The following is a 125,892-nucleotide window of genomic DNA, read 5'->3' on the forward strand; positions in this document are numbered from 1 at the left end:
ACCACTACCACACACCACTACCACACACCCTCATTACCGACACACCACTACCACATACCTCTACTATCACACACCACTACCACACACCCTCTACTACAACACCCACCACTACCACACACCTCTACTATCACACACCACTACCACACACCCTACTACCACACCCACCACTACCACACACCCTCTACTTCATCATACACACCACTACCACACACCCTCTACTATCACACACCACTACCACACACCCTTACCATCACACACCACTACCACAATCTCTACTACCAGCACACCACTACCACACAACTTCTACTACATCACACACACCACTACCACACACCCTACTATCACACACCACTACCACACACCCTCTAATATCACACCCACCACTACCACACACCCCCATTTCATCACACACCACACACATATTAATTCCTCTACTTATCACACACCATCACTTACACACCCCTACTTATCACACAATTACTCACACACACACCTCTACTATCACACACCACTACCACACACTCCTACTATCAAGCACACCACCACCACACACCTCTCTACTATCACACACCACTACCACACACTTCTACTATCACACCCACCACTACCACACACCCTCTACTATCACACACCACTACCACACACCCTCTACTATCACACACCACTACCACACACCCTCTACTATCACACACCACTACCACACTCTACTATCACACACCACTACCACACACCTCTACTACCACACACCACTACACACACCCTCTACTATCACACACCACTACCACACACCCTCTACTACCACACACCACTACCACACACCTCTACTATCACACACCACTACCACACCTCTACTACCACACCACTACCACACACTCCTACTATCACACACCACTACCACACACCTCTACTATCACACACACCACTACCACACACCCTCTACTATCACACACCACTACCACACACCCTACTACCACACCACTACCACACACCTCTACTATCACACACCACTACCACACACCACTACCACACACCCCCACTAGCCACACACCACTACCACACACCTCTTCTAATTACCACACACCACTACCACACACCCTCTACTACCATACACACCACTACTTCACACACCCTACTACCACATGACCACTACCACACACCCTCTACTATCACACACCACTACCACACCACTACCACACACCCTCTACTACCACACACCACTACTACACACCTCTCTACTATCACACCCACCACTACCACACACCCTCTACTACCACACACCACTACCACACACCCCTACTATCACACACCACTACCACACACCCTCTACTATCACACACCACTACCACACACCCTCTACTATCACACACCACTACCACACACCCTTCTACTTACCACACACCACTACCACACCCTACTATCACACACCACTACCACACCCTCTACTACCACACCCACCACTACCACACACCCTCTACTACCACACCCACCACTACCACACACCCTACTATCACACACCACTACCACACACCCTCTACTACCACACCCACCACTAACACACACACCCCTACTCATCACACACCACCACCACACACCCTCTACTATCACACACCACTACCACACACCCTCTACTATCACACTCCACCACTACCACATTAATCTCTACTACATCACACCCATCACTACCACAACTACTATCATACACCTACCACTACCACACACCTTCACATTACACACCACTACTACACACCACTATCACACACACCACTACCACACACCTCTACGGTCACACACCACTACCACACCCTACTATCACACACCACACACACTCTACTATCACACACCACTACTACACACCACTACCACACACCACTACCACACACCTCTACTATCACACACCACTACCACACACCCTAATATCACACACCACTACCACACACCCTACTACCACACACCACTACCACACACCCTACTTCATCACACACCACTACCACACACCCTACTACCACACACCACTACCACACACTCCTCTACTATCACACACCACTACCACACACCTCTACTACCACACACCACTACTACACCTTTCTACTATCACACACCACTTCACACACACCTCATCATCACACACCACTACCACACACCACTCACACACACCCTCTACTATCACACACCACTACCACACACCCCCACTTCATCACACACCACTCACCACACACCACTACCACACACCCTCTACTATCACACCACTACCACACACCCCTCTACTATCACACACCACTATCACACACCACTACCACACACCCTACTATCACACACCACTACCACACACCTCTACTATCACACACCACTCACACACACCACTACCACACACCCTCTACTATCACACACCACTACCACACACCCTACTATCACACCACTACCACACACCACTACCACACACCCTCTCTACTATCACACACCACTACCACACACCCTCTACTATCACACCAATATCACACACCACTACCACACACCACTACCACACACCCTCTACTATCACACACCACACACACACCCCTACTATCACACACCACTACCACACCTCTACTATCACACACCACTACCACACACCCTCTACTACTCACACCCACCACTACCACACACCCTCTACTATCACACACCACTACCACACACCACTACCACACACCACTACCACACACTTTCAATACTACCACACACCACTACTTCACACACCCTCTACTATCACACACCACTACCACACACCTCACTACAACACCCACCACTACACACACACCTCTCTACTATCACACACCACTACCACACACCCTCTACTACCACACACCCACCACTACCACACACACCCTCTACTATCACACACCACTACCACACCTCTACTATCACACACCACTACCACACACCCTCTACTATCACACACCACTACCACACCTCTCTAGCTCACCACACACACCACTACCACACCCTCTACTATCACACACCACTACCACACACCCTCTACTACTACACACCACTACCACACACCCTCTACTATCACACACCACTACCACACACCCTCTACTATCACACACCACTACCACACACCCTCTACTATCACACCCACCACTACCACACACCCTCTACCATCACACACCACTACCACACACCCCACACACACCCACCACCACCACACACCCCACTACCACACCCACCACTACCACACACCCTCTACTACCACACCCACCACTACCACACACACCCTCTACTACCAGCTGACCACCACCACTACTACACACACCTTCACTACCACACCCACCACTACCACACACCCTACTACCACACTCCATCACTACCACACCCTCTACTATCACACACCACTACCACACACTCCTACTATCACACACCACTGGGCTTACACACCCCTCTACTAATACACACCACTACCACACACCCTACTACCACACACCACTACCACACACCCCTACTATCACACACCACTACTTCACACACCCCACCATCACACACCACCACCACACACCCCCACTACCACACACCACAACCACACTCCCCACTACCACACACCACTACCACACACCCTACCATCACACACCACTACCACACACCCTAATACCACACACCACTACCACACACCACTACCACACACCTTCATTATCACACACTACTGGCTCACACCTCTACTACCACACACCACTACCACACCTCTACTACCACACACCACTACTACACACCACTACCACACCTCTACTATCACACACCACTACCACACACCTCTACTATCACACACCACTACCACACACCTCTACTATCACACACCACTACCACACACTCCTCTACTATCACACACCACTACCACACTCCCCACTGGCTTCACCTACCACTCACTACACACCACTACCACACACCCTCATTTCATCACACCCACTACTACCACACCCTTCTACTATCACACTCCACTCACTACTACACACTTCATTATCACACCCACTCACTACCACACACCCCTACTATCACACACACCACTACCACACACTCCTACTATCACACACCACTACCACACACCCTCTACTACCACACCCACCACTACCACAACACCCTACTATCACACACCACTACCACACACCCTCTACCATCACACACCACTACCACACACCTCTACTACTCACACCCACCACTACCACACACCCTCTACTATCACACACCACTACCACACCCTCTACTATCACACACCACTACCACACACCCTCTACTATCACACACCACTACCACACACCTCTACTATCACACACTCACTACTACACAATTCTCACATCACACACACACCACTACTTTCACACACCCTCTCTACTATCACACACCACTACCACACACCTCTACTATCACACACCACTACCACACACCCCCACGACTACACCCACCACTACCACACACCTCTACTATCACACACCACTACCACACACCCTCTTCGAACACACACCACTACCACACACCCTCTACTATCACACACCACTACCACACACCCTCTACTTCATCACACACCACTACCACACCCCACTACCACACACCACTACCACACACCCTCTACTATCACACACCACTACCACACACCACTACTAGCACACCTTCTACTAATACACACCACTACCACACACCACTCACTATACACCCTCTACTTTTATCACACACCACTACCACACACCAATACTTCACACACTCCTCTACTATCACACACCACTACCACACCTCTACTATCACACACCACTACCACACACCTCACTACCACACACCACTACCACACCTCACACACCACTACCACACACCTCTACTATCACACACCACTACTTCACACCTCTACTATCACACACCACTACCACACACCTCTACTATCACACACCACTACCACACACCCTACTACCACACTCCACCACTACCACACACCACTACCACACACCTCTACTATCACACCACCACACACACACCTCATTATCACACACCACTACCACACACCCTACTATCACACACCACTACCACACACTCCTCTACTATATCACACACCACTACCACACACCCTCACTATCACACACCACTACCACACACCCTCTACTATCACACACCACTACCACACACCCTCTACTATCACACACCACTACCACACACCCTCTACTATCACACACCACTACCACACACCCTCTACTATCACACACTACTCTACCACACACCCTACTATCACACACCACTACCACACACCCTCTACTATCGCCACACCACTACTAGCACCACTACTACACACCCTACTATCACACACCACTACCACACACCCCACTATTTCACACACCACTACCACACACCCTCTACTATCACACACCACTACCACACACCCTCTACTATCACACACCACTACTACACACCACTACCACACACCTCTACTATCACACACCACTACCACACACCCTCTACTATCACACACACCACTACCACACACCCTCTACTATCACACACCACTGTCTCTCACACACCCTCTACTATCACACACCACTACCACACACCCTTCATCATCACACACCACACACACACCCTCACTATCACACACCACTACCACACACTCCTACTATCACACACCACTACCACACACCTCTAATATCACACACCACTACCACACACCCTCTACTATCACACACACTACCACTACACACTCCTCTACTATCACACACCACTACTTCACACACCCTCTACTATCACACACTACCACACACTCTCTACTACCACACACCACTAACCACACACCCCACATCACACACCATCACTTTCACACACCACTACCACACACACCCTCTACTATCACACACCACTACCACACACCACTACCACACACCCTTACTATCACACACCACTACCACACACCCTCTACTATCACACACCACTACTTCACACACTCTACTATCACACACCACTACCACACACCCCCACACACACCCACCACACACACACCACTACCACACACCTCTACCACTGGGCACCCACCACTACCACACACCCTCTACTATCACACACCACTACCACACACCACTACCACACACCACTACTCACACACCTCTACTATCACACACCACTACTTCACACACCCTCTACTATCACACACCACTACTCACACACCCTCTACTATCACACACCTACCACACACCCTACTATCACACACCACTACCAGCACCTCTACTATCACACACCACTCACACACACCACTACCACACACCCTACTATCACACACCACTACCACACACCCTCTACTATCACACCCACCACTACCACACACACCCTACTATCACACACCACTACCACACACCTCTCTACTATCACACCCACCACTACCACACACCCTCTACTATCACACACCACTACCACACACCCTCTACTATCACACACCACTACCACACACCCTCTACTATCACACACCACTACCACACAATCTCTCTGCACTACCACACACCACTACCACACACACCCCAACACATCACACACCACTACCACACACCCTCTACTATCACACACCACTACCACACACCTCTAATTATCACACACCACTACTTCACACCCTCTACTACCACACCTACTCACTACCACACCCTCTAATACCACACACCACTACCACACACCCCTACTATCACACACCACCACCACACCCCCTACCATCACACCCACCACTACCACACACCTCTACCATCACACACCACTCACCAATAATAACCCTCTACTCATCACACCCACCCACTCACACACACCCTTACTAACACACCCCACTACCACACACCCTCTACTATCACACACCACTACCACACACCCTCTACTATCACACACCACTATCACACACCACTACCACACACCCTCTACTATCACACACCACTACCACACACCCTCTACTATCACACACCACTACCACACACCACTACCACACACCCTCTACTATCACACACCACTACCACACACCCTCTACTATCACACACCACTACCACACACCACTACCACACACCCTCTACTATCACACACCACTACCACACACCCTCTACTATCACACACCAATATCACACACCACTACCACACACCACTACCACACACCCTCTACTATCACACACCACTACCACACACCCTCTACTATCACACACCACTACCACACACCCTCTACTATCACACACCACTACCACACACCCTCTACTACCACACCCACCACTACCACACACCCTCTACTATCACACACCACTACCACACACCACTACCACACACCACTACCACACACCCTCTACTACCACACACCACTACCACACACCCTCTACTATCACACACCACTACCACACACCCTCTACTATCACACACAACTACCACACACCCTCTACTCTCACACACCACTACCACACACCCTCTACTACCACACCCACCACTACCACACACCCTCTACTATCACACACCACTACCACACACCACTACCACACACCACTACCACACACCCTCTACTATCACACACCACTACCACACACCCTCTACTATCACACACCACTACCACACACCCTCTACTATCACACACCACTACCACACACCCTCTACTATCACACACCACTACCACACACCCTCTACTATCACACACCACTACCACACACCACTACCACACACCCTCTACTATCACACCCACCACTACCACACACCCTCTACTATCACACACCACTACCACACAACACTAACTCACACCCTCTACTATCACACACCACTACCACACACCACTACCACACACCCTCTACTACCACACACCACTACCACACACCCTCTACTATCACACACCACTACCACACACCCTCTACTATCACACACCACTACCACACACCCTCTACTATCACACACCACTACCACACACCCTCTACTATCACACACCACTACCACACACCACTACCACACACCCTCTACTATCACACACCACTACCACACACCCTCTACTATCACACACCACTACCACACACCCTCTACTATCACACACCACTACCACACACCCTCTACTATCACACACCACTACCACACACCCTCTACTATCACACACCACTACCACACACCACTACCACACACCCTCTACTATCACACACCACCACTATCACACACCACTACCACACACCCTCTACTATCACACACCACTACCACACACCCTCTACTATCACACACCACTACCACACACCACTACCACACACACCTACTATCACACACCACTACCACACACCACTACCACACCCACCACTACCACACACCACTACCACACACCCTCTACTATCACACACCACTACCACACACCCTCTACTATCACACACCACTACCACACACCACTACCACACACCACTACCACACACCCTCTACTATCACACACCACTACCACACACCCTCTACTATCACACACCACTACCACACACCACTACCACACACCACTACCACACACCCTCTACTATCACACACCACTACCACACACCACTACCACACACCCTCTACTATCACACACCACTACCACACACCCTCTACTATCACACACCACTACCACACACCCTCTACTATCACACACCACTACCACACACCCTCTACTATCACACACCACTACCACACACCCTCTACTATCACACACCACTACCACACACCCTCTACTATCACACACCACTACCACACACCCTCTACTATCACACACCACTACCACACACCACTACCACACACCCTCTACTATCACACACCACTACCACACACCCTCTACTACCACACCCACCACTACCACACACCCTCTACTATCACACACCACTACCACACACCCTCTACTACCACACACACAACACCACACACCCTCTACTATCACACACCACTACCACACACCCTCTACTATCACACACACTACCACACACCACTACCACACACCCTCTACTATCACACACCACTCTACTACCACACACACCACTATCACACACCACTACCACACACACACCTCTACTATCACACACCACTACCACACACCCTCTACTATCACACACCACTACCACACACCCTCTACTATCACACACCACTACCACACACCTCTACTCACACACCACTACCACACACCCTCTACTACCCACCACTACCACACACCCTCTACTACTACCACACACCCTCTACTATCACACACCACTACCACACACCCTCTACTAACACACACCATCTACTATCACACACCACTACCACACACCCTCTACTATCACACACCACTACCACACACCCTCTACTATCACACACCACTACCACACACCCTCTACTACCACACACCACTACCACACCCACCACTACCACACACTCTACTACCACACACCACTACCACACACCCTCTACTATCACACACCACTACCACACACCCTCTACTATCACACACCACTACCACACACCCTCTACTATCACACACCACTACCACACACCCTCTACTACCACACCCACCACTACCACACACCCTCTACTATCACACACCACTACCACACACCACTACCACACACCCTCTACTATCACACACCCTCTACTATCACACACCACTACCACACACCCTCTACTACCACACCCACCACTACCACACACTACTATCACACACCACTACCACACACCACTACCACACACACCCTCTACTACTACCACACACCCTCTACTATCACACACCACTACCACACACCCTCTACTACCACACCACACACCACTACCACACACCCCTCTACACACACCACTACCACACACCCTCTACTATCACACACCCTCTACTATCACACACCACACACCCTCTACTACCACACCACACACCCTCACTACCACACACCACTCTACTATCACACACCACTACCACACACCACTACCACACACCCTCTACTATCACACACCACTACCACACACCACTACCACACACACCACTACCACACACCCTCTACTATCACACACCACTACCACACACCCTCTACTACCACACCCACCACTACCACACACCCTCTACTATCACACACCACTACCACACACCACTACCACACACCCTCTACTATCACACACCACTACCACACACCCTCTACTATCACACACCACTACCACACACCCTCTACTACCACACCCACCACTACCACACACCCTCTACTATCACACACCACTACCACACACCACTACCACACACCCTCTACTATCACACACCCTCTACTATCACACACCACTACCACACACCCTCTACTACCACACCCACCACTACCACACACCCTCTACTATCACACACCACTACCACACACCCTCTACTACCACACCCACCACTACCACACACCCTCTACTATCACACACCACTACCACACACCACTACCACACACCCTCTACTATCACACACCACTACCACACACCACTACCACACACACCACTACCACACACCCTCTACTATCACACACCACTACCACACACCCTCTACTATCACACCCACCACTACCACACACCCTCTACTATCACACACCACTACCACACACCACTACCACACACACCACTACCACACACACCACTACCACACACACCTCTACCACACACCACTACCACACACACCACTACCACACACACCACTACCACACACCCTCTACTATCACACACCACTACCACACACCCTCTACTATCACACACCACTACCACACACCCTCTACTACCACACCCACCACTACCACACACCCTCTACTATCACACACCACTACCACACACCACTACCACACACCCTCTACTATCACACACCCTCTACTATCACACACCACTACCACACACCCTCTACTACCACACCCACCACTACCACACACCCTCTACTATCACACACCACTACCACACACCCTCTACTACCACACCCACCACTACCACACACCCTCTACTATCACACACCACTACCACACACCACTACCACACACCCTCTACTATCACACACCACTACCACACACCCTCTACTACCACACACCACTACCACACCCACCACTACCACACACCCTCTACTATCACACACCACTACCACACACCCTCTACTATCACACACCACTACCACACACCCTCTACTATCACACACCACTACCACACACCCTCTACTATCACACACCACTACCACACACCCTCTACTATCACACACCACTACCACACACCCTCTACTATCACACACCACTACCACACACCCTCTACTATCACACACCACTACCACACACCCTCTACTATCACACACCACTACCACACACCCTCTACTACCACACCCACCACTACCACACACCCTCTACTATCACACACCACTACCACACACCACTACCACACACCCTCTACTATCACACACCACTACCACACACCACTACCACACACCCTCTACTATCACACACCACTACCACACACCACTACCACACACCCTCTACTATCACACACCACTACCACACACCACTACCACACACCCTCTACTACCACACACCACTACCACACACCCTCTACTACCACACACCACTACCACACACCCTCTACTATCACACACCACTATCACACACCACTACCACACACCCTCTACTATCACACACCACTACCACACACCACTACCACACACCCTCTACTATCACACACCACTACCACACACCACTACCACACACCACTACCACACACCACTACCACACACCACTACCACACACCCTCTACTATCACACACCACTACCACACACCACTACCACACACCCTCTACTATCACACCCACCACTACCACACACCCTCTACTATCACACACCACTACCACACACCCTCTACTATCACACACCACTACCACACACCCTCTACTATCACACACCACTACCACACACCCTCTACTATCACACACCACTACCACACACCCTCTACTACCACACACCACTACCACACACCCTCTACTATCACACACCACTACCACACACCCTCTACTATCACACCCACCACTACCACACACCCTCTACTATCACACACCACTACCACACACCCTCTACTACCACACCCACCACTACCACACACCCTCTACTATCACACACCACTACCACACACCCTCTACTATCACACACCACTACCACACACCCTCTACTACCACACACCACTACCACACACCCTCTACTATCACACCCACCACTACCACACACCCTCTACTATCACACACCACTACCACACACCCTCTACTATCACACCCACCACTACCACACACCCTCTACTATCACACACCACTACCACACACCCTCTACTACCACACCCACCACTACCACACACCCTCTACTACCACACACCACTACCACACACCCTCTACTACCACACACCACTACCACACACCCTCTACTATCACACCCACCACTACCACACACCCTCTACTATCACACACCACTACCACACACCCTCTACTATCACACACCACTACCACACACCCTCTACTATCACACACCACTACCACACACCCTCTACTACCACACACACCACTACCACACACCCTCTACTATCACACACCACTACCACACACCCTCTACTACCACACACACCACTACCACACACCCTCTACTATCACACACACCACTACCACACACCCTCTACTATCACACACACCACTACCACACACCCTCTACTATCACACACCACTACCACACACCTACTCTACTACTATCACACACCACTACCACACACCCTCTACTACCACACACCACTACCACACACCCTCTACTATCACACACCACTACCACACACCCTCTACTATCACACACCACTACCACACACCCTCTACTATCACACACCACTACCACACACCCTCTACCACACACCACTACCACACACCCTCTACTATCACACACCACTACCACACACCCTCTACTATCACACACCACTACCACACACCCTCTACTATCACACACCACTACCACACACCCTCTACTATCACACACCACTACCACACACCCTCTACTATCACACACCACTACCACACACCCTCTACTATCACACACCACTACCACACACCCTCTACTACCACACACCCTCTACTATCACACACCACTACCACACACCCTCTACTATCACACACCACTACCACACACCCTCTACTATCACACACCACTACCACACACCCTCTACTATCACACACCACTACCACACACCCTCTACTATCACACACCACTACCACACACCCTCTACTATCACACACCACTACCACACACCCCTCTACTACCCTCACATCACACACCACTACCACACACCCTCTACTATCACACACCACTACCACACACCCTCTACTATCACACACCACTACCACACACCCTCTACTATCACACACCACTACCACACACCCTCTACTATCACACACCACTACCACACACCCTCTACTATCACACACCACTACCACACACCCTCTACTATCACACACCACTACCACACACCCTCTACTATCACACACCACTACCACACACCCTCTACTATCACACACCACTACCACACACCCTCTACTATCACACACCACTACCACACACCCTCTACTATCACACACCACTACCACACACCCTCTACTATCACACACCACTACCACACACCCTCTACTATCACACACCACTACCACACACCCTCTACTATCACACACCACTACCACACACCCTCTACTATCACACACCACTACCACACACCCTCTACTATCACACACCACTACCACACACCCTCTACTATCACACACCACTACCACACACCCTCCATCACACACCACTACTCTCACACACCACTACCACACACCCTCTACTATCACACACCACTACCACACACCCTCTACTATCACACACCACTACCACACACCCTCTACTATCACACACCACTACCACACACCCTCTACTATCACACACCACTACCACACACCCTCTACTACCACACCCACCACTACCACACACCCTCTACTATCACACACCACTACCACACACCCTCTACTACCACACCCACCACTACCACACACCCTCTACTATCACACACCACTACCACACACCCTCTACTATCACACACCACTACCACACACCCTCTACTACCACACACCACTACCACACACCCTCTACTATCACACACCACTACCACACACCCTCTACTACCACACACCACTACCACACACCCTCTACTACCACACCCACCACTACCACACACCCTCTACTACCACACCCACCACTACCACACACCCTCTACTACCACACCCACCACTACCACACACCCTCTACTACCACACCCACCACTACCACACACCCTCTACTACCACACCCACCACTACCACACACCCTCTACTACCACACCCACCACTACCACACACCCTCTACTACCACACCCACCACTACCACACACCCTCTACTACCACACCCACCACTACCACACACCCTCTACTACCACACCCACCACTACCACACACCCTCTACTACCACACCCACCACTACCACACACCCTCTACTACCACACCCACCACTACCACACACCCTCTACTACCACACACCACTACCACACACCCTCTACTATCACACACCACTACCACACACCCTCTACTATCACACACCACTACCACACACCCTCTACTACCACACACCACTACCACACACCCTCTACTATCACACACCACTACCACACACCCTCTACTACCACACACCACTACCACACACCCTCTACTATCACACACCACTACCACACACCCTCTACTATCACACACCACTACCACACACCCTCTACTATCACACACCACTACCACACACCCTCTACTATCACACCCACCACTACCACACACCCTCTACTACCACACACCACTACCACACACCCTCTACTATCACACCCACCACTACCACACACCCTCTACTACCACACACCCTCTACTATCACACACCACTACCACACACCCTCTACTACCACACACCACTACCACACACCCTCTACTACCACACACCACTACCACACACCCTCTACTATCACACACCACTACCACACACCCTCTACTACCACACACCACTACCACACACCCTCTACTACCACACACCACTACCACACACCCTCTACTACCACACACCACTACCACACACCCTCTACTATCACACACCACTACCACACACCCTCTACTACCACACCCACCACTACCACACACCCTCTACTATCACACACCACTACCACACACCCTCTACTATCACACACCACTACCACACACCCTCTACTATCACACACCACTACCACACACCACTACCACACATCCTCTTATTACCACACACCCTCTACTGCCACACACACCACTACCACACCCACCATTACCACACACACACACACACACACACACACACAGCAGCGAGTCATGGTACGTGGCGAGGTGTCAGAGTGGGCACCTGTGACCAGCGGGGTCCCGCAGGGGTCAGTCCTAGGACCAGTGCTGTTTCTGGTATTTGTGAACGAAATGACGGAAGGAATAGACTCTGAGGTGTCCCTGTTTGCAGATGACGTGAAGTTGATGAGAAGAATTCACTCAATCAAAGACCAGGCAGAACTACAAAGGGATCTGGACATTCTGCAGACCTGGTCCAGCAATTGGCTCCTGGAGTTCAATCCCACCAAGTGCAAAGTCATGAAGATTGGGGAAGGGCAAAGAAGGCCGCAGACGGAGTACAGTCTAGGGGGTCAGAGACTACAAACCTCACTCAAGGAAAAAGATCTTGGGGTGAGTATAACACCAGGCACATCTCCTGAAGCGCACATCAACCAAATAACTGCTGCAGCATATGGGCGCCTAGCAAACCTCAGAACAGCATTCCGACATCTTAATAAGGAATCATTCAGGACCCTGTACACCTTGTACGTTAGGCCCATATTGGAGTATGTGGCACCAGTTTGGAACCCACACCTAGCCAAGCACGTGAAGAAACTAGAGAAAGTGCAAAGGTTTGCAACAAGACTAGTCCCAGAGCTAAGAGGTATGTCCTACGAGGAGAGGTTAAGGGAAATCAACCTGACGACACTGGAGGACAGGAGAGATAGGGGGGACATGATAACGACATACAAAATACTGAGAGGAATTGACAAGGTGGACAAAGACAGGATGTTCCAGAGATTGGACACAGTAACAAGGGGACACAGTTGGAAGCTGAAGACACAGATGAATCACAGGGATGTTAGGAAATATTTCTTCAGCCCCAGAGTAGTCAGGAAGTGGAATAATTTGGGAAGTGATGTAGTGGAGGCAGGATCCATACATAGCTTTAAGCAGAGGTATGATAAAGCACACGGTTCAGGGAGAGTGACCTAGTAGTGACCAGTGAAGATGCGGGGCCAGGAGCTTGGACTTGACCCCTGCAACCTCAACTAGTTGAGTACACACACACACACACACACACACACACACACACACACACACACACACACACTCACACTCACACACACGCACGCACGCACGCACGCATGCACAAACAAACATACATACATACATATGCACACATGTATGCACCCAAGTTTATATACAGTATACAGTAACATACATTACAGAATATTCATTTTTCCTTTTAACATATTGGCCGTCTCCCACCAAGGCAGGGTAGCCCGAAAGAGAAACACTTTCACCATCATTCACACAATCACTGTCTTGCCAGAGACTTGCAGATATGACAGTATAGATGGAGTATATACAGTATACAGTATATAATTTACACAATGATGGTGAAAGTATTTCTTTTGTGGGTCACCGTATCTAGGTGTTATACGGCTGGTTTGTTGAAAAAATGTATAGTGTGCAGTATACATACACAATATGTCATAGTATATCATTTAAATTCTTACAAATATGTTATGGTATGTAAAAATTGGTATGCATAGTACTTTTTATATATTACAACCTAAGTTTATCAGTTTTTTGCAAGAAGACAATTCAGAATTATAAATTTGAGTTATGATATAAGACCTTTGAGTGTTTTGACATGTTACCATGAAGTGTTTATGTACAGTAGATACCAAAATATTCATACCACATAGTTCATTAAGCAAGGTAGATAAGATAGATTGCAATGAATGGAAACGAGTGATTTTTATGGCTTGATGTGCTGTTGGAGTGTGAGCAAAGTAACATTTATGAAGGGATTTAGGGAAACTGGTTAGCCAGACTTGAGTCCTGGAGGTGGGAAGTACACTGCCTGTACTCTGAAGGATGAGTGAAAATGTTAGTGCTGGAGGTGGTAAGTACACTGCCTGTACTCTGAAGGATGAGTGAAAATGTTACAGTGCTGGAGGTGGGAAGTACAGTGCCTGCACTCTGAAGGATGAGTGAAAATGTTACAGTGCTGGAGGTGGTAAGTACACTGCCTGTACTCTGAAGGATGAGTGAAAATGTTAGTGCTGGAGGTGGGAAGTACACTGCCTGTACTCTGAAGGATGAGTGAAAATGTTACAGTGCTGGAGGTGGGAAGTACACTGCCTGTACTCTGAAGGATGGGTGAAGATGTTACAGTGCTGGAGGTGGGAAGTACACTGCCTGTACTCTGAAGGATGGGTGAAGATGTTACAGTGCTGGAGGTGGGAAGTACACTGCCTGTACTCTGAAGGATGGGTGAAGATGTTACAGTCCTGGAGGTGGGAAACTCTGAAGAATGGGTGGGGATGTTACAGTTTAGTGGGTCATTTGAACTGTGATGTTTGTATCCTTCTAATAAGGCAGTTATTGAATAAATGGTGATGAAATTATTTCTTGGTTCTTTTTTGAATCATTCTACCTAGTTGGGAAATGGCCAGTGTATTAAAAATTAATTTTGTTAAACTAAGTGAACAAGGAGCTAGTAACCCTTTTTCCTGTATAAATCACTAAATGTAAAAAGAAAAACTTTTGTTTTTCTTTTTGGGTCACCCTGCCTTGGTGGGATGTGGCCGGTATGTTAAAAATTATGTATATATAAACTGTCTTTACCCTTTTTGTGAAAAAAAAATGGCATAGAAACTGTAATTTCTATGCCATTACTGTGACTTCAAAACAGAAAAATTAATTTAGTATTTTTGCAAAAAAATCTTAAGAGACATTAATTCAAAATAAAAATTATGTTAAGTATTTATTGTTTAGGATAATTTTGATCAGGACCAGACTTCTTTTATGAAATAGTTAAATTTCTAGTACATTTTACTGTATCATATTGTATCATTCTTACCTGAAGGTGCAAATGTATTCCACATGCCCAGGAAGTTCCTATTAGTGATCGTCTGCATGCAAGTCATTGCAAATAAAGCAAAATACCGTATTTTGCGGCTTATTAGATGCCTTTTTTTTCCATAAAATGTCTCCAAAAACCAGCCTGCATTCTATAAACAGAAGGTTTGTGATTGCAGCTATAAGTTTGAGGTGTGGGGTGGGCTGTAGCTCTCCCAGGTACGTCTGCTGCCGAGCCACTGAAACCAAATCAAGTCTTATAAGCTGCGGGAATACAGTATTCACCAAACACTCCTCAGTGAAAGATTTGATTATTAATATTTTCTAACTGTGAAAGTATTATTCTTCTACAGTTAGGCTTATGTCTGTACATGAATGTTATACAATGCTGATAAGATTAAGTTAGGTTAGGTAAGGTTCATCAGGAAACACGACAAGTGTTTCCTGACTCGGGTCTTAGTCATATGATGACCCACCATTGGAACTTTTGGTCATCTGACCGAGGCCTTCCACTGGCTTACCGGTCCACCCCTTTAAAAATTATGGTCAGTTACAAACATTTAGTTATTGTACTGATAAGATGAAGAATTAGACACATACAACATCTGAGTGTCTTTATTATAGTCGCTTTGTCATCCAGTGGCTTTATCAAGAAAAATTCAAGGCCATAAAGCCACAAAAATGTCGCCCATCTTCGTACAAACATTGTATCTTGCGGAAATTGAAGATAATTCAGTAAAACAGTACCTTCAAGGGAGTGTCTTGATGCTGGTGATGGGCTCTTGATCTTGTGGAAATTGAAGATAATTCAGTAAAACAGTACCTTCAAGGGAGTGTCTTGATGCTGGTGATGGGCTCTTGATCTTGTGGAAATTGAAGATAATTCAGTAAAACAGTACCTTCAAGGGAGTGTCTTGATGCTGGTGAAGGGCTCTTGATCTAAGGAATTGGAGCCACCTTTTCATTTCTTCAAACCTTATAACTTTTAATTTCTCAGGGGCTGTATGACCCCTACAGGTTCAGCACTTAACATGGATATAATAATACAATACCTCTTTATAATACAGTGGTACCTCGGGACACAAAATTAATTCGTTCCAGAAGGCTGTTTGAGTGCTGATACCAAACGAATTTTGTTCCCATAAGAAATAATGTAAATTAGATTAATCGGTTTCAGGCCCCCAAAAATACACTTTCAGAAGCACTTACAAAAATACACTTTCAGAAGCACTTACAAAAATACACTTTCAGAAGCACTTACAAAAATACACTTACAGAAGCACTTACAAAAATACACTTACAGAAGCACTTACAAAAATACACTTACAGAAGCACTTACAAAAATACACTTACAGAAGCACTTACAAAAATACACTTACAGAAGCACTTACAAAAATACACTTACAGAAGCACTTACAAAAATACACTTACAGAAGCACTTACAAAAATACACTTACAGAAGCACTTACAAAAATACACTTACAGAAGCACTTACAAAAATACACTTTCAGAAGCACTTACAAAAATACAGAAGCACTTACAAAAATACACTTACAGAAGCACTTACAAAAATACACTTACAGAAGCACTTACAAAAATACACTTACAGAAGCACTTACAAAAATACAGAAGCACTTACAAAAATACACTTACAGAAGCACTTACAAAAATACACTTACAGAAGCACTTACAAAAATACACTTACAGAAGCACTTACAAAAATACAGAAGCACTTACAAAAATACACTTACAGAAGCACTTACAAAAATACAGAAGCACTTACAAAAATACACTTACAGAAGCACTTACAAAAATACAATTACATAATTGTTTAAGTTGGGAGCTGCTCGTATCCCAAGGTACCACTGTACTTTGTGTTGCTTTTGTTCTTTAAGTCATCCATACTTTGATTACAATGTTGTTATCATTACTTGGAAATAAATGGTATAAAATACCGACACAATGGCAATATAAACACAAATGCAGTATAATGTGATCCTTTATTGACTACGTTTCGCCCACACAGTGGGCTTTTTCAAGTCACAAACAGAACTACCTGGGGTGGAAGGAACGCGAGTATTTATAGTCCGGCTGAGGTCAGGTGAAGAATGCTGCATCTGATGATGTACCGAGTTGGGTTGTAGAGTCTAAAAACTTGGGTAGCTTGGAAAGGAGACTGGACAAGTTTGTGAGCAGACCTTCTACAGTGTTCTTATGTGGGATAGCGATGAAGAAGTTTCTTGGCAAGTGGTTCAGCTATGTTATAGAAGCCACTATTCTGGTTGAAGTTGTCGGATATAGAAATAAGTGATGATTCCAGGATTCTTCGGTATTGAGTGTTGTCTTCTGTGGCGATAAGTCTTGAGTTTCTGTAGTTTATCAAGTGGTTGTGTGAATTACGGTGTTGTACGCAGGCATTCCTTGTGTCGTCAGACCTGCTTGCGTATTGGTGTTCTGAAATACGTGTTTGGAGGTCCCTTGATGTTTCGCCCACGTATAACTTGTTGCAGTCATTACAAGGGATTATGTATACCCCTGCAGAGGATGGAGGCTTGTCCTGCCTACTACTGGTGATGTCCTTGATGGTCGTGGTTGTGGAGGTAGATACTTGGAATGATGTTTTGGCAAAGATGTTGGAAACATGTTTGGCAATGGAGTTGGTGGGAAGGACTATGTATCTCTTCTCGGCAGTGTCTTCTCTGGGTGTGTTGAAGATGTTTAGTGCTCGCCGTCTGCAGTCTCTGATGAAGTGACGAGGATAGTGGAGTTTGGAAAATACCTGTTCAATTATAGTGCATTCTTCCTCAAGGAACTCGTTGCTGCAGATTCTGAGTGCACGCAGGAAGAAGCCTATAATTACACCACGTTTGGTTTTGGTGTCGTGGTGAGAGTAGAAGTGGAGAAGATCGTTTTGGTTGGTGGGTTTTCGATAGACTTTAAAACGAAGTTCGTGGTCAGCTTTGCAGAGTAGAACATCAAGGAAAGGAAGAGTGTTGTCGACCTCTTCTTCAAGTGTGAACTGGATTGAAGGCTCGACCTGGTTGAGCTTGTCTTGGAGAGCTTGAACGTTGAAGCGTTTAGGAGTTATGAGGAGAATGTCGTCAACATAACGGAGCCAGGTGACAGACGAAGGAATAATGGTGGAGAAACGTTCGGCTTCTAGATGTTCCATGTATAGGTTCGCTAGGACTGCACTGAGTGGCGAACCCATGGGTAGTCCAAAAGTCTGCTGAAAGAGGTGATTTTCAAAAGAGAAACACGTAAAGCCAACACATAGTTCAACCAGGTCGATGAAGTCGCTGGCTGGAATGGGAAGATCAAGTGAATCGTCAATTTTCTTGCGCAAGAGATCGATGGCTTGTTTAGTAGGTACTTTAGTGAATAGGGAAGTCACGTCAAGGCTGGAAAGTTTCTTGTTCCTGATGTTGATGTTGCGAATGCGATTGAGAAGATCACCTGAGTGTTTGAGATGTGCTGGACTGATAGTGCCCAAGAGTTTCGAGAGGTGTTTGGCGAGAATTCCTGAGAGCTTGTGGGGAGCACTGCCTATTCCCGAGGATATGGGCCTCAGTGGGATACCAGGCTTGTGAGTCTTTGGCAGGCCTACAGACACAATGCTGAGGAGCTCAGAACAAGGGAAGAAACTTCTGCACACCATGCCCAGCAATCCCAGACCTGCCAGAATGTACGGCCTGCCAAAGACTCACAAGCCTGGTATCCCACTGAGGCCCATATCCTCGGGAATAGGCAGTGCTCCCCACAAGCTCTCAGGAATTCTCGCCAAACACCTCTCGAAACTCTTGGGCACTATCAGTCCAGCACATCTCAAACACTCAGGTGATCTTCTCAATCGCATTCGCAACATCAACATCAGGAACAAGAAACTTTCCAGCCTTGACGTGACTTCCCTATTCACTAAAGTACCTACTAAACAAGCCATCGATCTCTTGCGCAAGAAAATTGACGATTCACTTGATCTTCCCATTCCAGCCAGCGACTTCATCGACCTGGTTGAACTATGTGTTGGCTTTACGTGTTTCTCTTTTGAAAATCACCTCTTTCAGCAGACTTTTGGACTACCCATGGGTTCGCCACTCAGTGCAGTCCTAGCGAACCTATACATGGAACATCTAGAAGCCGAACGTTTCTCCACCATTATTCCTTCGTCTGTCACCTGGCTCCGTTATGTTGACGACATTCTCCTCATAACTCCTAAACGCTTCAACGTTCAAGCTCTCCAAGACAAGCTCAACCAGGTCGAGCCTTCAATCCAGTTCACACTTGAAGAAGAGGTCGACAACACTCTTCCTTTCCTTGATGTTCTACTCTGCAAAGCTGACCACGAACTTCGTTTTAAAGTCTATCGAAAACCCACCAACCAAAACGATCTTCTCCACTTCTACTCTCACCACGACACCAAAACCAAACGTGGTGTAATTATAGGCTTCTTCCTGCGTGCACTCAGAATCTGCAGCAACGAGTTCCTTGAGGAAGAATGCACTATAATTGAACAGGTATTTTCCAAACTCCACTATCCTCGTCACTTCATCAGAGACTGCAGACGGCGAGCACTAAACATCTTCAACACACCCAGAGAAGACACTGCCGAGAAGAGATACATAGTCCTTCCCACCAACTCCATTGCCAAACATGTTTCCAACATCTTTGCCAAAACATCATTCCAAGTATCTACCTCCACAACCACGACCATCAAGGACATCACCAGTAGTAGGCAGGACAAGCCTCCATCCTCTGCAGGGGTATACATAATCCCTTGTAATGACTGCAACAAGTTATACGTGGGCGAAACATCAAGGGACCTCCAAACACGTATTTCAGAACACCAATACGCAAGCAGGTCTGACGACACAAGGAATGCCTGCGTACAACACCGTAATTCACACAACCACTTGATAAACTACAGAAACTCAAGACTTATCGCCACAGAAGACAACACTCAATACCGAAGAATCCTGGAATCATCACTTATTTCTATATCCGACAACTTCAACCAGAATAGTGGCTTCTATAACATAGCTGAACCACTTGCCAAGAAACTTCTTCATCGCTATCCCACATAAGAACACTGTAGAAGGTCTGCTCACAAACTTGTCCAGTCTCCTTTCCAAGCTACCCAAGTTTTTAGACTCTACAACCCAACTCGGTACATCATCAGATGCAGCATTCTTCACCTGACCTCAGCCGGACTATAAATACTCGCGTTCCTTCCACCCCAGGTAGTTCTGTTTGTGACTTGAAAAAGCCCACTGTGTGGGCGAAACGTAGTCAATAAAGGATCACATTATACTGCATTTGTGTTTATATTGCCAGCCCCCAAAGTTTTGATAGCTGAACCAGGTACAAAGGTAATGAGCTCACAAGTTACAAAGGTAATGAATTCTGTAGAATGGTTACTTACGTTTATACTTTGGCTACAATCATGTGTCAAAGTGATTTCAAAATTGATTGTTTCATTAATGATAATTTGCAGTAACCAAAATTCTTAAAATAAAAAGAAAATATGATGTATGGAAATTGTTTTAATATCAAGGACCCCAATGGAAATATCAAGGACCCCAGCAGAAATATCGACCCCCAAATATAAATATCAAGGACCCCAGTGGAAATATCAAGGACCCCAACAGAAATATCAAGACCCCAACTATAACTATCAAGGACCCGTGGGAATATCAAGGACACCAGCATAAATATCAATACCCCCAAATATAAATATCAAGGACCCCAATGGAAATATCAAGGACCCCATCAGAAATATCAAGACCCCCAAATATAAATATCAAGGACCCCAGCAGAAATATCAAGGACTCCAGTGGAAATGAGTCGCTGATTTTTGGGGGTTATCCTAAGTAACAATATAATACCTGTACCTAAATAAATTTACTATCCACATTTATACCTGCTGTAGGTAGTAGGATGGTAGACAACAACCACCCAGGGAGGTACTAGCATCCTACCAAACAAGTGTGAAATGGAAATCGAATTGTTTTACCGATGGTAGGATTGCTGGTGTCTTCCTTCTGTCTCATAAACACGCGAGATGACAGGTATATCTTGCGACTTCTACTTCATCACCACTCAGTTTTGATGAATGGTTTGAAAAACCGACAAGTTGAAGATTGAGACACTTATGCAGCATATGGGAATCTTTATTCAGGAAACGTTTCGCCACACAGTGGCTTCATCAGTCCAATACTGATGAAGCCACTGTGTGGCGAAACGTTTCCTGAATAAAGATTCCCATATGCTGCATAAGTGTCTCAATCTTCAACTTGTCGGTTTTTCAAACCATTCATCACAACTGTCAGACACAGCAGCATCATGGGATCTTGTTACAAAGAATTCTTCAACACTTGTTCAACCTTTGGACGAAGACCTACTTCGACTAGTGGATGGTACCACTATGACCCCGCCTCCACCTGCTTCACGTCACCTCACTACAGTATATAAGCCACGTCTACGGCCCTATGCTGTACATTCTACAAGATTGATGGACTGAACACATCGACTCCAGGTTGAGGGACTGATTACCTCATTCTCCTCCTCTCCTTACCTCTTTGTATTGGACTGATGAAGCCACTGTGTGGCAAAACGTTTCCTGAATAAAGATTCCCATATGCTGCATAAGTGTCTCAATCTTCCACCACTCAGTTTCATGAATACTTTCTCTCTTGAGTAATTCGGTTACCTTTAAACTGTGTTAAGCAAGAGTCAGCCTGTTAACATCTATGTTCCTTGCCATCTCATCTAGTGGGTTTAGCGCATAGTTAAAATTGTAATAGTAACAATTTGCAATCATTATACTTCTAGTTATACATTGTGTAAATTGTTTTAGACTATTTGATCAACTGGATTGTAGTGTTTAACTTCTGATACACCAATTTAATGACTGCAGACACGCACTGACACATAATAAACACATTAAAACACTGGTAACTCCAGAAGTGGGCCTAGTGTGTGACCTTGAGAAGTTGAGTGTGTTTATTACGACCAGCGGTGTACCACTCTCACCTATATTTACATCAACAAAAGTGTATTCTAAGTGATAAAGTGTACACTTGGTGTACTTGGTAACACTTGTCATACATAGTAACGCGTGTGTAAGTGAGATTGTTTAGGTACTGGTTCATCTATCTACAGCTGCACACTTATGCTTGCATACATGTTAGATGACCCGGTAATCTTTTGACTACCGCCCACAGGATGGGTATGGGGTGCATAATAAACATATTAAACTAACTGTGTGTGTGTGTGTGTGTGTGTGTGTGTGTGTGTGTGTGTGTGTGTGTGTGTGTGTGTGTGTGTGTGTGTGTGTGTGTATGTGTGTGTGTGTGTGTGTACTCACCTATTTGTACTCACCTATTTGTGGTTGCAGGGGTCGAGTCCTAGCTCCTGGCCCCGCCTCTTCACCGGTTGCTACTGGGCCCTCCCTTTCCCCGCTCCATGAGCTTTATCAAACCTCGTCTTAAAACTGTGTATGGTTCCTGCCTCCACTACATCATTTTCTAGGCTATTCCACTGCCTTACAACTCTATGACTGAAGAAATACTTCCTACTATCTCTCTGACTCATTTGTGTCTTCAACTTCCAATTGTGGCCTCTTGTTTCTGTGTCCCCTCCCTGGAACATCCTGTCTTTGTCCACCTTGTCTATTCCACGCAGTATTTTATATGTCGTTATCATGTCTCCCCTGACCCTCCTGTCCTCCAGTGTGGTCAGGCCGATTTCCCTTAATCTTTCTTCATAGGACATTCCCCTTAGCTCTGGAACTAACCTTGTCGCAAACCTTTGTACTTTCTCTAGTTTCTTGACGTGCTTTATCAAGTGCGGGTTCCAAACAGGTGCTGCATACTCCAGTATGGGCCTGACATACACGGTGTACAGTGTCTTGAATGATTCCTTACTAAGGTATCGGAATGCTGTTCTCAGGTTTGCCAGGCGCCCATATGCTGCAGCAGTTATCTGATTGATGTGTGCTTCCGGAGACATGCTCGGTGTTATACTCACCCCAAGATCTTTCTCCTTGAGTGAGGTTTGCAGTCTTTGGCCACCTAGCCTATACTCTGTCTGTGGTCTTCTGTGCCCTTCCCCTATCTTCATGACTTTGCATTTGGCAGGATTAAATTCGAGAAGCCATTTGCTGGACCAGGTGTCCAGTCTGTCCAGGTCTCTTTGAAGTCCTGCCTGGTCCTCATCAGATTTAATTCTCCTCATTAACTTCACATCATCTGCAAACAGGGACACTTCTGAATCCAACCCTTCCGTCATGTCGTTCACATATACCAAAAATAGCACTTACCTGGAGTTTACCTGGAGAGAGTTTCGGGGGTCAATGCCCCCGCGGCCCGGTCTGTGACCAGGCCTCCTGGTGGATCAGCGCCTGATCAACCAGGCTGTTGCTGCTGGCTGCACGCAAACCAACGTACGAGCCACAGCCCGGCTGATCAGGAACTGACTTTAGGTGCTTGTCCAGTGCCAGCTTGAAGACTGCCAGGGGTCTGTTGGTAATCCCCCTTATGTGTGCTGGGAGGCAGTTGAACAGTCTCGGGCCCCTGACACTTATTGTATGGTCTCTTAACGTGCTAGTGACACCCCTGCTTTTCATTGGGGGGATGGTGCATCGTCTGCCAAGTCTTTTGCTTTCGTAGTGAGTGATTTTCGTGTGCAAGTTCGGTACTAGTCCCTCTAGGATTTTCCAGGTGTATATAATCATGTATCTCTCCCTCCTGCGTTCCAGGGAATACAGGTTTAGAAACCTCAAGCGCTCCCAGTAATTGAGGTGTTTTATCTCCGTCCTAGGTCCTCGGTCCTAGGACCGACCCCTGTGGGACCCCGTTCGTCACAGATGCCCACTGTGATACATCATTACGTACCATGACTCGTTGTTGCCTCCCTGTCAGGTATTCTCTGATCCATTGCAGTGCCCTTCCTGTGTGTGTGTGTGTGTGTGTGTGTGTGTGTGTGTGTGTGTGTGTGTGTGTGTGTGTGTGTGTGTGTGTGTGTGTGAGTTTGTGTATGTGTGTGTGTGTATGTGTGTGTGTGTGTGTGTATGAATTTGTATATGTGTGTGTGTGTGTGTGTGTGTCTCAACAATCAATATTTGCACCAATAACTCACTACAGTTGTGACCGGGTGTGGAAGTGTGAATTGCTCATTACACTATAATTTGTTCACGATTGTAGCCATGTATAAACGTAAGTAACCATTCTTACAGGATTCATTACCTTTGTAACTTGTGAGTTCATTACCTTGTACCTAGTTCAGCCATCACAATTTTGGGAACCCAGTCCCTGGACCCATTACGTACCTCTGTAATCTGTAAATACCTTTGTAACTTGTCATGATTGTGACTAGACCTACCTGGAGTTCATTACCTTTGTAAATTGTGAGTTCATTACCTTTGTAAATTGTGAATTCATTACCTCTGTAACTTGCTCAGCTATCAAAACTTTGGAGTCCAGTCCCTGGACCAATTATGTACCTCTGTAATCTTTTGACTACCGCCCACAGGATGGGTATGGGGTGCATAATAAACATATTAAACTAACTAACTAACCGGTGGCCTGGTGGCTAAAGCTCCCGCTTCACACACGGAGGGCCCGGGTTCGATTCCCGGCGGGTGGAAACATTTCGACGTTTCCTTACACCTGTTGTCCTGTTCACCTAGCAACAAATATGTACCTGGGTGTTAGTCGACTGGTGTGGGTGGCATCCTGGGGGACAAGATTAAGGACCACAATGGAAATAAGTTAGACAGTCCTCGATGACGCACTGACTTTCTTGGGTTATCCTGGGTGGCTAACCCTCCGGGGTTAAAAATCCGAACGAAATCTTATCTTATCTTATAACATAGTAATGTGTGAGTTACCCAGGATGGACCAAGGAAGTCAACCAGAGTGATTTATCTCATTGTCATTGTAACATTACCTAATTTTTTTTTTTTTTTATAGTAATACTGTTTACAATGTATGGTTGGGGTAAGAGGTTGTCTTCAGCATTCATTGTGATGTCTGCTATATTATTATTTCAGTGAGGTACATTAGGTGGCAGTAGCCTGAACTAACTCAAGTGGAAGTTATCATTGAATTTGAACCTCTTGTTTAATGTGATGTATGTCAGAATTCTAATTTTATGCTCAATATTACCTACTTTGTCTCTCTCTCTCTCTCTCTCTCTCTCTCTCTCTCTCTCTCCTCTCTCTCTCTCATCTCTCTCTCTCTCTCTCTCTCTCTCTCTCTCTCTCTCTCTCTCTCTCTCTCTCTCTCTCTCTCTCTTATCTCTCTCTCTCTCTCTCTCTCTCTCTCTCTCTCTCTCTCTCTCTCTCTCTCTCTCCTCTCTCTCTCTCCTCTTTTCATCTTTGTAATTTGTGATAAGGTGTAAGACCTCGCCTGTACCATCCATTATATCATTATATGTACCATATTATTACCACACATACAATAGGTCTCTGAGTGTTTTTTGGTGGGGTGTGTGTCGTATTGAGTGGTGGTGGTCTGGGGTTGAGTATGGTTGGAGGTGTTCATTGAACTTGAGCACTTGTGTCTTGTGATCTATTTTGGACTTCTGACTTTGTAGTGAATATTTGCTCTTGCATAAGCTATAAGGGAAAGATAAGCGAGGAATTCTTGTGTTGTGAGTCTTACACCAGATATCATCACTGGCAAACATGGCAACTGTCATAGAGGAACCTATTTCTGCAGGTGATGGAAATGATGATAGCTTCCAGACCTTTAAAAGTAAACAAAAGAGAAAAAGTGAGAAAGGGCTAGAGCGTCGACGTAGTCAGACTCACTTGACTCGTACACAATGTGATACTAAACGTCCTTGGTGCACAGAGGCTGCAAGAAGTCTTTCTTCAAAGGAAGAATGTGTTAAGCTGAACTTCCCTGACAACACCCTGCTGCCTGCTAAGTGTGCATGGCTAATGGAAGCTGTAAACAAGCATCCTAACTCAAGGATCCAATTTAGGAAAAACACACACAACTTTGTGTTTGTGGAACAGAATGAAGAACTGATCAATGATCTACTTAGTACACCTTATGGGGATATTAAGCTGCTCCGACCTCCATCAGACACTCACCACTTTAAAAAATGGGTCAGTATCATAATCTTTGGATACCCTCTCTGCATGGACCCATCCCATCTGACTCTAAGTGAGCATATCATCAAGCCTAAAAGACTTAAAGGAAAATCCCAAATTATTGCCAGTTGGGTGGGTCCTGTGCCCCTCCCCGGAATATCTGGGTGCATGGTTTACGTTTCCTAAACATCGAAGTGTACCTACCCCCTAAACGTAGGTGTTACAAATGCCAGCACTATGGCCATGTTGCAGTAGACTGTGGAATACTACATTCTTGGTGTGGTAAGTGTGCTGGGAAACATTCCACTAGAGAATGCACAGTAGGCCCTGACAGCCAAAAATTTAAGTGTATTAACTGTAAAGAAGTTGGGGTTACAGTTTCCCACAAGGACTGCAGTCAGAGCCCAAACAACCTTCGATGTAAACCTGATAACAGTCCTTTAATGGTAACTGAGGATGGGGCCATCCAGTCTACCACAGCCAGATCTGAGACTGAACCTTTGCAAAGTGTGCAAGAACCCCACCTCACTGCAAAGTGTGCAAGAACCCCACCTCACTGCAAAGGATTCTGGTGATACCAGAATGCCATCACACACACCAGCTGTGGAGGAGATAGCCATCCCTGCTAGCACATATGGAACTACTGGCCTGCCACTACAGATACCTATGGCTACACCTGAATATGGGGATGAGTTTGTCATTTCTCCCAATACACACAACTACAACAGTCAGACGAACACCACACAGGTAACCTCCCTGGAAATTGGAGATGAGTCAGATGCACAGGACCTACCTGCAATGAATGATGAAACAGAGAACACTAATGTAACCATGGTACCTGTTAAGGTGATAGGTGTTAAAGAAAGCACTAACCCAGAAGTGCCATCCTCCGGAGAGGCATTGGATTCGCCTGACCTTCCTCATATTATAACAAATTTCCAGAAAAAAATTGAGCATCTTGAACAGATCCTGACAAGTTTAATAAATATATGTAATCAGGATGATGCTCTTGAGCATGGTGATGATGTCAAAAGTGCAGCAATCTCCGTTCAGCTTCCAGCAATTTGTGAGAAAGAAGCCCATAACTCTTGCCTTCAAGACTTGCCTTTTAACTGGCTGCCAAAATGCCGAAAAATGCTTAAAAATAAAGGTCCTGAAGATAAAGACGTACAAACTATGCTATTTGCTCTTAAGTATCTGCACACTGTAGTTAAAGCATAATAGTTTTACCATCTTATGAGCAAGAGATTGTAATAACTCACTACAATGGATACGTTACAAATCTTTTCATGGAACATTGCTTCCATCAGGAAGCGGTTGCCTGACTTACATCATATTAGTGCAACCAAGAATATTGATGTCATCTGTTTGCAGGAATGTAGATTGAAAGATGGAGCACCTCCTCCAAACTTGCCTGGATATGCAGCTTATAACCTAAGGTCAACCAACTGTTTTGTGATGTATGTCAGAAAGAACTTGCCACATTCACTCCTTTCCTTGCAGAGTCGAGTTAACATGCAGTATCATGGTGTCAAAGTATATGCAGGCGATTTTTCCATAAACATTTTTAATCTCTATGCCCCAGCGAACCAGCTTCGAACCAGCTTCGACCAATAAGTGTCAGGGGCCCGAGACTGTTCAACTGCCTCCCAGCACACATAAGGGGGATTACCAACAGACCCCTGGCAGTCTTCAAGCTGGCACTGGACAAGCACCTAAAGTCAGTTCCTGATCAGCCGGGCTGTGGCTCGTACGTTGGTTTGCGTGCAGCCAGCAGCAACAGCCTGGTTGATCAGGCTCTGATCCACCAGGAGGCCTGGTCACAGACCGGGCCGCGGGGGCGTTGATCCCCGGAACTCTCTCCAGGTAAACTCTCTCCAGGTGATGCTTTACCAGATCGCATCAATAGTGAACCTACCATCATTCTTGGAGATTTTAATGCCAGACATAAGAATATTGGTGGGTCTATAACAAACACCAATGGAACTAAACTAGTGAGATTGCTAAATGAGCATGATAATGTTCGAATTGTGGTCACTACTGAGCCTACTCACATATATGGTGGCATACTAGATCTGTGTCTTGGATTTAATACATATACGATGCATGACTCTGTCATAGTTGATGATCTTCTATCTGATCACTTCCCAAGACTAACAACTGTCAATCTTGATCACATCTCCAGCAATCAAGGAGCTAAATACAGAAGGAGGAAACTTATTCTCAAACCAGAACACAGAGACAACTTTATTAACCACTTGGATCAATGGTATAAGAATTACGAGCCCATTGGCACACAAAAATTTAATGATGATTTAATTACCTCTATTGAGAGTGTTCTCACAGATCAAGTGGGCAGGAATAGGAAACAAAGACCCTCCACTATAAATAACAATAAAAACCAATGTAAATACTATAATGATCCACAGCTGCGCAATCTAACACATGCAGCTAGGAGGATTGGTAAAGCATACAGTGAATGTAGAACCCCAGACCTGCTCAGAACGTTCCAAGCTGCACTAACAAATGCAAGGAATAGAAAGGAAGAACTTAGGCAACAGGAATGGGAACAGTTTGTTAGTGGATTAAATAGGTCCACCCCTTTGAGTTTGGCTTGGAAAGGTATAAATAAAATAACCAGGAAAAAGACTGGCAATGTTGCTCATCCCTTTCCTCTTGAAAAAGCAAATGACCTCATAAATGACTGGTCCAAAACATCCAGGCATGAAAGCCTTCCATCTCATATTAGAAAAAATTTAGAGAGTACTTCTGAAGAAATGTTGAAACTGATTAATTTTATGAGCCAAAATATTGATGAGAGTGATTGCCTCTTTACCGAGTATGAATTAGATAATGCACTAACCAAAGGTCGATCAACTGCTCCTGGAGAGGATGGTATAACCTATGATATTCTCAGAACTCTAAGGCACGTGCCTGATAACCCTTTGTTGGCACTGTATAATCTCAGTTACATTGAGGGCGTTCTTCCTACTTCCTGGACCAATAGTCTCATTGTGCCTATCCCTAAGCCCCAACAGCCTGATACATTTAGGCCGATCTCCTTAACTAGTTGTCTTTGTAAAACTTTTGAAAGAATGATGCTTAACAGACTGTACTACAGAATCAGACACCAACTTTCCCCCTACCTCTATGGGTTCATGAATTCAAATTCAATTCAATTCAAATTCAAAGTTTATTCTCTATAAGGATTACAATGTTGATTTTACAGAAATTTGGTTATTGTGTGGTTTAATGTTGTAAAATAGTGATTACAGAGTGTACCACTAGAACGCTTAGCATGGCTAGGCATTTCGGGCAGACTTAGTTTTATTCTTAATTGTAAAATATTACAAATTATGAGGTAAGTTGGTATTATGGCTAAGTGACTAAATACTAGTTTGTGAGTTTAGCAATGTGAATGCTTTTGTTTTGGCACAGTACATAGTTTCAGTATTGGAGTATCACAGGATTCAGTATTTTAAGATTGAGATTAATATTTCTGTTTATGGTCAAATGAGTGAGTGAGTGTAAGTGTGAACCACCAGGTGGTATTCGTGTAGTTAGTTGACGGGGTGTATCAGGGAGATTAGATGTTTTCTAATGGTAGTTTTGAAGGTGATGAATGTGCCTGCAGTTCTAGAGTTCTCAGGTAGGGTATTCCAGATTTTAGGGCCTTTGACATACATTGAATTTTTGTAAAGGTTTAGTCGGACACGGGGAATGTCGTAGAGATGTTTGTGTCTGGTGTTATGCCTGTGGGTTCTGTCACAACTATCAAGAAAGCGTTTTAGGTCAAGGTTGATATTAGAGTTTAAGGCCCTGTAGATGTAGATTGCACAGTAGTAAGTGTGGATGTACTGAACAGGGAGTAAGTTTAGGTCTATGAAGAGTGGGGGGGTGTTGCCAGAGATGGGATTTAGTGATTATTCTTACTGCAGCTTTTTGTTGGGTTATTATTGGCTTTAGGTGTGTTGCTGCAGTTGATCCCCAAGCACAAATAGCATAGGTGAGGTATGGATAAATAAGTGAGTGGTATAGTGTGAGAAGGGCATTTTGCGGCACGTAGTATCGTATCTTGGAGAGGATCCCAAGGTAAAAGTGTGCAGAACTGTATTTCCACCTTTCTCACTGCACACACCTCTACTAGTTTTACCACTTTTCTTGATCTAAAATCTGCATTTGATATTGCGAACAGAACCGTTATACTACATGAACTAGCCAAAATGAATATTGGTGGTAGCTTACTCTGCTGGATAATAGGATACCTGTCAAATAGAGTATCCTCTGTCCTTTACCAAGGCTTCAGAAGTGATTCTAAAGAAATGTCTTTAGGTACACCGCAGGGAGGAGTTCTTAGTCCCATGCTATTTAATATTCTGATTAATGCTCTCCTAAATGCTCTACCTGCCTCACCTAAACATATAGCTATAAGCTATGCTGATGATATCATGATCTATACAACAGGGCATAAGAAGATGAATACCATTCTTAATGAAGTTCAAGCAATTTGTAATCGACTAGGCCTCGTAATATCTTCCTCTAAAACAAAGATATTAACAAGCAAACGAAATCCCCCACCCATCTACTTGCAGGGTGAAATCATTAGCTACGTTAAAACTTACAGATATCTTGGTGTAGATGTACCCTTTAACAAATCCATTATACCACAACTAAACAAGAAATGTAAAGCTAGGCTAAATGCTCTCAAAGCTGTTGCTGGCTACAATCCCAACTATGGTGCTAATGTGAGAATCGTGAGAATGATGTACACAGCCTATGTTAGGTCCTTAATTGATTATGCTGCTCCCATGTTGATATTAGCTAGAGAAAGTTCTCTCCGACCCTTGGAGTTAATGCAAAATGAAGCTCTCAGGATTATTCTTGGCTGTCCCAGATCTACAAAAGTTCTTAACATGAGGAAGGAGCTTGGTATTTCTAGTATCAGTGATAGGATTGTTGAAATTAACACTGTACTCGGTATTAGAGTTAGTTTAATATGTTTATTATGCACCCCATACCCATCCTGTGGGCGGTAGTCAAAAGATTACAGAGGTACATAATTGGTCCAGGGACTGGACTCCAAAGTTTTGATAGCTGAGCAAGTTACAGAGGTAATGAATTCACAATTTACAAAGGTAATGAACTCACAAATTACAAAGGTAATGAACTCCGGGTAGGTCTAGTCACAATCATGACAAGTTACAAAGGTCCAGGGACCGGGCCCCAAAGTTTTGATGGCTGAACTAGGTACAAGGTAATGAACTCACAAGTTACAAAGGTAATGAATACTGTAAGAATGGTTACTTACGTTTATACATGGCTACAATCATGAACAAATTATAGTGTAATGAGCAATTCACACTTCCACACCCGGTCACAACTGTAGTGAGTTATTGGTGCAAATATTGATTGTTGAGTCACACACACACACACACACACACACACACACACACACACACACACACACACACACACACACACACACATAAACACAAACACACACACACATGCACACATGCACACATGTGGTAATGCTTTATTTACAGCTAGCAAAGTCAGGGTATTTCTCCAGAATGGTCTGCAATATACCACTGTGGATAAAATACTTTGCCATTTCTTGAACATTTCTGAGTGAGTTGTTTCTAAATTCATTAATTTTATCGCACTCCAGTACATAATGACGCAGGGTGTGACAATAGTCCATCTGGCAAAGTTTACATTTCGTTTGGTCTACATCTGGTGGTGGTGATTTAACCTGCCAAAGATACTTGTAACCCAGCCGGAGCCGGGCAGTAGTGACATCCAAGAGTCTGCTTATTTTGTTGGATGCACCGTAGACATGTGGCTCCTCCTGCATGATAGAATGATGATAGATGGACTCACTGGTGTCAATCTCCCTGAGCCTTAAGTCCATAAAATTCAGTTGAAGTTCTTTTCGTATTATTGTTCTCAAACTACTACCTGACAAGCCAAGATTGTAATCTACTCCCTCTTTGAAAGCATACAGCTTAGCCAATTTATCAGTTCTATCATGCATCTGAAGACCAATGTGAGATGGAATCCACAGCATGTGCACTCTGACTCCACTGTCCACAATCCATACCTGTGTCTGGCTTCTGACACAAGCATGCCACAATTTATGCTTAATGAGTTGAGAGCATTTATGGATGACAGAGAATCAGTTACAATTAAACTGTCAATCTTTGATACATAGATGCATTTCAGTGCAAGGAGTATGGCAAACAGTTCTGTCTGAAGGGTAGAGGCCCAATTATTGATGCGTGCTCCAATTTCTTTAAGAGAGCCATCACTCTGTACGACAACAGCAGCACTACCAGCTGCACCAGTGGATTGGTGAACAGAACCATCAGCGTAAATAATTTGCAAGAGTGTGTGCTGTGTGACTAAGTTATCAATACAGCTTAAGGCCTCATGTTTGGCTTCAAGGCGAAGTTTTGGTTGTGATTTAAGAAGTAGTTTGGGGGGAAATGGAGGAATGGTAGTTTGGAATGGGGTAATATTCCATGGAGCGGAGAAGTGCCGCTGTTGCCTTACTTGACATAGATCATGTATCTGATTCATGCGGAGGTTGAGAAACGAACCAGATACTGTCACAGTGAATCTTACCAAGTGTCTAGAGGTAAATACACACAGATCTAAATGGATTGTGAAAACGTGCAATTGCATTAAGTTTTATAACCTGCATGAACTGTATCACTGTAGGCAACAAGAGCATTTCACCCCTCCATGGAAGATGTGTTCATTTAATATCACATACCTACAAGTTCCTCCCAAGAAGCTCATTGCTAGTAATCCCTTCCTTAAATCTCTTGTTAGAGCAACTGCTCAAGAAGAAATTTCTCACCTAGCCGGTAGTAATATGTTATCACAAGTTATATACACTGATGGATCTAAACAGGAGTCTTCTGGCAGGGCTGCATCTGCTCTTGTTGCCACCTCCCTAGTTAAGAACCATAATAAATTTGTTGAGTTAGGCATAAGAATTAACAACTGGGCGTCTACACTGCAAACTGAATTGTTTGCAATCCTAATGGCGCTAAAGCTAACCTATGACACTGAGCTTGACTCTATCATCATTACTGATTCTATGTCATCATTGAAGGCTCTTGGCTCATATAATGACTCCAACAACATGCTCATTGGGGAAGCCAGGTATAGATACTCAAAAATTAGGGACAAAGGAATTAATGTACAATTGCTATGGATCCCATCACACATTGGATTACTCCTTCATGATAAAGTTGATATGTTAGCCAAGAAGAGTATCCAGAAGGAGAACGTAGAATATAACTTTGGTATAACTGTGTCTAGCATTAGGAATAATATTAGGAGAGAAGTAAATAATGAAAATGATTGTTATAGGAATGCAGTTAGAAGCCTGAGTAGATCTATAACCCACTATGATAACATGAACGTAGATAAGTATGTTTATGGAGCAACTTGCAATGTGAACAGACTGACTGATGTTGTAGTGGCCAGGCTTAGGCTTGGTTACAAGTACTGACTGATGTTGTAGTGGCCAGGCTTAGGCTTGGTTACAAATACTGACTGATGTTGTAGTGGCCAGGCTTAGGCTTGGTTACAAGTACTGACTGATGTTGTAGTGGCCAGGCTTAGGCTTGGTTACAAGTACTTCTGGCAGTTTGGGAGACACACAGATGATGATCAAACTAAATGTAAATTATGTGATCAGGCATATGGTCACTCTCTTGAACACTATGTGCTTAATTGTCCACTTATTGAGGAATACAGAGACAGACAGTATAATAACCTATGTGACATGTCAAGATATCTTATTAATGAAAATAAGATACCAGATATACTAAGCAAATTTCCTAAATTTGCTTGTAACAGATAAGTGAACTATAGATATGTAGATATAAATCCATATGTATTCCTGTTAACCCTTTGGGGCCTAGTTCCTAGGCCTTTTGTGTATCCATATGCTCTCGCGCTACCGTCCACAGGATGGATATGGGGTGCACAATAAACTAGCCACTTCGGTGGCAAAATCTAAAAAAAAATCACCACTGTCGATCAATTTTTGGTCATCAGGCTTGGGGTCAGTAAGTAAGTTTATTCAGGTATACACAAATACAGTTACATAGATTATCATACATAGCATACCTGGAGTTTACCTGGAGAGAGTTCCGGGGGTCAACGCCCCCGCGGCCCGGTCTGTGACCAGGCCTCCTGTTGGATCAGAGCCTGATCAACCAGGCTGTTGCTGCTGGCTGCACGCAAACCAACGTACGAGCCACAGCCCGGCTGATCCGGAACTGACTTTAGGTGCTTGTCCAGTGCCAGCTTGAAGACTGCCAGGGGTCTGTTGGTAATCCCCCTTATGTGTGCTGGGAGGCAGTTGAACAGTCTCGGGCCCCTGACACTTATTGTATGGTCTCTTAACGTGCTAGTGACACCCCTGCTTTTCATTGGGGGGATGGTGCATCGTCTGCCAAGTCTTTTGCTTTCGTAGTGAGTGATTCTCGTGTGCAAGTTCGGTACTAGTCCCTCTAGGATTTTCCAGGTGTATATAATCATGTATCTCTCCCTCCTGCGTTCCAGGGAATACAGGTTTAGGAACCTCAAGCGCTCCCAATAATTGAGGTGTTTTATCTCCGTTATGCGCGCCGTGAAAGTTCTCTGTACATTTTCTAGGTCGGCAATTTCACCTGCCTTGAAAGGTGCTGTTAGTGTGCAGCAATATTCCAGCCTAGATAGAACAAGTGACCTGAAGAGTGTCATCATGGGCTTGGCCTCCCTAGTTTTGAAGGTTCTCATTATCCATCCTGTCATTTTTCTAGCAGATGCGATTGATACAATGTTATGGTCCTTGAAGGTGAGATCCTCCGACATGATCACTCCCAGGTCTTTGACGTTGGTGTTTCGCTCTATTTTGTGGCCAGAATTTGTTTTGTACTCTGATGAAGATTTAATTTCCTCATGTTTACCATATCTGAGTAATTGAAATTTCTCATCGTTGAACTTCATATTGTTTTCTGCAGCCCACTGAAAGATTTGGTTGATGTCCGCCTGGAGCTTTGCAGTGTCTGCAATGGAAGACACTGTCATGCAGATTCGGGTGTCATCTGCAAAGGAAGACACGGTGCTGTGGCTGACATCCTTGTCTATGTCGGATATGAGGATGAGGAACAAGATGGGAGCGAGTACTGTGCCTTGTGGAACAGAGCTTTTCACCGTAGCTGCCTCGGACTTTACTCTGTTGACGACTACTCTCTGTGTTCTGTTAGTGAGGAAATTATAGATCCATCGACCGACTTTTCCTGTTATTCCTTTAGCACGCATTTTGTGCGCTATTACGCCATGGTCACACTTGTCGAAGGCTTTTGCAAAGTCTGTATATATTACATCTGCATTCTTTTTGTCTTCTAGTGCATTTAGGACCTTGTCGTAGTGATCCAATAGTTGAGACAGACAAGAGCGACCTGTTCTAAACCCATGTTGCCCTGGGTTGTGTAACTGATGGGTTTCTAGATGGGTGGTGATCTTGCTTCTTAGGACCCTTTCAAAGATTTTTATGATATGGGATGTTAGTGCTATTGGTCTGTAGTTCTTTGCTGTTGCTTTACTGCCCCCTTTGTGGAGTGGGGCTATGTCTGTTGTTTTTAGTAACTGTGGGACGACCCCCGTGTCCATGCTCCCTCTCCATAGGATGGAAAAGGCTCGTGATAGGGGCTTCTTGCAGTTCTTGATGAACACAGATCACATATACATTATTGTCTGTTATCAGAAACACAGATATTTCACTGTCTTCTGGGAGCCAGTACCATAAAAATCTCGTTAGAGATCTGCATGGACAATAAAGACAACTTGAGCACACCCAAACAACTATTGAATGCATATTTGCAATGCAACATCCCCCAACTGAAAAGCAGAGGTGCCATGAGTGCACTAAGAGATAACACAATAAGTGTCAGGGGCCCAAGACTGTTAAGCAACTTCCCAGCATACATAAGGCAGATTGACAATAGGCCCCAGGCAGCCTTCAAGAGGCAGCTGGACAGGCACCTAAAGTCAGCACCTGACCAGCCAGGCTGTGGTTCATATGTTGGATTGCATACAGCCAGCAGTAAGTGCCTGGCTGATTAGGTCCTGATCACAAGGCTTGGTCACATGGTAATTAAATTCAAGTCATTATACAGTACAGAGTACAATACCGACATTAAATATTGGGGCTGTTTGGCTCACTGAAAGTGATACCCATCACTTTGGGAGGGGCTCCTGATTCATGGAAATGTGTAAATTTTCCTCCTGAATTAATCCTGATAACCTCCAATTTCCCAGGCTTTTTATGGCCGCTGTGGGTTTAGAGCTACTCAGTAACAATGCTGTTGTAAGGGTTATTTTGAGGATGTAAGTAACCTCTCCGTTCTGATGGACGAGTCCAAATACAGTTGTAAATCATGTTAATGTCTAAAACAAAAGCGCACCAGTGATATAATACTCATTTTCCCCAAGGCACTGTGACCCCTGGGGGTTTAGTGCTTCCCCCATGAAGTATTTTGGGGAGATTTAATCTAGGATTAAAACCAGTGCAAATAAAGTACGTGGATAAGGGCTGTTTTTTTTATCTTACAAGTTTAGCATGAAGTACTGACAGGAGAAATACTGAAAAATATTTATGAATATAAGGTCTAGCCAGAGCTCCCCTCAGGGGATTATCATTAATTTGTAACTAAATGGTTATTACTACAACCATAATTTTTAAAGGGGTGGACTGGTAAGCCAACGGAAGGCTTTGGTCAGATGCCCAAAAGCTCCAATGGACGGTCATCATCTAAGACCCGCATCAGGAAACACTCGTCCTGTTTCCTAATGAACATTACCTAACCTAACCAGTAATTTGTCCATGATTGTGACCATGTATAGATGTGTAGATGGTTCATTGCCTTTGTAACCTGGTCATGATTGTGACCAGATTTATCTGGAGTTCATTACCATTGTAACTTGTTCAGCTATCAAAACTTTGGGGTCCAGTCCCTGGACTCATTATGTACCTCTGTAATCTTTTGACTACCACCCACAGGATGGTTTTGGGGTGCATAATAAAGATCCTAAACTAATTAAACTAACAATTGACCCCTGGCTATCTTCAAGAGGGAACTGGATAAGTCAGTAGTACTTGATCAGCCAGTGTAAGGTGACTAACACCCAGGTACCTACTCACAGCTAGGTGAACATCTATACATATGATGCTATGTATGATAATTTATGTAATGGTATTAATGTGTACCTGAATAAACTATGTTTACACCCTTGCCGGGGATCGAACCCGGACACTGTGTGGGGTGAGAGCGTTGTCTACCAGGCCACGGGACACTATTCACAGTGCTAATAGTTTATTCTAATTTAACAAATTTCTTTTTATTAAATTGTTCAGAGATCAAGCCCCATACCCCAATTCTAGGCCCCCTACAAGTTGTAATTGGCCCCCCACTAGTTGCTTGTCCCAGGGCCCCCTACAAAATACTTGTAAAGGGCCCCCCCCCCACTAGTTGCTTGTCCCTAGGCCCCCTACAAGTTACTTGTAATGGGCCCCCCACTAGTTGCTTGTCTCTGGGCCCCCTACAAGTTACTTGTACTGGGTCCCCCACTAGTTGCTTGTCTCTGGCCCCCCTACAAGTTACTTGTACTGGGTCCCCCACTAGTTGCTTGTCTCTGGGCCCCTACAAGTTACTTGTACTGGGTCCCCCACTAGTCGTTTGTCTCTGAGCCCCCTACAAGTTACTTGTAATGGGCCCCACTAGTCGCTTGTCCCTGGGCCCCCTACAAGTTACTTGTACTGGGTCCCCCACTAGTTGCTTGTTCCTGGGCCACTACAACTTACTTGTAATGGGCCCCCACTAGTTGCTTGCCCCTGGGCCCCCTTCAAGTTACTTGTACTGGGTCCCCCACTGGTTGCTTGTCTCTGGGCCCCCTACAAGTTACTTGTAATGGGCTCCCCACTAGTTGCTTGCTCCTGGGCCACTACAAGTTACTTGTAATGGCGCCCTTCTAGTTGCTTGTAATGGCGCCCTTCTAGTTGCTTGTAATGGCGCCCTTCTAGTTGCTTGTAATGGCGCCCTTCTAGTTGCTTGTCCCTGGGCCCCTACAAGTTACTTGTACTGTGTCCCCCACTAGTTGCTTGTCTCTGGGCCCAATACAAGTTACTTGTACTGGGTCCCCCACTAGTTGCTTGTCTCTGGGCCCCCTACAAGTTACTTGTACTGGGTCCCCCGCTAGTTGCTTGTCCCTGGGCCCCCTACAAGTTACTTGTACTGGGTCCCCCACTAGTTGCTTGTCTCTGGGCCCCCTACAAGTTACTTGTAATGGGTCCCCCACTAGTTGCTTGTTCCTGGGCCACTACAAGTTACTTGTAATGGCCCCCCTCTAGTTGCTTGTCCCTGGGCCCCTACAAGTTACTTGTACTGGGTCCCCCACTAGTTGCTTGTCTCTGGGCCCCCTACAAGTTACTTGTACTGGGTCCCCAGCTAGTTGCTTGTCCCTGGGCCACCTACAAGTTACTTGTACTGGGTCCCCCACTAGTTGCTTGTCTCTGGGCCCCCTACAAGTTACTTGTACTGGGTCCCCCACTAGTTGCTTGTCTCTGGGCCCCCTACAAGTTACTTGTACTGGGTCCCCCACTAGTTGCTTGTCTCTGGGCCCCCTACAAGTTACTTGTACTGGGTCCCCCACTAGTTGCTTGTCTATGGGCCCCCTACAAGTTACTTGTACTGGGTCCCCCACTAGTTGCTTGTCTCTGGGCCCCCTACAAGTTACTTGTACTGGGTCCCCTGCTAGTTGCTTGTCCCTGGGCCCCCTACAAGTTACTTGTACTGGGTCCTCCACTAGTTGCTTGTCTCTGGGCCCCCTACAAGTTACTTGTACTGGGCTTGTCCCTGGGCCCCCTACAAGTTACTTGTACTGGGTCCTCCACTAGTTGCTTGTCTCTGGGCCCCCTACAAGTTACTTGTACTGGGTCCCCCACTAGTTGCTTGTCCCAGGGCCCCCTACAAGTTAGTGGTACTGGCCCCAACAAGGGAAGAAGCACTCCCTTCAAGGGAGATCCCTTGATAGCAGTGAGGGGGCTCTTGATTCTAGGAATTAGAGCTGAATTGAAGCCTACGGGAAACAAATAATGTAATACTACTGGTTTAGAAAGACACGTAAGCAAACACTATAACATATTTATTAGAAAACGTTTCGGTCCTGGGACCTTGATCACTTCTAACATACAGAGGTAGAAAGACATTATATATATAGGCGGAGAGTGAGATGTGACGCACGTGACCTGAGGAATGTCATAAGAACATAAGAATGGAGGAACACTGTAGAAGGCCTACTGGCCCATGCGAGGCAGGTCCTTATCAAAAACAACCTCTGCCTATGATGAGGACGTGATTTCATCGTCTACCCGTCCTCATCATAGGTAGAGGTTGTTTTGATAAGGACCTGCCTCGCATGGGCCAGTAGGCCTTCTACAGTGTTCCTCCATTCTTATGTTCTTATGACATTCCTCAGGTCACGTGCGTCACATCTCACTCTCCGCCTATATATATAATGTCTTTCTACCTCTGTATGTTAGAAGTGATCAAGGTCCCAGGACCGAAACGTTTTCTAATAAATATGTTATAGTGTTTGCTTACGTGTCTTTCTAAACCAACTTGTCGGTATTTATTACCAAGGTTTATTCCGTAATACTACTAAATGGAGAGAAGCGCTAAACCCGTAAGAAGCCATATAGCGCTTCAGGGATGGGAAAATGAGCCCAGTTCCTCGGATCAAGAGCCTCTAACTAACATCAAGGTACCCCTAAACAATGTGACTTGCGTCCAAGTCAGACTTCATCATCATCAAGGAACTCGGTGGAAATAACTCATATTTATCGAGTTTTTTGGACTTTCCCCGGGTTCCTTTATTTATTAATTATCACAAAAATGTTGTAAATGTTTAATATTATATGCGGGGAATGAATGAGACCTAAATAAATGAAAAAAAACTGTGTTGTTAGTGGAGGGTGACTTGGACTCGGCCATCCAGAGTGAAGGTGACGTCTGTGATTCCTGGTCACTTTCCCCTCACTTTCCTGACTACTTTCCCTCACTTTCCCGCCACTTGGGAGTGTGAGGAGGCTGGTGGGGGCCCCTGGGGAGGATGACACGCCTGTGGAGCTGCATGATGGGCCCCAGACTCTATAAGATATATGGAGACTTCCCGCGTCTCCAGGTAACATCTCTACACTTGGCCCTTGCGGGTTTACCGCCTGGTGTTCTCTTCCACTTCCTCGGATCAAGATTGCACACTCTCCCCCCTCCCCCGGGGTAACACCTGCGGGACCCCAGTGGGTGATTTATACATTTGTAATAGTAGTTATGTGGTCCTGCAAGGGGCTCTTGATCCAGGGAGTTGGATCTGTGCTCCAGTTTTCTGAATTGATTCTGAATACCTTCCACTCCCCCCATAGGTGTTGTATAATCCATACGGGTTTAGAGCTCCCCATAATGTAATATAATAATAGTATTAATAATTATAAATAATAATAATAATAGTATTAATAATTAATTATAAATAATAATAATAATAATAATAGTATTAATAATTAATTATAAATAATAATAATAATAGTATTAATAATTATAAATAATAATAATAGTATTAATAATTATAAATAATAATAATAGTATTAATAATTATAAATAATAATAGTATTAATAATTATAAATAATAATAATAGTATTAATAATTATAAATAATAATAATAATAGTATTAATAATTAATTATAAATAATAATAATAATAATAGTATTAATAATTATAAATAATAATAGTATTAATAATTATAAATAATAATAATAGTATTAATAATTATAAATAATAATAATAGTATTAATAATTAATTATAAATAATAATAATAATAATAGTATTAATAATTAATTATAAATAATAATAATAATAGTATTAATAATTATAAATAATAATAATAGTATTAATAATTATAAATAATAATAATAGTATTAATAATTATAAATAATAATAATAGTATTAATAATTATAAATAATAATAATAGTATTAATAATTATAAATAATAATAATAATAGTATTAATAATTATAAATAATAATAATAATAGTATTAATAATTATAAATAATAATAATAATAGTATTAATAATTAATTATAAATAATAATAATAATAGTATTAATAATTAATTATAAATAATAATAATAATAGTATTAATAATTAATTATAAATAATAATAATAGTATTAATAATTAATTATAAATAATAATAATAGTATTAATTAATTATAAATAATAATAATAGTATTAATAATTAATTATAAATAATAATAATAATAATAGTATTAATTAATTATAAATAATAATAATAGTATTAATAATTAATTATAAATAATAATAATGACATGTACCGGTGCTTAAATAAATAAAATTATTCCATGATTATAATCTCGTCTGTATTATTACTGTGCGTTAATGTCTGAAGGGCTTGTGATCCAAGGAACTGAAGCTGCCCTCGCCTGGTGTAGATTACGGTGGAACTCTGGCGCTCGAACTTAATTGGTTCCAGACGGCTGTTTGAGTGACGATCTGTTCGAGTACCGAATGAATTTTTCCCAACCAATTTTCTGTTTGTTCGGCTGTTGTCACTAATCTTGGTCGGCCTCGCGGTGACTTATTTACACAATATAAAAAAAAATCCCAAAAATACGAAGAAACATGAAATAGTTTACAGCGAAGTTCTAGCAGGTCGTGTTTGGTCGAGCGCCGAGCGAACGGTCAACTACCAAGCGACTTCTACACTGAACAAAGCATTTGAGCACCGAATTGTTCGAGTACGGAGCTGTTCGAGTACTGAGGTTCCACTGTATTTGTATCATTAACACTTTGAGTTTATAAACGAAGGCTAAATCAGGAAACCCATCCGCGCTGTATAACCCTTGTGGTTTAGCGCTTCTTTTTGATTATAATATTAATAATCAGCAAAGCCGTTTATAACTTATTTACATTGATGTCCTTTAATCATTTTCCTGAATAAAAATACTTCGATTTATTGGACATTAATTTATACTTCTTGATTTTACTGGGGTATTCTAGGTTATTTTTTTTATAATATTTTATAAATGACATTAAAAAATTACGTGTACAAAACCCTGATACAACACGTATTAGGGGTAGGTTATGGCCTGGTTGGGAATGCTGTCGCTTCCCACAGTGAGTGTGCGGGTTCGATCCCTGGCACGGGTGGAAACATTAGGCATGTTTCCTTACATGTGTTGTTTTGCAATAAAGTTGGTAGAATTACCGACAATATGTAAAGTAAAAGGACACAAGTGCAACTAATGTGACATTTTATTGTGGCAACGTTTCGCTCCTGGAGAGCGAAACGTTGCCACAATAAAATGTCACATTAGTTGCACTTATGTCCTTTTACTTCACGTGTTTTGTTCACCTAGCAGTAAGTAGGTACCTGGGTGTTAGTGGACTGGTGTGGGTTGCATCCTGGGGGACAAGCTTGAAGGACCATAATGGAAATAAAACAGTTCTCGATGACGCACTGACTTTCCTGGCTTATCCTGGGTGGCTAACCCTCCCGAGTTAAAAATCTGAACAAAATCTCATTGGAAATAAGTCACTTTGTCTGACTTACTTGGGTTATCCTCGGGAATTTACTCATTTGTTACTATGGAATAAATCACAATAAGGTGCATGATTGAAAATATTAATATAATAATAAAATCTTAATTTCTGTAACTACTAAGTATACCAGTACATGTACAAGGTATACCAGTACATGTACAAGGTATACCAGTACATGTACAAGGTATACCAGTACATGTACAAGGTATACCAGTACATGTACAAGGTATACCAGTACATGTACAAGGTATACCAGTACATGTACAAGGTATACCAATACATGTACAAGGTATACCAATACATGTACAAGGTATACCAGTACATGTACAAGGTATACAAGTACATGTACAAGGTATACAAGTACATGTACAAGGTACAAGTACAAGGTATACCAGTACATGTACAAGGTATACAAGTACATGTACAAGGTATACAAGTACATGTACAAGGTATACTAGTACATGTACAAGGTATACCAGTACATGTACAAGGTATACCAGTACATGTACAAGGTATACCAGTACATGTACAAGGTATACCAGTACATGTACAAGGTATACCAGTACATGTACAAGGTATACCAGTACATGTACAAGGTATACCAGTACATGTACAAGGTATACAAATACATGTACAAGGTATACAAGTACATGTACAAGGTATACAAGTACATGTACAAGGTATACCAGTACATGTACAAGGTATACATGTACAAGGTATACAGACCATAGCTGACATCAATGACATACTACTATATACAAAGTACCTTGTTATGTTGAGCATTTCCCACAAATTATGTCAGTTTTGTCCCAGGATGTGACCCACACCAGTCCACTAACACCCAGGATGTGACCCACACCAGTCCACTAACACCCAGGATGTGACCCACACCAGTCCACTAACACCCAGGATGTGACCCACACCAGTCCACTAACACCCAGGATGTGACCCACACCAGTCCACTAACACCCAGGATGTGACCCACACCAGTCCACTAACACCCAGGATGTGACCCACACCAGTCCACTAACACCCAGGATGTGACCCACACCAGTCCACTAACACCCAGGATGTGACCCACACCAGTCCACTAACACCCAGGATGTGACCCACACCAGTCCACTAACACCCAGGATGTGACCCACACCAGTCCACTAACACCCAGGATGTGACCCACACCAGTCCACTAACACCCAGGATGTGACCCACACCAGTCCACTAACACCCAGGATGTGACCCACACCAGTCCACTAACACCCAGGATGTGACCCACACCAGTCCACTAACACCCAGGATGTGACCCACACCAGTCCACTAACACCCAGGATGTGACCCACACCAGTCCACTAACACCCAGGATGTGACCCACACCAGTCCACTAACACCCAGGATGTGACCCACACCAGTCCACTAACACCCAGGATGTGACCCACACCAGTCCACTAACACCCAGGATGCAACCCACACCAGTCCACTAACACCCAGGATGTGACCCACACCAGTCCACTAACACCCAGGATGTGACCCACACCAGTCCACTAACACCCAGGATGTGACCCACACCAGTCCACTAACACCCAGGATGCGACCCACACCAGTCCAATAACACCCAGGATGCGACCCACACCAGTCCAATAACACCCAGCATGTGACCCACACCAGTCCAGTAACACCCAGGATGTGACCCACACCAGTCCAATAACACCCAGGATGTGACCCACACCAGTCCACTAACACCCAGGATGTGACCCACACCAGTCCAATAACACCCAGGATGTGACCCACACCAGTCCAATAACACCCAGCATGTGACCCACACCAGTCCAATAACACCCAGGATGTGACCCACACCAGTCCACTAACACCCAGGATGTGACCCACACCAGTCCACTAACACCCAGCATGTGACCCACTCCAGTCCACTAACACCCAGCATGTGACCCACACCAGTCCACTAACACCCAGGATGTGACCCACACCAGTCCACTAACACCCAGGATGTGACCCACACCAGTCCAATAACACCCAGGATGTGACCCACACCAGTCCACTAACACCCAGGATGCGACCCACACCAGTCCACTAACACCCAGGATGTGACCCACACCAGTCCACTAACACCCAGGATGCGACCCACACCAGTCCAATAACACCCAGGTACCCATTTTACTGATGGGTGAATATGGACAACAGGTGTCTTATGGAAATATGACCTAATGTTATCCAACTGTACCTGAGCTTCAAACTTCGGACCTCAGTGAAAATAAGAAGAAAAACCTAAGCACTTTCATGTGCTGACTCACACATCTTCAGTCCATGAAGGTGCCCAGGTTTTATTTCCTGTTTTCTCTGTTGTATTTTTACATACATTACTTTGTACAATTGTAGTTGTGTGTACCTGTACCTAAATAAAACACACTCTTGTTTTTCCATCAAACAAGACAGAAATACTACCAGTGTGAGTACTCAGAATTTCTAGGAGAAAGTTCTAGGTGAAGTCACCGGTTGTGAATTTTGTATGTATGTATTTTGTAATTAACCAAGTTGTGAATTTTGTATGTATGTATTTTGTAATTAACCAAGTTGTGAATTTTGTATGTACATTGGTACCTCGGGATACGAACTTAATTCATTCCAGAAGGCCGTTCGAGTGCTGATACTGAACGAATTTGTTCCCATAAGGAATAATGTAAATTAGATTAATCCATTTCAGACCCCCAAAAATACACTTACATAAATACACTTACATAATTGTTTGCATTTTGAGCTGTTCGTATCCCGAGGTACCACTGTACAGTGGACCCCCGCTTAATGATCACCTCCCAATGCGACCAATTATGTAAGTGTATTTATGTAAGTGCATTTGTACGTGTATGTTTGGGGGTCTGAAATGGACTAATCTACTTCACAATATTCCTTATGGGAACAAATTCGGTCAGTACTGGCACCTGAACATACTTCTGGAACGAAAAAATATCGTTAACCGGGGGTCCAATGTATTTTGCAATCAGCCACATTATGAATTTTGCATGTTGCCATTTATTTGGTAATCTAAGAAAAAATTCAACGTTAAAAATATAATAATCATTGACGATTTTAACTGATGGTATATTTGTTTCCAGAGCGAGGTGTACGTGCCTAATGCACTGGAGAAGATCGGAAACAAAATCATTCAAGGGGTAAGAACAGTACATCACTCTAGTACAGTACAGTAGTAACTTTCACTAAGTTCAATATTTCCCTGTACAAAAACTTTGTACAGTATTAGCTTTAGGGGTAATAGTGAATTAAATACTGTAATATTATGTAATTTATAACAGTACAGTAGTGTTGAATATTTTTATGCATTTCAATGTTTGCAAAATAACCACTGTTTAAAATAGTGAATTTCCAAGTGCTTCATGATTTCTCACATTATCATGCATGTATAACTACAGTGGTACCTCGAGTTTCGAACGTCTCCTAACTCGAATAATTGTGTAAATATATTTTTTGTAAGTGCTTTTGAAAGTGTATTTTTCTGGGTTTGAAACGGACTAATCCAGTTTACATATTCCTTATGGGAACAAATTCGTTTGGTATCAGCACTCAAACAGCCTTCTGGAATGAATTAAGTTCGTAACTCAAGGTACCACTGTATGTGTTTTTTAAATTGTTGAAATATCGTTATAGTGTTTAAATTATACCAGTAATTTGCTATTATTAAACTTCTAAAAATCATGATGTAGGTATATCTAGTATAATTTTGATTGCATCCACTAAAAAATTCTTTAACTATGTAAAGAATCCCACACCATTCACAACATATTAATTTGTCTGATTTTGACAAAGCGACATCTTGCAGGGATGTGGGGCATGACACCTGTGCTGGGTCACACAAGGGATGTGTTATCTCCCCTCTGCCTGTTGGAGGTTAATCCTGGGAGCGATATGTATGACAGGTTTGATAACCCGTCTGTACATCATCTGTGCTGTCAGATTATGCTGTGACTAGCCTGCCCACCATTATCATATTTTCCACCTCCCACATCTGTTATGTCATGACATGATTGTTCTCAGGCCAGTTTACCCACTGTTCACTTTGTGTTGAGCAATTAAGATAAATATATGCAGACATCAGATGTGTATCTCTATACACGCTTGAGATTTTACATTAATCCCAATTTTAGGGGTTAATCTTAATGTTAGAGAGCAGGCAAAGAGCATCCGTAATGGCCCATATGCAGTTGATAAAGTTTTCAGCCTAACTAATTAACTTTTATGTATTTATCCTAAAGATACTGAATGTGTTACCAAGTGTGGCAGATAAGAAACCATTCTCAGTTATATGTGAAGCCCATACATTGATGCTACCAAGTGATGATTCATTACCATCTAGGAGTACCTTCAGTACTTGTTTCTGCAACATGCATAACTCCTCTTCCTGCTACCAAACAGACGTATTACCCTTCGGCACTCGACTTCACCTTGTTCTTTTCAAAAGTCGAGTCGCTACTATTACACTAGGGGCTATCCCACTAGACCCTCACTTGATTTTATCCTCGCTGTACGAAGAGTTTACTCTAGTTCCTGACCCTAGTGAGAGTATTCCTTCAGTTATTATTTACTTAACTACTGTACCTTGAATCAACTATACCTACATTTAAAAAATTTGTCCTTTTGCAGTAATAAATTCCAGAGAACACCAGCATTTACCTCTCAAACATCTGTAACTCTTTTAAAGTGGTGACCCCCAAGAGTGACCTTGAAAGCCTAAAAGCATAATTCTCGTGTTTTTCAGGGAAGCAAGTGCTATAATACCCACAAGTTCCCTGCAGTATAAGGTGATGCCAAGACTGGCTTAGCATACATTAGTAAATTTATTTAGGTACAAGTACACATTTTTTTTTTTTTTATTATCAAGTACACATAAGTTGTACAATTATTATACTGTAAATTACACAGGATAACCCAAAAAAAAGTCAAGAGTGAGTTATTTCCCTCGGGGTCCTTGTACCTGTGGTGTAACAATCTTTCCCAGGTCAGTTACCCACCGGTCATCTTGTTTTGTGAATAAAAATTCAAATAACGAGCGCACATACAAATGATAGGATAGGCTTAACTGTAGTACAGGTCACCTCACCCTATGGGGTGAGATAATATCTTTTGCCTTCGAAAGTAAAAATGCGTTTGTATCATAAATTGTACAACCTCATATTAATAATAGAGTAAATTATTGACTATTTGAAATTTGCTATTCTTTACCTATATAGACTTAAGTAATCTTTAAGTACATTGGAGCCTCGGTATGTGACCCTAATTCATTCCAGAAAACTGTTTGAGTGCCGCTCCATTTGAGTATCGAACAAGTTCTTCCCAACCAATTTTCTGTTTGGTTGGCTGTTATCACTAAATGTTGTAGGCCTCATGGTGACTTATTTATATAAATAATTAAAAAAAAACACCAAAAAATGCGAAGAAACACAAAATAGTTTACAGAAAAGTTCTGGCAGGTCGTATTTGTTTGGTCGAGTGCTGAGCTTTGTTCGAGTAGGGAGGTGGTCGTATACGAAGGTTCCACTGTATTAGGTGAAGTCTGCCCGAAATACCTCAGCATGATAGTGGCTTTCTTTGTACCAATGAAATTATGAAATGTAAAAGCTCATTGTAACCTTTGCTAAGAAATAAACTTTTGTTTGTTTTGTTTTATTTTGTAGTTACAGCTCTTGGCCTCACTGGAAGACTAGTCACTCCTAGTGCTCGCAGTGTCAATGCCTGCAACCTACATAACTCTTGTTCTTGCTATCAATTCAACTCCTGGCGGTCCTCAGCATTGTCAGGATTACTACTACGATTGTTGCTTACTTTATTACCCACTTCCAACTCTACACCAACTAATTTATCCATGTAATCATTTCCAGAGAACACCATAGTGTTTTTCTCTCAGACATCCATAATTCCAAACCTGCTAAAATATTTTTAGAAAAATTTACCACAAAATCAAAATAAATTGAGTAAATGCTCTAGGGGAAGCAGCATTAGGTACTTCATTTACCATTCTCTGAGGGTAACATTCTAGCCTCATGCCTATGAAATTGTCAGACATATGCCTACATGACACCTCTATCGTTTAGTGCTGTACAAATGCTATGAGGCCTCCTCTACTATATAATAATTAACAAAATTAACATTGTAATAATTAACGAAATTAACATCTACAATATTAATAAATTTTTTCAGCTTAACATCTTGTACAACATCGGGCTGTACACGTCGCCCTTCCTTGCAACATCTCTGTATCGCTGGGAGCAGTTCACTTACATCTCTGCAGTAAAAGTAAGATAACTACACCTTTATACAGTTAGTAAAAGTAAGGTTTCTTTAACCCTTTGACTGTCGCGGCCATATATATACGTCTTACGAGGTACAGTGTTTGACGTATATATATTCATAAATTCTAGCGGCTTCAAATCAAGCAGGAGAAAGCTGGTAGGCCCACATGTGAGAGAATGGGTCTGTGTGGTCAGTGTGCACCATATAAAAAAAAATACTGGAGCATGCAGTGCATAATGAGAAAAAAAAAACTCCGACCATTTTTTTAATTAAAATGCCGACTTTGTGGTCTATTTTCGTATAGTATTTATGGTTGTATTCTCATTTTCTTGGTCTCATTTGATAGAATGGAAAACATATTATAGAAATAGAGGTGATTTTGATTGATTTTACTATAAAAAGAACCGGGAAATGGAGCTCAAAGTAGGGAAAATGTTTGATTTTTGCCAATGTTCAAAAGTAAACAAATGATGTCATTGTCTTATAAATGTCCAACTAGCCATTCTAATATGCAGTCATGAATGGGTTGATGTTATTTATACAATTATTACAGTATTGCAGAAGTCTGCATAATAGTAAGTCTTCTATTTTTTGTTTGAATAAAAATTCAAAATAGAAAGCAAGAGTAATATCAGAGGGGCCTGGAGACGTGACTGATAAACAAAGAAAATGTTATTTTAGAGCCAGGAATGTCTGCATTGTTCATTCTGGACCTTATTTTGAAATTGTCATATTTTTTTAATTTTCGTGAAATTGGCCAAATTGCAAATTTCTGACCATATTATTGGGTAGTTGAAATCGGTAAATGGGCAGTTTCTTGTACTCAATCAATAGAAAAAATGGAGTTCTAAAGAAATAGCTATGAGTTTGGTCGACTGAAACAATGGAATTAGCCGAAAATAGAGCTCAAAGTGGGCGAAATCGCCGATTTGTAAATATCGCCGAGGTCGCTAACTTCGCGAGAGCATAATTCTGTCAGTTTTCCATCAAATTTCGTTTTTTTTTGGTGTCATTACAATCGGGAAAAGATTCTCTATCATTTCATAAGAAAAAATAATTTTTTTTTTTTTTTTTTTTTTTTTTTTTTTTTTTTTTTTTTTTTTTTTTTTTTTTTTTTGAAATTTTGCAACACCAGGAGACACCTCAGGATTGGGGGTTGTGACAGTCAAAGGGTTAAATAGTAAAAGTAAGATAACTTTAAATAGTAAAAGTAAGATAACTTTAAATAGTACAAGTAAGATAACTTTAAACACTTAGTAAAAGCAAGATAACTTTAAACAGTTGATAACTACAACTTTAAGTAAAAGTAAGATAACTAACACTTTAAACATATAGTAGAGCAAGATAACTATGACTTTATACAGTTGGTAAAAATGAGATAACTACACCTTTAAACAGTTAGTAAAAGCAAGATAACTGCAGTGTTAAACAGTCAGTGAAAAGTATCTACAGGCTCACATTCCTTTATCCGAAATTCTGAAATTCGAAAATTTCCGAAAACCGAACTTTTTTCATGGAGTGTGGAGCGTCAGCCATCTCCGTGCTGGGTCATGCCGCCACGTGGCGGCGTTGAGAATTATTCAGAAATTCAAAAAGTCTGAAATTCAGAACGGTACAGGCCCTAAGGGTTTCCGGTAAAGGGATGTGCACCTCTACAATGTTAAACAGTAAGAAAAAATAGGTTTAGGGACCCACTAAAAGGTTAAGAGACAATATGTATAAATTAACTTTTACCACATAGGCGATCTTGTACTAAGACAGGGTGACTCAAAAAAGAAAACACATTCACCATCCTTCATTCAGTAGATGTCTTGCCAGAAGTCTGTAGACATTGCCATTAAGGTGACCTCCGAATAGCAACGTCCCTAACCTGTCCTTAATTAAGACTGCAGACACAGTACTTCTCGCCTCCACAACTCAAGTCTGGCCAACCTGTGTTCCTGAATTCCTTCATGAACATTACCTTGCTTAACACTCCAATAGCATGGCAAACCCTAAAAACCACTTGTCTCACACATCCTTGGTAGATGTTCGACACTGTTGCTTAGAAGCACTCCCATCCCCAGTCCATCTCTTCCAAGGATGATCTTTATGCCCGCTTCCCTCCACCTCAGATTTATACACCTTTACCATTTTATTCATTTTTCTTTCTAAATGGCTAAACCCTTTACCCTTTGAATTGTGCCTTTTGTAACCCCATACTATCTGATTTCTGTGATCCTTTTTTTTTTTTTCCTTCAACAAACTGGCTGTATCCTACCAAGGCAGGGTGGCCCAAAAAGAAAAACAAAAGTTTCTCTTTTTAAATTTAGTAATTTATACAGGAGAAGGGGTTACTAGCCCCTTGCTCCTGGCATTTTAGTCCCTCTTACAACACGCATGGCTTACAAAGGAAGAATTTTGTTCCACTTCCCCATGGAGATAGGAAATAAACAAGAACAAGAACTAGTAAGAAAATAGAAGAAAACCCAGAGGGGTATGTATGTATATATATGCTTGTACATGTATGTGTAGTGTGACCTAAGTGTAAGTAGAAGTAGCAAGATGTACCTGAAACCTTGTTTATGAGGCAAAAAATGGACACCAGCAATCCTACCATCATGTAAAACAATTACAGGCTTTCGTTTTACACTCACTTGGCAGGACAGTAGTACCACCCTGGGCAGTTGCTGTCTACCAACCTACTACCTATTCTGTGATCCTTATTCTTTGCATAATATTCACACCAAAAATTGTTCTCAAATATGACATCTCCACTTAATATTTAAAGGCTATGCCTCACACTGGTGCAAAAGGATAGGTACTATTGTACTCTGGTACATTTTCCCTTTTTGCCTCTGCTTATAAACTTTATTCAGACTCCTTAACACACCACCTGCCTTTTTCCCCTCATTTATTTCACGGTTCACCTCATCTTTTGTAGACCCATCTTCCAACACATCAGCTCCCAAGTATCTAAATATATTCACTTCCTCCATATGCTCTTCCTCCAATGTAATATCCAGTACTTCTTTCTTTCAACGCATCGGCCGTATCCCACCGTGGCGGGGTGGCCCGAAAGGAAAAACGAAAGTTTCTCCTTTTAAGTTTAGTAATGTATACAGGAGAAGAGGTCTCTAGCCCCTTGCCTCTGGCATTTTAGTTGCCTCTTACAACACGCGTGACTTATGGAGGAAGAATTCCATTCCACATCCCCATGGAGATCCAGTACTTCATAACCTAAAAAATTTTGTTACTCTCATCAATTTACTCTTTTCTATGTTTATTTTCAATTTATTTTTTTTAAACACCCAAACTCTTCCAACAATCATTGCAACTTTTCTTCAGAATCTCCCAAAAGAACTAAATGTAAATGGAACACCTCCCACATTATATCAGATTCATTCTCTCTCAGTCCCACACATTTCCCCAAAACTCAGTGTCTTCATCCCCTCTATATAAGGTAGCTCTCCATGGGAAAGTGAAGAATTCTTCCTCTGAAAGCCACACATGTTGTAAGAAGCAACTAAAATGCTGGCAGCAAGAGGCTGGTAAGCCCTCCTTTTTAAATTAATACATATAGTCGGACTTGAGTCCTGGAAATGGGAAGTACAATGCCTGCACTTTAAAGGAGGGGTTTGGGATATTGGCAGTTTGGAGGGATATGTTGTGTATCTTTATACGTATATGCTTCTAAACTGTTGTATTCTGAGCACCTCTGCAAAAACAGTGATAATGTGCGAGTGTGGTGAAAGTGTTGAATGATGATGAAAGTATTTTCTTTTTGGGGATTTTCTTTCTTTTTTTTGGGTCACCCTGCCTCGGTGGGAGACGGCCGACTTGTTGAAAAAAAAAAAAAAAACATGTAATATTATGTAATAGTAATATTTTTTGAAGAGGTTCGGGGAAACCGGTTAGCCGGACTTTAGTCCTGGAGGCGGGAAGTACAATGCCTGCACTTTAACCCGTAAACAGTCCAAACGTATATATACGTTTTTTCGACATTTGAAAGTATGTAAAAAAAGTAGATCTTCTTTTTGTTTTTTTACATTTGAAAATGTGTAAAAAAAACTTTGATCTACTTTTTTTTTGTTATATTTGAATTATTATTATAATCAAAAAGAAGTGCTAAGCCACAAGGACTATACAGCTGTTATATTTGAAAATAGGTAAAAAAAAAAAAAAACGTAGGTCTACTTTTGTAGCACTACACATGTGAACGTAGATCTGCTTGGACTGTTTACGGGTTAAAGGAGAGGTTTGGAATATTGGCTGTTTGGAGTGGCATCTAAACTCTCGTATCTGGGCGCCTCTGCAAAGACGGTGATTATGTGTGAATGATGGTGAAAGTGATTCTTTCTTGGGTCACCCTGCCTTGGTGGGAGACAGCTGACATATTAAAAAAAAATAAGATGGTACATATGAAACAAGGGATCTAGCCCTTAAACGGTCCAAATAGATCGACATTCAAATCCGTAGTGCTTCAAAAGTAGATCTATTTTTTTACATATTTTCAAATATAACAGAAAAAAGTGTAGATAAAAGTTTTTTTACACATTTTCAAATGTAAAAAAAAAAAAAGTTGATGTACATTTTTTACATACTTTCAAATGTTGAAAAAACGTATATATACGTTTGGACCATTTAAGGGCTAGAAGCATATGTGCACTAGAAGCTTTTTGTTATCGAGTCAAGATTATTTCACTATCATTCTTAGGTTTCAAATTTAGATTATCTTTGCTTCCTACCTGACATTTATCCTTCTTTTTTTTTTTTTTTTTTACTGTATAATTTATGTAATGTACTTTATGTAAAAAGTTTGACGTTCATTCCGTTCTAAAGAGGTGCCTTGATGCTGATGATGGGCTCTTGATTCAAGGAAGTGGACCTCTCCGTCCCATCCTTTGTTCGAACCTGATTGCTATGCTACCCTATGTGTTTAGTGCTTAAGTTTTGTATTTCATATACAGTGGACCCTCGCCTAACAATATTAATCCGTTCCTGAGAGCTCAACGTTAGGCAAAATTATCGTTAGCCGAATTAATTTTCCCCATAAGAAATAATGGAAATCAAATTAATCCGTTCCTGACACCCCAGAGTATGAAAAAAATAATTTTACCACATGAAATATTAATTTTAATACACACAAACTGAAGAGGACATGCACAGTTACATGACACTTACCTTTATTGAAGATCTGGTGATGGGAGGAGGAGAGTGTGTGGATGGTGTTAATGTTTAGAAGGGGAACCCCCTTCCATTAGGACTTGAGGTGTCAAGTCCTTTTCCGGGGTTACTTCCCTTCTTCTTTTAATACCATTACTCCTCCTGAGTAATGTAGGTCCTGCTTGGCATTTTCTTCCAAAACAGGCCTGTTTCGTCACAAACACTTGTTCAGGTTTCAGTCCTTCACTGTCTATGTACTCCTTGAATTCCTGCACATATTTTTCAGCCAATTTGTGGTCCGAACTGGCAGCCTCACCATGCCACTACGATTCTTAAATCTCTCAAACCAACCTTTGCTGGCCTTAAATTCACTCACATCACCACTAGTTGCAGGCATTTTTCTAATTAAATCCTCATGCAGCTCCCTAGCCTTTTCACATACGATCGCTTGAGAGATGCTATCCCCTGCTATCTGTTTTTCGTTTATCCACACCAATAACAGTCTCTCAACATCTTCTATCACTTGCGATCTCTGTTTCGAAAACAAAGTTGCACCTTTGGCAAGAACAGCTTCCTTGATTGCCGCTTTCTTGGCCACAATAGTAGCGATGGTTGATTGGGGTTTTATGTACAACCTTTCCAGCTCGGAGACACGCACTCCACTTTCATACTTAGCAATGATCTCTTTCTTCATATCCATAGTTATTCTCGCCCTTTTTCCTGTAGGGTTGGCACTAGAAGCTTTCTTGGGGCCCATGGTGACTTATTTTGCAGATGCAATCACTAAAAAGGTGATAATATGAAATATTCCGATTATATGCTTGGAAGCGACCGCGGTGGCTGGCTTGTAAACACTGGCACCCACGGAACAAGTGAGGCGGGCTCAGGCCGCATGTGGACGTGTCTCGAACGAATCGTGTCGAGTGAGTTTTTTAGCGCTAGCTGAGGCAAAATTTTTGCGTTAAAATGTATCGCTAGGCGGATTTGACGTTATGCGATACGTTCGTTAGGCGAGGGTCCACTGTATTTGTGCATGCCAGTTACATCACTACTTCCTTCCTTCTATCTTTAATGATTCCTCATACTGGGAATTAAATTTACCAGCCTTGTATTTTTTGGGGGGCTATAAAATTTGTCATTTATTTCAGTGCAGCACAGGTTTGGGGTTGCTGTTGATCGTGGCTATGGTCTTCAGAGGCTTTGGCCGTCGTCTAAACCCCGTGTACATGTCTTTCTTGAAGATCTTGGCAAAGGCTCAACAAAACAGTCCAACAGATAAGGTGATGGTAGGTAGACAGTACATACAGTATATCTAATGTTCATAAGTCTTTGCATTTAGATAATGATATACATGTACACCTATCATCCGACTTACGACCTGCTCGACTTGCGACCACTCGACTTACAACCGTGTTTTTTATGCCAAATTTCTGGGAAATAAACAACTATTTGTGTTGTACACAGTGTTTATCCTAAACCTTACAGTATAAAATACAGTACTAACAGCATAAAAAGTAAAGTAAAACATGAAATACCAAAATAAAACAATAAAATAGTCATTACAAAAATGTTTTGTTGATATTCAGTAGTAAAGTTCGACTTACGACCATTTCGACTTACGACCGGTTTCTCGGAACCGAACTCGGTCGTAAGTCGGATGGTAGGTGTATATCTTTTTAATGTTCAAAATTTTGTAAATGATTTTCAGAATAAAGTATTAAGGTTATGCAGTCTTAAGTTAGGTAAGGTTTATCCAGAAACAGGACAAGTGTTTCTTGATGCAGGTCTTAGTCATATGATGACCTGCAGCTGGAGCTTTTGGTCATCTGACCGAAGCCTTCTGCTGGCTTACCACTCCACCCTTTTAAAAATTATTGTTACAGTCTTTTGCTAGTGATCAAGACAAAGAACCAGGAGTTGTCCACAGTTATGTTTTCATTGGCTCCCTCATATGCTTACTTTGCCTTGATGAATTATACACATGTGCAACGTCAATATGACTTGTGAATGGTGCAAGACGGACCAAAACGCCGTCATAAGCTTTTTTCTCTGTGGATTATTAATGTTTCTGGGTATCTTGTAGATGTTTCACCATCCAGTGTCTTTATCAATACATTACATGGATATAATATGAGTCCTGGAGATGGGAAGTACAGTGCCTGCACTCTGAAGGAGGGGTGTTAATGTTGCAGTTTTATAACTGTAGTGTAAATGCTCCTCTGCAAGACAATGATGGAGTGAATGATGAAAGTTTTTCTTTTTCAGACCACCCTGCCTTGGTGGGCCACCCTGCCTTGGTGGGCCACCCTGCCTTGGTGGGCCACCCTGCCTTGGTGGGCCACCCTGCCTTGGTGGGAAACAGCGAATGTATTAATAAAAAATATAATATGAAGACTGTAGAAATACAGTGGACCCCCGGTTAACGATATTTTTTCATTCCAGAAGTATGTTCAGGTGCCAGTACCGACCGAATTTGTTCCCATAAGAAATATTGTGAAGTAGATTAGTCCATTTCAGACCCCCAAAACATACACGTACAAACGCACTTGCATAAATACACTTACATAATTGGTCACATTCGGAGGTAATCGTTATGCGGGGGTCCACTGTATACCCAGCAGACAGTGGAAAATAAGATAATGAGTTCCTCAGTCTAGGAGCAGGTGATGAGCACCTTAGTCTCTTCTTGCTGATGGCTGCACCTTTTCTGCAGACTTCTTTTTTCTTTCAGCAAACTGGCTGTATCCCACTGAGGCAGGGTGGCCCAAAAAGAAAAACGAAAGTTTCTCTTCTTAAATTTAGTAATTTATACGGGAGAAGGGATTACTAGCCCCTTGCTCTTTTCACAGACACTTTAATTTCTTAGCTGATATACTTCAAGAAGTATGCAGTACTTTCTTTCAACCCATGTTCTCTCTAACCCTTAAACGGTCCAAACAGATCGACGTTCAAATTCGTAGTGCTACAAAAGTAGGTCTACTTTTTTTTACATATTTTCAAATATAACAAAAAAAAAATGTAGATAAAAGTTTTTTTTACACGTTTTCAAATGTAAAACAAAAAAGAAGATCTACTTTTTTTTACATACTTTCAGATGTTGAAAAAACGTATATATACGTTTGGACCATTTAACCCTTTGACTGTCGAGGTCGTATATATACGTCTTACGAGGTACCGTGTTTGACGTGTATATATACTCATAAATTCTAGCGGCTTCAAATCAAGCAGGAAAAAGCTGGTAGGCCCACATGTGAGAGAATGGGTCTGTGTGGTCAGTGTGCAACATAAAAAAAAATCCTGGAGCACGCAGTGCATAATGAGAAAAAAAAACTCCGACCTGTATTTTTTTATTTTTGTATAGTATTTATGGTTGTATTCTCATTTTCTTGGTCTCATTTGATAGAATGGAAAACATATTATAGAAATAGAGGTGATTTTGATTGATTTTACTATAAAAAGAACCGGGAAATGGAGCTCAAAGTGGGGGAAATGTTTGATTTTTGCCGATGTTCAAAAGTAAACAAATGATGTCATTGTCTTATAAATGTCCAACTAGCTATTCTAATATGCAGTCATGAATGAGTTGATGTTATTTATACAATTATTACAATATTGCAGTAGTCTGCATGATAGTAAGTCTTCTATTTTTTGTTTGAATAAAAATTCAAAATAGAAAGCAAGAGTAATATCAGAGGGGCCTGGAGACATGACTGATAAACAGAGAAAATGTTATTTTAGAGCCAGGAATGTCTGCAGTGTTCATTCTGGACCTTATTTTGAAATTGTCATATTTTTTAATTTTTGTGAAATTGGCCAAATTGCAAATTTCTGACCACGTTACTGGGTAATTGAAATCGGTAAATGGGCAGTTTCTTGTGCTCAATCAATAGAAAGAATGGAGTTCTAAAGAAAAAGCTATGAGTTTGGTCGACTGGAACAATGGAATTAGCTGAAAATAGGGCTCAAAGTGGGCGAAATCGCCAATTTGTAAATATCCCCGAGGTCGCTAACTTCGCGAGAGCGTAATTCCGTCAGTTTTCCATCAAATTTCGTCTTTTTGGTGCCATTACAATCGGGAAAAGATTCTCTATCATTTCATAAGAAAAAAAATTTTTTTTTTAAATTTTGCGACACCAGGAGACACTTCAGTATTGGGGGTTGCGACAGTCAAGGGGCTAAGAGTTAAGCCATTTCTTCCTTACCACCATATCTTTTTTTCTTTGCTGTGCAATGTTGAATAACCTTTATGGGCTTAGCACTTTTCCTGACTAATGAGCAATTTCCAAATTGTTAGGTAAATGGACAGCTTCATCTAATGTGACATTTTATTGTGGTAATGTATCACTCTCCAGGATCTTCACTGTTCTTCTTTGTATTGGACTGAGGAAGCCAGTGAGGCAAGATATTTCCACTTTACTGATACCCAGGTGTTGCACATGTGTCTGTTTTATCAGTTTGTCTGTTCTCTGAACCATTTATCTACAATTTTTTTGTATTGCATGTTATAGTGAATGGTTGACAGATATTTAATTTCAGGAGCCACTGCGAAAGTACGAGTTTGATTTCTCAGCTTGGCCCATTAACTTCGACTGGACTGAGACAGAACGGTATGTTTATATTCTTTACTTTGTCTGATATTAAGTTGTAAATGGGTTAATAAGTAGTTTTTTATTCTCTTTAGAAAACTAACATCAATATTAATGTCACTACAATGTCACTTCACCTTTTAAATATCTTAGAATTTATAAAAATACCAGTCACATTGGAAATAAAAGTACGCATCTTTAGAACGTGTGTAAACACATGAAGCGCTCAGGTTTTATTTCCTGTTTGCACTTCGGTATTTTTACATATTTGCAATCATATGTTTTATTGTGATTTCTTCCATCTTAAGATTTATTTACCTGCTTTTTATGGGCTATCATCTTTCTTTGCTGGTCTCTCAGTTTATTCAGATGATTTCTTAGGGTTTGGTTGATGCTGAGTACAGGCAGTTGAGATAACTGTTAGCCAGATAACTAATGTTAGTTTGAGCCTCTGGAATATTATTTGCAAGATTAGTTTGTATTGAAGAGAAGAAGCTGTCAGGTTTGTTTATAAGATAAGTAACTGCAAAGAGTTATGTCTCTGGTTTCATTAAATCATTTGAGATACAGTGGACCCCCGGTTAACGATATTTTTTCATTCCAGAAGTATGTTCAGGTGCCAGTACTGACCGAATTTGTTCCCATAAGGAATATTGTGAATTAGATTAGTCCATTTCAGACCCCCAAACATACACGTACAAACGCACTTACATAAATACACTTACATAATTGGTCGCATTGGGAGGTGATCATTAAGCGGGGGTCCACTGTACAGTGGAACCTCGGTATATGACCAGCTCCCTGCTTGAACAAAGCTCAGCATGTGACCCAACAAATACAACCTGCCAGAACTTCGCTGTAAACTATTTCGTGTTTCTTTGCATTTTTTGGTGTTTTTTTTTTTGTATTATTTGAATAAATAAGTTGGCTGTTATCATGATTAGTGATAGTCAACTAAACAGAAAATTAGTTGGGAAGAACTTGTTCGATACTCAAACAGATCGGCACTCGAACAGCCTTCTGGAATGAATTAAGGGCGTATACCGTGGTTCCACTTTAATAGTATATATGTTCGGCATTTCTAATTAGACTTGTAAATATTATCTAATAGGTAAAGGTTATTAGGTAGTAGGTTGGTAGACAGCAACCACCCAGGGAGGTACTACCGTCCTGCCAAGTGAGTGTAAAATGAAAGCCTGTAATTGTTTTACATGATGGTAGGATTGCTGGTGTCCTTTTTTCTGTCTCATGAACATGCAAGATTTCAGGTATGTCTTGCTACTTCTACTTACACTTAGGTCACACTACACATACATGTACAAGCATATATATACACACCCCTCTGGGTTTTCTTCTATTTTCTTTCTAGTTCTTGTTCTTGTTTATTTCCTCTTATCTCCATGGTGAAGTGGAACAGAATTCTTCCTTCGTAAGCCATGCGTGTTGTAAGAGGCAACTAAAATGCCAGGAGCAAGGGGCTAGTAACCCCTTCTCCTGTATATATTACTAAATTTGAAAGGAGAAACTTTCGTTTTTCCTTTTGGGCCGTCCCCGCCTCGGTGGGATACGGCCGGTGTGTTGAAAGAAAGAAGTAAAGGTTATCTAATGTTATGTAATAGGTAAAGTTCAGAGTATTTGCGTGCATATACAAAAATAATAGGATGTTGAAAACTTATGTTAAATGTACGAGACAAGAGAATCATTGGTAATAGATTAACAATAGTAAACCTAAATAAAATGCTAAAGACTCAAGAAATCGTAATGACACGATTACAAACAAACCCCCGGCCGGGGTTGAACCCGCGGTCATAGAGTATGGTTTGTTTGTAATTGTGTCATTACGATTTCTTGAGTCATGTTGAAGGCAGTGAAGGGACTTGAGCTAGAGTTCGTCACGGCCACGCTAGCTGGAGATTCCTCTGTAAAAACTTGCATTTGTGGTCACAGTGGTGCCTGTGCTAACCTTCCTATGGTGTAGAAATATACCTAGTTGGATGAATCTTATTGTGGCTAGCTGGTCTAGTGGCTAACGCGACAGGCTGGAGTTTTGAGACTATGACCGCGGGTTCAATCCCGGCCGGGGATATGGTTTGAAATGCTAAAGCTTAAGATGATGTTTTTTTTTCAGTTGAGTGTACATTGATACATAGCACTAGTCTGTGAAGGTATGAGATTGAAACTTGAGTCGTAATAAAAAATCTAACAAGTCAGAATCGGAGAGAAATCTGGATAAATCCTCCTCACAGATTATTGCAGATCTTAAGCATGGAAGTTTTTTGCTACAGTTTACTCTCTTACACAAAACATTAACGAATTTTAACCTATTTTTTCTTGTTTATATAAAAGCTTTTTTTTAGTATTCTGACGTTTGAAATATAAAATCTGTTGTTCCTCATTAACAACAGCATAATATGTTTACTGAAAAATATTGTAAACAAATACAGATAATTTATTTTTCTGCAGTATACAGTAAACTACATTAGTTTATATATAATAAACTATTATTAGGGATAAAAAGCCACATAATATATAGGTACATTTATCCTTTTGTTCTTTAGGTATGAGCGCAAACCACGTGTTTATGTGGACAGAGGTCTGACACGTAGAAAGGGCGGGATTATCAACCAAATTGCAACGATGCCTTGCCAGATAATAGCTTGGATTGTCACCATCCTTATTGGCAAGAAAATGATTTACCCTGGCTCTATACAGCTGTTGCAGATTGCTGTTGGTAAGTTGTTTTTGAAGGGATTCATGGATACAAGTTGGCTGGACTTGAGTCCTGGAGGTGAGAAGTACAGTGCCTGCGCTCTGAAGGAGGGGCGGAGATATGTTAAAATTTTTGAACTGTAGTAGCAACATGCTTCTGGCAAGACATTGATGAAGAGAGTGATGATGAAAGTGTTTCTTCTTTTTTGGGTCACCCTGTCTTAGTGGGAGGCAGCCAGCAAATTAAAAAAAAAAAAAAAAGTTTTTTAATGGGTGATAAACTGTCTTTAATGGAAAATAAAGAATTCATCTCATCAGCATTGTCATTAAATACTAGTTTTAAGTATGTAAAATAATTGGTCTAGGAAAATGTGATTACATTTGCAGGAAGAAACTGATATTGATGGAAGCTACGTAAATGTGAAAGGTTGTGGGTGTGGTGAAGTGTAGCTTCAGGGGCCGCAGCCCAGGCAGCCCAGGCAGCCCAGGCAGCCCAGGCAGCCCAGGCAGCCCAGCTGGAGTGCTTCTACAGATGTTTCAACTTAACAGTTTACTGATGTTTTAGAGAAATTTGTTTCCAGGAAATTACATAAAGCAAATGTTTACCGTCTCCTCTATTAATTACTAAACGTAAAAAAAAAAAAAATTCTCTTCTTTTCTGGGTCGCCCTGCCGTGGTGAGAGACCGCCGGTATGTTAAAAAAATATGAAAGCCAGTCAGTTGACTACAGTGGACCCCCGGTGAACGATATTTTTTCACTCCAGAAGTATGTTCAGGTGCCAGTACTGACCGAATTTGTTCCCATAAGGAATATTGTGAAGTAGATTAGTCCATTTCAGACCCCCAAACATACACGTACAAATGCACTTACATAAATACACTTACATAATTGGTCGCATTGGGAGGTGATCGTTAAGCGGGGGTCCACTGTATATGTATATACAATATTTCACAAAGTGAGTCAATATATCTGAAATGTGTAGGGAGACACTGGTCAGAGAAATAGCAAGCATCGAACTCAAGCTAAAGGAATCTTATAGAAGTCAGGAATCGCGGGAAGAACTGAAAGCCATAAATGAAATCGAAAGAAACCCAAAGTATTTCTTCTCCTATGCCAAATCAAAGTCGAAAACAACATCCAGTATTGGGCCCCTTCTTAAACAAGATGGGTCCTACACAGATGACAGCAAGGAAATGAGTGAGCTACTCAAGTCCCAATATGACTCAGTTTTTAGCAAGCCGCTAACCAGACTGAGAGTCGAAGATCAAAATGAATTTTTTATGAGAGAGCCACAAAATTTGGTTAACACAAGCCTATCCGATGTTATCCTGACGCCAAATGACTTCGAACAGGCGATAAATGACATGCCCATGCACTCTGCCCCAGGGCCAGACTCATGGAACTCCGTGTTCATCAAGAACTGCAAGAAGCCCCTATCACGAGCCTTTTCCATCCTATGGAGAGGGAGCATGGACACGGGGGTCGTCCCACAGTTACTAAAAACAACAGACATAGCCCCACTCCACAAAGGGGGCAGTAAAGCAACAGCAAAGAACTACAGACCGATAGCACTAACATCCCATATCATAAAAATCTTTGAAAGGGTCCTAAGAAGCAAGATCACCACCCATCTAGAAACCCATCAGTTACACAACCCAGGGCAACATGGGTTTAGAACAGGTCGCTCCTGTCTGTCTCAACTATTGGATCACTACGACAAGGTCCTAAATGCACTAGAAGATAAAAAGAATGCAGATGCAATATATACAGACTTTGCAAAAGCCTTCGACAAGTGTGACCATGGCGTAATAGCGCACAAAATGCGTGCTAAAGGGATAACAGGAAAAGTCGGTCGATGGATCTATAATTTCCTCACTAACAGAACACAGAGAGTAGTCGTCAACAGAGTAAAGTCCGAGGCAGCTACGGTGAAAAGCTCTGTTCCACAAGGCACAGTACTCGCTCCCATCTTGTTCCTCATCCTCATATCCGACATAGACAAGGATGTCAGCCACAGCACCGTGTCTTCCTTTGCAGATGACACCCGAATCTGCATGACAGTGTCTTCCATTGCAGACACTGCAAGGCTCCAGGCGGACATCAACCGAATCTTTCAGTGGGCTGCAGAAAACAATATGAAGTTCAACGATGAGAAATTTCAATTACTCAGATATGGTAAACATGAGGAAATTAAATCTTCATCAGAGTACAAAACAAATTCTGGCCACAAAATAGAGCGAAACACCAACGTCAAAGACCTGGGAGTGATCATGTCGGAGGATCTCACTTTCAAGGACCATAACATTGTATCAATTGCATCTGCTAGAAAAATGACAGGATGGATAATGAGAACCTTCAAAACTAGGGAGGCCAAGCCCATGATGACACTCCTCAGGTCACTTGTTCTATCTAGGCTGGAATATTGCTGCACACTAACAGCACCTTTCAAGGCAGGTGAAATTGCTGACCTAGAAAATGTACAGAGAACCTTCACGGCGCACATAACGGAGATAAAACACCTCAATTACTGGGAGCACTTGTGGTTCCTAAACCTGTATTCCCTGGAACGCAGGCGGGAGAGAGACATGATTATATACACCTGGAAAATCCTAGAGGGACTAGTACCGAACTTGCACACGAAAATCACTCACTACGAAAGCAAAAGACTTGGCAGACGATGCAACATTCCCCCAATGAAAAGCAGGGGTGTCACTAGCACGTTAAGAGACCATACAATAAGTGTCAGGGGCCCGAGACTGTTCAACTGCCTCCCAGCACACATAAGGGGGATTACCAACAGACCCCTGGCAGTCTTCAAGCTGGCACTGGACAAGCACCTAAAGTCGGTTCCTGACCAGCCGGGCTGTGGCTCGTACGTTGGTTTGCGTGCAGCCAGCAGCAACAGCCTGGTTGACCAGGCTCTGATCCACCAGGAGGCCTGGTCACAGACCGGGCCGCGGGGGCGTTGACCCCCGGAACTCTCTCCAGGTAAACTCCAGGTAAACCTAGACTTCACTATAATCCTAAACTGTAAACTGAATTACTTCATCTAATAGACTATTCATTAGATTTAGATAATGCTTTTTCTAAAATAGTTTAGTAATTCTGCCTTGAGGTGGTAACATTCCTCTGCTTAATTATTTTTAAAACAAATATTATCATTACAGATCAGTATCTCCTCCAAGGAAGAGAGAAATTAATACAAGAACAAGGAGGACTTCGCAACAAAGTCACTACTCGAGATGGAAACAGCATTGATACAATGCTCGTGGATAGACGAGGAAAGTTAGTACAAAACTGTCATGTCAAACAACTTTCTTTTATATATAGATAGGAGATGACAGGGAAACTGGTTAGACAGACTTGAGTCCTGGAGGTGGGAAGTACAGTGCCTGTGCTGTGGAGATAAGTTACAGTTTTTCAACTGTAGTATTGGCATCCTTCTGGCAAGACAGTGGAGGGAGTGACAATGAAAGTGTTTCTTTTTTGATTCGCCGTGCCTCGGTGGGAAATGGCCGATGTGTTAAAAAAAAAGTAGAGAGTAGCTAATAAGTAAAAGGAATTACCAGAAAAATTTTAAAGCTAGAAACATTATTATGCTGGTGAAAGAGTTTCTTTTTTGGGTCACCCTTCCTCAGTGGGAGACAGCCAGTTTGTTGAAAAGAAAACCGTAAAAAGTTGATCTGCAACTCATTTTGCTTCTTGTAAATGAGAATGCTGGGGTATTAGTATGCTACCTGATGCCTTTTTTTTTTTTTTTGACTTGTGTAGAATAGAGGGTGTCTGTGGGTTATGACTGATTAAGTTAGTGATCTAATCAAGCCATCAGTGGACTTCAGCCTAGGACCTGCCATTCCATTTCTGCTACTTGAATTCTCACCTATAGTGTATCTTTATACGTATATGCTTCTAAACTGTTGTATTCTGAGCACTTCTGCAAAAACAGTGATTATGTGTGAGTGAGGTAAAAGTGTTGAATGATGATGAGAGTATTTTCTTTCTGGGAATTTTCTTTCTTTTTTGGGTCACCCTGCCTCGGTGGGAGACGGCCGACTTGTTAAGAAAAAAAAAAGTTACACAGAGCAGTGTAGCAGGCCATTTGCAGGTATGTTGCATCTCTCGTGGGTTGAGGGATGTGGATGTGTTCAGCACTGATAGTACAAGAATTGCACATCTAGTGATACAATAGGTACTTGTGGCGTGTGGTAATCTGTGGTGTCTCAGTGAAGAATCCCCAACTAAAATGCCAGGAGCAAGGGGCTAGTAGCCCCTTCTCCTGTATATATTACTAAATTTAAAAGGAGAAACTTTCATTTTTTCTTTTGGGCATCCCCGCCTCGGTGGGACACAGCCGGTTTGTTGAAAGTAGTAGTGGTAGTAGTAGTGTATAATACATTAGCCTGTGGAGGCTTCATCACTAGATTAGTCTTATAAATTAAGAGTGGCTAAGGAAATGTGGCACAATTGAATAGGCATACTTGTCATGTAGGGGGGTATTGGAACGTAAGGGATATAAGTGGGGAATATGAGAGTAAGGGATTATGTAGGCAGGGGAGAGGCAGGGGAAGTGGTAGGAGTGAGATGATTAGCAGAGGTAGGTAGGTAATGACAGGTCAGTGGTGACCACCACGACACTCTCATTAACTCTACACTACTCACTAACATATGCCTCGCCCATTCTTCACTCATATATAAACATAATAAAATATAGGAAAAAAGAATAAATAACGGTGGGCAGTGAATATTACTATTCTACTCAAACACAGTTTATTATTAAGTCCTTGTACAATAATATATTTGGGAACAGAACATTATTGTGGTGTAGATAAATGGGGTGGTACACATAAGCAGTGAGACAGGGAACACAATCAACTTGACCAAAATGAATGTAACTTACAATATAGTTCAGAGGGCAGTTCATCACAGGAACTAAGCCACAGGTCCCAAGACCTACACAGCACGAGTACTGTGCCAAGCCAGTACTCTGCCCAGTGCCTCCAACAGTCTCCTCCAGAGACTTCAGCAGCCTTCTCCCGAGCCCTGCACCCCAGCAGCAGCTCCGCTCGAATCTCTGCTCAGGAGCTCTGCACTCCAGCAGCAGCTCCGCTTGAATCTCCTGATCATGCTCTTCCTTGGGCTTTTATGGTGGTCCAAACACCCTCCACAACCACGTGTACGACCTGACGCCTAGGTCTGACGCCGTCAAGAACAAAAGACCTCAGACGTGGGCGTGGCTACAGACGTTTGCCAAGGCAAGGCGTGACCATATAATTGGTTAAATTAGGTCTCCCCCGAGACCTCACAAGCCCAGCTGAACTACATCACATACTGTGGATCCACTGCTCTTCTCTCCCCCCCACTTAGGGAGGTCTGATGATTTGGGAAATCAGCCCTGTGATTTCCTATACTGCTGGCTTGAAATGAATTATAAAAATATAGATTGTGTATAGGGCAAGGAGGAATAACATCTTGTAGGAGTGAGGAAGAGCCAGTTGTGAGTATGGGGGAAGTTCGTGAGGCAGTAGGTAAAATGAAAGGGGGTAAGGCAGCCAGGATTGATGGGATAAAGATAGAAATGTTAAAAGCAGGTGGGGATATAGTTTTGGAGTGGTTGGTGCAATTATTTAATAAATGTATGGAAGAGGGTAAGGTACCTAGGGATTGGCAGAGAGCATGCATAGTTCCTTTGTATAAAGGCAAAGGGGACAAAAGAGAGTGCAAAAATTATAAGGGGATAAGTCTGTTGAGTATACCTGGTAAAGTGTATGGTAGAGTTATTATTGAAAGAATTAAGAGTAAGACGGAGAATAGGATAGCAGATGAACAAGGAGGCTTTAGGAAAGGTAGGGGGTATGTGGACCAGGTGTTTACAGTGAAACATATAAGTGAACAGTATTTAGATAAGGCTAAAGAGGTTTTTGTGGCATTTATGGAGGAGGAGGCATATGACAGGGTGGATAGGGGGCAATGTGGCAGATGTTGCAGGTGTATGGTGTAGGAGGTAGGTTACTGAAAGCAGTGAAGAATTTTTACGAGGATAGTGAGGCTCAAGTTAGAGTATGTAGGAAAGAGGGAGATTATTTCCCAGTAAAAGTAGGCCTTAGACAAGGATGGATGTGTGATGTCACCGTGGTTGTTTAATATATTTATAGATGGGGTTGTAAGAGAAGTAAATGCGAGGGTCTTGGCAAGAGGCGTGGAGTTAAAAGATAAAGAATCACACACAAAGTGGGATAGTTGCTCTTTGCTGATGACACTGTGCTCTTGGGAGATTCTGAAGAGAAGTTGCAGAGGTTGGTGGATGAATTTGGTAGGGTGTGCAAAAGAAGAAAATTCAAAGTGAATACAGGAAAGAGTAAGGTTATGAGGATAACAAAAAGATTAGGTGATGAAAGATTGGATATCAGATTGGAGGGAGAGAGTATGGAGGAGGTGAATGTATTCAGATATTTGGGAGTGGACGTGTCAGCGGATGGGTCTATGAAAGATGAGGTGAATTTTTATTTATTTATTTATTTATTTATTATAAATTTGTGCACACATACAGAGGTACAAAAAAAAATACAGATAAGAGCAGTATGCCAAAGCCACTTATACTATGCATAGCATTACGGGCTGGCTTAAAATTAACTTAAGATTAACTAAGCAATGATGAAGTCAGTGATAAAACATTAATGCAAACAGATTACTATAAAGCACAAGTGAGTATTACAAAGACAGGTCATATGAAGGATTCTGTAAGGTAGTGTATTTAAAAATAATAAAGTTAGATTCGGTTTTAGGTTTAACATTTATGTGATATAATTGTGAGAAACATTTAAGATATACAATTTATAAGGTTCAGTTATTCAGTATTTATTTGATGAGGGGAAAAGGGTGAGCGGTGCACTTAGGAGTCTGTGGAGACAAAGAACTTTGTCCTTGGAGGCAAAGAGGGGAATGTATGAGAGTATAGTTTTACCAATGCTCTTATATGGGTGTGAAGCATGGGTGATGAATGTTGCAGCGAGGAGAAGGCTGGAGGCAGTGGAGATGTCATGTCTGAGGGCAATGTGTGGTGTGAATATAATGCAGAGAATTCGTAGTTTGGAAGTTAGGAGGAGGTTGCGGGATTACCAAAACTGTTGTCCAGAGGGCTGAGGAAGGGTTGTTAAGGTGGTTCGGACATGTAGAGAGAATGGAGCGAAACAGAATGACTTCCAGAGTGTATCAGTCTGTAGTGGAAGGAAGGCGGGGTAGGGGTCGGCCTAAGAAAGGTTGGAGGGAGGGGGTAAAGGAGGTTTTGTGTGCGAGGGGCTTGGACTTCCAGCAGGCATGCGTGAGCGTGTTTGATAGGAGTGAATGGAGACAAATGGTTTTTAATACTTGACGTGCTGTTGGAGTGTGAGCAAAGTAACATTTATGAAGGGGTTCAGGGAAACCGGCAGGCCGGACTTGAGTCCTGGAGATGGGAAGTACAGTGCCTGCACTCTGAAGGAGGGGTGTTAATGTTGCAGTTTAAAAACTGTAGTGTAAAGCACCCTTCTGGCAAGACAGTGATGGAGTGAATGATGGTGAAAGTTTTTCTTTTTCGGGCCAACCTGCCTTGGTGGGAATCGGCCAGTGTGATAATAAAATAAAGGATTGTGGCATGAGGCTTGAACTGTTTTTATTATATTGTGATAATGACTTTAGCGATAAAACAGCAAATTGGTCAAAATAGTAAGTTGGTAATGGTACTTTAGTAGCAGATTGGTAAATATAATTGCAAATTGTAATATCAGCAGTTGTATTTAAACCATTAAACCACTAAAGATTCTAAGATATTACAAATCAATGTGTTGTACTTTGACTTGAGGCTTGAAAAACCAGTTTGAATTCCCCATTTTATAAAATTATTCACTAGCATTTGCTACCTTAGAATATGTTTGGTAATATAGTAGAGTGGTGAGGTACAATGTGGTATATTTGGCTCATAATAAAACTGCAAAAATCAATATAATTCAGCATTAGCATAACATAATACAGTGGACCCCCGGTTAACGATATTTTTTCATTCCAGAAGTATGTTCAGGTGCCAGTACTGACCGAATTTGTTCCCATAAGGAATATTGTGAAGTAGATTAGTCCATTTCAGACCCCCAAACATACACGTACAAATGCACTTACACAAATGCACTTGCATAATTGGTCGCATTGGGAGGTGATCGTTAAGCGGGGGTCCACTGTAATTTTAACCTCGCAGTATTCATTTGAATGATAAATTATTATAAATCATTTTGACAGAAAGCAGTATCCAAATGGAAAGACCTTGGTGGTGTGCTGTGAAGGAAATGCTGGCTTCTATGAAGTTGGAATTATGTCGACACCATTAGAAGCCGGGTTCTCAGTGCTAGGATGGAACCATCCAGGATTTGCTTCCAGCACAGTTAGTAATATATTTGTTCTATTGCGCTGTATGTTTGCAAAGTTCCTTGAAGGATATATATACCCTGAAGTGCATCTCTCATTGTGTATATACACAGAGTTTAGTCCTTATTTTTGTGGATTACAGTATTATTGACTGATGGTATACATATCTGAAGTATACCTGGACGGTGTTTTAGGGGTCAACACCCCAGGGGCCTGGTCCGTGACCAGGCCTCAAGGTGTATCAGGGCCTGATTGCCCAGGCCCTACATAAACTGATGTACAAGCCACAGCCTGGCTTGTCAGGAGATGACTTTAGGTGCCTGTCCAGCTCCCTCTTGAAGACAGCCAGGGGTCTATTGGTAATCCCCCTTATGTATGCTGGGAGGCAGTTGAACAGTCTTGGGCTCTTGCCACTTATTGTGTTGTCTCTTAGTGTACTCATAGTGCCCCTGCTTTTCATTGGGGGAATGTTGGATATCCTGCCGAGTCTTTAGCTTTCATAGAGAGTGATTTTCATGTGCAGATTTGGGACTAGTCACTAGGATTTTCCAGGTGTATATTATCATGTATTTTTCTTGTCTGTGTTCCAGGGGGTACAAATCAAGAGACTTCAACCGTTCCCAGTAATTTAGGTGCTTTATCTTACTTAATCTGTGCCATGAAAGCTCTCTGTAAATTCTCCAGGTCTGCAATTTTGCCTACCTTGAAAGGGGCCATTAGTGTACAGCAATATTCCAGCCATAATGACTATGGAGTTAGCAAGTTAATAAACTAATAATAAGTAACGTCCTTCTGTTGTTTTCATTTGATAAAACATAAGTAAATAATGGCATACACTTTCAGGGAACACCATACCCAAGTCAAGAACAGAATGCAGTAGATGCAGTGATGCAATTTGCAATTCACGGCTTAGGCTTCAGAGAAGAGGACATCATTATTTACGGCTGGAGTATTGGTGGATACACCAGCACCTGGGCAGCCATGAATTATCCACAGGTTTGTATGTGCTACTATTTATTTATTTATTTATTTATTTTAACTATCTTTCCATATCTTAAACCATTCATAAAGATAATTTTATTTTTATAAGTTCCAAGGGAGAGTATATCTCATTTTAAGACATATTTAAAAGAAAAAATTAACAAATAAATATCTGAGCTTCATTTAAGAGATGCAATGTTGCTCTTGCAATCCTGGAAATAAACTGCCGGTTAGGTTCAGTTATTATTTCCTCCGGCAACAAGTTTCTGATAACTGACCAACTAGACGCACAAATAACAGCTACGAAAACCATCAGATGTTACATTTGTTGCAAAACTGAAAAAATCCCTTCTAATCTAGCAATAAGTGAAACTTTCTGTGATATTGACCATTCTAGTTATTAGATTAAATAAGGACCCTTGTAATATGGAATTTGTGTTTTGATATTGTCTAAAATCATTTAGTTATGTGAATAGAAAATTGTACATGTCAGACCCACAACCCAGCATGTTGATCCCTGAGAATTATAATGTACAGTACATTTAGCTCTCTTTTAATTTTTTTTATTATGCTGGCCATCTCTCACTAAGATAGGGTGACCCAAAAAAGAAATGCTTTCACCAGCAACATTGTCATGTCAGTGGTGTTTTTTCAAACAATTTATAAAATCCCAGATTTATCACCTCTTGTGGCAATTTCCCAACAGTTTGATATTTTTTGCAAGATGGTAAGGAATTTTCATTCAGGCTGAGTAAGATTAGTGCTTCAGAAGTAATATATAGGTAAATAAGGTTTATAATTGGCTGGACTTGAGCCCTGAAGGTGGGAAGTACAGTGCCAGCACTCTTAAATGAGGGGTGGAGAATTTTTTTTTTTATAACACATTGGCCGTTTCCCACCGAGGCAGGGTGACCCAAAAAGAAAGAAAAAACTTTCGTCATCATCATTCAACACTCACCATCACTCACACACAATCACTGTCTTTGCAGAGGCACTCAGATACGACAGTTAAGACGTCCCTCCAAACTGCAAATATCCTAAACCCCTCCCTTAAAGTGCAGGCATTGTACTTCCCATTTCCAGGACTCAAGTCTAGCTAACTGGTTTCCCTGAATCCCTTCACAAAATATTACCCTACTCACACTCCAACAGCTCGTCAAGTCTTAAAAAACATTTGTCTCCATTCACTCCTATCTAACACGCTCACGCACGCTTGCTGGAAGTTCAAGCCCCCCGCCCACAAAACTTCCTTTACCCCTCCCTCCAATCTTTTCGGGGACGACCCCTACCCACCTTCCTTCCCCAATAAATTTACAAGCTCTCCAAGTCATTCTACTTTGTTCCATTCTCTCTAAATGACCAAACCACCTCCACACCACCTTTTTATCTGTTGTAGTGTCATCATGCCTCTGGCAAGAGTGATGGAGCAAGTGATAATGAATGTGTTTCTTCTTTTTTTGGGTCACCCGACCTCAGTGGGAAATGGCTGATGTCTTTAAAAAATGTATTCATTTGGTTACAAGAAAATATAACTAGCTGAAAATAGTTCATTGTAGAATTGTCTGACTCAACATTGTCATGTGCATGGCTTACACACACGTGTTTTTATGAAAAGTTTATAAATATCAAAATTATCACCTGCTGTGGCAATTTTTCATGTGTGCATGTGTGTGTGTGCATACAGTGCACTCACATGTGCACATGCGCGCTCACACACTTTTTTTTAATGTGTTGGCCATCTCCCACCGTGAGAAATCACAAAAGCGATTGGAAGTTCACTATTTTTTCACAGTGGTTGTTCTGCATATATATGTAGGTATCACCTGAGGTGGAAGATAAGTAGTAGTGGTGGTGGTGGTAGTAGTAGTAGGAGTGGTGGAGGTGGTGGTAGTAGTAGGAGTGGAGGTAATTCTAGGTTGCTACGTGATGGCTGGGTTTACTATTTTTAATCAGGCTAAGTAAAATTAATGCTTCAGAAATATATGGGCAAATAAGGTTTGTAATTTGTCTGCATCAGTTTTCCACAACTCTCAGATACGTGGGCTGATCCTGGATGCCACTTTTGATGACATCCTTCCACTGGCTCTACCTCGGATGCCAGCGTGCATGGGCAGCATTGTCACTGCTGCTATTCGCAATCACATGAATCTCAACCCGGGCGATCAGTTATCTCTCTACTATGGTCCCGTCACTCTTATTCGGCGTACTAAGGATGAAATAATCACCACAGAGTGAGTTGTGCCTTTTAGCAATCATATTTGTATCATTTTACTAGGATATTCACTTGAGAAGTGGTCTCCAGAGGCCTATGACCACAGGCAAGTGTATAGCCATTCAATTAGGTTGGATGGTCGTGTTTATTTTTTTTCTTATTATTTTTTTTTTTAGCAAGGAGTTAGTTTATTGTTAAGATAATGTATTTAAGATATAATGACTCATGAAATCGTAATAACACAGTTGCGAACAAACCACATCACAGGTGGGAATTGAACTCATGGCGAGTTTAGTCCCTCCCCTTGATTTTTTTTTTTTTAAGATACAATATTGGGAATATTAATATTAGAAGAGTATTAGTGTAATATGGAAAAATATCAGATATATTTACAAATGATGTTGTGCAGTGACAAATGGCAATACTGTACAGAGACTCCTCACTTAACGACCTGCCTGTTTAACCCTTAAACTGTCCAAACGTAGATCTACGTTCATGTGCGTAGCACTCCGACCTTGATTTTCCCCATTTGAAAGCATGTAAAAAAAAAAGTAGATCTACGTTTGGAGCGCCCTGCATGTGGACATAGATCTATGTTTGGACAGTTGAAGGGTGAACGACTGTATGGACTTCCATCCAGCTGTCCGACCAATCAGTATTGTACGCTGAATGAGAACTTTGGCCATGGAAACTTGCTAACGTGCTTAATTTAAATGTTGAGGTGAAAGATAATGAAGAATTAGTGGAATATGTCGAGGGAGAGCTAACTAACGAAGATTTAACTGAGTTGGAAGCTCAGCAGCACTTTCAGCTTGATTAAAGAAGTTCACTGTAAAGGGGTTAGCTGGTTAGTTCTGGAAAGTGAATGTTGCTCTGTTAGAACTAGAGGGTACGGACCCAAATGTTGAACAGTTCACAAAAGTTGAACGGCAGATGGATGAACTTTTACGATGCTATCATGAAATTTATGAAGAAAAAAGGCAAATAACAAAGGAGACCACAGTAATGGGATTCTTGTGGAAAGCTACACCCCGGACCCCTACCCCTACAAGTCCTTCCATTTCCACTCCATCATCTTCCTTACCCGGGCCCTCTACACCTGATAACCCTGCTGATAATTCCAATGATGACGCTCCTCTCTTATCAGCCAATTCGCTTAAGAGCCTAGTCGTAGGAACGAAACTCAGTCGTTAAGTGAGGAGTGCCTCTTTATGATTATGAAGCACGGTTAAATTATATTGCAAATATGTATATATATATCATAGGTAGTAGGTTGTAAACAGCAGCCGCCCAGGGAGGTACTACCGTCCTGCCAAGTGAGTGTAAAACGAAAGCCTGTAATTGTTTTACATGATGGTAGGATTGCTGGTGTCCTTTTTTCTGTCTCATGAACATGCAAGATTTCAGGTACGTCTTGCTACTTCTACTTACACTTAGGTCACACTACACATACATGTACAAGCACATATATACGCACCCCTCTGGGTTTTCTTCTATTTTCTTTCTAGTTCTTATTCTTGTTTATTTCCTCTTATCTCCATGGGGAAGTGGAACAGAATTCTTCCTCCGTAAGCCATGCGTGTTGTAAGAGGCGACTAAAATGCCGGGAGCAAGGGGCTAGTAACCTCTTCTCCTGTATATATTACTAAATGTAAAAGGAGAAACTTTTGTTTTTCCTTTTGGGCCACCCCACCTCGGTGGGATACGGCCGGTGTGTTGAAAGAAAGAAGAAAGAAGTATATATATATTACTTTATACAGGGCATAGTAGTTTTTTGTAGAATTTCCTATTACATTATCAAAGAGAGGTATGGAAAATTATTTTGATGTTAGAGGTGTACCATATATAAGGTGAAAGCAAACACTGAGAGTAAGCTTGTAAATTTTGGTGTAATTTTGAGTAAAGGCTTGATTAATGGATTACTAAATTCTACAGTATTCATTGGTTGATTTAGATGCATGAGAAATCAGTTGTTTACTTAGACATGAAAGTATTGCATGCCTGTGATGGTTTGCTTGGATGAGGCTATTGAAACATATTTCATACTACATTCGACCATTTTTATGAATTTACCACAATGACAGTTTTGTTTTACATCCTTTTGCCCGTCATTTGCGGCCGAATTTACAGTTCTGTAATCTATGTATGGTAATTATGGCTTTAGCCAAAATATCTTGCACAGGCTCCTAGAACTTCAACAGTAACAGCCTGGTTGATCAAACCCTGATCCACCACAAGACTTGGTCTCAGACCGAGCCACAGGGGCATTGACCCCTGAAACTCTCTCCAGGTATACTGCAGGGCATTTGATATTATGCAGCGATCCACGAGCTGGGTTCTTGAGGCCTCAATACAAAATATGGTACTATTATTTTCACTACTGTATCTACAAAGTTGCCTTCCTGACCTGTAACTCAGGCTTTTATATCTTGCACACATATTGTATCGATTAGATGGCCAATTCATTCTATAACCTGTCTAGAATAGTAATAATAATAATCTTCATTTCTACAAGTACATGATACAACTTATACAGAACTAACTGACATCAGTGACATACTATATAGAAAACCCCTGATTATGTTGAGCATTTCGGGGAAATTAGGTTAATTTTGTTCCCAGGATGCAGCCTAACACCCAGGTACTTATTTACAAAATATTAAACTGATACTATGAGAATGGAGGGTCCAGAATAGATTTTCTTTTTCCATACTAAAATGAACTTTCCATATCTGCAAGGTAAAGTAATGACATTACTTGTTTTTAATACTAAATGACCCTAGTATCTTTAGCGCTTAGCTATGTGCATAAGCACAGGAAAGTTGTTAGGTTTTATTTCCTATTTTCAGTATGGCATTTTTTTTTTTTCATATTTGCAGTCACATGTTTTATTGTGATTTCTTCTATGATTGTAATAATAGTAATTTGTCCTTGATTTCAGTGAGACTCAGCTGCGATGCAACCGTAGCAACGATCTGTTAATGAAATTAATGCGTACCAGATATCCAGAGTTGTTGTGCACCCAGTCCATAGAGGTGCTTGCTCAATGGATGTCAGAAGAACCTGCACTCCAAGGTACATTGAAAAGTATTGTTCTTGTAGTAGGTTAAAAGGCTACGACAGCTCGTGCTGTACAGGCCTGCCCCCATAAGTCTGGTGTCTGGATGATCACTAATGCTTTGATGCCTCCCAACTGCATTAAGAAAAGCAGAGCATTGTACTGTTATTTTGGTATTTGGTTTTGTTGTTTGGTATCTTGAATATAAATATAATGTATATTCTCCATGGGAAAGTGGAAAAGAATCCTTAGTTTCTAAGTCGCGCATGTCAGAAAAGGCAACTGAAATGCCGGGAGCAAGGGGCTAGTAACCCCTTCTCCTGTATAATAATCTAATTTTGAAAAGAAGAGAAACTTTAATTTCTTCTTTTTGGGGTAACCCAGGTTTGGTGGGAGATGGCTGGTGCCTTAAAAAACAAAAATACTGTATATCTATAGACTTTTGGTTACTTATAATATTTTATTTCTCTCAGCTCGCTGGCCATCTCCCACTGAGGTGTGTGAGCGTGTTAGACAGGAGTGAATGGACACGAATGGTTTTCGGGACCTGACGAACTGTTGGAGTGCAAGCAGGGTAATATTTTGTGAAGGGATTCAGGAAAACCAGTTAGCCGGACTTGAGTCCTGAAAATGGGAAGTATTATGCCTGCACTTTAAAGGAGGGATTTGTGATATTGGCAGTTTGGAGGGACATCTAAACTGTCGTATCTGAGCGTCTCTACAAAGACAGTGATTATGCATGAGTGATGGTGAAAGTATTGAATGATGAAAGTTTTTTCTTTCTTTTTGGGTCACCCTGAGTGGGAAATGACCAATGTGTGAAAAAAATAATAATGCTATACAATTTTCTTCTTATTCTTTTTAGTAATTATTACAGGAAAAGGGACTACTAGCCCATTGTTCCCACCATTTTAGCTGACTTTTACAACACGCATGGCTTACGGAGGAAAGATTCTTATTCCACTTCCCCATGGATATAAAAGGATATATTATATTGGGGAGGAGGAGTATGGAAGAAGTGAATGTTTTCAGATACAGTGGACCCCCGGTTAACAATATTTTTTCATTCCAGAAGTATGTTCAGGTGCCAGTACTGACTGAATTTGTTCCCATAAGGAATAATGTGAAGTAGATTAGTCCATTTCAGACCCCCAAACATACATGTACAAACGCACTTACATAAATACACTTACATAATTGGTCGCATTGGGAGGTGATCGTTATGCGGGGGTCCACTGTACTTGGGAGTTGACGTGTCAGCGGATGGATTTATGAAGGATGAGGTTAATCATAGAATTGATGAGGGAAAAAAGGTGAGTGGTGCGTTGAGGTATATGTAGAGACAAAAAACGTTATCTATGGAGGCAAAGAAGGGAATGTATGAAAGTATAGTAGTACCAACACTCTTATATGGGTGTGAAGCTTGGGTGGTAAATGCAGCAGCGAGGAGACAGTTGGAGGCAGTGGAGATGTCCTGTCTAAGGGCAGTGTGTGGTGTAAATATTATGCAGAAAATTCAGAGTGTAGAAATTAGGAGAAGGTGTGGAGTTAATAAAAGTATTAGAGGGCTGAAGAGGGGTTGTTGAGGTTGTTTGGTCATTTAGAGAGAATGGATCAAAGTAGAATGACATGGAGAGCATTTAAATCTGTAGGGGAAGGAAGGCGGGGTAGGGGTCGTCCTCGAAAAGGTTGGAAGGAAAGGGTAAGGAAGGTTTTGTGGGCGAGGGGCTTGGACTTCCAGCAGGCGTGTGTGAGCATGCTCAATAGGAGTGAATGGAGACGAATGGTACTTGGGACCTGACGATCTGTTGGAGTGTGAGCAGGGTAATATTTAGTGAAGGGATTCAGGGAAACCGGTTATTTTCATATAGTCGGACTTGAGTCCTGGAAATGGGAAGTACAATGCCTGCACTTTAAAGGAGGAGTTTGGGATATTGGCAGTTTGGAGGGATATGTTGTGTATCTTTATACGTATATGCTTCTAAACTGTTGCATTCTGAGCACCTCTGTGAGTGTGGTGAAAGTGTTGAATGATGATGAAAGTATTTTCTTTTTGGGTCACCCTGCCTCGGTGGGAGACGGCCGACTTGTTAAAAAAAAAAAATGCTATACAAGAGGCATTTGTGAGCGTGTTAGATAGGAGTGGACACGAATGGTTTTTGGGACTTGACGAATTGTTGGAGTGTGAACAGGGTAATATTTGCGAAGGGATTCAGGGAAACTGATTAGCTGGATTTGAGTCCTGGAGGTGGAAAGTACAGTGCCTGCACTTTAAAGGAGGGGTTTGGGATGTTTGCTGTTTATGACATCTGAACTGTCGTATTTGCACACCTCTGCAAAGATAGTGATTATGTGTGAATAATGGTGAAAGTGTCTTTTTTTTGGGGTCACCTTGCCTCTTTGGGAGATGGCCAACATGTTGAAAAAAAAATTCATTGTTTTTCTAATGAGTAATCCATCATAATTCTCGATTGGGTTTCAGGAGCCATCATGAGTGAATGTGGGGTGGATAATGACTTGTGCTCGACACTTCTGGCAACATACATCACAGAACAAGGTGAATCCCACCCGTTAATGATTGGAGAAGATATGACAGACAGTGACAAGAGCAAATTACTTCTATATCTTGTAAGTTCTTTTTATCAGAGCAAATTACTTCTATATCTTGTAAAGGAGGGGTTCGGGATATTGACAGTTTGGAGGGATATGTTGTGTATCTTTATACGTATATGCTTCTAAACTGTTGTGTTCTGAGCACCTCTGTAAAAACAGTGATTATGTGTGAGTGAGGTGAAAGTGTTGAATGATGAAAGTATTTTCTTTTTGGGGATTTTCTTTCTTTTTGGGTCACCCTGCCTCGGTGGGAGACGGCCGACTTGTTAAAAAAAAAAAAACCTTGTAAGTTCTTTATCAGAGCAGATTACTTGTATATCTTGTAAGTTCTTTTTATCTGTTGCCCATCCTCAGTTCCTAACTTAACAAAGATGAAAGACTCAGACACTTGCTACATTTGGGAATCTTTGTTGTGGGGAGTATTTGCCAGCAAGTGGCTTCCTCAGTCTGGTCAAGAGAGGAATGGTGGAAGATGAGGAGGAGTTTGAGGTAATCAGTCCCTCAACCTTGAGCTGATGTATTCAATCCATCAAGACTGATGGACTGAACATCAAGATTGTTGGACTGAACACATCAACTCAAGGCTGAGGGACTGATTACCTCAAACTCTTCATCCTCCACCATTCATCCTTTTATCAGACTGAAGAAGCCACTTAGTGAATAGTTTCTGCACTAAAGATTCCCACATGTTGCAAACTTGTAAAATTCTTCAACTTGTCAGTTTCTCGACCATTCACATCCTAACAGATTTTTTTTGAGATCTAGAATGTGTTCTAACAAATGAAAAAAGTTTGTAATCCAAGATCCAAAGTTGTTAAAAAAAAAACATACCACAGGCGAGTATGGAACCTGCCAGCTGGCTACGATAAGGTTCATCCAACTAGGCATATTTATACACCATAGGAAGGTTAGGATAGGTATGGTTTGTTTGCAATCGTGTCATTACGATTTTGTGAGTCCAAAGATGTTACTTAAACAGTAATTAGTTCTACTGTAATAGAAGTCAAACCACATTAATCATGGATTGTTCCTTCCCCAGGCTAGCAAGTACCTGGTGGATTACAACAGTCCTCATAACAACCCTCTCGAGCCGTGCTATTTCCGTAAACCCTGGAAGCCGCTGAGTGATTCCTCATACGTCCAGGTTTGAAATGCTTTATAAAAGTTGTATTAACCCTTAAATGGTCCGAACGTATATATACGTTTTTTCAACATCTGAAAGTATGTAAAAAAATGTAATCTTTTTTTTTTGTTTTACATGTGAAAACGTGTAAAAAAACTTTTATCTACATTTTTTTTGTTATATGTGAAAATTTGTAAAAAAAAGTAGATCTACTTTTGTAGCTACGAATTTGAACGTTGATCTGTTTGGACCGTTTAAGGGTTAAATGAATTGATGAGATGCTTTATAAAAGTTGTATTAAATGAATGGATGAGAGTAGGAGCATGTTTAGCCATAATGGTTAAAAAAAAAAGTTTCTACTACTTTATTGTGATGTCATTTTTTGTCATATTTAAAAAAATAAATTACTACAGTACAGTGGACCCTCGACCAACAATATTAATCCGTTCCAGAGAGCTTATCTTTAGGCGAATTTATAGTTAGTCGAATTAATTTTCCCTATAAGAAATAATGGAAATTCAATTAATCCATTCCAGACAGCCAAAAGTATTAAAAAAAATAATTTTTTTTTCATGAAATATACATTTCCCTACAAAGAAAACAATGAGACATGCACGATAACTATATAAATAAATGTTAAAATGACACTTACCTTTATTGAAGAGTATTGATGAGTGATGAGACACTGTTCTTCTTGAACACTCTGGAATTTTCAGAGTGATACATGAGTAAAGGCTTCACTTTGCAATCCTCACTAACATTACAACAAAACAACAAAGTTAACCTGTCTTTCATAGACTTGTGTCCTGGGAGTGCCTTTACCTCCTGAGTAATGTAGGTCCTGTTTGGCATTTTCTTCCAGAACAGTCCTGTTTCCTCACAATTGTACACTTGTTGGGGTTGGAATGTTTCAGCTTCATCATGCTTTATCACACTTTGTATGCCACTACGATTCTTAAAACTCTCACACCAACCTTTGCTGGCCTTAAATTCACCAGTATGAGTACTAGTTCCAGGCATTTTTTCCTGTTCACCTGGGTGTTAGTCAACCAGTGTGGGTCGCATCCTGGGGGACGAGATTAAGGACTCCAATGGAAATAAGTTGGACAGTTCTCGACGATGCACTGACTTTCTTGGGTTATGCTGGGTGGCTAACCCTCTGGGGTTAATTGTTTCACGGTAATTGTTTCTCGTTAAGCCACACCAACAATAGTCTCTCCACATCTTCGAGTAGTACAGCTGATGGTGGTGGAGCAACAGCTGACGGTGGTGCAGCAACAGCTGACTGTGGTGCAGCAGCAGCTGACCGTGGTACGGCAGCAGCTGACGGTAATGCAGCAGCAGCTGACGGTGGTGCAGCAACAGCTGACGGTGGTGCAGCAGCAGCTGACTGTGGTACAACAGCAGCTGATGATGGTGCAGCAACAGCTGACTGTGGTGCAGCAGCAGCTGACCGTGGTACAACAGCAGCTGATGGTGGTGCAGCATCAGCTGACTGTGGTGCAGCAGCAGCTGACCGTGGTACGATAGTAATTCTCACCCTTTTTACCACAGGGTTGGCACTAGAAGCTTTCTTTGGGCCCATGGTGGCTTATTTAGTAGTTACAAGCACTATAAACAGTGGAATAATACAAAATTTATCGAATATATGCATGGAACCGGCCACGCTGGCTTGTAAACAGTGATGGCAGGGCAGCTGAAGCGCTCAGGCTGGACGGACATTTTTGGGACCAATCATGTTGGTCGAGTTTTTCATTGTTGGCCGGGCCAAAATTTTTATGCTCAAATGCTTCATTGGACGAATTTATTGTTAGACATTGCCTTCGTTGGCCGAGGGTCCACTGTATTATGATGTCATTTTTATGTCATATTTGTTTTAATTATGATGTCATTTTTGTCTCTCAGTTTTGCACATTTATTAAAAAATAAATCCAAACAGTGAAAAAATTTAATTTTGAAATCCATTGTTTCCCCTGCAATTAAAATAGGGATACTGTACATATTTTTTTACTCTGGTTAATATTACAATTCCTGGCTCATAACTCAAAAAAAATGAACATATCACTAATGTGACAAACATGAATAAATTATGTAAAAAAAAAAATTAATACAGTATTGTTAAATTTAATATCTTTCGTACTTTACCAAATCGTGTTGAGTACATGTCATGGGTGTTAATCGAGAAATTATTCACCTGGTGTAAAATCCACTTAGTGTCTCCTCTGACGCACATCCTTGTTGATAAAGAAAGACAAGTCTAACTTGGACCATTTACAAGCCACAGTGTGTCTTGTAAATGGTCCTGTAGGACCATTTCATTGCTTTTCTTGATTTCTCTTTAAGTGGACACCACAAACACGTATATACAGTGGACCCTCGACTAACACTATTAATCCGTTCCTGAGAGCTCATCGTTAGTCAAAATTATCGTTAGTCAAATTAATTTTCCCCATAAGAAATAATGGAAATCAAATTAATCCGTGTAGGACACCCCAAAGTATGAAAAAAAAATTGTTTTTACCACATGAAATATTAATTTTAATACACACAAACTGAAGAAGACATGCACAGTTACATGACACTTACCTTTATTGAAGATCTGGTGATGATTGATGGGATGGGAGGAGGGGAGAGTGTTGATGGTGTTAGTGTTTAGAAAGGGAATCCCCTTCCATTAGGACTTGAGGTGGCAAGTCCTTTTCCGGGGTTACTTTCCTTCCCTTTAAATATCTCAAACCAACCTTTGCTGGCCTTAAATTCACTCGCATCACCACTAGTTGCTGGCATTTTTTTAATTAAATCGTCATGCAACTTCCTAGCCTTTTCACATATGATCGCTTGAGAGATGCTATCCCCTGCTATCTGTTTTTCGTTTATCCACACCAATAACAGTCTCTCAACATCTTCGAGTACTTGCGATCTCAGTTTTGAAAACATAGTTGCACCTTTGACAAGAACAGCTTCCTTGATTGCCGTTTTCTTGGCCACAATAGTAGCGATGGTTGATTGGGGTTTTGTGTACAACCTGGCCAGCTCGGAGACACGCACTCCACTTTCATACTTAGCAATGATCTCTTTCTTCATATCCATAGTAATTCTCACCCTTTTTGCTGTAGGGTTGGCACTAGAAGCTTTCTTGGGGCCCATAGTGACTTATTTTGCAGGTGCAATCACTAAAAAAGCTGTGATAATATGAAATGTTCCGATTGTATGCTTGGAAGCGACCGCGGTGGCTGGCTGGCTGGCTTGTAAACACTGGCCAGAAGTGGACGCGTCTCAGACGGAACGAATAGTGTTGGTCGAGTTTTTTAGCGCTAGTCGAGGCAAAATTTTTGCGTTAAAATGTATCGCTAGTCGGATTTATCGTTAATCGATGCCATCGCTGGTTGAGGGTCCACTGCATTTCAGTCCTGGCTTAACATAAGTCAGTAATAAAGGTAGAATTGCTAACAGTATGTTAGTTACTTGTGTAACTAATATGACATTAGTTGCACACATGTCTGTTTACCTAATGTAAGTTCAGCTTTTTTAAGCATTTTCCTATCCATATACCTGAAGACATGTATGCCAGTTAAGCATACATGTTTCTCAAGATTTATGTAATCCACTGGTGACATAATTTTTCTCTATGATGACTTCGTGATTCATCGCAGTTACTGTGTTCTCCCATTTTCCTGACCTATATTAAATTCCATTATTCATCAGTTCAATTGCTCATTTTATTTAAAATAATTAAAAAATTGTACATTATATACAGTGTACAGAGAGGCAGAATGGACACTGCATTAAAACAATGTTTCACTTGGGGACCAAGCTTTTTGAAGTCTTTATCATTTAGTCTTTAAAAACCTCGGCCTTCAAGCAAAACGGTGTGTATTTTGTCTCTTGTTTTGCAATTCAGTGGTATTTTATATCTCTTACTCTCTGTACGTACCATATTTTCCAGCATACAGTGGAACCTCAAAAATCGAACTGCTCCCAACTCAACCAATTATGTAAGTGTATTTTTGTAAGTGCTTTTATAAGTGTATTTTTGAGGGTCTGAAATGCACTAATCTAATTTACATTATTCCTGATGGGAATAAATTCGTACGGTAGCGACACTAGAACAGCCTTCTGGACCGAAGAAAGTTCTATATTTGAGGTTCCACTGTATAAGACAATGTTAACAAGCAGTTGTAACGCAATATTAGTAAATGACTCTTAAAGCTTAACCCAAAGCCTACCTTGGACCCTGACCTTGAGCTTATAAGGCACAGGCTGATTTTCCAAGACTGTGGAGTAAAAAAACACTTTTTATGCTGGAAAATATGATAATCTACCCTAATAACACCATACGGTAGTAAATTTTCAGTAACAGTCTTCTGATAATCTCGCCAGATACCTGTAACACTGCACTCATTCATTTACTATTAAGAATCATGTTTAGAGTATCATGAGGGAATGACGTGTGAATTTCCAATCGGAGTTAAAAAGTAAGATTTACATATACAGTATATACTGTATTAACCTGTAAACGGTCCAAACGTATATATACGTTTTTTCAACATTTGAAAGTATGTAAAAAAAGTAGATCTTTTTGTTTTTTTTACATTTGAAAATGTGTAAAAAAAACTTTGATCTACTTTTTTTTTTTTGTTATATTTGAAAATATGTAAAAAAAAACGTAGATCTACTTTTGGAGCACTACACATGTGAACGTAGATCTGCTTGGACCGTTTACGGGTTAATTTTCAGGGGAAAAGATTCCATATGTAAGTGTTAATGTAGATTAGAAAGGAGGAAGTGATGTAATTTTTGACAAGTACATGTAGAGTAGCAGGATGCAAGACAAATACAGTGGACCCCCGGTTAACGATATTTTTTCATTCCAGAAGTATGTTCAGGTGCCAGTACTGACCAAATTTGTTCCCATAAGGAATATTGTGAAGTAGGTTAGTCCATTTCAGACCCCAAACATACACGTACAAACGCACTTACATAATTGGTCGCATTCGGAGGTGATCGTTATGCGGGGGTCCACTGTACGTGGAACCTCAAATATCGAACTTTCTTCGGTCCAGAAGTCTGTTCGAGTGCCTTTACCGAATTAATTTATTCCCATCAGGAATAATGTAAATTAGATTAGTCCATTTCAGACCCTTAAAAATACAAAATACTCTGAAGGAGGGGTGTTAATGTTGCAGTTTAAAAACTGTAGTGTAAAGCACCCTTCTGGCAAGACAGTGATGGAGTGAATGATGGTGAAAGTTTTTCTTTTTCGGGCCACCCTGCCTTGGTGGGAATCGGCCAGTGTGATAAAAAAAAAAATACACTTATATAAGCACTTACAAAAATACACTTACATAATTGGTTGTGTTGGGAGCAGTTTTATTTTTGAGGTTCCACTGTATATATTTTTTTAAAATTCTTAAATGTTTAGTGCTAGTCATGAGCTAAAGACACATTATCAGTTAACTACAAAACAATTCATTTTTAAAGAAATAGAGAAGTAAGACAATAGCAGTTTTGGATTAGCGGAGAAATAAAGAATAATTTCAGAAAGATTTTGCAGGTTTAAATATCTCTTCTTCACATTATATTTCTTACTTTAATTTCAGGTTGACTGAAGGAGTCCTTGAAGTTAGACCATCGTCTATAAACAGAATTAATCATTACTTAAACCATGTCACTTGGGTTTAATATTTACCATAGTTGTAAAGTAAAAGGACACAAGTGCAACTAATGTGACATTTTATTGTGGCAACGTTTCGCTCTCCAGGAGCTTTGTCAAGTTCCTGGAGAGCGAAATGTTGCCACAATAAAAATGTCACATTAGTTGCACTTGTGTCCTTTCACTTGACATATTGTCGGTAATTCTACCAACTTCATTACATTTACCAAAGTTACTGAACTGTGGTTTCTTTTGTCAGCTATCATTCCAAGGATATTATTCTTAAGATAGTATTCACAATGCATTTTTTTGAAACTTTTTTTATGATAGATAAGGCAATACTCGCAGGGATGACATGCATAAGGCACTTCATGTAATATTTACCGAACTGATTATCTTGATTAGGCATTAAGGATATAGGAACCATTGTAACGTGGGGATATATAAACTTAGTATTTTGTACATCTATAAGGCAAAATTAGTTTTATTGATTGTCCATCCTGAATCACTAAGTCTTGATAAATATTTGGCAAGTGTATATCTTAAATATAGTTAAAACCATTTTATGCTAATTTTTTTTACCAACTTATTATTTATGGTACATATTTCTTTATTCTTGCTTAGTTTCTTAAAAAGCTCTTATCAAGATACAAGCAGTAAAGGCTAGCTTTATTGAAGAAACGTGCGTATATAGTGGACCACTAAATTTGTTTTATATTTTTAAAGAAAATAGTACTACATCTTTCTTAGTTGTTCTGATATACACCTACCATCCGACTTACGACCTGCTCGACTTACGACCACTCGACTTACGACCTGCTCAACTTACGACCACTCGACTTACGACCTGCTCAACTTACGACCACTCGACTTACGACCTGCTCAACTTACGACCACTCGACTTACGACCGTGTTTTTTATGCCAAATTTCTGGGAAATAAACAACTATTTGTGTTGTACACAGTGTTTATCCTAAACCTTACAGTATAAAATACAGTACTAACAGCATAAAAAGTAAAATAAAACATGAAATACCAAAATAAAACAATAAAATAAAGGCATTACAAAAATGTTTTGTTGATATTCAGTAGTAAAGTTCGACTTACGACCATTTCGACTTACAACCGGTTTCTCGGAACCGAACTAAGTCGGTTCATGTATATTCAATCAACATATCAGCAACTTTGTCTTAGCAAGCACCCATAGTATTATTGCTACTGGTCAGTGAGAAATTAAAACCACGTTACCCTGACTGGAACAATTCACAATTAGCTGAACCTGCAAGGTAGATTTTTTAACACCAGCCTGGCTCATACCTGGAGAGGGTGTCGGGGGTCAACGCCCTCGCAGCCGGTCTGAGGCCAAGCCATGGCTGGGCTCCAAGAATAGAAAAGCTCTCAAAAGTCATCAAAGGTGGCCATCTCTCAACACGGTACAGTGACTAGAAAAAAGGAGAAAAAACAGTTTTCTGGGTCGCCTTCCCTGGGTGGGAGATGGCCGAGAGTTTTAAGACTCGCTTGCCATTGGTTTAACCCCACATGTTCAGTGGTTTGTTTGCAGTAGTGTTATAACAATTTCATGTGTCAAGATAGCCAGTGTTAAAAAAAGTCAATTCTGCCTTGCAGGTTCATAGTTAATACATATTAAATATCTTCCAGTCTGGTTCTTTAACCCTTAAACGGTCCAAACGTATATATACGTTCTTACGCGTAGCGCCCCAAACGTATATATACGTTTTATATTTCCTGCCATCAAATTTGGCACAATTGGCCTGAGATGCCTTGTCAGCATAGAATGGGTCCTAACACTCTGTGTGCGCGGTGTTAAAAAAATCTGGGGCTACTTAGTACCTTGTGGGAGCGCCAGTTAAATTGAGCGCCAGCTAGCGCAAACAGTGCGGTAAACACCAAGGATTCACTGATGTAATGTCATATTAACACTCCTCTTTTAAGAGGAAACTGATGTTAACCCCAAGTTTAGGGTCTGACTATCTCTGTATCTCTGTACCTCTGTCTATCTCTATCTCTGACTATCTCTCTTCCTCTGTCTCTGTCTACCTTTGTCTATCTGTCTGTCTCTATCTGCCTTTGTCTATCTGTCTGTGTATCTCTTTCAATCTGTTTCTCTTTCTATCTGTCTGTCTATCTCTGTCTCACAGGTACACATAAATACAAGTATACATAGCATAAATTACCTAGGATAACCCAAAAAATCCAGACAAAGTACTATAATCTGCTTGAAGATGTGAGTAAAGGTGATGACGCAGTCTTGTGGCTCTCTCTGAGACAGAGAGCTAGACAGATAGACAGGGAGCTTGACAGACAGACAAATAGACAGACATGTTTGTGTACCAGCAAAATGTCAGCTCTTATCAGATGTTATCTCATCATGTCACTGTCAGGAGTGGACTTTGTTTTTCATGCTTCATGGCAACTTATTATTACCTATTATTATTATTTTGTATTAAGAGTAAGGTTATGAGGATAAAAAGATTAGGTGATGAAAGCTTGGATATCAGATTGGAGGGAGAGAGTATGGAGGAGGTGAATGTATTCAGATATTTGGGAGTGGACGTGTCAGCGGATGGGTCTGTGAAAGATGAGGTGAATCATAGAATTGATGAGGGGAAAAGGGTGAGTGGTGCACTTAGGAGTCTGTGGAGACAAAGAACTTTGTCCTTGGAGGCAAAGAGGGGAATGTATGAGAGTATAGTTTTACCAACGCTCTTATATGGGTGTGAAGCATGGGTGATGAATGTTGCAGCGAGGAGAAGGCTGGAGGCAGTGGAGATGTCATGTCTGAGGGCAATGTGTGGTGTGAATATAATGCAGAGAATTCGTAGTTTGGAAGTTAGGAGGAGGTGCGGGATTACCAAAACTGTTGTCCAGAGGGCTGAGGAAGGGTTGTTGAGGTGGTTCGGACATGTAGAGAGAATGGAGCGAAACAGAGTGACTTCAAGAGTGTATCAGTCTGTAGTGGAAGGAAGGCAAGGTAGGGGTCGGCCTAGGAAAGGTTGGAGGGAGGGGGTAAAGGAGGTTTTGTGTGCGAGGGGCTTGGACTTCCAGCAGGCATGCGTGAGCGTGTTTGATAGGAGTGAATGGAGACAAATGGTTTTTAATACTTGACGTGCTTTTGGAGTGTGAGCAAAGTAACATTTATGAAGGGGTTCAGGGAAACCGGCAGGCCGGACTTGAGTCCTGGAGATGGGAAGTACAGTGCCTGCACTCTGAAGGAGAGGTGTTAATGTTGCAGTTTGAAAACTGTAGTGTAAAGCACCCTTCTGGCAAGACAGTGATGGAGTGAATGATGGTGAAAGTTTTTCTTTTTCGGGCCACCCTGCCTTGGTGGGAGTCGGCCAGTGTGATAATAATAATAAAAAATATGAAAAATAGAAAAAAAGGTATATCGGCAACACTTCTGCAAGCGGCAGGACTCGATGTTGCTGTCGCATGAGCATCCAGTGCCAACTTCTCAGCCTCATGTCTCCGTAAGTACTAACCCTAAAAAAAATTTTTTATTCTTAAGTACAGTGGACCCCTGGTTAACGATATTTTTTCATTCCAGAAGTATGTTCAGGTGCCAGTACTGACCGAATTTGTTCCCATAAGGAATATTGTGAAGTAGATTAGTCCATTTCAGACCCCCAAACATACACATACAAACGCACTTACATAAATACACTTACATAATTGGTCGCATTCGGAGGTGATCGTTATGCGGGGGTCCACTGTACTTAAAAAATGTGCTCTTTTTTTTATGATTTTTTTTTTTTTTTCAAAATATTCGGGGCACTGCGCAAGTGAACGTATATATACGTTTGGACCGTTTAAGGGTTAAGTCATTTATAGTTGGCAACATTTGTCTAACTATTATGCTTAATAATAGGCAAAGTATTTTTTGTTGTTGTTGTTATAATCTAAATAGCACTGGAAGCTGAAAGTGAATTTGTAAGGCTGTTCTGTCTAGTAATAACCTCAGTACACTCTGTAAAGTAATAATGCCCTACTATTACTTGCCTTATTATGTGCTTCCAGACTGAAATTTTATTTCATGCTGGGAAATGAAAGTCGAATCGACCTTAAATTTTAATAAGCTTTTTAAATTTTAGTGCCAGCAAAATCATGTTAAAATTTTTGCCTGTTATTTCAGACATTCCTATTTGTAGCAGAATTGAAAATTGTGATCTTCAAAAAGTTACTCTATCTGTATATGTTGGAAAATAGTTGAAGCATTTTATTTAATTATAGGTTTATGCTTGAATACTGTCTATGTTATATTACAGTTTTCACGTAAATGTATTTCCAGACAATATTAGGTACTGTATGACCCTTGTGGTTTTAGTGCTTCCCCATGATGATGAAACAATCTACGCTGTACCAACACATCTTATATGTTCTTAGATATAACAGTGGTTCCAACTTTAATTTACAACAAGTTGTCCAAATGATATTACCTTGTGCCAGTCTAATTTTAAAATTGATTTTATATACTGTATATTAAACACTTAAAATAGGCTATCTTTTTTTTTTAATACAGTGGACCCCTGGTTTACGATCAGCTCCCAATGCGACCAATTATGTAAGTGTATTTATGTAAGTGCGTTTGTACGTGTATGTTTGGGGGTCTGAAATGGACTAATCTACTTCACAATATTCCTTATGGGAACAAATTCTGTCAGTACTGGCACCTGAACATACTTCTGGAATGAAAAAATATTGTAAACCGGGGGTCCACTGTACAGTATTATATTCTTATTACTACACATGATAGAAGATTATTATTATTATTATAATCAAGGGGGAAGCGCTAAACCCGGAGGATTATACAGCGCCTGGGGGGGGGGATGTGGAAGGCATTCAGGCTTAATTCGGGGAACTGGAGCACAGATCCAATTCCCTAAATCAAGAGCCCCTCACCAACATCAAGGAACCTTCCTTGAGGGGCCTACATGATAGAAGAAAAACTTTATAGCTTTTTGCATTTTCGGGTCACCCTGCCTTGGTGGGAGACGGCTGGTATGTTGGAAAAAAATATACAGAAGGATGTTCGAGTGCCAATTCTGAATGAATTTGTTCCCATAAGGAATGATGTAAATTAGATTAATCCATTTCAAACCTCCAAAAATACACTTACAAAAGCACTTACATAAGTACACTTACATAATTGTTTTAGTTTTGAGTTGTTTGTATCCCGAGGTACCACTGTATATCCGTGGGAAAGTGTTAAGCCTACAAGAGTTAATTCCAGTTTCTCAAATCAAGAACCCTTGAAGGGAACAGGCTCTTGAAAACCAGTATTATCATGTACTGAAATGAAGTGTCAAGGTATTTTTTCAAATATGCACAAAATTGTGGAAATATAGATGATGGGGGCATTTACATGGAGTCAAAACAATATTCACTTTTATTTATTTTGTATATACTGCATGGTATTAAATATTTTTTAACATAATTTTTTAATTTTTATATCATATTCCATATTTTAGACTACTTTTGCATTCATATTATTTCTACTCTGAGCCGGACACAAGGTCTCATGAGGAATATTTTTATATATACATTACTAGCGAGTTCTTTACAATGCTCTAAGAGGTCTGACTAGTTTGAGTTCTGTAACTATTTATTATTTGAGGTGTCAAGCCCATATGAGTCATTCAGTGGATTTGTTGGTAAAGACTTGATCCTCCATTCATTCATTTATTGAGAGAGGTATGTTTAAGCACTTTAGGGATTTTAACAGCAGACTTCAGGGATTTTAATAGCGTACTTCTGGGATTTTAATAGCGTACTTCTGGGATTTTAATAGCGTACTTCTGGGATTTTAATAGCATACTTCAGGGATTTTAATAGCGTACTTCAGGGATTTTAATAGCATACTTCATTTCATCTGAAGGTACATACAGAGTTGGTCTTAATGGCAGACTTTGTTGAACATGTTTAAGGTAGCATTCAAATAATCAATATTTTCAGGATAGATTGATGATTGAGCATTATAGTGTAAAGTTAATATAACAGTTTAAAATACTGTACATAGTGTTCCAAAAATATTTTTTTATAAGTTTTGAAAGTTCATTCTTTTTGTGTACATAGTTTTTCTTTGTATAAAGTGAAGAGGAATAAAAAGAGTAAGAATTATAGGAGAATAAACCTGATGAGCAGGGAAGTGCACAGGAAATTTTATACAGCCTCTCCTCACTTAGCGACGTACTCGTTTACCAACAACCTGGACTTACGATGGGCTCTCTGACCAGTATTTATACCTAAATAATGCATATTAGAGCTGATTTCCTGTTCTGTTTATTACAATATACAGTAAACTACTGTATAAACATTTAAAAATTTTATAAATGGTGCAAAGGTGACATTTAAACAATATCAAAGATAATTGACACAAACCCACCACCATCATAGTATGCTCCTCACTTAGCAACAAATTCATTTACTGATGTGGTCTTAGGAATGCAACTCCATCGTTAAGTGAGGAGAAGCTGTATTAAAAGAATTAAGGCAAGATAAAGTATGACTGCAGAAGAACAAGATAATTTTATGAAGAGTATGGGTTGTACGGACCTACTGTTTACATTGAAGCTTGTAATTGAACAGTATATAGATAAAAGGTAAGGAATATTTTGTTGCATATATATACAGTGGAACTCCAAGTTTCGTACAGCTCCCAACTCGAACAATTATGTAAATGTATTTTTGTAAGGAGGTAGTAGGTTGGTAGACAGCAACCACCCAGGGAAGTACTACCGTCCTGCCAGATGACTGTGAAACAAAAACCTGTAATTGTTTTGCATGATGGTAGGATTGCTGGTTTCTTTTTCTGTCTCATAAACACGCTAAGATAACAGGGATATCTTGCTACTCCTACTAACACTTTGGTCACACTTCACAGACACGCACATGCATATATATATATACATACATCTAGGTTTTTCTCCTTTTTCTAAATAGCTCTTGTTCTTTTTTATTTCTTCTATTGTCCATGGGGAAGTGGAAAAGAATCTTTCCTCCGTAAGCCATGCGTGTCGTATGAGGCGACTAAAATGCCGGGAGCAATGGGCTAGTAACCCCTTCTCCTGTATACAATTACTAAAAAAGAGAAGAAGAAAAACTTTATAAAACTGGGTTGCTTAAATGTGCGTGGATGTAGTGCGGATGACAAGAAACAGATGATTGCTGATGTTATGAATGAAAAGAAGTTGGATGTCCTGGCCCTAAGCGAAACAAAGCTGAAGGGGGTAGGAGAGTTTCAGTGGGGGGAAATAAATGGGATTAAATCTGGAGTATCTGAGAGAGTTAGAGCAAAGGAAGGGGTAGCAGTAATGTTAAATGATCAGTTATGGAAGGAGAAAAGAGAATATGAATGTGTAAATTCAAGAATTATGTGGATTAAAGTAAAGGTTGGATGCGAGAAGTGGGTCATAATAAGCGTGTATGCACCTGGAGAAGAGAGGAATGCAGAGGAGAGAGAGAGATTTTGGGAGATGTTAAGTGAATGTATAGGAGCCTTTGAACCAAGTGAGAGAGTAATTGTGGTAGGGGACTTGAATGCTAAAGTAGGAGAAACTTTTAGAGAGGGTGTGGTAGGTAAGTTTGGGGTGCCAGGTGTAAATGATAATGGGAGCCCTTTGATTGAACTTTGTATAGAAAGGGGTTTAGTTATAGGTAATACATTTTTTAAGAAAAAGAGGATAAATAAGTATACACGATATGATGTAGGGCGAAATGACAGTAGTTTGTTGGATTATGTATTGGTAGATAAAAGACTGTTGAGTAGACTTCATGATGTACATGTTTATAGAGGGGCCACAGATATATCAGATCACTTTCTAGTTGTAGCTACACTGAGAGTAAAAGGTAGATGGGATACAAGGAGAATAGAAGCATCAGGGAAGAGAGAGGTGAAGGTTTATAAACTAAAAGAGGAGGCAGTTAGGGTAAGATATAAACAGCTATTGGAGGATAGATGGGCTAATGAGAGCATAGGCAATGGGGTCGAAGAGGTATGGGGTAGGTTTAAAAATGTAGTGTTAGAGTGTTCAGCAGAAGTTTGTGGTTACAGGAAAGTGGGTGCAGGAGGGAAGAGGAGCGATTGGTGGAATGATGATGTAAAGAGAGTAGTAAGGGAGAAAAAGTTAGCATATGAGAAGTTTTTACAAAGTAGAAGTGATGCAAGGAGGGAAGAGTATATGGAGAAAAAGAGAGAGGTTAAGAGAGTGGTGAAGCAATGTAAAAAGAGAGCAAATGAGAGAGTGGGTGAGATGTTATCAACAAATTTTGTTGAAAATAAGAAAAAGTTTTGGAGTGAGATTAACAAGTTAAGAAAGCCTAGAGAACAAATGGATTTGTCAGTTAAAAATAGGAGAGGAGAGTTATTAAATGGAGAGTTAGAGGTATTGGGAAGATGGAAGGAATATTTTGAGGAATTGTTAAATGTTGATGAAGATAGGGAAGCTGTGATTTCGTGTATAGGGCAAGGAGGAATAACATCTTGTAGGAGTGAGGAAGAGCCAGTTGTGAGTGTGGGGGAAGTTCGTGAGGCAGTAGGTAAAATGAAAGGGGGTAAGGCAGCTGGGATTGATGGGATAAAGATAGAAATGTTAAAAGCAGGTGGGGATATAGTTTTGGAGTGGTTGGTGCAATTGTTTAATAAATGTATGGAAGAGGGTAAGGTACCTAGGGATTGGCAGAGAGCATGCATAGTTCCTTTGTATAAAGGCAAAGGGGATAAAAGAGAGTGCAAAAATTATAGGGGGATAAGTCTGTTGAGTGTACCTGGTAAAGTGTATGGTAGAGTTATAATTGAAAGAATTAAGAGTAAGACGGAGAATAGGATAGCAGATGAACAAGGAGGCTTTAGGAAAGGTAGGGGGTGTGTGGACCAGGTGTTTACAGTGAAACATATAAGTGAACAGTATTTAGATAAGGCTAAAGAGGTCTTTGTGGCATTTATGGATTTGGAAAAGGCGTATGACAGGGTGGATAGGGGGGCAATGTGGCAGATGTTGCAAGTGTATGGTGTAGGAGGTAGGTTACTGAAAGCAGTGAAGAGTTTTTACGAGGATAGTGAGGCTCAAGTTAGAGTATGTAGGAAAGAGGGAAATTTTTTCCCAGTAAAAGTAGGCCTTAGACAAGGATGTGTGATGTCACCGTGGTTGTTTAATATATTTATAGATGGGGTTGTAAGAGAAGTAAATGCGAGGGTCTTGGCAAGAGGCGTGGAGTTAAAAGATAAAGAATCACACACAAAGTGGGAGTTGTCACAGCTGCTCTTTGCTGATGACACTGTGCTCTTGGGAGATTCTGAAGAGAAGTTGCAGAGATTGGTGGATGAATTTGGTAGGGTGTGCAAAAGAAGAAAATTAAAGGTGAATACAGGAAAGAGTAAGGTTATGAGGATAACAAAAAGATTAGGTGATGAAAGATTGAATATCAGATTGGAGGGAGAGAGTATGGAGGAGGTGAACGTATTCAGATATTTGGGAGTGGACGTGTCAGCGGATGGGTCTATGAAAGATGAGGTGAATCATAGAATTGATGAGGGAAAAAGAGTGAGTGGTGCACTTAGGAGTCTGTGGAGACAAAGAACTTTGTCCTTGGAGGCAAAGAGGGGAATGTATGAGAGTATAGTTTTACCAACGCTCTTATATGGGTGTGAAGCGTGGGTGATGAATGTTGCAGCGAGGAGAAGGCTGGAGGCAGTGGAGATGTCATGTCTGAGGGCAATGTGTGGTGTGAATATAATGCAGAGAATTCGTAGTTTGGAAGTTAGGAGGAGGTGCGGGATTACCAAAACTGTTGTCCAGAGGGCTGAGGAAGGGTTGTTGAGGTGGTTCGGACATGTAGTGAGAATGGAGCGAAACAGAATGACTTCAAGAGTGTATCAGTCTGTAGTGGAAGGAAGGCGGGGTAGGGGTCGGCCTAGGAAGGGTTGGAGGGAGGGGGTAAAGGAGGTTTTGTGTGCGAGGGGCTTGGACTTCCAGCAGGCATGCTTGAGCGTGTTTGATAGGAGTGAATGGAGACAAATGGTTTTTAATACTTGACGTGCTGTTGGAGTGTGAGCAAAGTAACATTTATGAAGGGATTCAGGGAAACCGGCAGGCCGGACTTGAGTCCTGGAGATGGGAAGTACAGTGCCTGCACTCTGAAGGAGGGGTGTTAATGTTGCAGTTTAAAAACTGTAGTGTAAAGCACCCTTCTGGCAAGACAGTGATGGAGTGAATGATGGTGAAAGTTTTTCTTTTTCGGGCCACCCTGCCTTGGTGGGAATCGGCCGGTGTGATAATAAAAAAAAAAAATATAATTTTTGTAAGTGCTTTCGTAAGTGTATTTTTTGTAAGTGCTTTTGTAAGTGTATTTTTGGGGGTCTGAAATGGACTAATCTAATTTACATTATTCCTTATGGGAACAAATTCGTTCAGTATCAGCAATCGAACAGCCTTCTGGAACAAATTAAGTTCGAAACTTGGGGTACCACTGTACATGTATTTAAAAAAGATATGCTAGGGTGGACAGTGGAGCAATATAGCAGATTGCAATGTGCAGAATAGGTGGTAGGTTACTTAGAGCAGGAAAGAGTTTGTGTTTAGTGAGGCTAAGGTTAGAGTGTGTATAAAAGAGATTATTTTACAGTAAATGTAAGCTTTAGGGATGTGTGATGTCACCTTGGGTGTTGAACATACGTATATAGATGGGGTAAAAAATGAATGCTAGGCTAGTATAGAGGTGTGGGATTTAATGACAAATTTGATACAAAGTGGAAGTTTTCTCATAGTGTCCAGACATGGTACTGGGACAACATGCCGTCTCACTCCTGGTTTTCAACTACATATTAAATCTGTAGCTTTGGACCGATCTCCATCAAATGAACATCAGTTCTGCAAAGTAAATAGAATAATCGTACATAAAATATGAATGCAATTGGTTTAAAACTAATCGAGAGAAAAAGTAATAATTCAACCTTAACAAAATTGTAAATATAAAATCTGTGGTTCTTTATCAATGAAATGTGAACTCTATACATGCATAAAATGAACATGCACATAGAACGAGTGTATTGTAAAAAATAACCAAGAAATAATTTTTATATATTGGTGATACAGATTGCAATGGTGGAAATGAAAAGACAACTGAAACTTTAATGACTGACATGAAAAGATGCAAGAAACTGCAATGATTGAATTGAAAAGACAAAAGAAACTGCAATGATTGAAACGAAGACGAAAGAAACTGCAGTGACTGAAACGAAAAGAGGTAGAGCCACTGTGATAGGTGAGGGATTATGGCCTTACTGACCTTTAAGTAGTAGGCAAATTCTAAACCTAGAAAATGTAGCCCCTCTGGGAGCAGACCCTTAGCATAGTAAAGGTATTTTGGTCTTCATCTCTGTATTGGGACATACTGGGTGACGCTTACCACCAATAATAAATCACAATTCTGGTTCAGTCCAATAAAAAAGAGAGAGGACAAGTGCAGTTCCTTGGATAAGTGTCACCTGAGCTAAAGATGATAGAGAATGGAAATTACATTATCTCTCCAGAGGTGGTAAAATACCTACTGATTACAACCCACTGAAAAGGTGTCATAGGAGCGAGTGCTGAAGGCTGTAAGTATTGAAGAATCAGATTCTGTTCTTGTAAGGAAAGGACTTTTGAAGAACTCTTGACCTAAGGAAACACGGCTACATTTCCCTCCCTCATTTCATTCCATTTCTGTAGTACTGTGTGACCCATGCAGGTGTAATATTTCTCCATGGAAATACAGTAACTGAAACCTATATTACCACTCTTTGATGAAGTATTAGTAGGCTGACATCTTAACACTGCCTATGAATGTTCAGGTAGCTGAAATGGAACGTTACATGGTTCATGACTAGGAGAAAAAATCAAGTGATGTAGATTATAATTATCACACAAATACAGCCCATGAGAGACTAAAGTAAAGCGATGTCCTGCCTTTTTAGGAAACTTGCTGGAAACCGCTCAGTCCATGTCAGCAACATTAAGAACAGAATACAGTCATGTGGAAAATGACATGTATAGTTGTGGTGTTCACTAAAGCAAATATTCGGCCATGAGTGACTTCATCGGTACTAATTAGAACTGATGACACCACTTGTGGCAAAATCTCCCATTAAATATAACTGTCTTGAACTATACATGGGTAAACTTTTCCACAGCTTGATATGTTGTTGTTGTTGTTGGTGTTTAAAGGGCCACAGACAGCATACGCAGTATTGAGCCCTGCCTTTCAGCGCTCGGAAAAGAATATTTCTGTACAATTTACAACCAGTATTGAGCGAGTACCGTACTTATTTGCTAACGTCTGTATGTTTTTCCATGCTGCACTAAAGAGGTATAGCTGTGGCATTTAGAGAACTAAGCACACTTGGCTGCCTGTATGATGTGACATGCACGAGTCCTTGCTTGCAGGAAAGCAAATTCAGGCAAATAGCTCAAGCAGCCAAGGAATCACAAAGGTATAAATTTGTGAATGCTTACACAAATAACTAGCACATAGGAGAAAGAAACTTACGATGGTGTTTCGGTCTGACTTGAACCATTAACTAGTCACACACAAGTGTGAATTTACGGTATTGTGCCTTTTTAGTCTTTACAAATGCTTTTCTCAGTTCCCTGACTAACAACAAGAAAACATGTAATAACTCGTCAATGAAGGTGTCAACAGAAAAAACAAAATGGTAAAAGAAATGTCTATTCAGCTTACCACCTTGCTTCTTTCAATGGCAATTTGAGTCACTTACTTAATTATTTTCATCAATAAAAATTAATAGCATTGCTGATGAAGTAACAATATTAAAAATCTACCACTTATCTACTGGAAATTAGGCTAGGCTAAAGAGTACAGTAATTAGCACACAATTACCTGATTCAAGTTACCCAAGATTCTTCAGTTCCATCTCCATCATTTTTTTTCCATGATTAACGAATTCTCTAGCAACTCTGCTTCTTCAGCTTCCAAAGTAACTTGATTCAGAATGAGGTACTGTACTGGTGACATGTAACAAGCAGAGTATGAGATGGTGCAGGTGTTATTACATTGTTCTACCAAATGATATTCTGCCGAGTCTCTGCCGTTGCCCTAAAAATACACGAGGTGTTTGTTACTAACACTTTCATTAATACAACTGTCTTGTCAGAGGCAAGACAGTTGTATTAATGAAAGTTTTCAATTATATTTCGTTACCTGTGCTCAGTCTGTTCCCAGCATTTGTGCATTTTATGTCGTATTCTGGTAATTTAAAAAAATTTTCAAACTTTTTACTCATGTTATTGTTAATATTGTAATTATTAATTACAGTACAATGACCCCTAAGATTAATGCAAGTGAAGAGTCGCAAACCTCTTACTTGAAATCAGAAGCTAGAAATGATCAAGCTTACATTAAGAAAGTGCCACAGTTTCAACAGTAATTAGCTTTACCATTCAACAGCAACATCAAGGCAAGACTCTCCAACAACAAAGAGAAAAAGATGTGCTGAAGGCTCAGATGAAGCTCCATTACTTCCTTCTACTTTCCTTCAATAATTATTCATAAAATGTTCATTCATCAGTTACCATAAGCAAAGGATGAAAATATTTTAAGGTTAGCAATACAGTATTGTAGCCTTTTTTGTTATTTTTTGTTTTTGTATCTTTTTTTTTAGGTTTAGTGCTATTGCACACTTAATAAATGACAGTGTAAACATGTTTTTAGGCTTTTATATGCACTGGCAAGTGGAAAAAAAGGCTATGATTCTCTTTACAGCGGTGATCTGGAACCTAACCCGCCGTATCAGCGAGGTATATACCTGTATCAAACATGACCCACATTATTTCAGATCATGTCCTTTCCTCAACACCTCTACCATGCAACACTGATGACTTATAGCTCTCTTAAACATAGTGCTGCATGACATGGGTTGAGCATCTGTTGTGATTACAATGCAAAACTGTTAATATATTAATGAATCATTAAGAACCCCTCCCCTTGAGGCAGGTTCCTTGATGCTGGTGAGGGGCTCTTGATCTAGGGAACTGGATCTATTCCAGTTACCTGAATCAAGCCTGAATACCTTCCATCCACTCCCCCACAGGTACTATATAATCCTACGGGTTTAGCGTTCCCCCATGATTATAAAAATTAATAACTCCTACATTAAAATGAATATAAATTACTATCATTATTCAAGATTAATTATTACTAATTATTAATTATTAGCTGGAACTGATGGGATCATGACAGAAATGTTAAAAGCAGGGGGGGATATAGTGTTGGAGTAGTTGGTACTTTTGTTTAATAAATGTATGAAAGAGGGGAAGGTACCTAGGGATTGGCGGAGAGCATGTATAGTCCCTTTATATAAAGGGAAAGGGGACAAAAGAGATTGTAAAAATTATAGAGGAATAAGTTTACTGAGTATACCAGGAAAAGTATACGGTAGAGTTATAATTGAAAGAATTAGAGGTAAGACAGAATGTAGGATGGCGGATGAGCAAGGAGGCTTCAGAGTGGGTAGGGGATGTGTAGATCAAGTGTTTACATTGAAGCATATATGTGAACAGTATTTAGATAAATGTAGGGAAGTTTTTATTGCATTTATGGATTTAGAAAAGGCATATGATAGAGTGGATAGAGGAGCAATGTGGCAGATGTTGCAAGTTTATGGAATAGGTGGTAAGTTACTAAATGCTGTAAAGAGCTTTTATGAGGAGGTGTGGAGTTAATAAAAGCATTAGTCAGAGGGCAGAAGAGGGGTTGTTGAGGTGGTTTGGTCATTTAGAGAGAATGGATCAAAGTAGAATGACATGGAAAGCATATAAATCTATAGGGGAAGGAAAGAGGGGTAGGGGTCGTCCTCGAAAGGGTTGGAAAGAGGGGGTAAAGGAGGTTTTGTGGGCGAGGGGCTTGGACTTCCAGCAAGCATGCATGAGCGTGTCAGATAGGAGTGAATGGAGACGAATGATACTTGGGACCTGACGATCTGTTGGAGTGTGAGCAGGGTAATATTTAGTGAAGGGATTCAGGGAAACCGGTTATTTTCATATAGTCGGACTTGAGTCCTGGAAATGGGAAGTACAATGCCTGCACTTTAAAGGAGGGGTTTGGGATATTGGCAGTTTGGAGGGATATGTTGTGTATCTTTATACGTATATGCTTCTAAACTGTTGTATTCTGAGCACCTCTGCAAAAGCAGTGATAATGTGTGAGTGTGGTGAAAGTGTTGAACGATGATGAAAGTATTTTCTTTTTGGGGATTTTCTTTCTTTTTTGGGTCACCCTGCCTCGGTGGGAGACGACCAACTTGTTGAAAAAAAAAAAAAAAAAACATTCTATTAGACTATCCTGTCTACCAGTGAGCATGCAAAATTTACCTCTGATGTTCTCACCGCTCTAACACCCCTACTTTATCTTCCCTCCTCACAGACACCCTTATTGACTTTTTTTGACAGCAATAGAGTTATTACACAAAATCTGATTATACAGTGGAACCTTGGTTTTCATATGCCCTAGTATGTAAAACTATAGTTCTTTCTTCTTTCAACAAACCGGCCATATCCCACCAAGGCAGGGTGGCCCAAAAAGAAATACAAAAGTTTCTCTTTTTAAATTTAGTAATTTATACAAGAGAAGGGGTTACTAATCCCTTGCTCCCGGCATTTCAGTCGCCTCTTACAACACGCATGGCTTAGGGAGGAAGAATTCTGTTCCACTTCCCCGTGGAGATAAGAGGAAATAAACAAGAACAAGAACTAGAAAGAAAATAGCAGAAAACCCAGAGGGGTGTGTATATATATGCTGGTACATGTATGTGTAGTGTGACCTAAGTGTAAGTAGAAGTAGCAAGATGTACCTGAAATCTTGCATGTTTATGAGACAGAAAAAAGACACCAGTAATCCTGCCATCATGTAAAACAATTACAGGTTTCCGTTTTACACTCACTTGGCAGGACGGTAGTACCTCCCTGGGTGGTTGCTGTCTACCAACCTACTACCACAGGACGGTAGTACCTCCCTGGGTGGTTGTTGTCTACCAACCTACTACCACAGGATGGTAGTACCTCCCTGGGTGGTTGCTGTCTACCAACCTACTACCACAGGATGGTAGTACCTCCCTGGGTGGTTGCTGTCTAACAACCTACTACCACGGGATGGTAGTACCTCCCTGGGTGGTTGTTGTCTACCAACCTACTACCACAGGATGGTAGTACCTCCCTGGGCGGTTGCTGTCTAACAGCCTACTACCACAGGATGGTAGTACCTCCCTGGGTGGTTGTTGTCTACCAACCTACTACCACAGGATGGTAGTACCTCCCTGGGTGGTTGCTGTCTAACAGCCTACTACCACAGGATGGTAGTACCTCCCTGGGTGGTTGCTGTCTAACAGCCTACTACCACAGGATGGTAGTACCTCCCTGGGCGGTTGCTGTCTACCAACCTACTACCACAGGATGGTAGTACCTCCCTGGGTGGTTGCTGTCTACCAACCTACTACCACAGGATGGTAGTACCTCCCTGGGTGGTTGCTGTCTACCAACCTACTACCACAGGATGGTAGTACCTCCCTGGGTGGTTGCTGTCTACCAACCTACTACCACAGGATGGTAGTACCTCCCTGGGTGGTTGCTGTCTAACAGCCTACTACCACAGGATGGTAGTACCTCCCTGGGTGGTTGTTGTCTACCAACCTACTACCACAGGATGGTAGTACCTCCCTGGGTGGTTGTTGTCTACCAACCTACTACCACAGGATGGTAGTACCTCCCTGGGTGGTTGTTGTCTACCAACCTACTACCACAGGATGGTAGTACCTCCCTGGGTGGTTGCTGTCTAACAGCCTACTACCACAGGATGGTAGTACCTCCCTGGGTGGTTGTTGTCTACCAACCTACTACCACAGGATGGTAGTACCTCCCTGGGTGGTTGTTGTCTACCAACCTACTACCACAGGATGGTAGTACCTCCCTGGGTGGTTGTTGTCTACCAACCTACTACCACAGGATGGTAGTACCTCCCTGGGTGGTTGCTGTCTACCAACCTACTACCACAGGATGGTAGTACCTCCCTGGGTGGTTGTTATCTACCAACCTACTACCACAGGATGGTAGTACCTCCCTGGGTGGTTGTTGTCTACCAACCTACTACCACAGGATGGTAGTACCTCCTTGGGTGGTTGTTGTCTACCAACCTACTACCACAGGATGGTAGTACCTCCCTGGGTGGTTGTTGTCTACCAACCTACTACCACAGGATGGTAGTACCTCCTTGGGTGGTTGTTGTCTACCAACCTACTACCACAGGATGGTAGTACCTCCCTGGGTGGTTGTTGTCTACCAACCTACTACCACAGGATGGTAGTACCTCCCTGAGTGGTTGTTGTCTACCAACCTACTACCACAGGATGGTAGTACCTCCTTGGGTGGTTGTTGTCTACCAACCTACTACCACAGGATGGTAGTACCTCCCTGGGTGGTTGTTGTCTACCAACCTACTACCACAGGATGGTAGTACCTCCCTGGGTGGTTGCTGTCTAACAGCCTACTGCCTAGGAAAACTATAGTTATTCTCTATAAAATATATTTTTTTGTTAATATTTTTGGGTGTCTGGAATGGATTAATTGGATTTACATTATTTCTTATGGGAAATATTAACAAAAAATATATTTTATGAAGAATAACTATAGTTTTCCTAGGTAGTAGGTTGTTAGACAGCAACCGCCCAGGGAGGTACTACCGTCCTGCCAAGTGAGTGTAAAACGGAAACCTGCCTCGGTGGGAGACGGCCGACTTGTTAAAAAAAAAAAAACTATAGTTTTACATAGAGACTAGGACATACAAAAACTGAGGTTCTATTGTACTTCCTTTAACACCAACTCGACCTCAGTCACACTCTCCACCCTCGCTAGTCTTTGAACAAGCATATTAAACCTTTAACACACCCTACCCTGCAGTGCTGGATGACCCTTGTGGGTTTAGTGCTTAGTTATGATTATAATAACTGGTACAGTATTTACCTTGTTTTTCATCTTCACAACCCAAATGTGGTGACAGAAATCTCTTGCAAACGCTTCAAAAACACCGCTCTTCAAGACATTAGAAGTGTGTTGTGTCCAAGAGACAAGCACACTGCACTGACTCCGTGCATTATTTTCTGTAATTAAAATAAGTTACATTCATTGGAAAGCACTAAAACTTGTAAGACTAATACAGCTCCTGGAAAACTGAGATTAATCTCAAGGAAAATACTTTGATGCTAGTGAATGGCTCTTGATCCAAGTAATTGGACATATCACTGGGGACTGGAAAGCAGCATGGTTGCCTGGAGACTGGAAAGCAACATGGTTGCCTGGAGACTGGAAAGCAATATGGTTGCCTGGGGACTGGAAAGCAACATGGTTGCCTGGAGACTGGAAAGCAATATGGTTGCCTGGGGACTGGAAAGCAACATGGTTGCCTGGAGACTGGAAAGCAATATGGTTGCCTGGAGACTGGAAAGCAATATGGTTGCCTGGGGACTGGAAAGCAACATGGTTGCCTGGAGACAAAAGCAACATGGTTGCCTGGAGACTGGAAAGCAACATGGTTGCATGGAGACTGGAAAGCAACATGGTTGCCTGGAGACTGGAAAGCAACATGGTTGCCTGGGGACTGGAAAGCAACATGATTGCCTGGAGACTGGAAAGCAACATGGTTGCATGGAGACTGGAAAGCAACATGGTTGCCTGGGGACTGGAAAGCAACATGGTTGCCTGGAGACTGGAAAGCAACATGGTTGCCTGGGGACTGGAAAGCAACATGGTTGCCTGGAGAATGGAAAGCAACATGATTGCCTTGGGACTGGAAAGCAACATGGTTGCCTGGAGGCTGGAAAGCAACATGGTTGCCTGGAGGCTGGAAAGCAACATGGTTGCCTTGGGACTGGAAAGCAACATGGTTGCCTGGAGGCTGGAAAGCAACATGGTTGCCTTGGGACTGGAAAGCAACATGGTTGCCTGGGGACTGGAAAGCAACATGATTGCCTGGAGACTGGAAAGCAACATGGTTGCCTGGAGACTGGAAAGCAACATGGTTGCCTGGAGACTGGAAAGCAACATGGTTGCCTGGGGACTGGAAAGCAACATGGTTGCCTGGAGACTGGAAAGCAACATGGTTGCCTGGAGACTGGAAAGCAACATGGTTGCCTGGAGACTGGAAAGCAACATGGTTGCCTTGGGACTGGAAAGTAACATGGTTGCCTTGGGACTGGAAAGCAACATGGTTGCCTTGGGACTGGAAAGCAACATGGTTGCCTTGGGACTGGAAAGCAACATGGTTGCCTTGGGACTGGAAAGCAACATGGTTGCCTGGAGACTGGAAAGCAACATGGTTGCCTTGGGACTGGAAAGCAACATGGTTGCCTTGGGACTGGAAAGCAACATGGTTGCCTGGAGACTGGAAAGCAACATGGTTGCCTTGGGACTGGAAAGCAACATGGTTGCCTGGAGACTGGAAAGCAACATGGTTGCCTTGGGACTGGAAAGCAACATGGTTGCCTTGGGACTGGAAAGCAACATGGTTGCCTTGGGACTGGAAAGCAACATGGTTGCCTTGGGACTGGAAAGCAACATGGTTGCCTTGGGACTGGAAAGCAACATGGTTGCCTTGGGACTGGAAAGCAACATGGTTGCCTTGGGACTGGAAAGCAACATGGTTGCCTTGGGACTGGAAAGCAACATGGTTGCCTTGGGACTGGAAAGCAACATGGTTGCCTTGGGACTGGAAAGCAACATGGTTGCCTTGGGACTGGAAAGCAACATGGTTGCCTTGGGACTGGAAAGCAACATGGTTGCCTGGAGACTGGAAAGCAACATGGTTGCCTGGGGACTAGAAAGTAACATGGTTGCCTGCAGACTGGAAAGCAACATGGTTGCCTTGGGACTGGAAAGCAACATGGTTGCCTGGGGACTGGAAAGCAACATGGTTGCCTCCCATTTCCCAGACTCTACAGTATGACCCACAGTTTCAACACTTCCCACTCATGAAAAAAAAAAAAAATAGTATCCTGAGAAATTACAGTACAACAGCCTTAAATTATTAGTTACAAAACTAGTGTTGAAAGTATAAGAAACATTGTATGAGCCTTGCTGGTTTAGCACATTTCAAAGGTCAATATAAAAATAAACGTTTAAAGCATACACCACTCAAGGAAGGTTCTGTGAGGGACTCAATCTAGAGAATTGAATCTGTACTCCAATTCTCTGAATTAAACCTAAATGCCTTTCACCTCCCCCCCCCTCCCCCACAGGCACTATATGATCCTTATGGGTAAAACACTATTCTAATTTCTGAGTAAAATATTACTGGTAGCTATACAGACTTTGTTTCAACAGTGAATACTGCACATATTGGCAGTTTGGAGGGATATGTTGTGTATCTTTATATGTGTATGCTTCTAAACTGTTGTATTCTGAGCACCTCTGCAAAAACAGTGATAATGTGTGAGTGTGGTGAAAGTGTTGAATGATGATGAAAGTATTTTCTTTTTGGGGATTTTCTTTCTTTTTTGGGTCACCCTGCCTTGGTGGGAGATGGCCGACTTGTTAAAAAAAAAAAAATTAATAAATTCTTCCTCTGTAAGCTGTGCATGTCATAAGAGGCGACTAAAATGCCAGGAGCAAGGGGGCTAATAACCTCTTCTGACCTAAAGAGAATAACTTTATTTTTTTGGTAGGATGCAGCTGGTGTGTTCAAAAAAACATTAAACAATTTAGCTTTCAAACTAATAATTGTACTATACAAACGTAAGTCACTGTTGAAGGAGCCGCTGCTGCAGTATTCGGCAGACTCCTGAGCCAATGAGATGATTCTTGCAATATTGACCATCTGTGTGGCTGCATCTCTGGTACAAAAAAATAATTATTGTAATTATGCAATATCTTATTCATAATCATTATTACTGCCTCATTCCTCACCTTCATGGAGGAAGGAAGGAATACAACAAGACAGAATAAGCAGGGACAGTATTATAAAGAGGGTCAAGGGATATGTAATAGTGACATGACCTTTCATAATACAGTACCTTATTTAGTAAATTTATTTAGTTACAGGTACACATAAGCACAATTATCATACAAACTTTGTTCAATCCAAAATTGTCCATTATTGTTAGCATCACGAAAAACCAATCTCATCATTAAAATTGAATGAGCAGTCAGCATTACCGAACACCCTTCCCCTAGTCCATTATATCAATGTTTCACTGTACTTGAACACAAATATTATTACATACTAACCCACAATCTTGGGGCGAAGTATAGAAATGAAGTTCATCAATGATAATGAGCGTGGGTCTGTCTGCAGCAGGAATCAAGTGGAGAGACGCTAAATATCCTTGTAGCTCTGATGTGTGACGTGCATACCTGAGAATAATGAACAATTATGTAGTTTTCAGTGGAATAATTAACATTAGAACTGGATAAATGCAAGCAAGCAGAGTAAAATTAATTACTGTAGAGAAAATTGTACTCACCTCATTACACACAGGAAAAAAATAATCAAGAACACCCTTAAGATGTCAGCAACATCTTTGTATAATAAAAAACTAACAGTAAAACTCAATGTTTACAAACGTGTAACATTAAAATGATAAATTCTCTGGCTAAAAATTTTCCTCATATACACTTAACAATATTAATACTGTAATGACGTAGAGTCTATAAGCATAGTATTAATTCCACTTGTACAGTTCTAAATAGCTCATTACTGATTTAACTCTATATCCATGTATCCACAAATACATATGCATATGTGCAAACGTGTGTGTGTGTCAGTGCCTATTAATAAAAAGAGTTTGAGAAAAAATTTGCACTATTCATTGAATCTTACTGTCTGATAATCCTTGGTGGGATACGGCCAGTTTGTTGAAAAAAGATGTCTCAAAATGCACATATTTCCACAAGATATGGTACATAGTTTTACAAGACTAGATAACTGAAAGTATTCGTGAAAAGTCCCTGGTTATGGTCCTCATTCAGTGTTTAGTAAATATCATGTAAGAAAACCCTAAATATGATAGGCTTTGGAAATACAAAACAAAATCCACTGGGTCAGATTGGAAACAATGGACGAAGTCTGTTGGTTACAGAAACGTTAATTATTATTAAAATCACTGCATAACAATCTCTTCTCTATCCATCACAACTGCCATTAGTGTCCACTCACTCCCCCCTCAATTAGTCCATCACATAGTGAGTGTACTATGCCTATTCTATACCATGTTTAATGTACAGTGCTATAAGTTTAATAAAAACTCTGCCCAAAGTGCATAACTATGGATTTTTCCCCCCTCAAGGAAGGTTCCTTGATGTTGGTGAGGGGCTCTTGATTTAGGGAATTGGATCTGTGCTCCAGTTCCCCGAATTAAGCCTGAATGCCTTCCACATCCCCCCCCAGGCGCTGTATAATCCTCCGGGTTTAGCGCTTCCCCCTTGATTATAATAATAATATGGATTTTTCCATGCACAGTGGAACCTTGGTACTCAAACACCTCCGTAATTGAACAATTCAGTATTCAAATGTTATTATTTGCATAATAAGTCACCATGGGGCCTAAGAGGGTTAGTGATAACAGCCAACCAAAAAGAAAATTGGTTAGGAAAAATTTGTTCTGTACTCGAACAGCCTTCTGGAACCAATTAAGTTCGGGTGCTTAGGTTCCACTCTATTATAATAATGCAATACTATACTACATAGGGAAGTGGAGAAGAATCCTTCCTCTGCAAGCCATGAGTGTCATAAGAGGCAACTAAAATGTCAGGAGCAAGGGGTTATTAACCCCTTGTATAAATTACTAAATGTAAAGAGAAAGAAAACTTGTTTTTTTCTTATTTCAGGTCACCCTGCCTTGGTGGGAGGCAGCCATATAATGTCATGAAAATAAACTTTATTGACTTTATATTTTCGGTTACATGACACCACTAAAATCTATAAGTGGGAGGCTCAGACTGGTAATACGTATTCAGGTTTAGAGGCTTTAACAGTATTTTTGTAACTGAATAGTTTTATGCAAACTTACATTTTCTTAAAGTAGGCTCTGAAATATTGTAAATTGTACATACAGAAATGTGATGTTATTCATAGCTGATGACGACGCCTGGGGCATCCCATGGACACCTGGGGGAAGACTGTCGAGTTTCTTGGGTGCTACAAAAAGTACCCGACCACCTCCAGCACCTTCTGTTATGGCCGCCTGTAAGTTTAAACTCATTTTAGAAATTAGTTGACTTATAGGATTATAATAATGTGGAAATTTTACAAATAATATGAAATAGTATTGCAACACCTGGTCGTGGACTGAGCTAAGGGGGCGGTGACCCCCGGAACACCCTCCAAGTATATTATATTTGAGGCATTGCCGATACTAAGAACAAAATCCAGACTTTAGATAATGCAAAATATGCTGTACCTTAAAATAACACTATTGTATATTAATCTTTGTAAAATATAAATAAAAACATGAATATAAAAAACACTATTTTTCCTTGCATAAACAGTGCTAAAAATACATACTGCTAGTAGTGTTATTTAGACATGATACATAGTTGTACAAAGAAATATAGTGATTGGGTGTACTACATGCCTAAAGCCCCTTGTATGCAGAGCATTATGGGTAGGCTTAAAATTAACTTAAGATTAACTCAGTAATGATATGTTCACTGGTAAAAATTATAGTAAACAAATTACAACATATGAAGGATTATAGTAACAATTTCTAGCATAACAATGTATAATATAATCCGATCAAATCGAGTAAAATCAATGATTTGTAGCACAGAAACAGGTCATATGGTCATTAGATGAGTTACTGTGCATTCAAGAGAATGGAGTATTATATTAGGTAATGTAATTAAAAAAAACATAGTTTGATAGGGTCACAGTTTACTTAGGCTTTAAGTACATCAAAAATTTTCTGACCATGAGGGTGAACACGTTACAGTATAGACACATATAAACTATAGTAAGACACGTAGAGTTAATCTAGAATAATGCAATAAAGCCAAACAATATGATTTATGTTCATTATTTAGTTTTTTTTTTATTAACACATCGGCCGATTCCCACCAAGGCAGGGTGGCCTGAAAAAGAAAAACTTTAATCATCATTCACTCCATCACTGTCTTGCCAGAGGGGTGCTTTACACTACAGTTTTAAAACTGCAACATTAACACCCCTCCTTCAGAGTGCAGGCACTGTACTTCCCATCTCCAGGACTCAAGTCCGGCCTGCCGGTTTCGTAAGTAATTTTACTCTTAGGTTATTCTGCTGTAAAGATTTTTAGAATATACTGTAGTAGACACAAGTGAGAAGTATTATTGCATAATTACTATTATTATTATTAATGTATTCATGGGTAACCACTAAGCTTGTAGGGTATGTCATACAATAATTAGGGTTGATTCAAGAAAGGGTCAGGTTGCATCAATTCCTTAGCTTAAGAGCCCTGCGCTAGCATCAAAGCACCTTTCCCTTGTTGCCTCTGTTCACCTAGCAGAAAATAGGTACCTGGGTATTAGTTGACTTATGTGGGTTGCATCCTTAACCTAAGTTGCCCGAAATGCTCTGCATAAGCAGGGGCATTCTATATTGTGTGTCACTGATGTCAGCTATAGTCTGTATAAGTTCTATCATGTACTTGTAGAAATAAATATTTGCCAGACCCCCATAGTGGACAGAATGTTAAGTGAAAGGCTCGGTCTGTTTATGGATCTTTGCTTCATGTGCTGCTGTGAATTTAAATATTGCACCCACTTGCATAAGCATTGCAGTCTTCATGGTGGAAGGAGGTCCCATGATGCAAGCTGTTGGCACCTTAGAGAAGCTACTGTTGCGTCGGTCATCTATTGCATCCAGGCTGGACTGCAATGGAAACACTCGCTCCATTATCCCAGCCATTGTTCAATATCTGAAAAAATGAAATAAGAGTCCGCATTTTACTCATATCTGTTGCTACACCACAAATCTGCTCTTAGAAGAACCACTTATTTAGGATATACACACACACACACAGGAGGCAGATTGAACCCTGCAACCACATACAGGTAAGTACATACACCTTCTGTGCCCCTCAAGGAAGGATCCATGATGTTGGTGAGGGGCTCTTGATCTAGGGAATTGGATCTGTGCTCCAGTACCCTGACATCAGCCTGAATGCCTTCCACCCCCTCCACAGGCGCTGTGTAAGTCCAATGGGTTTAGTGTTCCTCCATAATAATAATAATGCCCCCACAGCCCAGTCCTCAACCAGCCTCCTACTGGATCAGGGCCTGATCAACCAGGCTGTTACTGCTGGCTGCATGCAGTCCAACGTACAAACCAAAGCCTGGATGATAGGGCATTCAATTCCCTCTTGAAGACAACCAGGGGACTATTTGTAATCCCCCTTATGTACAATGGGAGGCTGCTGAACAGTCTTGGGCCCCGGACATTTGCAGTATAGTGATTTCTCTCAGTGTACTCGTGGCACCCCTGCTTTTCATTGGGGAAATGTTGCTGTTGTAGGGAATGATTTGGAACCTGTCACTCTAGGATTTTTCAGGTGTAGAGGATAATATATCTCTCTCACCTAAGTTCTAGGGTAAATAAGTTTATTCAGGTATACACAAATACAGTTACATAGATTATCATACATAGCAGCATATGTGTAGAGAACCTAGAATAATCCAAAAAAGTCAGTGACTTATTACCCTAGGGGTTCTGTACTTATTTCCACTGAGTACTTCCAGGGAGTACAAGTCAAAGGACTTTAAATGTTCCCAGTCATTAATAATAATATCTTTATTTCTACATGTACAAGGTATACAGACCATAGCTGACATCAATGACATACTACTATATAGAAAGCTGGTTGTTATGCAGAGCATTTCCCACAAATTAGGTCAATTTTGTCCCCAGGATGTGACCCACACCAGTCCACTAACACCCAGGATGTGACCCACACCAGTCCACTAACATCCAGGATGTGACCCACACCAGTCCAATAACACCCAGGATGTGACCCACACCAGTCCACTAACACCCAGGATGTGACCCACACCAGTCCACTAACACCCAGGATGTGACCCACACCAGTCCACTAACACCCAGGTGAACATGAACAGCAGAGATAGAGTTTCGTCTGCCTTGAAAGGGGCTGTTAGTGTACAGTTAGTATTCCACCCTAGACAGAGCAAGTAGGTACCTGGGTATTAGTGGACTGGTGTGGGTCGCATCCTGGGGGAACAAGATTGAGGGAATAAGACAGTCCTTGATGATGCATTGAATTTGCTGGGTTATCCTGGGTGGCTAACCTTCCAGGGTTAAAAATCCCAACAAAATCTTAACCTTGAATGATTATTATAATCAAAAGTCCTTGTGGCTTAGCGCTTCTTTTTGATTATAATAATAATATAATCAAAAGTAAGCGCTAAAACCACCAGGGTACCTTGATTTTACCTCTAACCTCCAGAGGCTCCAGAAAAAAAGGTATTATCCAAATCTGCGCTAAACCCACAAGGATAACAGATTAGGTGGACCCCAGGCAAAACAACACATATACAACATCTGGGTATCTTTATTTGTAGACGTTTTGCTCACCAGTGGCTTTATTAGTACAAATTCAAGGACATGAGACTACAAAAGATAGGTAATCTGTCCCTCATCTGGTACTCCAATACGAGTACCGAACATGTTGGTGATGGAGGTATTAAGGGTCCACCATGGTGAGAGCCGTATTAATAATAATAATCTTTATTTCTACATGATACAACTGATACAGACCATAGCTGACATCAGTGACACCAATTCTGTCCCCAGGATGCAACCCACATCAGTCCACTAACACCCAGGTACCTACTTACTGCTAGGTGAACACTGACAGCAGGTATCTTAAGGAAACACGCCCAATGTTTCCACCCGTACCGGGGATCGAACCAAGGACCTCAATATATGAGGTGAGTGCGCCACCAACTAAGACAACCTCATTGTTAATGATAAGATTTCATTCTATACAGGAGATTGCAACAATTATGATTGCTTTAATGGTAATATCAAGTTTTTTTAGATTACATTCCATACCGTGTTGTGGTTTAGAAAGACACGGGACCAATGCTAGAGCTTATTTAATTGAAAAAATAAGGTAGTGGGACCTTGCTAAAGTGAATGTAATTTGGTTTCGTATTACAAAGGTTTATATTTTACTGTATATTACGTATATTAGCTATATGAGGTAACTGTAATGCATGATGTTTCTTTCTAGGATGTCCCGTGGTTCAGTTGATAGAGCGCTTAACTCGCAAGATGATGTCCAGGGTTCGATCCCGGTATGGGTGGAAACATTGAAATGTGTTTCCTTAAGACATCTATTATCCATGTTCACCTATAAGTAGGTGCCTGGGTGTTAGTGGACTGGTGTGGGTTGCATCCTGGGTGTTAGTGGACTGGTGTGGGTTGCATCCTGGGTGTTAGTGGACTGGTGTGGGTGGCATCCTGGGTGTTAGTGGACTGGTGTGGGTGGCATCCTGGGTGTTAGTGGACTGGTGTAGGTGGCATCCTGGGTGTTAGTGGACTGGTGTGGGTCGCATCCTGGGTGTTAGTGGACTGGTGTGGGTGGCATCCTGAGTGTTAGTGGACTGGTGTAGGTGGCATCCTGGGTGTTATTGGACTGGTGTAGGTGGCATCCTGGGTGTTAGTGGACTGGTGTAGGTGGCATCCTGGGTGTTAGTGGACTGGTGTGGGTGGCATCCTGAGTGTTAGTGGACTGGTGTGGGTAGCATCCTGGGTGTTAGTGGACTGGTGTATGTGGCATCCTGGGTGTTAGTGGACTGGTATATGTGGCATCCAGGGTATTAGTGGACTGGTGTATGTGGCATCCTGGGTGTTAGTGGACTGGTGTGGGTCGCATCCTGGGTGTTAGTGGACTGGTGTGGGTGGCATCCTGGGTGTTAGTGGACTGGTGTAGGTGGCATCCTGGGTGTTAGTGGACTGGTGTAGGTGGAATCCTGGGTGTTAGTGGACTGGTGTAGGTGGCATCCTGGGTGTTAGTGGACTGGTGTGGGTGGCATCCTGGGTGTTAGTGGACTGGTGTAGGTGGCATCCTGGGTGTCAGTGGACTGGTGTGGGTCGCATCCTGGGTGTTAGTGGACTGGTGTGGGTGGCATCCTGGGTGTTAGTGGACTGGTGTGGGTCACATCCTGGGTGTTAGTGGACTGGTGTGGGTCACATCCTGGGTGTTAGTGGACTGGTGTGGGTCACATCCTGGGTGTTAGTGGACTGATGTGGGTCACATCCTGGGTGTTAGTGGACTGGCGTGGGTCACATCCTAGGTGTTAGTGGACTGGTGTGGGTCACATCCTGGGTGTTAGTGGACTGGTGTGGGTGACATCCTGGGTGTTAGTGGACTGGTGTAGGTGGCATCCTGGGTGTTAGTGGACTGGTGTGTGTCGCATCCTGGGTGTTAGTGGACTGGTGTGGGTCACATCCTGGGTGTTATTGGACTGGTGTGGGTCACATCCTGGATGTTAGTGGACTGGTGTGGGTCACATCCTGGGTGTTAGTGGACTGGTGTGGGTCACATCCTGGGTGTTAGTGGACTGGTGTGGGTCACATCCTGGGTGTTAGTGGACTGGTGTGGGTCACATCCTGGGTGTTAGTGGACTGGTGTGGGTCACATCGTGGGCGTTAGTGGACTGGTGTGGGTCACATCCTGGGTGTTAGTGGACTGGTGTGGGTCACATCCTGGGTGTTAGTGGACTGGTGTGGGTCACATCCTGGGTGTTAGTGGACTGGTGTGGGTCACATCCTGGGTGTTAGTGGACTGGTGTGGGTCACATCCTGGGTGTTAGTGGACTGGTGTGGGTCACATCCTGGGTGTTAGTGGACTGGTGTGGGTCACATCCTGGGTGTTAGTGGACTGGTGTGGGTCACATCCTGGGTGTTAGTGGACTGGTGTGGGTCACATCCTGGGTGTTAGTGGACTGGTGTGGGTCACATCCTGGGTGTTAGTGGACTGGTGTGGGTCACATCCTGGGTGTTAGTGGACTGGTGTGGGTCACATCCTGGGTGTTAGTGGACTGGTGTGGGTCACATCCTGGGTGTTAGTGGACTGGTGTGGGTCACATCCTGGGTGTTAGTGGACTGGTGTGGGTCACATCCTGGGTGTTAGTGGACTGGTGTGGGTCACATCCTGGGTGTTAGTGGACTGGTGTGGGTCACATCCTGGGTGTTAGTGGACTGGTGTGGGTCACATCCTGGGTGTTAGTGGACTGGTGTGGGTCACATCCTGGGTGTTAGTGGACTGGTGTGGGTCACATCCTGGGTGTTAGTGGACTGGTGTGGGTCACATCCTGGGTGTTAGTGGACTGGTGTGGGTCACATCCTGGGTGTTAGTGGACTGGTGTGGGTCACATCCTGGGTGTTAGTGGACTGGTGTGGGTCACATCCTGGGTGTTAGTGGACTGGTGTGGGTCACATCCTGGGTGTTAGTGGACTGGTGTGGGTCACATCCTGGGACAAAACTGACATAATTTGTATTATATACTAATAGAAATGGTGAAAATGCTCAACATACAGAGGTTTTTGGCATGTACTCCCGACTATTATATTCCTCTGTACAAGTATGTAATTTGTCAAAATAAATAATCTAAATCTTAAGTCTAAATCTAAATCTAAATCTATTCACAACTATAACAGGGTTGATGACCGGCCTCACTCAAAAGCCGTAGAATATTTGCAGTACGGACATAAAAGTATTTTACTTTTTCAATGGTCCAAGTCGGACCGAAACGTCGTCGTAAGCTTCTCTCTTTTATGTGCGGGTTATTTGTGTATGGTACACATAAGTTCAATTGCCATATGTAGTTTAATATATGTTTAAATTACCCACCAGGATAACCCAAAAATGTCAGAGTAACTTATTTCCATTGGAGGTCCTTGAACCAACGTTAGTGGCAATAGTGAACCAACACCATAGTAAAAACAATAGACATTATTGAACTAAAACAAAAGTGACTATTCTATAATCTGTGTAGTCATAGGCGAAAAAAATCTTCAAATAGACCATTTATACACGTGTATCCTGAAGACCTGATAAGATTAGATAAGATTTCGTTCGGATTTTTAACCCCGGAGGGTTAGCCACCCAGGATAACCCAAGAAAGTCAGTGCGTCATCGAGGACTGTCTAACTTATTTCCATTGGGGTCCTTAATCTTGTCCCCCAGGATGCGACCCACACCAGTCGACTAACACCCAGGTACCTATTTGCTGCTAGGTGAACAGGACAACAGGTGTAATGGAAATTAAAGGACCCCAATGGAAATAAGTCACTCTGTCTGACTTTTTTGGGTTATCCTAGGTTCTCTACACATATGCTGCTATGTATGATAATTCTATGTAACTGTATTTGTGTATACCTGAATAAATTTACTTACTTATGTTTCCACCCGCCGGGAATCGAACCCGGGCCCTCCGTGTGTGAAGCGGGAGCTGTAGCCACCAGGCCACGGGGCTCCTAAGCCACATCGGCAAAGAACAACGACAAAGCCCCAATGAAAGTGGTTTTCTTTGTACTTAACTAATTATAAAATGTGATCCCACACTGTAATCTTTGAAAATAAATTGACGTTGATATATCACTTGGGTCAAAAATCTTGGTTCAAATATAAATATATAAGCTCGTAGTGTCTCAATGTTTACATGCCATCTGGTATATATTATTTAACAATATAATTAATGTAAATAATAAGGTATATGTTATCTGTTATAATATAGTAAAAGGAGATTCCTTGATGCCGGTGAGGGGCTCTTGATCCAAGGAATCGAACCTGACATCCTTTTCCATAGATGGAGTTTTAGACCCTCATATTCCTTCAGGTACTGTAGGCCCCCAACGGATTTAGCGCTCCCAGTGAGTATAATAATAACCGATCAAATAATAGTAAACAGAGTTAAATTTAACGACTAGAAAGATAAATATTTACGCATGATGATATATAATGTCTAGCTTCCTATTGGCTACCGATGATGTCATACGGAACATCTTCTCCTCTTGTGATTGGTCGAAGTTGTTGCCACCTGTTGACAACGCATTATTTTATATTTATTTTATTACGGGATTTGTTCAGCTATGTTATATTATTTGTCTCTATTTAGAGAAACATATTTAAGCTGTAATTGTCTACCATCATATTTAAAAAGTCCTAAATTACTGGGATATTTAGTCTTGTGTTCGTTATTTTATCTCGCCTCCGATCTTATAAACTGTCGTTGACTTCGGCTAACTCAAGTATATAAATGGCGAGAAATATTTACAAAAATCCCCGGATATGATTAAATTTGAGGTACATTGGTGACATTACCTCCTGATTGTCTAGAACTGGAGAAAATAGACATTATTTTTGATACGATAAAGTAAGTCGATAAAGGAATCGGATACAAGGTGAAGACTTAGCCAGGAGAAGTGTTTGATGGACGTCACAGTCACCTTAATTTCGCGGCTAAAATACGCGTTGTGCCTCCGGATCGCGGCGACAACCCTCACAGGATCACCGCCACGAATCCCCGCACCGAGGGAAGGCATCAGGAAGGATCTCAAAGGTGAACAGGACCCCCAGGAAGGATATTAGTAGGAGGGTGAGCATCCCTGACACCCCAGACTAGACATTACTAATGACTCTTATAATGGCCACTTGGGCTTATATTTACTGTGTTATCCCGCCCTGAGGCTTCCCACCAGCCCGAGGAGGACGGTGGGCGGCGGCGGGCCCGCCCACCACCGCCCCATACCCCACCCTGGGCACAAAACCACAGAAAAATGACTTAAAGTTTTGGCGGGTGAGTCAGCCCGACCCCGTTACTACGCCCATCACGCCCACAGGTAAGCCCATTTACCCCCTCCCGCCCATCCCCGCCCACACCCACGCCCATTCCCCATCACCCAACACCAAATTTAGCCACGGTAAAGGCCCCCGGAGCTCCGTAATAAACCCAACAGGGTTTGGGTTCCGGCCAACTCCCCCCCCCCCCCAGCTTCGGGATTTACGAACCCCGATATAACGACCACCAGACGATATATTTAGAATAAAAACGATAAAAATTGATAAATTATCAGTAAATGACGTTATCTTTTCATTAAGTTCTGTGACCCCGTTATAGTGGATCGCCCGTGAGGGTTAAGGTAAGGGAGGGTGAAGGTGTGGGTTAAGGTAAGGGAGGGTGAAGGTGTGGGTTAAGGTAAGGGAGGGTGTAGGTTAAGGTAAGGGAGGGTGAAGGTGTGGGTTAAGGTAAGGGAGGGTGAAGGTGTGGGTTAAGGTAAGGGAGGGTGAAGGTGTGGGTTAAGGTAAGGGAGGGTGAAGGTGTGGGTTAAGGTAAGGGAGGGTGAAGGTGTGGGTTAAGGTAAGGGAGGGTGAAGGTGTGGGTTAAGGTAAGGGAGGGTGAAGGTGTGGGTTAAGGTAAGGGAGGGTGAAGGTGTGGGTTAAGGTAAGGGAGGGTGAAGGTGTGGGTTAAGGTAAGGGAGGGTGAAGGTGTAGGTTAAGGTAAGGGAGGGTGAAGGTGTGGGTTAAGGTAAGGGAGGGTGAAGGTGTGGGTTAAGGTAAGGGAGGGTGAAGGTGTGGGTTAAGGTAAGGGAGGGTGAAGGTGTGGGTTAAGGTAAGGGAGGGTGAAGGTGTGGGTTAAGGTAAGGGAGGGTGAAGGTGTGGGTTAAGGTAAGGGAGGGTGAAGGTGTGGGTTAAGGTAAGGGAGGGTGAAGGTGTGGGTTAAGGTAAGGGAGGGTGAAGGTGTGGGTTAAGGTAAGGGAGGGTGAAGGTGTGGGTTAAGGTAAGGGAGGGTGAAGGTGTGGGTTAAGGTAAGGGAGGGTGAAGGTGTGGGTTAAGGTAAGGGAGGGTGAAGGTGTGGGTTAAGGTAAGGGAGGGTGAAGGTGTGGGTTAAGGTAAGGGAGGGTGAAGGTGTGGGTTAAGGTAAGGGAGGGTGAAGGTGTGGGTTAAGGTAAGGGAGGGTGAAGGTGTGGGTTAAGGTAAGGGAGGGTGAAGGTGTGGGTTAAGGTAATGGAGGGTGAAGGTGTGGGTTAAGGTAAGGAGGGTGAGGTGTGGGTTAAGGTAAGGGAGGGTGAAAGTGTGGGTTAAGGTAAGGGAGGGTGAAGGTGTGGGTTAAGGTAAGGGAGGGTGAAGGTGTAGGTTAAGGTAAGGGAGGGTGAAGGTGTGGGTTAAGGTAAGGGAGGGTGAAGGTGTGGGTTAAGGTAAGGGAGGGTGAAGGTGTGGGTTAAGGTAAGGGAGGGTGAAGGTGTGGGTTAAGGTAAGGGAGGGTGAAGGTGTGGGTTAAGGTAAGGGAGGGTGAAGGTGTGGGTTAAGGTAATGGAGGGTGAAGGTGTGGGTTAAGGTAAGGGGGGTGAAGGTGTGGGTTAAGGTAAGGGAGGGTGAAGGTGTGGGTTAAGGTAAGGGAGGGTGAAGGTGTGGGTTAAGGTAAGGGAGGGTGAAGGTGTGGGTTAAGGTAAGGGAGGGTGAAGGTGTGGGTTAAGGTAATGGAGGGTGAAGGTGTAGGTTAAGGTAAGGGGGGGAGGGTGTAAGGGAGGTGTGGGTTAAGGTAAGGGGAAGGGTGAAGGGAGGGTGTGGGTTAAGGTAAGGGAGGGTGAAGGTGTGGGTTAAGGTAAGGGTGGAGGGTGATGGTGTGGGTTAAGGTAAGGGAGGGTGAAGGTGTGGGTTAAGGTAAGGGAGGGTGAAGGTGTGGGTTAAGGTAAGGGAGGGTGAAGGTGTGGGTTAAGGTAAGGGGGGTGAAGGTGTGGGTTAAGGTAAGGGAGGGTCAAGGTTAAGGTCAGGGCGGGTGAAGGTGTGGGTTAAGGTAAGGGAGGGTGAAGGTGTGGGTTAAGGTAAGGGGGGTGAAGGTGTGGGTTAAGGTAAGGGGGGTGAAGGTGTGGGTTAAGGTAAGCTGGGTGAAGGTGTGGGTTAAGGTAAGGGAGGGCGAAGGTGTGGGTTAAGGTAAGGGGGTGAAGGTGCGGGTTAAGGTAAGGGGGTGAAGGTGTGGGTTAAGGTAAGGGGGTGAAGGTGTGGGTTAAGGTAAGGGGGGTGAAGGTGTGGGTTAAGGTAAGGGGTGAAGGTGCGGGTTAAGGTAAGGGGGTGAAGGTGTGGGTTAAGGTAACGGGGGTGAAGGTGTGGGTTAAGGTAAGGGGTGAAGGTGTGGGTTAAGATAAGGGGGTGAAGGTGTGGGTTAAGGTAAGGGGGTGAAGGTGTGGGTTAAGGTAAGGGGGTGAAGGTGTGGGTTAAAGTAACGGGAGTGAAGGTGTGGGTTAAGGTAAGGGGGTGAATGTGTGGGTTGAAGTTAACTAACGTATGGGGGTGATGCGAGAGGTAGGGGTGCAGGTGGGGGTGATGCGAGAGGTAAGGGTGCAGGTGGGGATGATGCGAGAGGTAGGGGTGCAGGTGGGGGTGATGCGAGAGGTAGGGGTGCAGGTGGGGGTGATGCGAGAGGTAGAGGGGTGCAGTTGGGGGTGATGCGAGAGGTAGGAGTGCAGGTGAGGGTGATGCGAGAGGTAGGGGTGCAGATGGGGGTGATGCGAGAGGTAGGGGGTGCAGGTGGGGGTGATGCGAGAGGTAGGGGTGCAGGTGGGGGTGATGCGAGAGGTAGGGGTGCAGGTGGGGGTGATGCGAGAGGTAGGGGTGCAGGGGTGGGTGATGCGAGAGGTAGGGGTGCAGGTGGGGGTGATGCGAGAGGTAGAGGGGTGCAGTTGGGGGTGATGCGAGAGGTAGGAGTGCAGGTGAGGGTGATGCGAGAGGTAGGGGTGCAGATGGGGGTGATGCGAGAGGTAGGGGGTGCAGGTGGGGGTGATGCGAGAGGTAGGGGTTGGGGTGATGCGAGAGGTAGGAGTGCAGGTGAGGGTGATGCGAGAGGTAGGGGTGCAGGTGGGGGTGATGCGAGAGGTAGGGGTGCAGGTGGGGGTGATGCGAGAGGTAGAGGTGCAGGTGAGGATGATGCGAGAGGTAGGGGTGCAAGTGGGGGTGATGCGAGAGGTAGGGGGTGCAGTTGGGGGTGATGCGAGAGGTAGGGGTGCAGGTGGGGGTGATGCGAGAGGTAGGGGTGCAGGTGGGGGTGATGCGAGAGGTAGGGGTGCAGGTGAGGGTGATGCGAGAGGTAGGGGTGCAGTTGGGGGTGATGCGAGAGGTAGGGGGTGCAGGTGGGGGTGATGCGAGAGGTTGGGGTGGGGGTGATGCGAGAGGTAGGGGTGCAGGTGGGGGTGATGCGAGAGGTAGGCGTGCAGGTGGGGGTGATGCGAGAGGTAGGGGTGCAGGTGGGGGTGATGCGAGAGGTAGGGGTGCAGGGGGGGGTGATGCGAGAGGTAGGGGTGCAGGCGGGGGTGATGCGAGAGGTAGGGGTGCCGGCGGGGGTGATGCGAGTGGTAGGGGTGCAGGCGGGGGTGATGCGAGAGGTAGGGGTGCAGGTGGGGGTGATGCGAGAGGTAGGGGTGCAAGCGGGGGTGATGCGAGAGGTAGGGGTGCAAGCGGGGGTGATGCGAGAGGTAGGGGTGCAGGTGGGGGTGATGCGAGACGTAGAGGGTGCAGGTGGGAGTGTCACCACCTATCCAGTGTTAATATCAATATTGAACTTGTAGCTGGTTTAGGGCTCTTGATTCCAGGAATTGCAGTGACTATCCACTTCCTCGAATCAAACCTGTTTTCCTCCCATACTCCAGGCGCTGTACGGCCCCACTATGCCAGTAGATGACTTGAACCTGCCTAACATGAGCTAGTAGGCCTCCTGCAGTGTTCCTTCCTATGTTCTTAACTATAATAGGGATTTAAGAAATATTTACGACATTCTAAATAGGGAAAGGTGATTTTTCGGTTCACATCTGAGAGTTGAAGGTTCGATTATAGTACCTATTGTCCCTGTTGACAGCCAGGAGCTGTGATTCGACCCCTCCAACTACATATAGGTGAACACAGTTACGTGGGTGTTATTAGCATACCATATAAGAGTTTAGGTGCCTCTGTTTTTTAAATAAACTGATTCAGGATAACAGATATTAGACCGAATGGCGTCCCGTAGCTCGGTTGGTAGCGCACTCAACTCACACACACACTGATGTTCGGGGTTGATCCCCGGTACGGGTGGAAACATTAGGACGTGACACCTGCTGCCCATGTTCACCTATCAGTAAGCAGGGGCTTCCTAGATAGTAGTATGTCATTGATGTCAGCTACGGTCTGTATACCTTGTACATGTACTGGTAGAAATAAATATTATTATTATTATTATTATTATGGACTACACTGAGGCTGGATTACCTATAAATTCAGCTTTGCGTATAAAAAAAAGTAAATTGAGGAACCTTGATAGAGGTTAAGAGGTTAGAGAATCGAGACTTCATTGGCTGAGGAAGTTGGAGGTTATTGGAATTAAGGCTAGAGGAAGGAAGCCGGGGAACAGGAAAGACCTGGAGGGCTGGGGTGGTGTTAGTGGGGGTTTTCCTGGGGAGGGGGGAGGTCAGGAAAATGGAAGGACAGAATAAATCGTGACAGTGATATCTGGGAAAGCTTGGAGTCACTTGATCTGTACTCCCTGGAACGCAGGCGAGAGAGATGCATCATAATATACACCTGGAAGATTCTTGAGGGACTGGTCCCAGATCTACACACAGAAATCAGTCCCTACGTAAGCAAAAGACTTGGCAGGGGATGCAACATTCCCCAAGTTATAAGCAGGAGCGCAATATTACACTAAGGGAGAACAATAAGTGTCCGGGGCCCAAGACTGTTCAATATCCTCCCACCAGCCATAAAGGAAATTACCAATAGACCCTTGACTGTCTTCAAGATCTCTGGTTGTCTTTAAGTCCCCTGGTCATCAAGACCCCTGGTTGTCATCAAGACCCCTGGTTGTCATCAAGACCCCTGGCTGTCTTCAAGACCCCTGGTTGTCATCAAGACCCCTGGCTGTCTTCAAGACCCCTGGTTGTCATCAAGACCCCTGGCTGTCTTCAAGACCCCTGGTTGTCTTCAAGACCCCTGGCTGTCTTCAAGACCCCTGGCTGTCTTCAAGACCCCTGGCTGTCTTCAAGACCCCTGGCTGTCTTCAAGACCCCTGGTTGTCTTCAAGACCCCTGGCTGTCGTCAAGACCCCTGGTTGTCTTCAAGATCCCTGGTTGTCTTCAG

The 125,892-nt window shown here is 42.3% G+C and overlaps 2 protein-coding genes across 12 annotated transcripts; one reads left to right on the top strand and one right to left on the bottom strand.

Moving 5' to 3' along the window:
* The first annotated feature begins 43,295 nt into the window (after nucleotides 1-43,295).
* On the top strand, nucleotides 43,296-89,301 carry LOC128697296 (phosphatidylserine lipase ABHD16A). Of its 4 annotated transcripts, none has more exons than XR_011394556.1 (15): nucleotides 43,296-43,520; nucleotides 49,076-49,132; nucleotides 52,173-52,268; nucleotides 58,559-58,696; nucleotides 61,947-62,017; nucleotides 64,555-64,727; nucleotides 67,874-67,991; nucleotides 72,972-73,113; nucleotides 73,941-74,093; nucleotides 76,113-76,309; nucleotides 79,232-79,365; nucleotides 81,831-81,976; nucleotides 83,001-83,105; nucleotides 88,685-88,778; nucleotides 88,909-89,301. XR_011394556.1 is itself a non-coding variant. In XM_070104103.1 (14 exons), exons 1-14 carry the CDS (start codon nucleotides 43,449-43,451, stop codon nucleotides 88,691-88,693), a joined length of 1,611 nt encoding a protein of 536 aa, XP_069960204.1. In that variant the 5' UTR covers nucleotides 43,296-43,448; the 3' UTR covers nucleotides 88,694-88,849. The 4 variants fall into 4 exon arrangements, 2 of the variants coding, with proteins under 2 accessions (XP_069960204.1, XP_069960203.1); XR_011394557.1 differs by having other exon boundaries at nucleotides 88,685-88,753; nucleotides 88,906-89,301; XM_070104103.1 differs by lacking the exon at nucleotides 88,909-89,301 and having other exon boundaries at nucleotides 88,685-88,849.
* A 10,161-nt stretch (nucleotides 89,302-99,462) lies between these two features.
* On the bottom strand, nucleotides 99,463-120,366 carry LOC128697205 (uncharacterized). 8 transcript variants are annotated; one of them, XM_070104108.1, is made up of 8 exons: nucleotides 120,237-120,366; nucleotides 113,529-113,682; nucleotides 111,839-111,969; nucleotides 110,015-110,140; nucleotides 109,523-109,620; nucleotides 106,757-106,893; nucleotides 101,628-101,843; nucleotides 99,463-99,619 (listed from the first exon to the last, which is right to left on the bottom strand). In XM_070104108.1, the coding sequence occupies exons 2-7, from the start codon at nucleotides 113,670-113,672 to the stop codon at nucleotides 101,667-101,669; spliced, it is 813 nt and encodes a 270-aa protein (XP_069960209.1). In that variant the 5' UTR covers nucleotides 113,673-113,682; nucleotides 120,237-120,366; the 3' UTR covers nucleotides 99,463-99,619; nucleotides 101,628-101,666. The 8 variants fall into 8 exon arrangements, with proteins under 8 accessions (XP_069960209.1, XP_069960211.1, XP_069960206.1 ...); XM_070104110.1 differs by lacking the exon at nucleotides 120,237-120,366 and adding an exon at nucleotides 119,329-119,420; XM_070104105.1 differs by lacking the exon at nucleotides 120,237-120,366 and adding an exon at nucleotides 119,185-119,320.
* Between the last annotated feature and the right edge of the window lie 5,526 nt (nucleotides 120,367-125,892).

Source organism: Cherax quadricarinatus, chromosome 89, assembly GCF_038502225.1.
Source record: "Cherax quadricarinatus isolate ZL_2023a chromosome 89, ASM3850222v1, whole genome shotgun sequence".
NCBI classification, from domain to species: Eukaryota; Metazoa; Arthropoda; class Malacostraca; order Decapoda; family Parastacidae; genus Cherax; species Cherax quadricarinatus.

What these genes read in the sequence shown, in the direction of transcription:
- LOC128697296 (XM_070104102.1), top strand. Translation starts at nt 43,449, where the DNA reads ATGACACGCCTGTGGAGCTGCATGATGGGCCCCAGACTCTATAAGATA. An exon ending in GAGACTTCCCGCGTCTCCAG is followed by an intron (nt 43,521 to 49,075) that starts GTAACATCTCTA and finishes ATTTGTTTCCAG; the next exon opens with AGCGAGGTGTACGTGCCTAA. An exon ending in CTTACATCTCTGCAGTAAAA is followed by an intron (nt 52,269 to 58,558) that starts GTAAGATAACTA and finishes CATTTATTTCAG; the next exon opens with TGCAGCACAGGTTTGGGGTT.
- LOC128697205 (XM_070104108.1), bottom strand. Translation starts at nt 113,672, where the DNA reads ATGGCTGGGATAATGGAGCGAGTGTTTCCATTGCAGTCCAGCCTGGAT. An exon ending in AGACTGCAATGCTTATGCAA is followed by an intron (nt 111,970 to 113,528) that starts GTGGGTGCAATA and finishes TTAAACTTACAG; the next exon opens with GCGGCCATAACAGAAGGTGC. An exon ending in ACTTCGCCCCAAGATTGTGG is followed by an intron (nt 109,621 to 110,014) that starts GTTAGTATGTAA and finishes TTTTTGTACCAG; the next exon opens with AGATGCAGCCACACAGATGG.